This window comes from Cynocephalus volans, chromosome 5 (genome assembly GCF_027409185.1).
Source record: "Cynocephalus volans isolate mCynVol1 chromosome 5, mCynVol1.pri, whole genome shotgun sequence".
NCBI classification, from domain to species: Eukaryota; Metazoa; Chordata; class Mammalia; order Dermoptera; family Cynocephalidae; genus Cynocephalus; species Cynocephalus volans.
In genome coordinates, this window is record NC_084464.1 from 76190906 (window position 1) to 76335084 (window position 144179).

The window sequence follows — 144179 nt, forward strand, 5'->3', positions numbered from 1 at the left end:
AGGTTCTCAAACAACTACAGATAGATCTTCCATATGATCCAGCAATCCCTCTTCTGGGTATATATCCAGAGGAATGGAAATCATCATGTCAAAGAGATGCACTCCCATGTTTATTGCAGCTCTGTTTACAATAGCCAAGATATGGAAACAACCTAAATGTCCATCAATAGATGATTGGATATGGAAACTGGTATATATACACTATGGAATATTACTCTGCCATAAAAAAGAATGAAATACTCCCATTTGCAACAGTATGGATGAACCTAGAGAAACTTATGTTGAGTGAAACAAGCAAAGCACAGAGGGATAGATACCACATGTGCTCACTCATATGTGGGAGCTAAGAGAGAAAGGAAGGCAGAAAAGAAAGACCACAGTAGTGCTGTGATCCAACAGAGGGAGGGAACATTCCTAGGGCTACAAATTGGGGTGGAGGGGAGAGGGGAAGGGGGAGGGAGGCTGGGGGATAATTGGGAGGGGACAAAGGGTACAAAAGTAATTTCTGGTAATGGGTAAGCCCCCTCTATGAATCTGGCCCTCACATCATGGGCAGGAGGGGGGACAATCAACTTTGTATCTCATGAATATTCATAATAAATAAATAAACCCATAAAAGAAAAAATTGACAAAATAGACTCAGTCAAAACAAAGAACTTCTGCTCTTCAAAGGACACTACTGAGAATGACAAGCCACAAACTATGAGAAAATATTTACAAATCAAAAATCTGTTAAAGGATGTGAATTCAGAATGTATAAAGAACTCTCAAAATTCAATAATAAGAAAACAACCCAAGAGCAAAATGCAAAAGATTTAAGCAAACACCTCACCAAAGTTATGTGGACAGCAAATAAACTAAAAAAGAAAAAAAAAAGAAAAAAGAAAATGCTTCACATCATTAATCATTACAGAAATGCAAATTCAAATCACAAGATACCACTGTATACTTATAAGAATAGTGAACATTAAAAACATTGAGCATACCAAGTGTCGGCAAGGATGTAAAACAACTAAGACTCTCATACACTGCTTGTGGGAATGTAAACTATTACGATCACTGGGAAAACAGTATGACATAAATGCAATTTAAAGCAATCTGGGTAGTGAGCAAATTGTTAAATTACGGATGATTCTATTTGTAGAAACTCCTTAAAGAGAAAATATGCCTGTGTTACACCTTTTTATCAAAATAATCCTACATTTCAAAAAGTCAAGAACTCTGAATTTTGATATTCTATAATTTTAAGGAAATACATGAAAAGGAACATACATAAAAATGACAACAGTTTGATTTGTTGAGGGTAAAATTTTTTTATTCAGATTTCAATTCAGATTTAAACTTTAAATCACAAGTAATCATTTTTATAGTACTTGTTACATGACCGATTAGTCAGATAATGTAATCAAATGAGTCTACTAAGAGTCATCTATTTCAGAGGCAGTATGGTGGCACAGTTTCTGAATCAGAGAGACCTGGATTAGAACCCAGTCTACTACTTACTGGCTGTAGGAGCTTTCTCAGTTTCTTCATTTTACAGTGAGTTTAAAATGCCTATCTTATTGAAATTTTGTTGTGAGAAGCAGAGATAATATACATAAAGTATTAAGACTAGCACCTAACAGATGATGAGTTCAATAACAGCTATTATTACTATTACTAGGGTTTGAAAACTAGATCATATTATAGTAGCTTATGTAATGCTTAGAGTCTTACTCAATTCTATCTTTTTGTTTTGCTTTTGCTATATAGATTTAAAATGGACAGATTTCTTTTATTTCCATTCACACTGTGCCTTAAATCCTTTTTTCCAGTCTCACCAGAAATATTCCTCTTTTTGTCCAAGTATGACTTTTCCTTGGACTAGAAAAGCATTTTGGAAAAGAGAAATATTTTGAAAGCAAACTCAAACAGGACATGGAAATGGAATGGATAGAAGACAAAGGAAAAGGAAGCATAATATGGCTGTGAGGTTCTGGGTTTAGTCAATGAGATGGGGAGGGGCACTGACAGAAACTAGAAGGTTGGGAGAGAGATGGAATTGTGTATGAGGGGGAAAAGAGAGCAGATGAGTCCTATTTGGGGTAACTGAATAAGAAGCTTCAGCAGGATATCTAAGTGAAATGCTCTGATGTGAAGCAGAAGATATGTGCCTGAAGGTTGGCTTAAAAATCAGGACTCGAGGTAAAAATGTGTGTCATTAGAAGAGTGAAACAGTTGCCCTAATGTGTTTGCTATCACTAAATGATAATTAGTATAAATACCGCGTTTAAAAAAATTGTGGTAAGCTTCAGGCATATAAAGAAGTAAATAATTCAGAAATCATTTCATTGCTATCACTTGATACTAGATAATTATACTTCACAGGAATGATTCAGTGAGATTATGGTGGGAGGAATGTCTTCTGTCTGATAGATTCACTCTGAATGATCCAAGCAGACCTCTTGTCTTTGGGAACAAAGAAGTCACTGTTTGCCCCCTTTTTATACCATATAACAAAAACCACAGCTTAATTAATTAAGCAGTATCAGGGTTTTTTCTGTAATATTTTGTTAAAGACTATGGTATATGCATTATAAAAACTATTCATTTTACATAGATTCAACTTTTTTTCCCTGTAATTCGTTCATTAGGCTCAAACTCAAAATAGATAATAAAAAGTCTTCCTTCCCTCCCCTAACCAAGCACCACAGCCTCCAAGTTTCCCTGCCAGAAGCAACCAACATTATCAGTTTAAAAAAAAAAAAAGAAAACTTAAAAAAAAAAAATTAAAGGATTGCTATTACATTACAAGGAAGAAAAACTTGGTAATTGAGTTTTACATAATGGTTCTTCTAGAAGGGCATGGCTATTAAATCATAAAATAGTATTACAACATTAAGTTATGATGTAATATATTTGCCCTTCTGGTTTGTAGCTGTTACTAACCCATGAAGGAAGTCCTATAATGAAATTTTGTTGATAAAGTAATATATCCTAAAAAAACTTACCCTTAGGTACTGTTGGCATTCACCTAAGGATCTACAAAAGATTAAGTCCATACTTTACATGGAGACAAGAGTGACTGCTCCAGAGGAGAGCTAATACTTTATTAATATTTATAATTATTTATTAGAGAATACTCTAATTCTTACCAAAAGAGAATTCAGACTTCCCTGTCTAAAATGCCAAAAAGAATCACAATGTTGGAAAAAGTTGTGAAATGATTTTAACTATATCTTATTTTTTATTTAAAATTTCAAAGTTGATAGTGACCATACTGAAAGCAACAGGAATATTTTTTATTTTATTTCATTGTACATGTTTATGGGGTACGGTTTTTTTCAATACATACATATATTGTATAATAATCTAATCAGAATAGTTAGCATGTCTATCATCACCTAAATATTTATTATTTCTTTGTGGTTATAACATTCAAGATCCTCTTTTCTGGCTATCTTGAAATATACAATACAGTGATATTTTTAAAATTATAAAACCCAGGAAGGAAAAAGCAAGTTTATCTGCTTAATGAATTAATGTCTAGTTGATAAATATGAGACGTCTTTCCATGAAGCTATTTTCAAGTTTACAATATTCATTACTTCTACTGCCTCAATCTTTAGCTGAGTCAATATTGCGCAACTACGAAGGGGAGAGAGAACTTGATCTTCACCTTAAGAGAATACTCCAGTTAGAAGGGTTAGCAAAGATTCAACAACATTCTATGCCAAAGTCAAATTGTGTAAACCAACTACAGGATAGAAAGGACTAAACCTTGCATTCTTTGAACACTCACAGCTTGGATTGAAAATGGCACATATAACATAACACTTAGCTTAACATATGTTAAATATGACACAAAAATGTTTGTTAGCAGATAGTGATGCAAAACCTGGGGAAATAAATTTAGATTCATGACATTTCTAAAGGAATTTAAATTCTATATAATCTGATTCTCTTGTTACATGTGAGAGAAAACTAAGGCCTAGAGAAGTTGAGGTTCTCAAGACTACACACTGAAGAATCTAGAATGAGAACCCAAGTAATCTGACAATTAGATCAATGAGTGCTACACTCTAGTAGTCTGTACTTCAGGAGATATCATAATTTTTCTCATTTTCTTTAAGAGATTATTTTACATTCTTCTATTGATAATTTTCTAGGAAGCCTTGCCTAAATCTCTAGGTTATTTAAGCGTTTCTCTTCTTCCAGGTTCGGAAACAACATTGTGCCTACACCAATTGTAACTCTTCAGTGGAACTTATTGATATTTTACGTGCCTGTCTCTCCCTACTGGATTACAAACTCCGTGAAAGCTAAGACTGATTCTTAATCTTCATTGCACTCTCAGTAACTAGCACAGTGCCTTGCACACACTTAATATGTAATAATAATAATGATAAAAATACTACTTGAATTGATCTGACTTTCCTTCAAAGGCTCACCATGATCCTTGCCAACTTCTCTAGCTTTACATCCCCAAACAGTAACATCAAAGTGCTCTTAGCTATTTAGTTCAGGGAAAAGATCAGTCTCTCACTGCATACCCTTTGTTCAAGCAATTCTTTCCCCTTTTGCTCCTCCCCACCACCACAGCCACACATCTAACTTCATTAACTCTCTGTATTCATTTTCTCCTGGAAGTCCTTCCCAACTCATGACCTCTCCCCAACCTAAATTGGATTAATGCTTCTCCTCTGAGCTCCAATAGCTCCCTGTGCATATATTTCTGCACTGCACAGATATCATAAGGTAATTTGTAAACACTCCATCCAAGTTCTGTTATATTTATGTTGGTATTCTCCAAGATTAGTACATTGCCTGGCACATAGTAGTTGACTTAAAAATGTGATTTGAATAAAAAGAACACGGAACAGGGAAAGAATCTTGGCAAAGGGTGTATTTAAGGGATGCACGAATGTGGAAATACATACAGCTGGTGTTTAGTATTTTTCATAAGAGATTGTTGAACTAAAATAATAGAAAAAGCCTTTCAATTTGAGGCTACAGTTGAAGTCAGAAAACAAGCAATAAAAGCCCTGACAGAAAAGATAGTAAAATGATATAGGGTTATAAAAGAAAGATTAGGAATTAGTAAAGCAGGCCATTCATACGAATGCTGATAGACTGGTTATCATAGGATAAAGGGCACTTTCAATCATGCTAAAAACAGGTACAAAGATGAAGACAACCAGAGGTTAAGTTATATTTAACCCCCCCCCCCATGGCCTAGGCTACAAGCATCACCATCACTCCCATATGAGTGCACAAAGCTTCTTCCTCCTCATTTTTATTGTGGTAAAATATACATAAAATTTACCTTTTAACCATTTTTAATTGCACAATTCACATTGTTGTGCAACCATCGCCACTATCCATCCTAATTCATTTTTAACACACGAGCCGCAGTCACAATTTTATTGCTTTTATTAACTCTGCTTTAGTAACATACTGAGCTTTATGCTCCACAAAAAGATTCTGCTGGATTAGATTCAGAAACAGGGAAGAGTGAAACAAATCAATTGAGGACTGAAGGACTACCCTTCATGGTCCTCTGTTAATGGAACTGAAGAGCTTAAGGCTTCACTTCATGGACCCCTCCCGCCTTTTGGGCCTCTCAATGGAGAACCGGGCAGATCACACCTCGCCAAAAACGCAACTGAGTTCCGAATGGCAGCTGTCCCAGGCCAGCGCGGATGCTCCACAGCTTCCTTTCCTACCGCACAAAATGAGTAGCTCAGGGACCGGGCTCTCTAGCCTGGACTGCAGGGAGCAGGTGAAGAAAGTAAACGAGAAATAATAGTGAGAAAAGCAGCTTAAATCTTAATACTCCCTCTTTCTGCCTTCCTCTGGTCCATACTCCACACCAGCCCTCAAGCTTTTTCCCTAAACCTACAGACTTGCCCCGTTCCTTGGGCTCGCGCTTTTTATTGACGCAAACCTCCTGTTCTCGCGGGAACTTGGGAACGGGAGCTGGGTAAGGTGAACAAATCTCTCGAAATCTCAGTTGGCATTGAGCTGGAGAGGCCGCGGAGGCGCCCGAGGGGCGGGGCGCGGAGCTTGACTGGGGCGGGGCCTAGTCTCAGAGAGGGGAGGGAAGAGGCGGGAGGGGGAGGTGAGAGCAGCCGGGGGCGGGGCCGCGCGGCCGGGGACCTGTTGATCGCAGGTATAGCCGGCCGGCCCGAGCTCCCTCGGGACTGGGGCGATTGCGCATGCTCGCTGGCCGCGCTGGGCCGGTTGCCGAGCGGCGGTGACGAACCGGCTCCTCGGTTTTGCTGGTTGTGGTTGCTGCGATGGCGAAGTGAGGGGGCCCGGGACGGGATGGTGCTGACCTGGGTAGTGCCGTCTTCTTCCAGCTGGATAACGAGCTCCGTCCGACAGGCGGGGGAAGAGGCAGAGCCGGGCGAGAGGTAAACCCCTAACTGTCCTGTTCGTCTCCACCGGCTCCCGACACCCGCGACCCCTCCCTCCGTGCCTCTTTCCCAGGGTCCAGGCAGGAAGCGGCCTTCTCCTGGTCCCCCGCTCGTCCGCTCCGGCCCTTTACCCGGCTTCTCGCCGTCGGAGCCCGGCTCCGGGCCCGCTGAAGGTCGGCGGGGACGGCGGTGCAGAGCTCTCAGGGAGGCGAGGAGCCGCGGCGCGCCGTTTGCCCGACGCTCCCTGCCGCCCCTGCCCCTGCGGCGCGTCCTGAACCTCACTCCTCCTGTGCCCCAGCCTTCTCCTGCCCTTCGCCCCGGGCTCCATCTTCGCCGCTCTGTCCCTCCTTTACCTCTCTGTCGTGGTTCTGCTTTCTCATCCCGCACCTCCTACGTGCCTTTTCGCCTCGGAGGTCCCTACGTTGGAGGCAGTGTATCCTTTTGCTCCCCTCGATTTCTTTCCTCTCACTGTGCATCCCTAGTCTGGCTCTAACCTACCTTCTCTGACCAGGTTTCTCACAGTGTTATCTCCATAATTTCATCCTCGGCTTTCCTTTCCTCTCATTTTCCTCCTTTCAGTACTTCATCTTCATTCTCTTTTGTTAGTTGCCGATTGTGTGTTTTGCTTTAGCATCGCGTTGCACTAGAGTTCATTCTGTGCTCCCACTTTACCTTCGGAGGCCCTCAAACCCTTAGCTCCCTTTGGTACTCACTTCATCGCTTTCTGCCTAATGGCCCATGTTCTCCCGTCCTTTTCCATCCTACTACCATTTCTAGTCTCTAATCTGGACTTTTTCCCCTTATGAAACTCTTTTTTTCTGTTTGTATAAGTTGAGGTCTCTTCAGTCCGTTTGTTTCACCTTTTTATTAAATCCCTGAAGAGTTCTTTTTAACATGCCCTCTAGTCTCGCTTGCTTTCTACCTAAACTAGGTATCCTCTCAATATTTAGTTCAGCTTCCAATTTAATAAAATTTCTTCATCTTCTTCCCACTGGTTGGAAATACCAAAGAGTGACAATAGCAATAAACCTGCTACACTTATTGGTTGAAGCTTTAATTTTTAAGAATTATGTTTACCTGACAACTTGAGTACAGGCTTCATGAAACTATAAAGGGTTAAGATTTGTTAAAGGTTCACCTGCAAACATATGCTTAAAATTTGAAAATTTTATTGTTCTCCAGTAAATATAGTTGTCCAAGAACTAATCTTAAATGAAATTTAGCAAAATTTACTTTATAAAATTTATTATTAATCTTTATATGTTTGCTGTTGCAATTGATTGCATCATTTTTCTGAGTCTTGTTCTCTTTAATAAATGCAAACAATTTCTGCTAAATTAAGAATAGAATTATTATGCTTACTGAAGGAGAAATACATGAGAAGTATTAAGTTTTTGAATTGGGCAAAAGAACTTTCCAAACAGTTTTGGGAGGTTCTTCCCCACCTATTTTATTTTATATTATTTGGCTTAAATAAAACTTCCCTTTCTATAAATAAAAGTGTATAAATATTTTATTTTGAAGTATCTGCTTAGCAATTGCTTTTAGTGAAGTTTGCCTTTATTCTAGGGTTGAAGATCAACTGGATTATGTATTTCGTTCTGGAATTTCAAAGCAGTCCACAAACAGTAAATTCTTCCTTATGTTGTCTATGTCAGGTAGGAATTGAGTTTTTCTGTTTGTTTTAAGAAGGGAAATACCAAGGGTAAAAAGTGTAGTTCCTTATTCAAAGTGATTTATAAGTAAAAATAAGAGGATCTGGTGTCATTAAACCACACTTCTTTTAGAAGAACCAGCAGTTTATTGTGTATAGTAAGAGGTGATGAACTCCTCACCTTTTAAAATTTTTAAAAAATGATTTTTCAAATGCAAATAGAGATAACTGCTGCTTCTGGAGAAAGTTTGCTCTTCCTTCAAAGGCAGGTCTTTTTATTTTTAGGTAAATATTAAATGCCTACAAATTCTTGTTGGTATTTTTAGTGAGTTGATTCTGTGCTCTTAGAAATTAAAATAAGGTTTCATGATGGACAGCAGGCACAGGACTTCAAGTCAGAAGATCTGAACTCTTAATGACTCATCATAGTTTGTAGAAGCCACTTAATCTCTGTACCTCAGTGCCTCCACCTGTAAAATGTGGATAATGAAGGTGGCCAACCAGTAATCTCTCCGCAGCAAAGTAAGTCCTAATCATTTAAATATGCTTATGGCCAGCCGACAAAAATTGCGATATAAATACTTAAGTTTTATCTCTAATTTTAGACTGTGTGGTAAGAGTGTAATTGACTTCTTAAATCTCAGATTAAACTGGAATTTTGTTCCTTTTTTTAAAAAATTTCAGATCTCTGTGAAAAGTCTCGTAGAATGCTAGTGAATTAGTGAGCTTAGATTAACGTTCATATACATTGAAACAGACACTGCAGCATTCAGTATAACATATCTGCCCTTTGGCAGGAGTTGACACTGGAAGGAGATGTAAGAGTTATACATATATCTTTGGTTACCTCCTTAATTTTTTGTTGTCTTATATTTTTGCTTTGTTTACAGTAAATATAAACCCTTGAGAGTGGGGGGTTGTTTAAAAGAGCAAGGATTTTCTTTGCTTTGATTCTAGGTATTGAGGAAAAACTGCTTATGTACATGTGTGATAATGTACATGTGTGTATTTAAATAAGTGAATGAAGATAGGGGCATATAGATTTGAATTAAGTAGTGTTATTTGTTGAATTGTTTGTCAGGAAGAAGGTTTAGAAATAAATAGGAATAAGAAGCAGAATGGTAATATAGAAGAAAACATTCTTAATGTACCCAATGGTTTGTTTTTCAGAAAAGTTACAAAGGACAAGTTAGGCAAGTCTGGGTTTTTCAGAAGGAATAAAGTGAAGCAACTCCACGTGAGTTTCACCATTTTATTTTTAAAGATTGGCAGCTTTTAAACAGGTACATACTTGGTTGTCAATGATGTGCTGAATTTAAAGTAAAAATTATCCTTTTTTTTTTTTAGAAATATAATAGTGTCAGACATATTGTACCATTAAGATATGTTTCCTACTTGAATAACCCTTTAGGTAGTTCTTATTTTGATGAAACAAACTTTATGAACTTTCTCTCAACCAAGAAACCATTCTGAGAAAATTATAGCATATTTCCTTTTGTAGGATTAGGTCTCTATCAGACTGTCCAGAATACAGGAAGTATTTCTAAATTATGTTCTAATTGATATAGAAGTCTATTGATGGTAATCTGGAACATTTCTGTTAAGTTTTACGAAATGTCCATTTGCTATAGTTCTTAATTTAATCTGAATTAGAATAAGTATTCCTTTATTGAAATCCCCTTGAAGTTGCCGTATGCAATGTGCCTGCTTCATTTATGATTGTTTTTAGAGCACTGGTAACTGTGACACCTGCTCTTTGATGTCTTCAAATTGCCAGTAAGTCATGGGCTTACATTGGAAATACTGTTATCTGTAAATGTCTAAGCAGCAAGGTCAGGACTTACTGGCAATCACAATTTAAGACCTTAGATGGCCATGTAGCCTTTATTATGACTTTATCTTTTGGAATTGAGAACCCCAGACTTTTAGACCACCCTCATTCTTACTCAGGTTTATTTTAAGACTGAAAATTAGTTTTTTTCCTTGGGCAGAATAAGGTTAGAATGTAGGCTGTCTGCAGCCCCTTTATGTAAAATTAATAACCATTTTGTCAACATATGAAGTAAAATAAAATGAAAATGTTTGCAAAGTGCTCCATTTTGGTAGAAAAGTTCTGAAATAGTTCTCTAGGCAGGGGGAGCCAGGAAAATGTCAATAAGGGGTGAAATCAATAGAAAAATGCTTTGAACGGGTAGTTTTTTTTTTTTTGTTTTTCCCCAACACACCTGGGAAGATCTCAGTTGGAAACATAACTTTTCCCTTTAAAGTCCTATGGGCTGTAAATGAAAATATTTTCAAGCCATGCTATTGAAACTAATAATGATAGCCTATTTATTTGAGTTGCTTATTTTGGATAGACATTTCCTTGAATGAAATTATATTTAAAAATTGAAATAAATAAAATCACAATGTCAGGTGTTTATTGAGCACCATGCACCAACTGCCATACTTAATGCTTTGTATATGTTACTTTTTAAAGCCTTATCTTTTGAGCTAAGAATTAGATAAGTATTATTTCCATTTGAGAAAACTGAGGCTTAGAAAGGTTGAATTAGAGCCCAGGTCTGTTAAATATCAAAGTTACTGGTAGACTAACAAAAGCAAGAAAGCCTGGGATGTCAAGAAAATATTGTTTCTTTGAATGTTTTTCAGAAGATGATCGTAATTCTTTTTATTCTGATTCTGAGCTTTGTTTTCTGTTGAGATAACTGATAAGAAGAATTATTTTTTTGTTTGCTGGGCAGATCCCAGAACTAGGTAGTAAATGATGACTGTGGTTCTTCCTCAGTTTCTCTTTTTGTTAAGTGAAGTAACTAGCTTTTGGTAATTTTGGTTCTCTGAGATTGTTAAAGTATATAATAACATGACCTGTTCTAAGGTATTCTGCATTAGATTACTGGCAGGTTTGTAGCATAAATGTGTCCCTAAAATGTTTGAATTGCATTTAATAAATTAAATCCTATTTTCTCATTGTTCATGTAATGTCAGAGATGGCTTTCATTAAGTGTCACATAATTAGCAATAAAAGTTCTTTCTCTGTTCATTCTCATGAAATAAGTGAACTGTGGAAATACAAGGGTACTTCAGGCAGTTTGTGGAAAAGTAGAATTAAAAGGTAATACAAATCTTTTCATGAACTTTTTGAAGTGCCCTCGTACTCTCAGGGATTACTAAGGTTTCTTCTATATTATGTTTAAAAATTGTTGTTTGCTATAGATTTTCTATCATATTAATAAATTAACAATTAAAATTAATCTTTTTTTGAGAATACTTCTTAATGTAAATGTCAGTTCTAAGATTAGTAATAATGTAGGTATTTCCCTTTTATTAGATAACTGTCGAAAGACAAATCTTAAAGAAATTGGAAGAGAACAATGCCTTTAATACGTTACTTTTGTTTGTGGGTGTGTGTGGTGTGGAAATTTGAGAATTTCATGGTTAGGAAATGTTAATTACATGGGAAATTGAATATAGTTTATTAAGTGTAATTTTTTTCATTAATGTTGCATTCTGATTTCAGTTTTTCTTTTGCTAAGGGCACATTTATCATGACTTGATGATGATTGAATCTATTTCCTATAACAGTTCAGGCATAGACTTAAAAATTATACAGGTGCAAATATATGCCATGAAATTGAACACATTTGAGTTTTTTGTCCTTTTCCATTATTTTCTTGCTGTGTGACCTTGGATAAGTTCTGCAGACTTTCTGCTCCTTAGTTTCCTCACCTGTAATATGGTAATAATAGTTCTTTCAGATTTTTATAAGAATTAAATGAAACAACATAATTAAAGGTAGTGGTACAAAGTAGGTGGGCCAAAAAGTTTTGAGTGTCTATATTTGGGTTTTCTTTTATATAGCTATTTGGTCTGTATATGGTATCATCAACTGAGAAACATGTAGGTTTTTAAAATATAATTTGTCAGTAAAGCTATTCTCATCATCTTTCCTTTGGAAGATCTCCCTTCTCTCTCTGTCCCCAAAAGAGAAGAATTTAGTACTCTATTCTTTCCTTAAATATTTCTGTAATTCAGGCATTATGGCATATGGCTGGCCCTCAGGAACTCATTTTGGTGAATGCAGAGTGGCAGCAAAAGTTTCTAGACAAGTAATTTTTCTTACTTTACGTTCTTCTTTAATGATTCTGATAAACTCAGCTTATCACTTTTTAAAACGAGAGAGGTCACTGATGAAAGTATGTTGTGCATGTGAATGATTGTAAAGCAAAAAGAAGGTTAAAAGCCTCTGAGTGGTGGTGATCTTTAGAGCCAGGCAAATGACTGGTGGATTAGCCATTTTAGATCAGGATATAGTCTAGTGACTAAGCATGCTTAGCCCCTGCAAGAGGGAGCTTACAAAGGTGAGCAGGGTGTTGTCAGGGCCTCGAAGGGAACCAAATGTGAATCAAGAAATAAGATCGTAGCTCAGATATTCACACTGAAACAACTAGTGCAGATATAACCAAATCAGATGGCCAGAATTTACACCAGATAGCAGGCTTAGGGATTCAAGACTAATCCAGATGTACTTGGTGATTGTTTTCAGTTTATTGCAATTTTAGTCTGTTTTTGTGTTGTCATAATATAATACCTGAGACTCAGTAATTTATAAGGAAAAGAGGTTTATTTGGCCCATGATTCCGTAGGCTAGAAAGTCCATGATTGTGCAAATGTATTTGGTGAGGGCCTCAGGCTGATTCCACTCATGGCAGAATGTAGAAGGAGAGGTAGCATGTGTAAGAGATCGCATGGCAAGAGAGGGAAACTGAGGAAGCCAGACACTTTTTAACAGCCCAGTTTTGCAGGAACTAATCCGTTTCCTGAAGAACTCACTCACTCCCCAGGAAGGGCAGTAATCTATTCAGAGGGATTTGCCTCCAGGAGCCAAACATCCAAAATCCCACTAGGCTCTCTACCTCTTGACACTGCCACATTGGGATCAAATTTCAACATGAGTTTTGGTGGGGCAAGCATATCCAAACTCTAACAATTGTTGTATGGTCTAACTTGGTCAAGATTAGCTCAGAGACTGTAAGAGCCATATACTGCTGTGGCCTAGATAAGTGGCACCTAGGAAAGGTGGCAGCCAAGTATCCCATCTTCCTACTCCTCTCAGCCTGCTACAGAACATGACTCAGTATAAGAATCTTTTGTTATTCACAAGAGGAAAATATTCTGAAGTCTTTTAGGGGTACTCCTATTTTGGGCTTTCTGCTTATTTCTTGAGAGAAGTCCCAAGAAAATCAACATAAAACTAGACTAGCTAGTACTAAATGCATCGAGTTAACTGCCTTCTAGATCTAGAAAATTTCCCTGTTCCTATATTTCTGTTTAACATAATTGAATTTAACTATACATGTTAGATGATCTTCCCTCTGTTGGTCTCTGATCCCAAATGTCAGTCTCAGTTCCCACATATCTGTCATAGTGTGAGCCCCTCATATAGTTGAATGTGAATCTGGTGTTCCTTCATTTTGTATCAGTTCCCATATATCTATTATAATGTGAGCCTCTCAATGCAATGAGTGTGAATGTTTAGAGGAGTGTGTATTTTTTTGTACAATGTGGCCCCTAAATTCAAGTTTACTACGTTATCTAGTGTTCAGCTGAATAAACTGATTTTTTTTTTTCTTAAAGATGGAGGAAAAAGGGAATATGTTGTACTTAATGAGAAATGATATATCAAGTGCAAACATGGAGCCTTTCTATGGATTTTTAAGGGTCATTGCTCCATAGGCAATTTTTGCCTTATGTGGTGTCTTTTGGGCATCATTATTCAGACTATCCATATTACAGAATTTTACATTTGTCTGTGGTTGCTATCTTGGGAGCAGAATTCAGAAACTGGAGCTGTTGCTCCAAATGATCCCTTTATTCCTTAGGTTGACTGGGGAGTGTCCGTGAACTCCAGTTTGTTTAACTCCTTTACCCTCTACCTTAGGAGAAAGAATATTCTCAGGGTATCTGTGGGTTCATATTCAAGAGTCAAGACTGTTCCCTGATTTCTGTGAGAGGATCTTATCCCCTGCAGTCTCCGGTCCATCTTGAGGGACCTCTAAGCTGTGCCTATTAGTTTCAGGTGTTTCCACATTCTTTTTTAGGTTCTGAAGCACTCGTGAATTCAGACTGAGTTCAGGGTGGATCAGTGTGGATGGTGCAGGAACATTTCCCACATTTTTCAGATATCCATGCCTGGATTCTCCTTTGTGGATATTCATTGTCTCTCAGTTGATCTGATAGAAGCAAGCACCCCTCTAGTTTCACAAGCTATGCATGGTTTTATGTACCTAGTACTATTTCTGTGGCAGTTACTGTACACTCCAGCAGTTAAAGGGATCCCTTGGTATTCCTAGACTATGCTATCCAATAGAAATATGTGAGATGTATAACTTAAAATTTTCTAGTAGCCACATTAAAAAAGTAAAAATAAACAGGTAAAATTAATTTTAATAATTTAACACAATATATCCAGAATATTAAGATGTAATCAATATAAAAAACATATTAATGAGATATTTACATTCTTTTTTTGTACTAAGTCTTGGAAATCCATTGTCTATTTTACACTTACAGCATATCTGTTAGTACATTACTTTTTTTTTTTTAAGTATTCTTCATTGTTATTGATTAAAGTAAAATGTAGTCCTAGCAAAACAATAAAGCTATGTTTAATGGGAAAATATTTTTACACTGCTTCAGTCTTTGGACTTAAATTTAAATTAATTTAAAATAAAATAAAATAAAAATTCAGTCCCTCAGTCACACTAGTCACATTTCAGTTGTTCAGTAGCCACATGTTGCAGTTGGCCACCGTATTTGACAGAGAAGCTCTAGAGGAACAAGTATGTCTTTCAGATTAAACAGTGGCTTTGTTTCTTTGAGAATAAACTAACTTTTCCTGAGGTATTACAAGGTAGTTGTCAGATCATTCATTCTGTCAGGTTAAATTGGCAGAGGAATCTCTTCTTATCTCAGGGCTTTCAGCATAAGTTACTCATTTATTGTCAGAGTCCATTTTTATTTGGAGTTCCCCTCTGGCTTCTTTGTATTTACTCAACTGGATTCTCTCTTAATGACCTAGGAAATAGCCTAGGAAGAAGGCCCATTTGAATAGACCTCCTGATTATTCTGTTTTAGGCCACTTTACCAGGACCAGGAGAACATATTGAGTGATTCTGTGTCAGGTAAGTCAGTTGATTTGATAGTTTCAAAAGCTGAGGTTAAACTGACAGGTTCTGAGCCAGCCAGCAAACTGTGCAGGAGAGCCATGAAACTCATGACTTCTGGTGGGTGCAGAGTTGTTTTTTTTTTTTTACAGTGGGGAGTCTCCAATGCATCATCTGGGTAAAAGGGATGAAGCCCTTTCTATAACTTCTTTAGATCTACAGAGAGGACAGATCAGGGTTTTTCTGGTGCATGAGTGCCATAAGGATCTGTGTAAGTCAGTGATTTGAAATGATTATCCCACAGAATGAATTTGCTCTGTGGTTGAGTTTGGTTTGAAATACATAATTTGTTTTGTTTGTTTTGGTTTTGTTTTTTAACATGTTGTCAACATCTAAAATTAAGGAGATTTCACCTTTAGGTAAAAAGGAAAGACCTACAACTTCCTCTTGAAAGATTATAAGCCTGCGATAGTGTTGGGCCAGAGGAATTGGCTGGTGCTGAGTAGCAATTACTCCCTGTTGTCAGCATCTAAAATTAAGGAGATTTCACCTTTAGGAAAAAAGGAAAGATCTACAACTTCCTCTTGAAAAATTATAACCCTCTGATAGTGTTGGGCCAAAAGAATTGGCTGGAGCTGAGTAGCAATTGCTCCCTATAGATAGTAAAAGAGTAGTTTATGAGAAGAGGATCAGGCAGATCCTCTTGGACTCTGAAAGCCCTCTCAATTTTTTTTCTTTCTCCTTTTGCCTGCTCTTCTTTTCCGTTAGCCCCTTTCTGAATTTTTTCTTCTACCAATACATAGAGATAGAAATATTTCTTCTTTTCTTTTTTTTGGGGGGGGGGATAAAAACAGATTTATCAGCATCACTCTCTGTATATATTTGTACATGTATTGTATGTTTCTATTTAGGGATAATCAATAAAAACCAATGGATTTAAGGAATCTAGATAGCAGTGATAGAACAAAAACCACAGTAGGATACGAGAGTAAGGGTGGAAGAAAGTGCAAACAGGCCTTAAAAAAGGAATAAAAAGGAATTTTATCACCAAAGTTGATTCATGTATGTCTCTGTTTTCAGTGTATCACTGATAATTCCTTTCTCCAAGTTGATTGTGTTTAAATGGAGAAAAATTAGTTAATACTTATGGAATTTTTAATGTTAATTTATTAAATATTCCTTAATTATTAAATGAATATAGTTGGCCCTCTGTATCCATGGGTTCTGCATCCCTGGATTCAACCAACTGAGGATCAAAAATATTCGGGGATAAAAAAATTTCACAATGTTCCAAAAAGCAAAAGTTGAATTTACCATTTTCCGAGTACTGCATTGAATCCATGTGAATGAATGTATAAAGGCATTAGGTATTATATGTAATTTAGAGACAATTTAAAGTATACGGGAATATGTGCATAGATTATATACAAATACTGTGCCATTTTATATAAGGGACTTGAGCATCTGCAGATTTTTTTATCCAAGGGGGGGTGGTCCTAGAACCAATCCCCCACAGACACTGAGGGATGACTGTACCTGCTGTGTGCCAGGCAGTGGGATTACAGCAGTGAACAGAGTAGTCAGAATTTTCAGCCTTCATGGAGCTTACATTTTAGTTAGGGAAAAATAATAAAGACATAAATAAAATCTTTAGTATGTTAGATAGAGATAAGTACTGAGGGAAAAAACAAAGGAGGAAAGAGATCAGGTGTAACAGAAGTGGAGAGTTACTATTTTAGATAGTATGGCCAGGAAAAGTCTAATTGAGAAATTGGTATTTGAGTCAAGACCAGAGGAGGTGAAGGAGTGAGTCATATGGATATCTGGAGGGAAGAGTGTTCTAGGGAACAATGAGTGCAGAGGTCCTGAGGCAGGAATATATTTGGCATGTTTGAAGAATAAAACATTTTATTGCCCTGAATAAGCGGGGAAGCCACTGAAGGTTTGGAATGGAGGAGAGGCTGTTTTTTTGAAAATAGCCTGATTAGGTGTAGTTGTTGTAGCAAAGTTAGAAGACATAAAAGTCCGGGCAGTCTAGGCAGGTAAAACATTCAGGAATCCAGATCCTTCCATTTTTTGCTTTACTGTTCTTCAGGGCATTGTCCTAATCTATGTGATCAAAACTAGGTCACTGTCAAGAAGGTATGTCAGCCTGTGAAAAAGGGAGGCAGGTGAAGTCCAGGGCAAAGAATTTCCTTTTAAACAAACGAGACAAATATTACATGTGTCATTTCAGTTTACATTCCATGGGTAGGATCACTTAGCCACATTCCATGGGTGGGATCACTTGCATTATGGGAGGGTGGGAAGTGTAGTCTCAGGCTGAGTGACCATTTGGCTAGGAAGAGGAAGATGAAAATGACGAATAATTTACCACAATCTGCCACTCTGGCCACCTAAATATCTGTGTGCATCTTTCATCCTGCCTATTGAAAACACTCCTGTCTCCCTTACTGAAGGGAGACAACCCAAGCTGCCATCCATTTGTTGCATTAATCCAAGCTCATTGAGATGTACAGTACTTGCTGTCAGTTCCACAAGTCCAGTGACCTACAAAAGAATAACAGCTATCTGCTCCTCTGCCATCCGTCCCACACATACCCAACATATTGTGGTGGATCAGTAACGGGAAAACAGTAATAAATCTCCCATTTGGGAAAATGAACAATGACAAACACTCTCTGGTTGAAAACAGTACTGGGCAGGAATGATGAAGATCCATGCCAAAGCAGTGGAGTAATATCCTTAGTTCTGCTTTGTGGTAAGAATGTGCATGTATCATTGGTTTTGAATGAAAACAAATCTCTAAAATTTGTTTTAAGCCTTATGGGAGGATATAAATTGGGTATTTTAAGTAACTAATGAAGCTTAGGATGAACTTTTTTATGTCTCCTATTTTGTTTGAGATGTTATTGTATCTTTCTCATAGGGGGAACTATATTTTTAACAACAAAAATCAGTAACTGGAAGTACAAGATTTTTTTTTTAATAATGCTAAAGTGAAGTTTTGATCAGCAGAGGTAAGTATATGACATTTCTTTTATATGTACTTCATAATAGGTTAAAATATTTGCCAAATTTCTATAAAGAACTATTTTAAGAATTGTGAAGGATCTGAGATTTTATCCTACTTGCAAGCTAACAAGTTAGCTTGCCACAGTGCCATGAATGTTGGCAGAAGACATGAGACTTGTGGATCAAAGACAAGGATGGTTTATATTGAAAGCAATAGTAATAGCTAGAGTAACACCTGACACCTGTACAGGATAGGAACCCTGATCTAAGGGAACCTAACTCTTTTATAGTGGACAGTAAGCCTGCCTGACTTTTGCCTTGGAGGGAGACTTTATCTTTATTATACAGAACATAAAACAAATATGTCCTTTATTCTAGAATGGGATAGTGTATCTGACTTCTAAGACTGTTCACTATATATAACATTCTTGAAAAGATAGTCTGGAACAAAGGCTATGTCAGTATCTATACTTGCAAGACTTGCAGAAACATGAAAGATTTGTGGAGAATTGTCTTTTAATACTTTCTTACTCTAAATTGATTTTTAAAATATATACTATGGATAGGGATGATTGTTATAGTGTTTTTTTAAAATAGTGAAAAGATGAAAATCACCAAAATACCCAACAGTAGGTGATTGTTTAAATTATAACATGTTTACTGTATAATAGTTAACAATTAAAAATAATATTGTGAAACTATTTATTGACAGAGATATTCATCAAAAAATTAAGTGAAATAAGCAGGTTATAAAATGTACATGTGAGGGCCAGCCCGTGGCTCACTTGGGAGAGTGTGGTGCTGATAACACCAAGTCAAGGGTTAGGATCCCCTTACCGGTCATCTTTTTTTTAAAAAAAAAAAATATATGTGTGGTTTGATCCCACTTTTATAAAAATTGTATGAATGCACACACATATGAAGAATGTAAACCAAAGTATATGTATTTCAGTGGATAGAATTGTGAATGTTTTCTTTTTTGCTTGTCTGTTTTCTTTTTTTTTTTTAAATTAAAATCTCTGAAAATAAATAGGCTTTTGTAATGTAATGAAGGAAAAAAACTTTTTAAAAAAAATTTTAAAGTGAATAGTTTTAAGAACTCTTTCACAGAGAAAAACCTTTCAGGGATTTAAATGGGGATTAAAGAATGTTAATTCCCTTTGTCTCTGGAGTTACTTTTATGTGCAATGTAGAACCAGAAGAATTATTAGGTAACTTAATTTTTTTTTAAAAAGTTACTGTCTTACATTTAAGAGGTGAAGTCATGAGTTTTCACAATTCCTTGTACTATTTATTGTCACATAAATATCTTATCATCAAGGGAAACAAATCTTAGAAAAAAGCATTCTAACAAGACACATCTTCAGTTATAGAGAGTGGTACTATTTAGTAAGCCTGGATTCTGGTGCTGTTTAGTTGAGTTAGACTAAGTTAAGTACAATGAAGTAATTTGCTTCCTTTTTATTTTCTGCTTATGTATCATACTCTGAAATATGTTTAATTAATAGTATTTTTATAAGTTAGCATTTTTGTTGTGCTTCTCATCATATTTTTTCCCCTTCTTTAACCAAGGTGCTGTAACCAGATTTGCCTTCTGGGTGTAAATTGAAAATGACTGAAGTTCAAGCAATGGTAGAATTCTCCGTGGAGCTAAACAAGTTCTACAACGTGGATTTATTTCAGAGAGGGTGTGTATTTTAATTTGAAAATTTTATATTTTGCATAAGAGGAACAGTTTTAACTTAAATTTGATTATTTACTTTTATTCCAGCATATATAAGGAAAATGAGCTAAATACAAGTCATTAACAGAAATTTTGTTTGTTAAATAGATATTTGGGAATTCACAAAGCTTTAGTGGTAATGCTGGATATACCTAATATGTGTTTATGAATATGTACTGAGTATTGAGAAGACTTTAATGAAAATGTGTAAGATCTCATTTTGTTCTTTAAAAGCTTATAATGTACTGGGGAAAATAAGATGTATACACAAAGCAGCTAAGTAGAAATGCAAAGCATACATAATGAAGCTTCAATAAGTATATATAGGAAGTGCTCTACGAATCTGAGCGGAAGCACATCTTTCTAGGATTAGTATGTTTGGAAAGGCATTATGGAGGGATAGGATCAAAGTATGGATAAGACTTGGATGGGTAAAGGATAAAGCAGCATGAATCACGTCTTGGAAATAGGAATGAACATGTTATTTTTAAGAATATTCAGGAGATTGGCTATTTTCTAGAATTGCAGAAGAAGGGTAGTAAAGACAGGTGACGTTATGCTTGTGGAGGGCTTTTAAAGTCTGGAGAAGAGTTGACACTGGATTTGGGTAACCATTAGTAGTTTCTAAGTAAGGATAAAATTATCACTATTATTATAGTAAGCACTTATTAATACAATGAAGATTGTGATGTATTTGATCGGTTGTATAGAAGCATGGGGAACAGTTTGAGGCACTTGCAGTAACTCGATATAAATCTGAAGGTCTGTACTAAGAGTGATGGTAGTGGGGCTGTGACTAACAGAAGGAGTAGGATGAGAAAGATTTTCTGTTTTGTTGGCTTGGCTTTGCCATCTTGTCAGAAACATAGAAGCAGCTCTTCTCTGCTCTGCTCCACAAGGTCTCTCAACCTTCAGCAGGCCACCCTGGGTCTGCTCTCATGGAGGAGGCAGGAGTCCAAGAAGGAGAGCAGAAGATGCAAGCCCCCTTGAATTGGCACACTGTTACTTCACACTGCATTCTGTTGGCCAAGCAAGTCACAAGGCAAGGCCAGGAGTCCAGGCTCATGGCTTTTTGGCCAGTACAACTCATTTGTAAAACTTGATGGGCATTCTCTGTGACTGAAAAGTCCATTACGTGCTCTAGAACCCACACCCACAGTTGTTTTTTGAGACATACTTGCTCTTTAGATGCAATCAGTATTACTTGGGGATCAGAATTCTGTGGGATCATGCCTGTGAACTTCCTAAAAACCCTTTTGTCAAGCTAAGAATGTCTACTTAGACCCTGCCTTAATTCTTTTAGCAATCTTAAGAAAGGAACCTTATAGTTTATCTGTGATTTGACCTTTGTTCATGGACTTCATTTTATTTTAAAAATCTTTCAGGAGACTGGAGATGACAGCAGTTTTATTTTCCAACCCATCAAGTCTCTCTATATTCCCTTTAGGTTCTGCTTGTAAAACAACTAATTCTTTAGCTTATCTCTTTTTTTACAGAACTTTAGTATACTTAGCTAGCAGCAGCTGGTTAGCTTTTTCAGTATTCTGCCTGGAAATTAGCTTGCTCAAGTATAAAAGTTTCTTTGGTACATTGTCCTACTTATTCTGAATTACCATAGACATCATATTTCATCACTACATACCATGGGTTACCATTTTTCTAATATCCTATACTTTCCTCATCATTTTTCCACTTTCTGTAACTGTTAGTTTGACCCTGCTGTGGATTGATTGAATTGTGTCTCCGAAGTTCATCTATTAGGAGGTTAGTTCCCACTGTAAATGTTGAAGGTGGGAAATCCTATTATGGTAATTGAAAGGTGGGGCCTTGAAGAGGTGATTAGATTGCAGGACTATGCTGTAGTGAATGGATTAATAATGGTGGTTGTGGGCATAGTTCTGAGGGCTTTAAAAAGAGAGTGAATGAGAAGTTTGCTATCTCTGCTCTGCCATTTTCTGCCATGTGAGACCCCTGGGTCACTGATGCCATTACCAAGACCCTCACTGGATGTGTTCCCTGGACTTTGGACTTCCCAGCCCCTGAAACTGTAAGCAGTAAATTTCATTTTTTTTTATAAAGTACCCAGTTCCAGGTATTTTGTTATAAGCAACAGAAACAGACTAATACAGGCCCCAAAGTTATTTTAAGTTTTTGTTATAGTGCACACTACCAGGTATCAATTTCCTTATTAGTTATTTATTGCCACAATAATGCAGCTGAGAACAAACACAGAGCCTCAGTGGTATTACAACAATAAACATTTATTTTTGCTCATAAGTCTGGGTCAGCTGAATGATTTTGCTGATCTGGGCTGGCTTGGCTAATCTTTACTGGGTTCACTCAAAAATCTACAGTGAACTGGTAGGTTGGCTGGGTGCTGCTGGCTGAATCAGAATGGCCTCAGCTGGGCAAACTCAGCTCTGTTTTACAGTCTTTCATCCTGCAGCTTGTTCTTATGGAGGGGGCAGGGGTTCAAAGAGAGAGAAAGAAACTGTGCAAGGAAACTTCTTAACACCTAGACTTGAAACTAGCACATTGTCACCTCCTCACAATGTATTGGCCAAAACAAGTCATAAATAAGGCCAGCCCAGATTTAGGAAGGTGGGGAACTGCACTCCAGTTCTTAAAGGAAATCATATGGGGTATGAATACAAGGTGGGGTGAAAAAATTGAGGACATATTCGAAATCAGTCTACTTGTTACATTTTGTAGGTTTGTTTTTTGGAAACATGATATCCAAATGTTAAATGTTTAAAAAAAATTCAGTATTGGATTTGGGAGACTAGTTTAGCTAGAAAACAAATTGCTTTCTTAAGTTATATTAATGAAAAAATGATCATTTGAAAACTATTAACTGTCATTTACAAGTTACTTTTCATATATATGTAGCTTCCTCTGACCTATATATAAGTTGCAATATAAAATATTATAATGTATAGTATAAATATAATATAAAAATATAATAAAATTGCTCTTTCCAAGTAAAATAATGTTATTCTTTTAACTAAAAAAATCACATTTTAATTTATTATATGAAACCACTTTGCTTGATAAAAATTACGTTAATTTTTACCTCTTATAATTTTGTTTTGATGCAATGTTATAAATAATCGATATTATAAATAAATTAAGAGTTCTAAGAGATAGGGGACCAAAATGTAGTAACTTAATATTCACAAGCACATTCTTTTAGCCAGTAGCTTCAATTTTCTTATTCTTCCCTCCAATATATATATATATTTTAAATATATATATATTTTTTCAGCTTTTCTAACAATGGAAAAAATAAGTATACATTAAAATTTTTCTTCTTTCTCCATCTGCTGCACCTCTGTGAAGATGATAAAGAGGAGTAGTTTCTCATTTGAGTATTCCTAACAGATTTAGCAGTGTCATGGTCCATTTTAACCCATCGTTTAGGTAAAAAGCTAGATCTAAGCAGAAGAAGGACCTATATTCTACTCTGGAAAAATAACTCATAGAAGAGCAAATAAATTCTATACATCTTTGAGAATATGCTTTTGTGACCCTTTGCAACTTACTTTCTTGAATCCCATTCTTCATAATGGAGCTTAACAAAACATTATTCATAGTCATTCTCATTTCCTTATTTCCCCTGTTTAAGGTGATTTTTTAAAAATAGTGTTTAACTTCATAGTGAACATGCAGAAAAAGAAATTGAGAAAGCTAGCCCACTTACAGTAGCCACCAAAAAATAATATACTTAGAAATAAAGTTAATGAAGGATGTGAAAAATCTCTACGAAGAGAACTACAAACCACTGTTGAGAGAAATTAAAGAGGACATGAGAAGATGGAAAGATATCCCATACTCTTGAATTGGAAGAATTAACATTGTGAAAATGTCCATATTACCCAAAGCAATCTACAGATTTAATGCAATCCTGATCAAAATTCCAATGACATTTTTCTCAGAAATAGAAAAAACTATCCAGACATTTATATGGAATAACAAAAGACTATGCATAGCCAAAGCAATCCTGAGCAAAAAAAATAAAGCTGGAGTCATAACACTACCTGACTTAGTTGTACTACAAAGCTATAATAACCAAAACAGCATGGTACTGGCATAAAAACAGACATACAGATCAGTGGAATAGAATAGAGAACCCAGAAAACAACCCGTACACCTACAGCTATCTGATCTTTGACAAAGGCAGCAAGTCTACACACTAGGGAAGAGACTGTCTCTTCAGCAAATGGTACTGGGAAAACTGGATATTCGTATATAGGAGAATGAAAGTAGACCTGTACCTCTCACCATATACCTAAATCAACTCAAAATGGATTAAAGAGTTAAATATATACCCTGAAACAATAAAACTCCTTAAAGAAAACATAGGGGAAACACTCCAGGAACTAGAAGTGGGTACAGACTTCATGAATATGACCCCAAAAGCACAGTCAACCAAAGGAAAAATAAGCAAATGGGATTATATCAAACTAAAAAGCTTCTGCACAGCAAAAGAAATAATCAACAGAGTGGGAGAAAATATTTGCAAAATATAAATTAGACAAAGGATTAATATCCAGAATATACAAGGAACCCAAAAAACTTTACAGCAAAAAAACAAATAACCCAATTAAAACATGGGCAAAGAGCTGAATAGGCATTTGTCAAAGGAAGATATATGAATGGCCAACAGACACATGAAGAAATGCTCAACATCATTCAGCATTCAGGAAAAGCAAATCAAAACCACTTTGAGATACCACCTCACTCCAGTTAGGATGGCTAATATCCAAAAGACTGAGAATGATAAATGCTGGCAAGGTTGTGGAGAAAAAGAAACTCATACAGTGTTGGTGGGACTGCAAAATGGTACAGCCTTTATGGAAAATGGTATGGAGGTTCCTCAAACAATTATAGGTAGATCTACCATATGACCCAGCTATTCCATTGCTGGGAATATACCCAGAGGAAAGGAAATCATCATGCCAAAGGTATACCTGTACCCCCATGTTTATTGCAGCACTATTTACAATAGCCAAGAGTTGGAACCAGCCCAAATGTCCATCATCAGATGAGTGGATTAGGAAACTGTGGTATATCTACACAATGGAATTCTACTTTGCTGTAAAAAAGAATGAAATACTACCATTTGCAACAACATGGATGGGCTTAGAGAAAATTATATTAAGTGAAATAAGTCAGGCACAGAAAGAGGAATACCACATCTCGCTTATTTGTGGGAGCTAAAAATAAATAAATAAATAAATATACAAACAAATAAAGGGTGAGGGGAAAAGACACAACAATCACAACAATTCCTTGAACTTGTTAAGACAAGTGAACAGATGATGTAGTGGGGGGGGAGGGGAGAGAGGGATGGGGGCTAGAGAATCAGGTAAAGGGACATGAAAATCAACTACAATGTATATTGAGAAGATAAAATTAAAAATAAATAAAATAAAATAGTGTTTAACTTAACAGGTTGTGGAAAATAAACAAGGTACAGAACAGAAATAAGAACAGAAAAATAGGTTGCTTTACTTTTGTGAGTATCTCATTGTGTTGGATTCTTTACAGGTAAATTGATTAAACCTATACGTTTTTTCTAATTCAAATATTTTCTTCCATTATATTTTCTAGCAGGTTATTTTTTAGTATGAAGGAAGACATTGACTTTTATGTATTAATTTACATCTGGTTACCTTAATACCCTTATTAATTCATACAGCTTTTTTTCTCTTACAGTTTCCTTTAGGATCCTAAATATACCTAATAATGAGAAATAGTTATACTGCTATATTTAAGATTCTAACTTAATTAGCATAATAGTTAATCTTTCTTTTTAATTTGTCTGAATTTAGAGATTTGTTAGAGTTAAAAGGGCATTATAAGTCATCTGGCTTAAAAACTTATACAGTTTACGGGCTGGCCAGTTAGCTCAGTTGGTTAGCGTGCAGCCTGGTAACACCAAGGTCATGGGTTTGCATCCTCCTACTGGCCAGCTGCCACGGAAAAAAAAAATGTTAAAAACTTATGTAGCTTATAAACTATGTAAGTAGTTCAAGTTACAAGAAGAAAGTTTTTAAACGCAACTGTTATATTAGAGTGACCATATAATTTGTTGACCAAATCAGGATACTTTTTATAGTGAAAGGAGGCACTGTTAATAATATGCCCAGACAACAGAGGAAAACCAGTATTGTTGTAGGCAAACCAAGACATAGGGCATCTTTGTAATAACCAAATATCCTTAAACAAGTCTTAACTTTTTTTTTTTTTAAGTGAATTAAAGTAACAACCATTTGTTGTTTCTCATGAGTCACTAGGCTGTGCTGAAGGCAGCTAAGCTTACTCAAGCATCTGTGGTCAACTTATAGGTAAGACATAGGCTGGGACTCCATGGTTCTTCTCCCCATAATCTCATCCTCCAGCAGGCTTAACAAGTCTTAACTTAATTGAATTGCAAAATTATGTATTTGCTTAGACTTGTTGGGTGCAGTATATGAGTCAATGTTTAAAAAAAATTATTTAAATTTTTACTTGCCTTTGGAAAAGAATTAACAGATTATTAATTTTTTACATAATTTTTACTTATATTGTTTTTCCTTAATGGTAAAAATTTTGCTTAATATAGTAATCTTATAAACTCTGAAAACAATATTGAAATTCTAAAGCATTGATAATAAATATGATGTTACTAAATTGTGGATGTATGTCATATGGATGAGTAATATAAATTATTTTAAGATTTTTTTTTTTTTTCTACTGGAAGTATCTGATTCTCATTAGACTTCTCAAATGACTTTATTCAAAATACTTTTGTCAAGAGAGCTCCAAACGGGGAGAAAATATTTCCCTTTAAATACATAGGAAAAAATTACTATTTGAACGCCTGTTTTCATCCACTTAAAGGATAAGAGAATGGGATTAAATTGAAGCTGTAGCAATTTCAGTTAGGTATTAAACTGGGGGAAATTTTTCTTCTTTTTGGAGATCATTGCAAAATTATTAGAACATTCTTTTCTAGAATTCTTTAGGTCAGTGCTGTTCAGAGAAGTTCATCTTCATATGTTTTGTTACTGGTTCAAGAAGAGATGAGGCACTTTTGTCAGAGTATAAACTAATGCTTTCTTCATGAAGAAAGTCTTCTTATGAAATAATGTCAGCTGATATAAATAGTGTACTTTTTGATATTACCACAGTTTAGTAACATACATTTCACAGAGATGCACCAGTCTGTGTACCACATTTTAAGCAGTACAGCTTTAGAATATTAGTAAATAGCTGCTAGAATGAAGTAGAGTTTAATTCATTTTGGAAGGAAGCAAATGGACTAAGTAATGTGTTTGAAATATTAGGAAGATATGGGAACTTTGACAGTGTTATAATATTCTTTAGTAAAGCAAGTAAAATATTACCACAGTTTGATTTGTTTCCAGGTAATGTTTGGGGCAGTCAATAATACAGCATACTGCTAATAATAAAATAGGTAGTGAGGGAAGTGCTGGGGACAGAAGTTGAAAGTAATACTTTGTTCTTTTTTATTTTATTTCATACCTGGATTACCATAAAACAGTTTAATTACATACCTGTAGCTACTACTGCTTTTCTTAGTCTTGTACTGGCACCATTTCCTTGCTAAAAAATGTACTACTACAAAGCGAAGAACATATTATGATTTGGACATGGAGAACAAGGATATGGATTTAGAAATTGTACTCTTAAACTTTAGTAACATCACAAAACCATGGAGCTTAAATCCTTTTAGAAAAACCCTAGAAACCAGATTCTGTACAATAGAGCTTTTAACAAAATTATCTTAAATCCCTTCTATTTATGGTTCTGAGGATAAACTCATGGAAGATTTCTAGTTTGATTAAAAAGGACTGTCAGCTAAAAGACTCAGAAGATTTCAGCTGAGTTTTTATACTGTTGGCATTGATTACAACCTTGGGAAAAATGATCCCTTGTCTGTAATGTCATGTATATGTCATATTCTTAAAGTTCATGAATTGAAGACTTCTGATTAAGTAGTGGTCATTGGAGCTCACAAGAAACTGCCTCAAGGTTTCTTTAAGGCCTTGAAAACTATGTAAAATTGTCTAAGTGTCTTCAGTAAAATATAAGAACTGAAACTTCTGTGTAAGACATTAATGTTTCTAAACTATAGGAATCAGCCAGTCTGTATACAGAGCAATTCATTTTCTCACAATTTACATCAATTGTTAGAACATAAATATTTCTCTCATTGTGTGCTAACCCTAGCTAGCCCTTACCTCATTTTTTAATTTGTTCCTCGGTACAGGTCTACATTTAGCCTGAATCAGCGTTTTACAGATGGAGTTCAAGGGTATTAGATTCAAGGGGCTAGTGAGTTGTACTTCCCTAGAAGCTTTTACAAGTTAGTATTTGCAGGTATGGAAAAAACAGTTGTGATGATCATAATTGCCAATGTGTGTTCTTACCCTTTTTGTTCTCAAAACTGGAAACTCATTTTATCTTTATTTGTGCCATTCTCTGACCTTGGTGAGAAAGGGTGTTTGCATCCTTTCAGGGATTATAATAATGGATCATAACAGTCAGTGATGGAGCCATTAAGTAATTAGGTAATCCAACAATCTGGCCTTGAACACATCTGTTTTCAAAGTATGAATAAGTAGAGGAGATCAAATTAAGAGCTGTGGGAAGAAAAATCTACAGAATAAAATTTAGTATTACTTAATGTTATCAGTTAACTAGAAGGAAACCTTTCCATTAAAGGACAGTGTGTTAGGAGAAATGTCTACATGAAAACCAAAACATAAATGACATGACTTAAATGCAAGGCAAACCCCAATGGGAAGAGAAAGATGAGACTTAGGAATTTGTATATTCATTAACAACCTATACAATACTTTGTTTCCATATTAATACAGAATTTTCTGCATCTCTGTAATTTAAGCATGTAATTTATGAAACAACTTGTGTAAGGATAATTTACTTATGAATCAAATATTACTGAACCCAGGGACTATCTGTATGAATCTTAGAGTTCCACCTTAAATAAACAAGAGGTGCTCAAAGAGATAACTAATACATTTGGCTAGATAATAATCAAACAATAACATTATACCTTATCTTAATAAAGACCTTTTTTTTGTTCGAAACAGTAATTGGGCTTGTCGTTTTCTTGGCAAAATTAGGAATGGATTTTAAAAGTTAACATTTTGAGGTAAAAAGTTTATATATCAAAAATTAAAGAATTCTGTAATTATCCAGTTTTTAAAAATTTTTCCTACCAAGAAATAGTCTGCTCTCAAACTTTTTCTTAACATTACTAAAGATCCTGCAATAATGAAACAGCATCTTCAGAACTTTGCAGGAAAGATGTAGTGACCAAAGTATTCTGTCTTTTTGTCAACAGTAGGAAGATATTCTGAGAAAATGCAGTCTCAGAAAACATGCTTTCTATTTACTGTTTCTGAATAAAATTACTTGTGATATGTTCCAGAACAGTAAGAGGGAGTAAAAGGTTGGAACTCAAAATTAGGGAAGTTATAGTAGAAAATTTGCTTTAAAATATGTTAAAATTATAGAAATAAGTCAAAATAGTAAATATATTTACAAAACTAAACATTAGGCTTTTTGAAAAACAATTTTTATTTTGAAAAGATTAGCGAGTTGGTTTATTTCTCCAGATTTATTAATAAAACATGGAATAGGAGAATGATGGAGGGGGAATTGTTATATTCCTTATCTTTCATAAAAGGCAAACAAAAAGATTTTAATTTTTTCTGTAAATATTTATAACTATATGCTAATGTTTTTGAAAAAATTTTATTTATCCTCTAGGAAAATAAGAGATTATATATGGTTATTGCAAAAACAGCAACAACAAAAACCTGTAGAAAGAAGACAGCCAGTCAACATAGCAAAGGGAGGAATGGGAAAAGCAAGCTGTATCAGAAACAGAAAATATAGAATAAGGTGACAGATATAAACATTCAGAACTATTGTGACCATAAAACTAAATTAGTTTTCATTTTTTCTGTTGAGTGGCAGACTTTCAGACTCTAAGTCCAATAATTTTCTGTTTATAACAAACATATCCTATATTTTAAGAACAGATGTCCACAAATTTAATATACTTTGTTAGTGATTTGAACTTTTATCGTTATGAAAAGACCTTGCTTATACTCTAGTAATGCTTTTTGCTTTAAACTCTATTTTGTCTAATATTGTGACCTCAGCTTTGTTTTGGTTAATATTTGCAAAATATACCTTATCGAATTCTTTTACTTTCAGGCTTTCTCTTTCCTTGTATTTTAGATTTGTGTGTTGTAAACAACATGTAATAGGATTTATCTTTTTCATTTTCTAGAGCACTCTTTGTCTTTTAACTGGAGCATTTGGTCCATTTATAGTTGATGTATTTATTGATATATTTGTGTCTACATTCATTATTTTATATTTTGTACTGTGTATGTCGTCCCCCCCCCCCCCCCCCACTGTACCTCTTCATTTCACTCTCTGATCTCTACCAATATTTTTTACCTTATTCTTCAAGATGGTATTTGCTTTTGCTTCTGCCAGGTCCATAGTGCAGTATCAATCTGGGTCCACTTTTTGTTTCTTTAATGAAAAGTTTCAAATATACAAAAGTATAGTAAACATACATAACACCTATCACCTAGCCTCAACAATTATCAAGGTTTTTTTCTTCCAAATTTTACCTATTACCATTCCCCGAACTGTTTTTCAGTATGTATCTCTAACAGATAAGGACTTTTGTTTTTGTAATATCAGCAAAATCATTATTGCACTTAAGGAAATTTAAAAAATAATTTCTTGATATCATATAATCCAGTGTTCACATTCCCTTGGTCATCTAATAAATTTGTTTGAGTCAATCAATATACAACAAAAATTTACAGTTGTATTTGGTTAATGTCTTTTAGATGTTTTGAACTTTATAATTGTTGTTTTTAATCTACGTGTTTAATCAAATTTTAGTGCTGTGTACTACTTCTCATTACAGCAGCTGGCTGACATATAATGTCTGGCTGTCTCTTTTTTTGTGGTAAGATGGATTCAGGTGTTATCAACCCAATGGACCCATTATAAAATCCCCCATCACTTAATTGACGGTACCCATTGACAGTCTTCCCAGAGTCATTATTTTACTAGGGGTTACAAAATGGTGATATTCTAATTCTGTCATTTTTTAGCTGGAATTCTTTGAAGAAGAATTTTGCCTCATTTACCATTTGGTTACTGTGAAATACAGTTTTATAGAAAGGGCATAATAAATATTTTTTCTCCTTATTGTTTTCAGAATATTGCATTGTTGCCCTACCATTTTTCAAGTATAGTCAGTTTTTATTTAATATCAATATGAACTCAAATTTCAACATATTTGATGATAATATTACATCATTATTCTTTCTGATATTTAGAGGCAACCCTTCACATTGGTTTTTGTGAACTTTCCATGGAAAAATCCAAGTAGTGTTTGATAGCTTCCTTGTTTTCTACTCTGACTAGCTGTTCCAGACTCTTGTACATTCCTGGCTCCAGACCTGGAATAAGCCAAGGAGCCCTGGTTTCTTTTATTGGGAAATAGAATTTAGAAATTACAATATATGTGCTAAAGCTACACATTTTTATTGGGTCAGTGCTTCTAGGTCGTCTTAGGTGACAGAGCTAGCAAATACATTTTTATGAGAAAAATACATCATGAATTTATACTGAAATTTCGAATTCTAATGTAAGGTTACAAGGATTTTATTTATTTGGTTTTATATCTTTTTTCAATTACACTGAAAATCTTAGTTCCTAGCAACATAGATCATTATTTGTTTTATTTATATGTATATGCAGATATATCTGTGTAAGAGTTTCAAAATAGTAGTAACAACATTACCTCCAACAAGACCATAAACGTTGTTTAAAATTTCTTTGCGGTTCTTTTATTGCTAAGATATATCCCCATTCAGAACAGGCATTCAAAATCCTGGGTTCTAAAAATCACTTGAAATAATTCTCTGTGGAATTGCAATCAAGTAATGTTCGTTAAGTCCATTTGTTTTAGTGTTGTTTAGGGATTGCTTTTTCCAATGTATTAATTTATTTATTTATTGCGAATGAGTTTTGAGCTTGATTTCAATCTCTCAACAAAGTCTGTCAAAGAAAATGAATGAAAGTTACATATTTAACAAGTTACACAATATGTATAAAGACTACTATACCCTAAAAGAATTATGTAAAGTTAATGTTTGATTAAAATATTTACATCAATAGTGCTTTGTAGACTGCTTAATAGTCCTTTTTTTTTTTTTTTTTTTGATTCTTTGAATTGTCCACAAAATTTGCAGACCTTTATCTAGACTGACCAAGAAAAAAGAGAGAAGACAGAATTTACTAAAATCAGAAATAAAGCAAGGGCATGGTAGAGCAATTCCTTTTTCTATTATGCTGGAGTGGGCTTTGAAGAAAGAGACATCCTTTTTTTTTTCTGGTCTCTGCTTGGTGACTCTCCTTGTGTCACTGCAGTCATGTGTCTGGCAGGCTGCCTGCACAGTAGCTGTGGCTACTGCTGTGTTTTCAAGCCCCTTTTGCAGCAGCCATGTCTGTGACGGTGGCTGAGATGGGCCACCCATAAGGAAGTGGTGTTTTCAGCGTGGCTCAAGCTTCTTGCCTGTCTCTGAGCAGGGGATGCTGCCCTGGACTCCTGCCTAGGACCCTGGGTAGGATCCTGGGTAGGACCTTCTTGCCTGCATCTGGGCAGAGGGGGCTGGCCCTCAGCATAGGACCCCAGGTGTGCTCTCGTTTTTTCCTTTTTTAAATTAGTTTGATTTTGTAATAGAAAACCAATAGAATAATGAAAAAAACATATTACCTAGAATCATTATTTTTTATGTAAAAATTATATGGTTTCAAAATCAAAACTCTAAAATACAGTATATTTAGGGCCGACCCTGTGGCTCACTCCGGAGAGTGCGGCGCTGGGAGCGCAGCGGCAATTGCGCCACGGGTTCGGATCCTATATAGGGATGGCCAGTGCGCTCACTGGCTGAGTGCGGTGCGGGCGACACCAAGCCTAGGGTTGTGATCCCCTTACCGGTCACAAAAAAGACAAAATAATAATAATAATAAAATAAAATACAGTATATTTAGATCTTATTTTTTCCCTATTCCTTCTTTCACATTTCATTGTATTTTAACCATTTTATTTTTATCAGTTTTTAGTATATCCTTCCACTTTTTCTTTTGAAAATATAGGCAAATAAATACATAGTCATACCCTTCCTTCTTACACAAAAGTACCATAGTGCACATACTCTCTGTACCTTGCTTTTGTTGGTTAGAAATATATCTTAGAGGTCACTCCTTTACAGTATGTAGAGATATTTCACATTCCTTTTTACAACTGCATGGTATACCATTATATGGTTGTGCTGAAGTTTATTCGACCAGTCCCCTATTGATGGACATTTTTTTTCTTGCATTTTGCTATTGCAGTTAATGCTGCAAAGAATAGGCATACCTCATTTAATAGTTTTACCAGAGTATCTTTGGGATAGTCTTAAAAATGGAATTCTGAGTCAAATGGTAAATATGTGTTCTTGCTGTTTATTACTCTTCACATGAGGTTGCACCATTTTTCATTCTTATCAGAAAAGTTGGAGAATTCCAGTTTGCCCACAGCCTTGCCAGCATAGTATTTTGTCAGACTTGGATTTCTTTCTATCAGTCAGATAAAGGATATCTTCTTATAGTTGTAATTCATAGTTTTTAAAATTGGAAGTGAAGTTGAACATTTTTCCTTATATTTAAAAGCTATTTGCATTTCTTTTTCTAACTATTTATACACACCTCTTTTTTTCTTTTTCCTCTATTGATTAATTGGTCTATATCTCTCGATTTTTAGATTCCCTCTGTATACAAGAATATTAGCCAGGTTTTAAAAACCAAAATTAAGGTTTGCCAGAATAGATCAGCAAATGCTCTCAAGACAAAAGCAGCTTCATTGCTTTACCTGCCTCACTGTATTTTGCTTTCTCTTAAATTTGGGTGAATAATTCTATCTTGTTAGTTCTTCAGTAATTGAGATATATTTTTATACTTTATCTGACAGTTTTAGTTGTTTTTAGCAAGAGGTTGTTCTGAATAAATTAGCCTTCAGTGGTCCTTAAAATGGTGAAATGTTTTATCCTCTAATTTTTAAATTATATCATCTCTTGATATTTTCTTTTAAAAAATAATTAACATGCACATTTTAAAGTTTTCTTACTAAAAAAATTTTATCTTTAAAATACCACTAATTTTAATTAAAATGTATTTATAGTAATAGATTGCTTTAAGAAATATTAAATGAAAAATGAGCTTTATTTCAAATAATGTGTGCATTTGCTTTTAGTGTTTTTGTCTTTTTTGTTTTTTGTATCTCTAGTGACTAATCCAGTGGCTCTCACCTAGGCAGGTTTCCAATAAGTGATGAATAAATGGTCTTCAGGGAGTTTTAAGTTACTGTGTGACATTCTAGTAGTATACAATGAATGTATAACTTTTTAAAAATTTTAACATGGAACACTTTATTAACATATAATCTCTAATAACATTCTGTAGAAAGAGTGATCATGGGACACACTTTGAGATAGGCTGTTCTAAAAGCATTTTACTTTCTTTACTATTTTTTATCCTGCTACTAATTTCTATTTGAAAATCATAATTATTACCAGGAAAAGTAAGTGAGAAGCAAATCTAGTGATCCATAGTGTCCATATTCTTTAACTAAAGACATGTTTTTCATATAATATCAGGTGAGATGCTACTATAGTGCATCATGATGCTAATTGTGGGAATACATAAACAGAGGTCAGAAAACTACAACCCTTGAATGAAATCTGGCCTGCCACTAGGCCACATCCAGCCATTTATTTACTTTGTCTTTGGCTGCTTTTGCTTAGCAGTAAGATTGAGTAGTCACGATAGAGACTGGACGGCCCAGAAAATTTTTTTAAAAAGTATTCATTATCAAGCCCTTTAAGAAAGTTTGTTGATCCTTGATATGGTGTATTTAGGTATGGTTTCTTCCCTCAAAGTGGTTACTATCTAATGGGTTTACCCTAATACATTTTAACACAGAAGTGGCTGTCTTTTCATATTTTAAAAAAATTTTGATAAAAAATAATTGTATATATTTATAGTGTACAATGTGATGTTTTGATATATGTATGTATTGTAGAATAATTAAATCAAGCTAATTAACATCACCTCACCTACTTATTTTTTTGTGTGGTAAGAACATTTAAAATCCTTTTAGCAATTTTGAGATATACATTATTATTAACTGTGGTCACCATGCTGTGCAATAGGTCACTAAAACTTATTCTTTCTGTCTTTAAACTTTGTACCCTCTAACCAATATTTCTCCTATCCTCCCCCACTCCCTGTACGCCTCAGCCTCTGGTAGCCACCATTCTACTATTTACTTCTATGAGTTCAACATTTTTAGATTCCACATATGAGATCATGCAGTATTTGTCCTTCTGTGCTTTGCTTATTTCACTTAACATAATGTCCTCCAGGTTCATCTATGTTGTTGCAAAAGATAGAATTTTCTTCTTTTTTAATGCTGCAGAGTATTCCATTGTGAATATATACCACATATTTTTTTATCCATTCATCCGTTGATGGACACTTAGATTGCTTCTGTGTCTTAGCTGTTGTGAATAATGCTGCAGTTGTACGTGGAAGTGCAGATACCTCTTCAACATACTGCTTTCACTTCCTTTGGATATATACCCAATAGTGGGATTGCTAGATCATATGGTAACTTTATTTTTAGTTTTTTGAGAATCTCTGTTTTCTTTCTCATAATGGCTGTATTAATTTACATTCCCACCAATAGTGTACAGTTGTTCCCTTTTCTCTACATTCTTACCAACACTTATCTTTTTTGTTGATGTCTTTTTGGTAGTGGCCATTCTAACGATGTGAGGTGATTCTCCATGTGATTTTAATTTGTATTTCTCTGATAAATAGAGATGTTGAGCATATTTTCATGTATCTGTTAGCTATTCATATGCCTTGTTTTGAAAAATGTCTGTTCAGGTCCTTTGCCCATTTTTTAATTGGGTTATTTGTTTTCTTGCTGTTGAGTTGTTTGAGATCCTTATATATTTTGGATACTAGCCCTTTGTCAGATGTCTAGCTTACAAATATTTTTCTTCTAGTCTCTGGTTTATTTCTTCACTCTGTTAATTGTTTCCTCTGCAGTGCAGAAGCTTTTTAGTTTGATATAATCCCATTTGTCTGTATATGTTTTTGTTCCCTGTGCTTTTGGGGTCATATCAAGAAATCATTACCCTGACTGGTGTTATGAAGCTTTTCTCCTATGTTTTCTTCCAGTAGTTTTACAGTTTCAGGTCTTACATTTAAGTCTTTAATCCATTTGAGTCGGGGTCCCGTTTCATTCTTCTGCATGTAGATATCCAATTTTGTCATCACCATTTATTGAAGAAACTGTCCTTTTCCCATGTGTTTCTGGCACTTTTGTCAAAAATCAACTGACCATAAATGCATGGGTTTGTTTCTGGGCTTTGTATCCTGTTCTGTTGGTTGATGTATCTGTTTTTATGCCATTACCATGCTGCATCGATTACAATAGCTTTGTGATATATTTTGAAATTAGGAAATATGATGCCTCCAGCTTTGTCCTTTTTGCTCAAGATAGCTTTGGCCGTGTGGGGTCTTTTGTGATTCCATATGAATTTTAGGATTGTATTTTCTATTTCTATGGAAAACGACGTTAGATAAATCTAGAGTTTTGTTTAAATGTCTCTGAATTCAGCACATATAGAGCACTTAACTGTCGGGTCCTCCGCTGGCAGACCCGAACAGCCCCTGGCCTCGTTCTTTGGTGGGCGAGCAAATGGCCCGGATTCCTCTTTCCCTCCTGTCCTCTTTGGAAGGAGACAGAGGAAGAGAGCTGTGAAGAGAGGTGAGCACACCGCCGGCCCCAACCAGCCCAGTTTTAAAGGACACTCAGACGCGGTGGGGAGCAGTTCCGTTTATTACCACACAAGCACTTGCTTTTAAAGACAAATGGGGAAGGAAGGTTTTTTACATAATCTTATCAGCTTAAAGGTCAAGAGAGCATGCATCCTGTCTCAATGCCTAGCTATTGCAACCTTGAGCACAGAAGCGCGTATTTGGCCAATAAGGGCTAAGGCAAGGTTCCCGCAGACACCCCCACCCTACTTCCTCCTGGCGCTGTCTTAGGCTGCCACATTAATACGCCCTTGTGGGCCCATAATGGCGCCGCTTAAGATGGCGTTAGTTTTTAAAGCCCGACACTTAACTGTGTGTAAATTGTTACATTAGGATGAATACACTTATGAATAAGACATGGTCCCTATAAGTTGGTCTAATTATAAAAGTCTTAAACTTTGAAAGAAGTTTAAAATGAAACATCTGTCACTTTATTCTTAATAAGCTTTTATGTTGTATTCCAATATATTTAAAAATAGCAATATTTCACTTAATTTTTAGTGAAAATTCTCAACATGGAAGTTGGAGACATCCGAGAAAACTTTGCTGTCCTTTGGTTCCAAGGTTCCAGCTGATTCTACTTTGATTTTTGTTCTCAGTTATCTCACGTTTTCAAGCAGACCTCATCTTAATCTCAACAAACCCCATCTATCTCTATGGAGTTTTGCCGTGCCCTTTAAGGTCCCATTGTGACTTTAACTGTTCTAAATTTAATCAACTACCCTTTCATTCACTCTTCATTAATTCTGCCTTTGTGATCTGACCATATATCCTCTCCAGGATGATACCTTCCTAGAAATAATAATAAATATATATATGTGTGTATGTATGTATTTTTATACATATAGATATATATAAAATCTTTGTATTATTTTCAAATTTAATAATATAATCTAGGCTACTCTTTAGGAGATTATTAAAGAAAAATAAACATTAAATATCCAGCTCCCCAGTATTCATCTAAACTTATCCCTGATTTATAATGTTGTTTTAGGTTTTGACAGTAGTGTATGTGTGTGTATAGATGTGTGTATCCTCCATTATATACACAAATTTAGCGTAAAATAATGTTAAAACACAGCCATATTATATTTTTACCTTGTAATTTTTAAAATTTAAAGTTATTACTAGTGACTAGTAGATTTTTTAAAATATATATTAAAAAATTTTTAAGAAAAAATAAGCAAGTAAAAGCATATAAACATATAGATCTTAACTTGAACAAAATTGAATTCTTTAAACCAAATATATGTCTACTTTTTCATAGTATGAAGCCAATTTTAAAACCATTTATATTTAATTCTGTTTTCTCAAAATTGTGTGTAATTTGCTTTTCATTCTTTTTTAAAAGAAAAAAATGAATAAACCAAATTAAACAATGAAACCCTTAGATACCTGTCTAGTTCCACAGATTGCTATCATGTTCTCTCATGTAAAGTAAAAAATACTGCATATATTGCGTCTGTTTCTTTCATTCATTTTTATACATGCTGGGTTTCCCTTTGGATCTTGTGCCATGTTAATATTTGGTATGTGGGACTGGAAATAATTAGACCTACTATATTATTTTAAAACATACACAAAAGTAGAAGTTGGGGCATTGCATATTTTTAAATGTTTTGAAATGACTTCTTTGTCTATTTTGCTTTAGTTTTTACCAGATTCGGGCATCTATGAAAATTCCACCAAGAATTCCCCACAGAGTAGAAGCTAGTTTGTTACATGCAACAGGTAAGCCAAGGAATATTTTCAAGTTAAAAAAAAAAAAAAATATGAAGCAGCGTTATAATGGTCAATAATAACTTTTCATTAATATTTTTTTCATTACAAATATAAGATACCAAAGAACTTTATTATGATACCCTTATAAGAAATATATTTGTGGTCTCAGTGAAACAAGCTTGATGAAAGATACCCTGTCTCTTAGATTTCTTATGATGAGAATGAGCACATGAAAGAATCAGTTTCTTCTTTGTTACCATGAAATTTGGAGGGAAATAAAGTCAATCCTATGAACATTAACTCTTGGCAGCTGAAGTTTTCCTCATATGAGGAACTGAGAGTTATCTTTTGAGATTGAATTAATAATCTGCACTCAGGTTCACTTTTAAAACATATTTTGGTTCATTTTAATGTGGAATTAATGAAATAACGTTGCTTTTTAAATGTTTGGACGTGAGACTGTTTTGTGAACTTAACCCAGAAAAATTCTATCAAATGGGCAAAGAGAGATAAGAATTCTAGAAAGAAAAATGGGGAAATGGTACAAAATAGAAAAAAAACAGATCAGTTTTAAATTCTTGGCAGATAATTGATTTAAACACTAAAAGGAAGTGTGACAGAAGCAAAAATTTACTTACTTTCTCATTTCTCATTTCAGTTACTATGTAGTCTTACTTGTATCAAACTGAAATGGCTTCTTGTTAGTTATGATTTCTTCATCCTTTCATTACTACTTTTCTGGACAAATAGATTTTATATTTAAGAGATTAAAAAATTCTTTATTAAAAATGAAACACTTCTGATCATTAATTTTATTATTTAGCATCTTTCTGTATCATCCAGAGAATTGTTTCTACCTTGTTTTTCTCATATTCTAAATAACTACTTCAGAGAACTGGAAATTTTAGCCATGCTTGGTGTTAGAAAGAAATTCCAAGAAAGATTATGGATGTCAGATTCAGTAGCCAACAGAAGTAATGATTGGTGGACAGATCTATCATTTGAAAGCAAAATTTTGTCAGTTAAATACTTAGGTTGCTGTAGAGGATAGAATTAAATGTCACAGTATTTAATTTGGTTGGTATGTATGTTTCATTGAAAATTATTTGCTTTATACTAATGTCTTTATACTTCTTTTTTTGTGTTTATGTATTTTTATAGCATTATACCAGAAAATTTTTAAGAGATTGCATACTTTTTAGTTAAATTACAACTGCTAAAATAGCAAACACAAGAACTGGGTTTTGAACAGAAGAAAAATCTCTCACACTTTTTTCTCACTCATTTTCAAAGTAGCAAACTTTTATCTGTCATGTTGGAAATAAGTTACCAAATATGGCTTCTCAAGATCTTTTTTATTCCAAATGTTGTATGGATGTGTTTTATTTTTAATTCTCTAAATTAGGATATCTTGTTTTTCTTATTTGTGGTATGCAAAGATATCTGCAGACCTTTACAAATAAAGGGACCCTGAACAAATTGAGATGTGCTGTTTTTCCCCTGCCCAACACCATTCCCAACATAATTGCCTTTTGTGTATGTGTGTAGTGTCCCACAGCTTTTGAATCTTGTTTCATCCTCTGGATACCTCTATGATAAGGTAAATCTGATAAGGTATTGGTTATTTGCTGCCAGTGTACTCAGAATAGCCTCTATCATGTTAAATGTTAAATTAATATGAAAAGTATAGAGGATAGTAGTTGATGGGAGTATGGTTACTTAATAGAGGCTCACAGGTGTTGCTTACATCCAAAATAATGTTCTTATGTCTAAATGAGTTTCCTTACCAGCAATTTCAATAAAAAGAGCACAAAAGGTAGCCTATTTACTATTTATAAAGGCTATTATTATTGCAGTCTTTGAGATATTGTTTCTGTCCTCTATATCCTTCCCTCAAGGTTTGTGTCATTTTTAAATAGTATTAAGGAGTTCCTGGAGTATGTATCTTTTTAATATTAGTAAATTTTTTAGGAAAAGGTACCCTTCCAGAAATTTTCTGCCTCCAGAAATTGCTCCTGTGTATTTAGCTCTTTTTTGATAAGTACGTATCATTGATTTCTAGTCTCATCCTTGATACCATAAATATCTTTATATAGGATTGTTTTCCTTTATCCTTTGTGTTAATTCTCTTTTACTTCTGTTCTTTAAAAATTCCTTTTTTCCTCTAAAGGCTTAGATTTTCTTTATGCTTTTTATTAAATACCCTATCTTTCTTTTAACTTTGATTTGTACTTCAACTCAATACCTTTTCCTTCCAGCACTTGTATTTTACCATAATTTCTCTACCTTTTGTATACTTGTATTTCTGGAAAGCTTGTAGGGAAAGAAGCAAAAGTAATTATTTTGTCTATGAGTTACAATAGGGCAGATTCTGTGGCATTGGAATTAGATGAAATTATTTCCAGCACAAGATTATGCTGACAGTATGAGGTTTGGGTCAGGAAATAGCTGTCATCTGGAATAACATCAGTCATGAAAGACAATGTGTATTTACAGAGCTGTTGAAAATTAGTAAGAAAGCATTCATAGACTTTTACAACAGAAAATTCATTTGCTGGTTCTAGGAAGCTGGTCCTAATTTGAAATGTTATGTACAATTTCCGTGAAAAGTTTAAATAACAGCTTTCCATATCTAGTTATGATGGTATTAGTGAAACTTTTTAAATATCCAACTGTCCTTTCTTTCTGGAAAAAATTTGATCCATGTAATATAGGCAAATGGTTAAAAGATCAGTTAGTCCAGAAAGACTTGTAATGAAAACCATAGCTCATCCTCTAGGTGCAACCACTTTTAACTATTTCTCTAGTCCTTATTGTGACCTCTATATAGACATTGTCAATGGACTTCTGTTATGATAAAACACAATTTATCTTATTTACACAACTTTCTCTCTTCGTCTACTTTTTAAAAAGACAGTTATTATCACATCTTTCTGGATCTCTGTAGCTTCAAATAATATACATATTTAAAGCTTCATTTTCTATTTCAGTGGTTTTGAAAGACCCCTCATTTTGTAATAAGGATATAAGCATTCTTACCTCTTTCTTCAAATTTTCTCTCCCTCTGCCTTCCAACCTCTGTTAGATGATATGTCCTTTCTTTTACATTATCAAGATTGTTAACATTCATGTTTCGTTTTGTATCTGTAGTTAAATCTTCCGTGCTTTCTGTACAACAGCATCTACATTTTTATGGTGACAGAAGAGGGAAAGGTTTATGGAATTGAAATGGCTATTCAACATAAAGAAAGAGGATCTTAACTTTCTAGGAAGATAGTTAAGGCAGATCTAGTTATTTTGATATTGATCTGGGTCACTTATATATATATATATATAGAGAGAGAGAGAGAGAGAGAGAGAGAGATGTATTTTAGAGACTTAATTTGAGATGTGGCTCTGATATAGTTAACAAAGTAGTGAGTTGGAATCAGGACCCTTTTTATGCTACTTGGGATAATTCACTTATCCTTTCTGAGCTTCATTTTCTCATCTATGAAATGTACTGCCTGCTTCACAATGTTGTTGTGCATTAAATAAATGAAAGTACTTAGTAAACTTTAAATGGCTATAATGTAAAGTATTATTGGGCTTCTAGAGATATTAGAAAGAATGGGAAGCAGTCAGGTTTTGACACATTTGTCATGCTGCTTTAGTGTTGTAAATAACTGAAACTTTTAACAAAGTTAATTTGACATTTTTTCCTATGATTTATATAATTTCTGTTATGCAGCATAGTAATTCAGTACATAAGATAACATCTTATGTTAATGAGTAAATTTAATATTTTTTTAAAAACCAATAAAATAATTTCTGAGATGGGATGACCAAGTGCAAGAAGGGAGAACTGAAGAAATGAAGAGACCTCACAAAACACCCCTGAATTTATAAACATAACAAGGAAATCTACATTCCTGGGCTTGCATTTCTGTGCTTATAAAACTGGCTTAATTTGTAGAAAATGTTAGAATTTGGTTGTGATTAGTTTCAAGTTTTGTTCTGCCACTCACTAGTTATATGGTCTTAAGCAAATTATTGTTTCTCTGAGCTTTTCCTTCCTAATCAGCGAAATGGGAATAATCCCTGTCTCAAAGTGTGTTTGTAAAAATTAAATTAGAAAAATTATATGAAGAGGCCTAGTACAGTGCTCAATAAATAATGGTTCCCCTCTTTGTCTTGCCCTCCCTTTCTGTCCTAAATTGTGTTAAAAAGCTGAAATGAGATAGACTCTAGAATCTCAGAACCAGCTTGATTTAAGGAAATCAGTCTGTGAAGAAGGAGCCATCTATATGGCTTTCCGTTCTTAGTTTTTAAGTATTAGCCTTACTTGAGAGCAGGATAGCTGATTGATATGGTTGGGGAAGATCTTACTACTAAAAAGTATATTTTCTATTTTGATAAAAGCTTTACAACTAGATAAGCATTTGGACTAACAAGAAATCAACCCAGGTTGATCAAGGATAGAGAAATGGCCTTAGGAAAAACCCTGCTCAAATACAGATAACTGGAAATTTCTTTTTTGATCAATCTGGGTTGCTTTGTCTTGGCAGTAGTAAATTGGCTACTTGTAATAAAGCTTCAAATATTTTGAAGTGCTGCTAGCACTTTCTGCCCTATTAGTTGTCTCTTAAGCCTTGCCCAGCCACCAGCTTTTCCGGATCTTCCTTTGAGAGCCACTGAAATGTTGGGATAGTTCTGCTGAATTGTTAATGTTTTTCATGATTTGACCCTAAGCTACATGTCTAATTTTATTTCCCATCATTCTCCCTGTGGATTCTGTGGAACTACTTGCGGTTTCTCAATTTGATGGGTTCTGATTTACCTCGTACTTTGTGTATGCTCTCCCCTCTTTATTACCTCCTTTTTAAAGCTGTAGATAACTCCCCTTGGCATTTAGAGGTTTCCTCTGCCATGCTGTCATAGCACTTTCCATATATATTTTTTAGCTCTTACCATCTATCTTAAAAGTTTTTCTCAGAAATGGAATTCTGCTAAAGCAGTCAAGCATCAAGATCCTTAAGGTGCTTTTAAAAAATGAGGAAAGCTTAAGGAAATAGCTAGAAACAACTCATATTATGTCACTAATCCATTACTGTTACCAGTATCTGAATAATCTCAACAGCCATGAATGGAAAACTCACCATAAAATTAGAGATTTCAATAAACTACATAGATTATGAAAGTTAAGTGCACTTGGTAATATAAGCCTCCATTTTGCTTTCCCCAGGTTTGACAGCTTCCTTCTGTCATTGCCAATGTCTTTTTACCTGACTTAAGAGTAGTGATAATTACATTGTCATTTGCTTTAGCCTGCTGAAATAGGGAGTTAAAAGATTATCACGTTGTACTGCTTGAATGTTTCTATCTAAAGTAGACTGGGAACTCGGAAAAACAAGCAGAGTTCTTATTTATGTTATCTCTTAGTTTTCAATACTTTAGAGACTTAATAAATTGTTGTTGAGTGAATGCTCACTTGTTCACAAAATAAATGAGATACCAGTGCTAGCAGTTTAACAGAAGGAAATGGAAATACAGAAAGACCATGATAAGAATAAAATATACATTATCTTCACTTAATATAAGTGTTTGTAGGCCTCTATCACAAGTCTCTAAAAGTGTAGATTTGAATGTTTGTGTTAGGAGATAACTGATAGGCAAATTGAAAAGAGTCCTCTGAACAAGGAAATAGGGCATAAATAAGTAGTTATATGAAAGTTTATTCAAAAAATACTTTTTGAGTGCCTATTATGTGTAAGACATAATGCTCAGTTCTAAATTAAAGCCATTAAAAAGATAAATGTGGTTCCTAACCTTATGGAGGTGTTATCATCTAGCAAATATTAAAAAACAAGGAGAGTTTCAGATTTAAGACAATAAACTTGAATATATACATATTTGGGTCTTCTTGTTTTCAAGACCCTTTGGCAATAGCAATATAGAAGTACAAAAAAGGAAAAAAAAAATATTTTAATAAGTTTTTGAAGATCAGAAAACAGAAGTGGAAGTGGGAGCTGAACTACCTTCTGGGACATCTCTCCTTCTCCTTCCCCCCAACTCTGAGGGATTTCAAGCTTGAAGTCAGGCAGGTACAGCAGATGATGGGAAGTGAGAGATGGGCCTGAGAACAGGGATAAATTAAAGGCCTGTAGTCGGGTCAGCTGTGATCCTTAGGCACCCTAGCCTGAAGTGCAGAATATCTGGAAGATTACTATTTACCTTAGGCCAAAAACCTTAGGGCTTTTCTCTAAATAGATTGTCCTAGGGTATTAACACGCCAGAGTAAAGCACTCTTTTTTTTTTATTTTTATTTTTTTGTGGTAAAAACCACAATATAAAATCTACACTCTTAACAAAGTTTTAAGTGTACAGTACAATATTGTTAACTATATGCACATCATTGTACAGCAGATTTCTAGAACTTTCTCATCTTATGTAACTGAAACTCTATACCATGGAACAGTAGCTCCTCATTTCCCCCTCCCTCTCCAGCCCCTAGTAACCACCATCCAACTTTCTGCTTCTATGAGTTTGACTACTTTAGAGACCTCATTTAAGTGGAATAATGCAGTATTTGCCCTTCCGTGATTTGCTTATTCCGTTTAACATAATGTCCTTCAGTTTCATCCATATTATAGTATATGACAGGATTTCCTTTTTTACAGCTGAATAATATTTCATTGTATGTACCACACATTGTCTTTATTCATTCATGCATAGACAGACATTTAGGTTGTATCCACCTCTTGGCTATTGTGAATAATGCTTCAATGAACATAGAAGTGTTTTTTTTTTTAAGATCCTGCTTTTGATTCTCTTGGATAAATACCCAGAAGTGGGATTGCTGGATCATATGGTAATTCTAAATTTAATTTTTTGAGGAATCTCCATACTGTTTTCCGTAGTGGCTACACTATTTTACATCTTCACCAACAGTACACAAGGGTTCCAGTTTCTCCACATCCATTAGTGCTGACCATGTTCATAATACTGTATATTTCCCCACTCATAAGTGGGGTTTTTAAAATAAACAAACAACGAATAGAATAATACGTTGAACCTTCAGAAGGAGAGAACAGAACTATGGTTATTAGGTGGGAGAAAGAGGGAGAGGAAAGGAGGAGTCATGGAGAAATTGGTTAATAGACATAAGAATGAGTACATTTTATAATAACAGATATGCCAGCTATCCTGATTTGATCATCATATATTGTACGCAAATACTGTTGGTCAACTCTGTACCCTACAAGTATGTATAATCAATTATTTTTCAGTAAAAAAATACTATATAAAGTAAGAAATATATGAGACATGGACGTTGTCTTCAAGAAATTTTTATTCCTTTCTCCTGAAATGCTTTTCTTTTTTTTAATCTTCATTTGACACTCTTGTCAACAAAGCCTGTGGAGCCTGGCTCCACAGGCTAGGTTCACCCCATATTATGAGATGCCATAACGTTGTATCCTCTAACACTTCGCACAGGTGTAATTTACCGAATTAAATGAGGTCAGAAAGTGGTTTGTTTGGTTTGGTTTGTTTCACTTTCCTTAGAATAATGCATGGCACAGAGTAACTGTACAATAAATATATAACTTTTATTGTGAAATGTATCACATTTTTTGAAGATTGTATAGCACATTATTTTATTAAATAATAAAATGAACACCCAGGTACTCAATTCGTCATTTAAGAAATAAAACATTATTAGTACCTTTAAATCCTACGGTGTGCCTCTGTTGACTTTTGTGTTAATCATTCTTTTGCTTTCTTTAAAGTTTTGTCACCTATGATTGTATCCCAAGGAAATGTCTGGTTTAGTTTGGAAAAACAGCAGCAAGCACAAACCCAGTTGTGTAAGAAAGCTGCGATATCACTACTATTAAAAGAAGACTCCCAGATGAAAAGCTGAACAGATTCTCTGGGTTATAATATGCCTCTGTATACCTGAAAAGTTTTAAGATCCCCTTTGAGGAAGTTAGTAGGCAGAATCAAGAGTGGATTGTGTAAAAGTTAAAAGCACACCACCTTTGGGCCTTCCGGCAATGTTGTTATTTGATAAAGTATTAGATGTTTATCATGGAGTATGCTGATTTGCATCTAAACTTACCATGGCCTTCCTCAAACTCTCAGGAGCAGGTCAAAGCAGAAAACTTCTGTGAGATGAAAAGTCCTCAGATGATCTTAATGATAGGGTAGAAACTTCATTTCTACACCCTCAAACAAGCCAAGTACTGAAAAGGATCTGGCCAAACTTTTGATCTCTCCTTGGGTTAAAAGGTTATACTATGGCAGCAGGGATCTTTCAGAAGTCAGACCTCAATATATCTTTTTTTAGGCATACTAAACCAATCTATGTTGGTCACCCTTTATATCTAAGGAAGAAGATCTATTTGGGATCTTTCTTCACTGTCTTCCTATAGATTCCCTTTGTCTCTCTTCAGTGCTGAATCTCTTGTTTTGTAACATTTATTTTTCTTCTCTCTTGGTTTACTCTCTCAATTTAGTGGAGCCTGTTCTCCAGATAACTTGTTGAGAAAAGTGGCACGGAAATACATATTTTGAAACCTTCAATGTCTAAATAAAAATATCTTTATTCTACCCTTCACACTTATTTGAAAGTACAGATGCTTCTCGACTTACGATGGGGTTACGTTGTGATAAACCCCTCATAAATTGAAAATGTAAGTTGAAAATAGATTTAATACACGTTAACCTACTGGACATCATGGCTTAGCCTAGCCTACCTTAAATGTTCTCAGAACACTTAACATTAGCCTATAGTTGGGCAAAATAATCTAACACAAAGCCTATTTTATAATAAAGTGTTAAGTATGTTATGTAACTTATTGAATACAGTTCATTGTAGAGTATAGTATCACTTGTGATCGTGTGGCAGACTGGGAGCTGGAGCTCACTACCACTGCCCAGAGTCAAAAAAGAGTATTGTAATACATACTGCTGGCCCAGGAAAAGATCAAAATTCAAGGTACAGTTTCTAACAAATGTGTATCACTTTTGCACTGTTGTAAAGTTGAAAAAACATTAAGTCACACCATTGTAAGTCGGGGACCATCTATATAGAATTCAAGGTTAGAAATCTTTTTCCTTCAGGATTTTTAAAATAGTGCTTCTTTGTTTTTTGGTTTGCAGCATTGCTGTTGAGAGTTCCAAAACCATTCTGATTCCTAATCCTTTATATGTGACCTTTTCCCCCTTTTCATGAATCTTGTAGAATATCCTCTTTGTCTCTAGTGTTCTGATGGCACATAATGATGTGTCTTGGGTCTTTAAGTACCTACAGGACCCGTTTAGTCTGGATACATATATCTTTCAGTTCCGGGACATTTCTTATTTTGTTCATGATTATCTTCAATCTGTTTTTGTTTTTTTTTTTTTCTTTTTGGAACTTCTGTCATTTGGATGATGGATTGTCTTTACTGCTTCTCTTAATTTACAGTTTTTTTCTCATTATTCTTTTTGTTCTACTTAATGCGATATCTCCTCAACTCTATTTTTAACCCCTTTTTTGAGCTTTTTGCTTTTGTGCTTTTCTCTTTTTTTCTTCTTCCTCTTTCTCTTTCTCTTTTCTTCTACTATATCTCCCTCTGTACCTCTCATCCCTTCTCTTTCTTTTAAAATCCAAGTAAGTGCTCTTTTGTTCTCTGAGTGTCCCATTGTTACAGCAACATTTTCTTATTTTGTGAATGCAATATCTTCTCTAAGAAAAATACCAATAGAGTGTTGTTCTTTTATTTAAATTTTATTTTTCTATGCAAGTTGCTTTTTTCCCTCCTTGTTTTAGCCTCTGACAAATTAAAAGCTTTCTTTATATGTCAGATATTCCTCAGTTGTCTAAACCTGATTGAAAGGAGGCTGATTGGAAGTTCTCCATACATGGGACTTGTCTCTTTGAGCTTCACTTTAGGGTGATGGTGAGCCATTTGCTAGGGAAGCTTTGGAGTCAGCATCTATAGATATTTTTCATTGAGTTGGTCAGATTTCCCATGTCAAGAACTGTGGAGAATCTAAGATTTTACTGTATGTATTGTTGAAAATTCTCCTCCGTGGTTTCTCATGTTTCTTACATCTTGTGAGCACAGACACTGAAAGCCTGTTTAGTATTCAATATGCTTAGGAGCTCACGTACTCATGGTCTCAGTTTTGCCAGGTGACTTTCAGTTCAGAGGGTTGTGATTTTATCCTCTCCAGGAAATAAACCTCCAGACTTCTGCTAGGGTGAAGGCGGGCAGCAACCTAGTGATACGTAATAGGGAAAAGAACAGGAATCTATTCTGTTCTTTGCCGATAGGTCACCTTCTCAAGAAAGAATTGCCTGACTTTTCTGTTTAAAATTGCTGTCTTTCTCATCCCTCTCTCCTTTATTTTTCTCCATAGCACTTATTACTTTTAAACACACTGTATGATTTACTTTATTATTTTTATTCTCTATTACCACTCCCATTTGAATGTAAGCTCTATGAGGTCATAAATTTTTATTCCTTTCATTTTACTGTGTATCACCAACACCTAGAAAGTACCTGCCACATAATAGGAATTCAGTAAATATTTGTTGATTGGATGAGTGAGTGAATGACTGGGAAGGAAGTTGCACATCTGGTTTGCCCCTTGCTCCTGTTTTGAGATTAAAATTAAGGAGAAGATTATTATTTGTAAGTCATTGGTATGTCTTTTTTAAATGCTTTAAAGATTGATGTATATTGAGGATATGGGCAACTTTCACTGACTAGGTTATTGCTAGTCATTCCAAAGCAACTTAGAATCATTTATTTTGTATACAATTCCTTACCTGATGTTAGAATCCCTTTTAGGGTTTTCCTAAGGACAGTCTTTTATTCTGTTAGAGCATTTCTAGCACTCAATAAATATTGGTTATGTTTTGTTGGTAGAGTCAATAAAAATGGGGTTGCTGAAGAATTGGATGTGAGGCTTGGAAGAAAGAAGAATTAATAAAGATCACAGATCTAGTAAGTGGCAGAGCCAGGATTTAGACCCAGTCAGTCTGGTTCCAAAGTCTTTGTTCCTAACCACTGCACTATGCTGCTTCTTGATAGGGAAAAAAAAAACAGCCAAAAAAGTCTAGAAAGGGGTGGCCTATGAAGTAGGAATAAAACCAGAAGAGTGTGATGTCCAGAAAGTCAAATTGAAGAAGTATTTCAAGAATGAGGGAATGTGTAACTATGTGAGATGCTGATTATAAGTTAAGTAAGATGAGGTCTGGGAATTGACCATTGGATTTAGCAAAGCAGAAGTCATTAGTGGTCTTGATCGAAGAGCAGTTACATGGGTCAAAGTCTAGTTGGAGAGTGAATTAATTATTGCTCTGTAAAAATTTACTCCACAACTTAGTTTAAAACAACAAACATTATCTGACAGTTTCTATGTGTCAGGAATTTAGCTGCATGCCTCTGGCTCAGGGTCTCTTGTGAGGTTGCAGTCAATTACTTCCGCTGTATTGACACAAATCATGACATTACTTCTGCTGTATTCACACAGATTATTTCTGCCATATTCACACAGATCAACCCTGGTACTTTGTAGAAGGAGATTATGCAAGGGTATGAATAGCAGGAAGTGAGAATCATTGGCGGCCATGTTGGAAGCTGGCTATCACAAAATGGGCTGAAGAAAGAGTAGGAGATGAATTAGAGACACCAAATACGAAAAACTTGAGGAATTTTGCCAAAAAGGGCAGCAGAGGAATAGGGAGTTTGTCCAGCTGCATCTACAGGTAAAAGCAGTAGTGGAGTTTATAGAAATTCTCTGATTATTTTTACTTTCTCATGAAATAAGAACCAAAGTTATCAGTGAGACTGAAGACTAGGTTTAAGACAAGAAAATAGTTTATGAAATAGTCATCTAGGAATGTGGGGAGAAAATGGATTCAGGAAATATAGTATGATTGCTAGACGGCACTAAGTGTCCATTGAGGTTAGTGTTCATGAATTTAAAGTATAACCAGTCAGAATAGTTGTATATTCTTACCCAGGCACTTTGAGCTTGTGGGCACACATATGAATTAGCAAAAAGCTGGATTTATCAAGGTTGGGATTTATTTAAGTCAATATGACAAAGCAAGAGTAGTATGTATCCTTAACAGGATGTAAGCAAGAGTGTGATAATGATAGATCATAGAATTTAAGTAGGGTAGGAAGGAAAGTGAGGACTTGAGAGAAAGTAGAGGGATAATGAAAAGGAGTACGATTTGTGGAATCAACTCCTAAGTGGAGTCAAAGGATTGTCGAGCTTGTGGTATTAGAGGGAATGAGTGAGCTGAAAAGAGAGATGGAGGTATGAGAGAAGTGGATTGAAATTGAAATTACAGAAGGATTGCAGTCATTGGTAATGCCTAAGTCTAGGGAATGACAGTAGGACTGAGGAGGGCTAGAGGGCAAGAACACTTGAAAGGAGGAAAAGAACCTAACCTAGGAGGTCAAGGATTGGAAGATTTACCTACATAGCTATGGAATCCACCAAAAGTGATGGCTAAAGTAGTTTTGGAGAAAGTGACCTCGAATTAGGAAAAAAAGCCTTCAAGAATGAGTTTCCAGCGGTTTGTAGAGACTGCAAAAATGAGCGAGGTGGTGAGTGTCGCTGTACTATCTGATCACATGAGATTCAAAGTTGGTGTCAGAGGTGGTTTTACAGAAGAGGCAGAGAATATCTGAAAGCATCAGTGAGGAACAAAGATCTCCTGATCTGGTAGTGGAAGGAGTATAAGAGAGGAGGAAACAGCTCCCACTTGAGAAAGAAGCAGCATTGTCAGGAAAGAGCAGTAGGGAAACCTTTGCTTCTTGAGGCAGTGGATTCTCATTTCACATTATCTGGGTGCTTTAAACAAAATGTACTTTCTATTGAAGAAAATCACTTGTTCTCATCTCTTCTCTGAAATAATCAGAAGTTGAGTTTCTGATCTACTTGGTTTCCCTTAAAATGTGTATTTTGAAACATCTCAAACTTACAGGAGTAAACAACCTTTTTCTTGAATTATCTAATAGTAATTTGCCAACCTGATGCTCCATCTTCTCAAATACTTAGGGGTGTATTTCTTCCAAAGAAGAATATTCTCCAACATAACCCCAATATGATCATTAAAATCAAGAAATTAGTATTGATACGTTATTACCAGGTTATCCTCAGACACACTCAAGTTTTGCTGGTTATCCCAGTAAAGAGGCCTTTATAGTGAAATGATCCAGTTCAGAATCATGCATTGTAATTAGTCATTATATTTCTTTAGTCTTCATTCTGCATCAGTTCCTTAGTCTTTAATTGACTTTAATGACCCTGACACTTCTAAAGACTGCAAGCCTGTTATTATATAGAAGGTCCTCCAGTTTGCCTTGGTCTATGATTTCCTCATGGTTAGATTGAGGTTATGCGTCTAACAGTTATATCCCAGAAGTGATGCTGTGTTCTTCTCTGTACATCCTTCTCTTTACATTCTAGATGACGCATGATTTCTATTTGTCCCATTCTTGATTATCTTAACTCAGATCATTTGATTAAGGTACTCTTTTGTCAGGCTTTTTCACTGCAAAGTTATTCTTTTTACCTTTGCAGTCAATAAATATATTGTTCTTTATCAAACTTCTGATTTTCTCATTCATATTTTTTTATATCGGTATGGACATATGAATTTTGGTGTATTCAATAAGTGTTAATCCATCACTGTCATAATTTATTTTGATGTTCAGCTCATTCCAGATATATCCTGGGGTAGCCTCTTCAAGCTAGCTTCTGTGTCCTTTTGTTGTGTCCCCACATTATCTCAGCACTTCCTTACTTTCTGGTATGAAAAGATGGTACAGTCTTGTCTCTGTCCCAGCCCTGGAATCAGCCATTTCTGCAAAGCCCTGGTTCTTTTTAGTGGAGGATAGTACTAGAAAACAAAGTTGTGGGGTTGCACTGCTCCTAGGCCCTTTGAGTGGACAGTGCTAATGAGTACATACACGTATACACATATGCATTTACACATACATATACAAATGTACGTGTCTTTAAATATATAGTGAAAACCATAAGTTCATACCAGTACTTCTAATTTCAGTCCATTACCACAGTATTCATTCTGTACTTGTATCTCCTTTCCACATGACAGAATGAAAACTAGGTCCCATTATCTGCTATTTGATCATTCCCTTATATGTGCCAATCTCTTGTCACTGCTCCTTTTCCCTAACCAGTGCTCTCTTGTACTACTTGGGCTTCACCTCATGCCATGTTACTCCCCTGTGTGGACACCCTCCTTACCCCACTTGGACTCGCTACCACCTTGTGCCAGGAGGCTCTTCTGCAGGGATGTTCTCACCTCACTTGGAACCTAAGAGAGTGTGTCAGGCTGCTGTTGCCTAACACCCCTCTATCCCTAGATGGAAGGCTTTTGCATCCCTTTTGGACTCCTGACACCCTGCACCAGACTGCCCTTCTGCAAGAAAACCCTCTTCACCTAACTTGGGTTTCAACCCCCCAACCTTAGGTGCCCTCTCATACAGTTGCCCTCCTCATCTTGTTTGGGCTCCTAATACCTCACTCTGAGTCACCCTTCCACTTAGATTCCCCTCCTCATCCTCACCCTACGCAGGTTCTGACACTTCACTCCAGGCTGCCATCCTCACTGCACGCAGGCTCTGTTGTCAGGCTACCACCTCATGTAGATACCCTCCTTACTCCAATTGGACTCTGATTTCCCACTCTGGTTTCCTGTTGCATAGACTTCCTGTCTCTTTCTTCAAGCCACCACCCCACGTGGACACCCTCATTACTCCAGTTCAACTCTGATATCCCACTTCGGGCTGCACACCCACCTTGTTTGGTCTCTAGCTTAAATACCTCTAGTTTGTTCAACTGTTTCTCATATCATATTATTTCTGGTGGATAGGGTAATAAGACTATGACAGCAGGTGGGCTGTTGCAATGGCCTGACATCAACGACCTGGAGGTAAAACAAGTTTCACAGGTTAGGGACACAGCCCTCCACAAGACTGCCCTCACTTTAGATATCAGCCACAAGTTCAGTGATCTGCAGGCTACACTCACTTCTGACCAGCTGGCTACAAATTTTGGGGTTCCCATTTTCCCCTCATGTTTGATACTTCACTAAAACAACTCACCCAACTCAGGAAAGTGCTATACTTATTATTGCAGTTTTATTGCAGCAAAAGGATACAAATCAGAATGAGCCAAAAGAAGTGATGCATAGGGCTGGTTTGGGAGGGTCCCAGATGTGATGCTTTCATTATTTTCTTCATGGAGTCAGGATATGTTGCACCTCCTCCCTTCCCCCGCCCCCATTGATATGTGACAATGTGCACAATATTGCCAACCAGACTCAGTGTCCAAAGTTTTTATTAATGCTTCAATATGTTGTAGGCATGATTGATCGTCACCTGTGGCTCAGTCTCTAGTCCTTCTCCCCCCACCCCTGGATACTGGGCTTATATAACGTGGCTCAAAGTCCAACTCTCTAATTACATAATTGGTCTTCGTGGTGGGTCTTGCCCCCATCCTGAGTCATCTCCTTAGCATAATGTATCAAGGCCCACCAAAGATTTAGAGGCTACTTGCCAGAAACTGGAGACAAAGGCTAGCCAGTTCTTTATTCCAAGGGTTTAGAGCTTACCTCCCAACAACAAGGACAAAGGCCAACCAAATTCTTTACTATTCAGCTATGGAAAACTAAATTGCTTTCCTCTATGGTATACAGATTAATTGTTTGCTCTAAAATATATACTTTGAGATTTCCTAACAATTTTATAATGGTTATAATGTACTTATTTGTTTTTGTATCATAGAAATTAGTACATTTTCAAAAATGTTCTAATATTGCTACATAAAATGGTAATAACACTGGAGTAATAAATCAAACATTATATTTTAAAGTAAAAATATTACTTTACTTGTATTGTATTTTGCCTTTTACCTGTTAATTACATATCTTATCTATTTTTAGGTATGACTTTAGCCTTTCCAGCTTCAGTTCATGATTCTCTGATTTGCAGTAAAACATTTCAAATTCTGTACAAAAATGAAGAGGTTGTTTTAAATGATGTTATGATCTTCAAAGTTAAAATGTTGTTGGATGAAAAAAAGGTGAACATCTCTTCATATATATTTAGATAAGTATTTTTTGTAAAACCTTAAGGCATATTTCTAACTTTCTATAAATATTCAAAAAATATCTCATTGTAATTTCTCTTCAGATTGAAGAAACACTTGAGGAATTGAATTTTCTCTTATCCTTGGATCTACACTTCACAGATGGAGATTATTCGTAAGTAGGCTAATCAAACAATTAAAAAATATTTAGGTACTCTTGGCTGTTGTTAGTATTAGATTCCTCATTTTCATCTTAGAATCCAGCCTATACCCTTCTTGTTTATTTTGAACTACTTCTGTTTTCAGGGGAAGTCTCATGAGAGTAGTTAGGCCTTCCTTTTCTGTGCCCATGCTGATTCCATGAGCTCCAGGTAGCAAAATCAGACAAGTTGAAAAAATATGAAACAATTTCCTAGACTCCAGAAATTGCACTGTTGATATAATACCATTGCCATGAGGCATTTAAATGTAACTGAGCTCTCTTCCACTGTATCACCAGCTAATCTTTCTTGGTGGCATGAGTTGTGCCTTCTTTAGGTGGGACTTTGTTGGTGTTCCGAGAGTTATCAAGACTGATGACTCTTATGCTTGGCAGTTATTTCTAGTTCATTAATTTCTAGAGTCCCTGAAGAAGTTTTAGGACTGGCAACCCTGAACGTGCTCACATACCTGAACATGCAGCCATATATTTTAGGGACAAATTGTGCTTGTATTCATTTAAAACAAGAATCAGAGATCCATTTAACAATTTTATTTTTGGAGAGTTTTTTTGCTTGTTTGTTTGTTTTCTCATTTCAAATGTAGTTTTAGAGGTACTTCTTGAAAATTGTATATAAATTCAGACTGCATGTCGGATAGATGACTAAGTAGTCCCATTACTAAAAGGCCTACTTTAGGTGTTCTCTTCTATCATGGAGGAATAAGAATTTTTTTATATGGGAGCTACTGCTTTTCAGTAATGCTTATGCATTACAAAGAATTCTGTAAAGGCTTTTTTTGTTTGTTTATTTTTTCTAACAGTCAGAATTCTTTAAGTGGAGTAAGCTGAAATGAGTAGGTAGTTCATTAGCTGTACATAATTACAATGTATGTGTCTATTATTTTAATGGTATATTTGGATACAATTTTCATGGCATTGTTTCAAATTTTTATATGTGTTATATAACACATATATATTTATATATGTGTAATGACAGACTAAATATCTATAATAAAATATCTTATTTTACTAAATAAGCAATGGCTTGTTTATTTTTGAGCAGTATTTAATAAAATTTTGTACAGTAAAAATAATTTGAAATATCTTTTGGGATTTATTATAATAGGATTTGACCTATGTTATACTACGTCCTTATAATAATAATAAACAGTATTGCCTGTGGAGTAAAATTTACTTTAAGATGAGATTAATCCCCGAATTATCACAAAGGACTAATTTTTAGGCATATTTGTGAGAAAATAGTCCATGTCATAGACCAGTAGCAAACTATACATAGGATCTGATTCTTTTCTCAATTGTTATGTTTCATATTGTCTAATACAAATTTGATGCTTTTAAAATATTCTCATTCTAAATTTTAAAAAAGTAATTAATTAAATGTTTCTGGTAGTTTAAACTACTCTACAAAATATTGGCCTTTGTTAAATATTCTATTCTTATATGCAAATGTATTGCTTTTTTGTAGGACAGATGATCTGAATGCCTTGCAGTTAATAAGTAGCCGAACATTGAAGCTGCACTTTAGCCTCCATAGAGGCCTTCATCATCATGTTAATGTTATGTTTGATTATTTCCACCTTTCTGTTGTATCTGTTACAGTCCATGCATCATTGGTTGCACTACACCAGCCACTGATAAGGTAAATTTAACCAATACCCTGGTCTTCATTAATGTAACATCTTTTATTTTTATAGTGAAAACATGCCACTCTGATAAAGATATGAAATAGTAAGAATTCCTTAAATTCTTAATTATTTAATAAATACTTTCATTTTATAATAAAGTAATAAACTTCAAGAGCATGGGAATAATAGATTGATAACTTTCTTAAGTTTTGTTATTTAAAACTTACCAAGACTGTCTTTATAAAACTAGCTTAGTTTCTCTCCTGAGAAATGTGCAAACAACTCATAGAGGTTAGGTCAGTTTATTAATGTTACTTTTTAAGGCCCTAATTAAATAGAGTAGTGATATTCACATCACTAATCCTAGTGAGTTAAATGTGTGCTTCCTCTTACAATGCAGCAGTTTTTGCCACAGACTAGTAGGAAAAAGGGGCTGCTCATCTCCTAGAGACCGTTTACTGGAAGGAGGAGAAATTTTTGGCTCAGAATCAGAAGCCAAGAGGACTAACTGTTGGCTCTGGTTAGTGACTGGAAAAGAAAACAAGGTGCCTGCAACAGCTGAGGCTGCTGTTCTTTATCTAGCTGCTGTGGGCCCTTATATCCCTTCTCTTGCCGCTAGAACTTTGCCCTGAAAGAAGCAGCATCTTTCCCTGCCTTTCTTTGCCTGTAATTAAGAGGTTGGAAAAGGGAAACAAGGAAAGGGTAAGGGAATGCTTTTTGCTGGTGGTGTGCTGGTAAAGGGGTCATGTCTAAGGGTAACATTCCTCGTTATTTATGCTTACACAAGTTTTTCCTGAAAGTTTTTCCTTTATTATAGGTGGATTTTTTAATCCTCTAAACACCTTGAAAAAATTTTAATTCATAACATTATCTTTTTAAATGTCTTTTTTATTTAAAACAATTTCTATGGTCAACCCAACTATGGATTATTTAAAGTAAATGGGTTTAGTATTTTTTTCTTTGCTTGTTTTTTACATGACATATTTTTTATAGTTGGATTTTTTTTAAGTAGAACTTTCATGAGTCAGTTCTGAAAAACAAGTGGAATTTACCAATGACTTGTGACTCCCTTCTTTGCTGGGATGTAGATATTTCATTTTTGCAAAGCAAATTAATTTTATAAATGAAGGCTGCTTTCTGCTTATGGCAAAATTGATTTACTTTCCTATCTTTTCCCTTTTGCCAAACTACCAAATAGTCCAAATGCTTTGGCCTACTTTATCTCAAATATAATTGTGTGTGATTTTTAAACATTCAAACAAAAACATGCTTTTTATTCTATAGAATTTATGGAATACTAAATGTCATTTAACAGAAGTTCATATAATATGTGATTGAAATGGTGTCTTGAAGCACATAAAAATTATCTTAATTTTAGTGAGGAGAATTAAGGGGAAGAAATGTCTTATTTTTGAGAAAAAGAGGCATCAGATTGAGTAAGTTTGTTTTTCGTACATTTAAGTGGAAGTGCTTTATATCTGTATATAGCATTCATATTTAAGTATTGAGATTTTTAAACTTGGTAACCAGTTCTGACAGATCAGTATTTCCAAATTAAAACTTGACTCTCATTTGTCATCTGGATCCCACCCTGTATCTTTAGTGTCCTCTGAGACTTCCTGAAACCCAATCACAGAGAAGCAATCACAAGTATCTAGCCTTAGTTTTTTAATATTCATTAGTTATACATTATTATTAATTATTCAAATTATTAAAGGAAAAATTACTTTAAGAATACTCTAGAACTCATAACCTTGCAAAACCCTTGCTGTTCTATTTCTGTAAGGTTTCTTTTGTAAATATTTAACTTACATTCAAATAGACTTTTATGACAGTAATAATTTAATACTTATTCTTCCAGCTTTCCTCGCCCTGTGAAGACTACTTGGTTAAATAGAAATGCACCAGCACAAAACAAAGATTCTGTGATTCCTACTCTTGAAAGTGTGGTCTTTGGTATTAACTACACAAAACAGTTATCACCAGATGTAAGAACTGAATATGTTTATAAATCTTTTTCCTTCTTATTTTAAAAGAATTGTATTTAACTGTTTTATCTGTCTATGTCGATATTTCTTTTATTAATTGAGCTCAGCAACTTATAGATCTAATTAAATATGATCTTAACAAATTGGTTTGTTCCAATTGTTTATTATGAAAAATAACCTGATACTTTAAAATCGTACCAGATTGAGTGGATAGAGATCTTTGATAGACAGTGCTTTTTTTTTAACTTGTTACCATCACCCCTTGCTCTCTTAACAGGACAGGTCGAATCATTCCAAAGGAGCCTTTAAAAAACAATTGCCAGAGTTGAGACCTAACTTAGAGTAGTACAAGAACAGCCATTACTATAAAAGGAAAGGGGGCTTATACTATAAAAGCAGATAGAGTGTCTGTCCCTCAGTCCAAGTGTGATATGAATCTCAGGTTTTCCAAAATTATGATTTAATATGCTTGTTATAAAAATCCACTGTAACTGAAATTACTAGGGTCGTATTTCTTGTGTTTAAATTTGCTTGTGTGAACAACCCTCTAAAATATTCCTGAATTTCTTATATGTTTTAGAATAACTTTAATTGGCAGGTGCTTAGGTATTTTTTCTTTATTTTTCCAAGTTTCAAGCATAATATTTTTAGATTTTGGCTACTAATACTCTGTATCCCAAATCTGTTCTTTGTTTAGGGTTGCAGCTTCATCATTGCAGACTCCTTCCTACATCATGCCTATCATTTTCATTATACTCTTTGTGCCACTTTGCTGCTAGCCTTCAAGGGATTGCACAACTACTTCATTACGGTAACAGAAGAGATTCCCTCTTGTCAGAAACTAGAACTGGGTATGTCAAAAGTAGCCAGCCCTATTCTACAGTTCGAGTCATTCTCATCATTCTTATATTGCTAGTTATCAGCTTCACCATAGTTTTTCTATACTAAAGCTAATGTTTATGTGCCTCACTTCTACTTTTTTCTCAATTCCATCTTTTTCAACCCTTGAAATTACTTTCTGCAATTTAAAAATGTTTTTTATAATATCGAGAAATAAATTCTTGGTGGTAAGTTTGAAATGAGTATTTTGATAGATTTTTTTTTAAATGTCAATATATTCTGTATATAATCATAGGAAGGTAAATTAAATGTGTATTTCCAAATTTTTAACAGTCTAAGCAGAGTGGGACATTTTTATATATATTTGATTTTAACTTATCTCAGATCTCTTCCTTTTATATCACTTCAGGAAACAATAACATTATTCAGTGTTTTATTGTTTTGAAAATTATTTAAATCATTAAAAATCAAACTTCAGTTTTAATCCCAGAGTAAGTCTGTGTATATGTTATAGTACATAATAAAAATTATGCTCCCTTGATTTTTTTATACTATTTGTAGTTTGCAAAGTGCTTCTACATATATTATTTTGCAGAAGATAAATTATTGGGATTGGCAAAATAAGTTTTTATTAACACTTTTTGTGTCAGTTTTTTTAAGCTTTTATTTTAAAATATAAGCTAGTAGCTCATCATAAAAAAGCACATATTAATTATGCCTTCAGAATAAATCATTTTTATCATTACATATTTGAATAAACAGGAATTGCTTTTTAAATTTTACTTAATCAGTATCCTTTGTTTATTCCATTAGTCCACAAGGATCTCAGTCTTAATATTGATGCACTTTCTAAAATAGTCACTGTTATTGAAAATAGTTCTTGCATTTGAGACTAATTCAGCTATTTTTATAATTGTCTGTTTGGGGTTACAAAAGAATAGAAAAAAAATTTAAGGATTTGTACCCTACTTACATTCAGCTGTAGGAAAATGCTGGATATTGAGACACTGCATATCAGCAACTACTGTAGTCTCTAGTGGATTTGATTAATTCCATTATTGTCAGTTCAGTTCATACTTTCTTGACTAGACACAGATATCACTAAATTGACTGTTTAACATGTAATATTTTCAAATGAAAAAACACACAAACCACACTTTAACCAGAAAAAATATTTCTAAAAGAAAGTGTATTTATTGGTAAAATTTATAATTAGTAATCAAACAAACCTTTCTGTTTTCAAAGACAGAGTTTACAAAAAAAAAGTTTTATTTCAAATAGCTTAGACAGGGTTAGCACTTTATTACTAATCTTTTGATCTAACTTCAGCATTATAATTGATTTATTTATAAGATTTTTAGTTTTCTCTCAGGGAAGAGAGGCCTTTATGTCTTATATATGCAACTGTGGGGCTTAGACGTGTAATATAGGAAATATAGTAAAAGAGCCCTTATATTTAATTTCAGTAGTTAGTTACTTTATATCAACTTTATTCCAAATTACTTGCTTAAAATACTTTATCAAAAAATATAATTCTAAAGCAAACCCAGACTTTAGTTTTAAACAACAAAATAACAGAAATAGAATAAAATTATTAGTACCTTACATATATATTTACTCAAAATATATTTGTTGAATGAGTGAGTGAATGAATGAATGAATAGCACAATACAGTTTTTGTTGAAGAAGCACAGGTATCAAAACATAGCTATAACAGTTTCCTAGGGATTTTTAAAATCAAGATTCAGCTTCAATAAATATTTATTGGTAATACTTTATGTAATACTTTATGTCGTTCTTAAACTTTCCTTTACTATTTATATTTTCTTTTCTCTTTATTATGAATTTTAGTTTATTCTTGAATGCATGTTCTAGGTAAACATCTAAAAAATGCCATTAACTATCCAAAATAAAAGTATTTGTTGCATATTCTGACATTGTGTATTTTTATCCTAACAAAATAATTATTGTCGGCACTAATATATTTACATAACATACTGTTGACTAGACATCACTGTATTTACCAATTTAAATAGTGGATATAAAGTAGTTCTTGATTAGAGAATATTATATTTCCTTCTATTATTTAGTACTTTTCTTGAGTTTTCAAATAAGCATATGTTTAAAATTCTTAAGCTCCACCATGCTTTGAAAAATGTATCTAAACTCTGTTCCTTCCCTTAAAATAATGCCTTGAATTCCTTTCTGCTTTTTTGCCTTTTTCTTTTCTCCTAGAAGAATGATGTACATTTTTTGATGTCATATGGTTAAGTATTTTTTGTGCAAGGAGGTCACTAAAAATGAGAGTCAGGATTTCTGGAATCTAGGTTTTGACAAGTCACTAACCTTTGTGAGCCCTAGTATCTATACTTGTAAAAGCAGAGATTTGAACTAGTTGATTTCTGAGATCCCTGACAGTACTAAAATTCTGAGTCTAAGTAATTAAAACATAAAAATAATATTACGAAATGTTCAGTGACACATACATTTAAATAGAAAAAAACCCAAAGTAATATAAACTTGAATGTACATCATTTGTAATTCTGATAAGCTCATTAACTAACTAACTGCACTATCAGATCGATACTAAGTCTGTTATTAACAAGTTGGAAAATTCTAGTAAATTTTGTTGTAAAAGGAGTGTAGTAACTAGTGCTGTGTGCAATCCTTACAACTAGCCAAGGCCAACATGCAGGTCCTATATGAGCGCCTTCTCAGAAGACAACAGCCACGAACCCAGAAAGACACCTGTCTAGGTATGTTTACAAAGAAGCTAAGTAAATAATCCCTTTTAATTAGTATAAAATTTTGCCTTAAACTTGTGTCAAATTTCATAAGTATATATTTATTAACATAGTATGTTCCCACCACTCTTATTTAAAGAACTTAACTTTAGCATCGGTTTGGTTTGTAGATAAGTTTTGGTTAATTTATTAATTAATTTGTAATATTGAAGTTTTTATTTAAAACTGGAAATGGTGAAATCATTTTCTAGACTTTTTCAAAAAGTTTCTACAAAGAGCACTTTTTCGAAACCATATTTATTGCCAAAATTTGTTGGTTTAATGATATTGCCTTAAATTTGTTCAAAGTAATTTTAACTTTGGATAGGCCTAATGTTAATGAAATGTTATTTAAAAACTAAAGCTAGTTTCTTGCATTGCAGAAATAAGGAAACATTCTCGGTATCTGGTTTTGTTTTTTTAGTCAATTTGTATTTATTTTTATTGTTCCAAATAAAAAAAACAAAATAACGTCAAAACACCACTATTCAGATCTGTTATATATGTTAAGGAAAATATTCTGAGTTTATTATTTAATTTATATATTTCCATATATATAGATTTTTGTTCTTAAATAGCAATAGTATTTAATTTATTACTGTATTTCTGTTAGTATGTTAAAAGTTTTTACTTTGTGTTGAGTAGACCATCACAATCACATTTTTAAAAAATTATAAGAAACTGTAGAAATAAATAAATAAGTAAACAATATTTATATCTCAGTTTTCAGAAGCATGGACAAAAGGAAGTTAAGCCAAAATTTTTCTCAATATTTCTCAGATGAAAACTAGCTCAGAAATATTTAAGTTGTGATTTTACTAAAACTGTTAAGAGAAACTTATTTTCTGGTCAGGAAGGAAAAAAGAAAGATTAAAAAATTATGTTATAGTCATTCTTTTTGTAATATGGTTTTATGTTCTCATATGAAATTACTATAAAATTACAGAATTCATAGTATGAAATTGTGGCCATTATGACATTTTAGCGTTCTTTTTAGCGATTAAAGTGTACTTCTAATTTAACCTAGCACTGTGTTGACATTTTCTGAGCTGTGTCATAAATATCTATTGAATGAATGGATAGATGAATGGATGGATAGATTTAGAAAATAAATGTAAGATACATGTACGCTTTGACGTAGCAACCCTATTTCTGTTAACCTGTGTCATAGAAATAGTACTTTTATGTAAAGGTATATGTACAAGCATGTTTACTGCAGTATTGTTCTTAGTCACAAAACTCTAAGCAAAGACAAATGCCCCTCATTTGGGCAAAAAGTGGAATATGGAAATCGTGATGCACCCACATCAAGGAATATTATGTAGCCATTTAAAAACATGCTGTATAACTAGATACCAGACTTTCGTGGAGTACTGCTGAGAGAAAAAAGCAAGTTGCAGAAAACTGTGTAAAATACAGTCTCATTTTTGTAGAACAGTGACTCCAAAACGCATTTATTTGAGAAATATGGAAGGATATGTTCTAGATTATAAACTTGGACTAGCGAGAGGAGCCAGGCCCCCAAAGTGAATTTATATGAGATAATCATCATATTTATGTATTTCTATAAAATTGTGTACATGGATTGTATATCATTATTTTTTAAATAATTAAAATAGAATTTTAAACTCAGTTAAAAATCCTAAGTGATTTTGAAATCATTTTAATTCTCAGATTTTGAAGTTAAGTTTTGCTTTTAAATATTCCTTAAGATGTTTGCATTGAAGTAGCTCACATTAGCCATAATGCAAATGCACCAGTTTATTCATTTAGGTTCTTCTATGCAAACATTAGAGAAATGTATCAAAACTTAAAAAGTTCATCCAAACCCATGACCTTCGTGTTATAAGGCTGTGCTCTTACCAAATGAGCTAACCGGCCAGCCTATTTTCATATTTTTAAAATTCAGAGGTAGCCTAATAAGGTTCATATGTAACCTAATAAGACTTATTTTACTGATTTTCTTCTATCATAGAAAAAATGATGAGTAATGTGAACATCTAGGTGGCATATGGAAGTTGTGATTTTAATGTAGGGTCTGCCGCTGATTTTTTTAGTTTTGGAAAACCTAATATTAGAATTTACTGATCTATCTGATCTTGAAATGATTTATGAAATCTTAGCAAATTTCTGTAGGAATCAACAAGTTGACCAAATTAGTGATCTGTTTTGTGGTATATCTTAATATCTAAATAAGAGTTTTACTTGTATATTTTGTAAATTACAGAATATGTGTTCTACTGGTTTCACTTACCAACAGAGTATTTGTTGTTCACATTCTAGCTTGGTTGGGTTTACCACATAATCATGACTGCTTATTTTATCAGATTTAAATGTTTCTTGTACTTTTTATCAAGTAGTAAACGTTTAGTTCTATAGTGAACTGATTTGTGAATACAGGGATAGCATAGAATGTATTCTTGCCTTTGTGTGAGAATGATCAGTTAAACTTTCTTTTACAATAAGAAAACAAATATATCTAAAGATGATTCTTCAGGCCTTAGATTTCCCTGCAAAAAATAACTAATTAATAAATCTTGATATTCTGTTAGTTTCTGTATTCCTTTGTGTAAATATTACCATTTTAATTGTAAATCTACATATCCACTTTATAGATGAGTATAGTGTACATTAAATAAATCAGAATAGGGTGACAAAAATTTGCCTCAATATAAGAATATCTTATAGAAAACTAAATTTATTAAACTAAATTAGGGGGCCGGCCCGAGGCTCACTTGGGAGAGCGTGGTGCTGACAACACCAAATCAAGGGAAAAGATCCCCTTACCGGTCATCTTTAAAAAAAAAAAAAAAAAAAAAACTAAATTAGAAACTAACTTTTTATTGAAAAAGATTTTGTCATTTATTTTCATTAAATAGCCTACACTCCAGGTATGTTTTAAATATGTTTCAGTTATAAAAATTAATTTCACTTAAACTTTTTAGGAAGAACTTGTGTTTAAAAAGCAAGGTATGTACACATACAACACAAAATGCTAAACTTTACTGGAAATTATAAAATACTAAATGCAGCAAAACATCATTATATGTTTTGTTTTTAGTGTTCAAGTTACTTTACAGATGTAGTTAATATATCTTTGATAGTGTTAGTCTCTTGTGATACCTAAAAGATACTAGCTAATAATCTTAACATAGAATTTAATAATCACATTACCTATGTAATTAATGTATTATTTATGAAAATATACTACATTAAAATTCAATTCATTGAATATAGTTTAGATATTTGTCAATCCTCTGGTTTGTTAAAGGGAATTTAATTTATTTCTGTAATTTCAGAGTTAGTTTTCATATCTAACATTGAAATATTTCCTCTAATTACTCTTTACTCCTTTCAGAGGAAATGGATGTAGAAGCTCGACTTACTGAACTATGTGAAGAAGTTAAGGTACTTGAATTTTTAAAATTCACATCATCAAGTTATTTGAGTGCTTTCTGTTTCTTATTCTGAATATTTTGTCTATTAAAATTTTAATTCATTAATTGTCTTTCCTAAAATGCAAAGATAAAATGATTGGTCATGGTAGAACCACAACTTTGTTAATCAAAATATACATTTGACTTCAGCATAAAGTCAACTTATTTTTTAAAAAGTATTTTATTCTACGTATAAATGAAATGGCAAAGACTAATCAGAAGTGTACATTTTCTTTTTTTAGCTCACTCAAGGGATTTCTGGACAAATTTTTAAATCATCACTTAAAGTTGCATAGATTTGTAAAATGATTTGTATAAAAATGAATATTTATTTTGTCTCAACCAATTAATATGTGTCTCAGACCATTTTCCCAATTCATTCTCACAATTACATTGAATAGATTTTTATTTTCTTTGTTTTCTTTTGTTTGCCAAGAAACGAAATGTTTGGACTATTTTCAGTTAACTATGTGTTCACTCTCGGTCAGCTAAATTAATTGAAGAAATCAAAGGCATGATTCAAATGAAAACGTGTTTGGTTTGAAATGTATTTCTGTATATAAATTTGAATGAGGACTAGACTCTTTTGAAAAAGGTATTTGTCGTCTCCTTAGAAAATTGTACATATGCAGAATATACAAGTAATTTTGTATAGTGTACTAGAGGCCTTCCGCACAGTTCAAATAAGATAAGTATTTTCTTTAAAAAATCACTAATGTTCTTGTAATAGTTGCCCAAGAGAACATTAAACACTTAAAAGTAATCTTAAGATGTGTACAATTAATATGAAAAAATCTACAGTGTTTCACTGAGAGATTAAGGAAATTTGATTAAACATATGATACTCCTATATGGAAAAATAATCACTGAAAGATATGTTTTTCTCACGTTACTTATTTTAATGAGTCCAAATCAAAATCCCATTGGGAATTTTTGACTTTTTAAAAAAAATCATTTGAAGAAATATAAGGATAGCTCAGAAAAGTTTAAAAATAATATAAATGTAGAAGGACTTGCCTAACTGGATACTAAAAAAATATAATAATGGAAATAAGGTAGGAATTCTCTAAAAGAATAGAAAGACAAGTCAGAGGAACTAAACAGCACTAAAATAGTCACTAATATGTTTAACAACTACGCATACGATAAAATATCAAGAACATTGGGGTTTATAAGCAGTGTGGTAAACTTAGCTCTTCATACCATGCCACAGAAGAGATTTTAAATGGACGAAAGAGTTAAATGCTGAAAAAAATGACATATACAGGTAAATATAAGTAATCTGATCTTGAGATATGAAATGACTCCTTCAGACTTAACAGTAAAGGACAAAATAAAATAAAGTATTGATGATTTGAAACTTCTTTATAACAAAATACACTATAAATAAAGTTGAAAGAAAGCAAAAGACTGGAAGAGAATGTTTGCAATATTGAAAAGAGGAGAATGATTAATGCTCATAGTATACAAGGAGCTCCCGTGTATCAATTTCAAAACAACATTCTTATGAAAAGGGGGTACACAGAGGCAATGTACAAAAAAGGCAATTCTTAGCAGAACAAGTTAGCTACTGAAATATACTCGTTCTTACTGAAAACAAGGAAAATGCAGATTTAAACAGGGTGTTTTTTGTTTCTTTTCTTTTGTTCATGAAATTTGCAAAAATGAAAGGGACTGCTAATCTCCATTGTTGTTCATAAGGGTGTAGGGAAACTAGTATCTTCATATGCCATTGGTGATGATATAAATTGGTAGAATACTTTTTGAGATCAATTCAGTAATCTACTTCAAAAACATTTATTAAATGCACATTACCTCGACACAACACTTTTTATTGAATAATCTATTCTACAAAAGTACACGTGTGCACAAAGATGAATATAAAGAATTGCAGCATTAATTATTATTAACTCCCATGTGGCCATTTAAAAGAATTAGGTGGATTTCTATTCATTCACATGGATTATTTAATCCAGGAAATATTTATTGTCAATCTGCCAGTTACTGTTTTCATGCCGAAAAGCCCTTCAGCATATATTAATTGAAAAAAACTATGAATAATATGATTTCATACATATATAAAACTCTTAATAGCTAGGGCTGTATTTAATTGTGTTTATGTGATAACATATAAAATACTTGAAAGGATGTTCCAAGTGTTAACAGTAATACAGAAAAGAGTAGTATTTTTAGGATGAGGATTGTAAAGGGGAGTTTTTATTCTTTACTCTATATGCATCTATATCAAATTTTTAAAAATAATACATATGTATTCATATATTACTAATAAATTTTTTTTATATACGCATATGTCGGGTCTGCCACCGGCTGACCCGAACAGCCCTTGCCTTGCTATCAGTCCCTCCCTTGGTGTCCCATCTGGTGGGCGGGCGGGTTGCCCAGATTCCTCTATCCCAGTCCCCGTTGAGAGGAAACGGAGGAAGAGAGCCGTGAAGAGAGGTGAGCACAGCCGCCGGCCCAAACCAGCCCGTTAAAGAACACTCAGACGTGGCGGGGGTTCTGTCAAGCAGTTCCGTTTAATACCACACAAGCACTTGTTTTTATAAGCATATGGCAAAGGGGGAGGGTGAAGGGGATTTCCTATCTGTAGCCTATCATTTTAAAGGTTAAGCAATCATGCGCCTGGATCCAATGCTTTGCTGTAGCGATCACGCAGTAAGCACGAGCTCGGAAGTGCATCTGGGCCAATAAGGGCTATGGCAAAGTTCTCACGGACACTCCCACCTCACTTCCTCCGGACACCATCTTAGGCTGCCACGTTAATACACCCTTGTGGGCCCATAATGGCGCCACTTGTAATGTCACTTAAGGTGGCGTTAGTTTTTAAGGCCCGGCATCTCCCCCTTTTTGTTTTAATAAGGCAGCTGGAGGTGGCTAACCTTCCCAGCCTCGCCTCCATTTGCTCTGGTGGCTGTGCCTGTCTTAGGTTGTTTCCCTCTGGAAATCTTACCCGTCATTGACTATCCAGCCAAGCAGGGGTGGGGTGGAGCCTTACAGATTGGCGTTGATTTTTTGAAGGGCCATATTGACCCAAGGGCTGTCAGGGCTTTCATTATGGGCCACCTCCTCTACCACCTGGGTGAGCATTACGAGAGAAGTGGTGTTGCGCCTTATAAGGGACACAACCTGGCGAATGGCATGAGGCCCCAAGATGATTAAGACAAGGAAAATGGCTAGGGGGCCCACCAGGGAGGACAGCAAGGTGGTGAGCCACGGGGAACTTGAAAACCGGCTTTGGAACCAGTTACTGTTGGCTTCTCGCTCTTTTTTGCACTTTTCTAGCCCTTCTCTAAGCTTAGCTAGGGAATCTTTTACCACTCCAGAGTGGTCGGCGTAGAAGCAACACTCTTCTTTGAGGGTGGCACATAGCTCTCCTTGTTGTAGAAATAGCAGATCCAATCCACATCTGTTCTGTAGCGGTTTATATGACCTCCCAGGTTTGGTTGGCTGGCTCATGGGGACCTCCCCTGGTGGCAGAGACCCTAGTCCTTGTTGACCTGAGGAGGGCGGCCACTTGGAGCATCCACAAAGGGTTCATAATGCAGTCTGAAACATACAAACAATAAACTCCTCAAGGTCCTCAGTACCCTGGGTGTCTGGCAAGAACTTAAGATTTTTGGCTGGGACCCATATAGGGGTTGACTCACTGAGGGAGAAGACACAACCAAACCCTCGACCTATAGTTAGCAACGGGTCAGGGCCCCTCCACTGGCCTTTTAAGGGGTCTTTCCACCACACTTGGATTTCCGGGTGCGGTGGTTGAGCTGACCAGTGTTTCTGGAAGGCAGACGAGTTCATTTTTGGAAAAATTTAAGATGTTTAAAGTTAGGAGTGCCTGTCCCAACTGCTTATGAGGGCTGGTGACTCCCCCTTTTTGTTTTAATAATTGATATTTTAGGCATTGGTGATGCCATCCAACAATGGCTTGTCCTTGGGGGTTATAGGGAATTCCTGTAGTATGTTTAATGTTCCATTGTATTAAGAATTCTTGTAAGGCTTTGCTAGAAAAACAAGGCCCATTATCTGTTTTAATTTGTGCTGGCAGCCCTAAGGTGGCAAAACACTGCAGTAGGTGATTTTTTGCATGCTTGGAAACTTCACCTGCGTGTGCTGTGGCCTAACACACGTGTGAATAGGTGTCAACGGACACAAAAACGTATTTGAGTTTCCCAAAAGGCGGGAAGTGAGTTACATCAGTTTGCCACAGCACATTAGGCTTGAGTCCCCTAGGATTGACCCCTGGCGGTTGTAAGGGGGGTACTTGCAGATAAGGAAGGCATGACTTGCATGTGTGTACAATACTTTTTAGCTGTGAAATAGGTATATTTAGAAACCTGGTATGTAGACCTCACCAGTTTACATGAGTTAAAGTGTGTAGTTGGCTGGCACTATCTATTGTATATATTTTAGAGCCCTGAGAGGCAAGAGTGTCTGCCTTGGCATTTCCAGTGGCTAGAAATCCTGGCATCCCTTGATGACCCCGAAGGTGCTGAACAAAAATAGAGTTATTGCGGCCTTGTAAGGTACTCCTTACTTGTATCATAAGGGAGGAAATGGGATTACAATCTAAGCAAATGTGGGCTCCCGGAAGCCCAGAGAGAAGATTGGCTGCATATAAGCTGTCTGTAAAAAGGTTAATGGGGTCTGGCACCTTTTGCAGGGCTAGGAGTATAGCGAGCAGCTCTTTGTATTGTGCCGACCCGTCACGGGTGAAAATGAGTAGCGGGGGCCGCCTGTGATGTGGTGCGTGGGGGGTTGTAAATAATTACAGCAGCCCGTGATTTGCCACGGTCCGTGAAGACATTGTAGGCGTCTACCAGGGGTTTGGCGACAAAAAGCTGTGGGTTAGTCCATGACAGCTCTTTGAAGGCAGAGACCCATTTATTGTTGCCATAGTGGCAGTCAACAACCCCGAGATACCCTTCCAGAGCCAGTGCCAGCCGGTTTTGATATTGAGCTAACCATGTAAAATCTGCCAAGCGGAAGGGGACGACGATTTTCTATGGTTCCTTTGCGAAACATCTTAGTGAGCATTCCCTTCCTTTCATTATTAGGTCAGCGGCTTGGTTCAGAGTGGTGTACACCTGGGGGGCCCCTCCTAGGGATAAGTGTACCCATTGGAGTGGCTCCCCCCTTTGGATTAGGGCAGCCATGTATGTGGTGTTAGTGGCTATGAACCATAACTATAGGGGACTCAGGGTCATAGCGTTTCAACTGGGCGCTGTTTAGGAGATCTTGGACTGACTTTAAAAGCTGACGGCACTCAGGCGGGAGCATGAAGCGGGTGCTGGGGTCAGAGGCGTGCAACAGGGCAAACAGGAACGAGCTGGCCAGTGGAAAAGAGGATCCACGAGCGTAGCCAATTTATTTCGCCTAGAAGCTTTTGTAATTGAGGGAGAGTATACGAGTTTGAGATGGTTAGCTGAGGCTTTAATGGGCAGCCTTTTCTAAAGTTAAAAGTGTGCCCAGAATGGGGGTATGGTCTGGACCTTATCGGCTGACACCTGTAACCCCCGTTTAGTCAAGCAGGAGAGAGTTAGGCTGAGCGCCTGAGATAAGTCCGTGGGTGTTGGTGCCCCAAGAATTATGTCATCCATGTAAAGATAAAGAACTACATGTGGCAGCTGTCTTACAGGATTAAGCAACTGAGAGACAAACATTTGGCAAAATGAGGGACTATTAGCCATGTCTTGGGGAAGCACCACCCACTCAAACCACTGATCAAGACACTGAAAGTTTACGGAGGGGATAGAAAAGGCAAACTTTTCACAATCATTCGGATGCAGTGGAATGGAGAAAAAGTAGTCCTTGATATCTATAGTTACTAGGTATAAGTTGCTTGGTATAGCGGGGGTCCATGGCAGTCCTCTCTGGCGTGCCCTGAAGGATCATTCTTTTATTGACCTCTCTCTCTAAGGTCTTGTAGCATTCTCCACTTTCCAGAGGCCTTTTTGATTACAAATACTGGAGTATTCCAGGGGCTAGTGTATGGGCGAATATGCCCTGCTTGGAGCTGCTCATCGACAATTTGTTGTAGGGCCTGTAATTTATTATGAGGAAATGGTCACTCCTCTACCCAAACTGGGGTCCCATTTACCCAACAGGTGGCGGGCACCAGGGGAGCAGTGGCCTCTAGGATTGGGGGTGACCGGCCATCTGTTTATGAGGGGTTTCTGGGAACTTGACCCTGGGGAGAGGCAGATGGTTTCTTAGGTCCCAAAAAATGGGGTCCCTCCTATAGTTTGGGAAACAGGGGAGATTAAACTGTTGCTGATACTCCTCCTCATCTAGGATATCTTCATAAAGGGCCTTATGGTCAGTGGTAATGAAAGCGTCTGCTTGGCCTAGAACATCTTGGCCTAACAGGTTGGCTGCCAATCTGGCAGCAATGAGAGGTTTTACTTCCACTTTTGTGCCATCAGCATCTTCCCAGTGAAGGATTTTATGGGTTTCCCACGTTGTGGTTTTTCCCCTACCCCTAAAATTCGGGGGCCTGGAACTAACTTCCAGCTTGAAGGGACTTCTTCCCGTGTAAGGACTGTTCGATCCGCCCCCGTGTCAACAAGGCATCCAAACTCTGCCTTGAATTTTAAGATTCATTTTTGGTCTTAAACCAGGGACTATAGGTATAGTCCAATAAGCCTGGGGTGCTGGCCGCCTGGTAGGGTCTGGAGGCGCTGGCTTTGTATCCCCTTGGGGTGATGGGGCTGGGGATTGCCCCTCCTCTAGTTTAAAGCCTTTCCGTCCTTGTCAAACTTAGACTGGCACTCAAGCTTCCAATGAAGCCCCTTACCGCACCTAGGGCACGGCGTAGAGGGAAGGTTTTTATTTTTCCAGTTGGGACAGTCCCTTTTGAAATGACCTTGTTCCCCACAGCCATAACATTGACCCCTATGGGAGAGTTGGCTGGGGCTCTCCTTAGGGATCCTGACACTAAGAGCCTGGGTCATAGCACCTGCAAGGGTTTCCGCTTGAGCTTGTAGAGCGGAAGTTAAGGCCCTGGTTTGTTGTTGGTAGCTTCCAACGTCTCTACTGGCAATGACCCACTTTTCCATAGAACGATCTTTGAGCCCAGCACAGGCAAGCTTGTGGTCCGCAGTCATGCCGTCCCACACTAGCATTTTTACAAACTGGTCCCAGAGAGGACCTGGGGGAAACTTTCTCTGTATGCTCAGTTCCACCCGAACTATGAAAGAGGGCAGGTCCTCGGAGGGTCGCTGGGTGACCCCGGCCATTGCGGGCTCACTGAGCCCTTCAGCCAACTTTTTTCCATGCGGCTAACGCTGTTGCCCTAACCTGGTCCTGGTAGGGGGCTGGGATAGCAGCCTGTTGGATTCCAGTACCAAATTGATCTGCTGTTCCAGACAGCATGCCGAAGCTGATAGGAATGGGTGGGTTGGCAGCTTGATTTATCTCTGCCTGCACACGGCATTCTTCTTTAAAGAAGGCGCAGAATTTGATAAACAAATTTGGAGGGAGGACAACCTTACAGAGCATTTTCCAATCTTGGGTCGTGCAGGGTTGGTGCGCTAAGCCCTGGAGGATGGTTTCTGCCCATGGGGAATTGGGCCCATCCTCTACGACAGCCTTTTTCAGCTCTTTAAGGTCATGAGCTTCCCAAGGGTACCAAGCGGCTGGCCTATTTCCACCGAGGGCAACGTTGACTGGAAAGGCCTGAGGGTCTGCTTGCCCGCACGGGCTGCCGACAGCTGGGGGTTCCCAGCGACCCGTGACAGGAAAAGCCTGCGGCTCTGCCGGGGTGTTTTTAAAGGGGGGCTAGCCTCCTCCACTTCTTCAGGTGCCTCCTTCTCTCCTTCAGCTAGGCTCTGGCAGGATGAGTATGCCGGGAGAGGAGGGTACAGGGTAGGGGCATAGGTATCACTCAATGGCTCAGGGCCTTGCATCGGCAGCTTTGTTTCCTTTTTTCTCTCCTTATCGAACTGCGCCCAATCCCTTTCTGCCCCTTCCTGATGCTGGGGATGGAAGCAAAGCTTTAGGGCAGAGATGGTTGGGTAGAACCCTAAGGGGGGGTCTAGCCCATGACTAATCTCGTTCTTTCTGGCCAGGGTCTGAACCCGGTCCCAAGTCTCATACGAGAACAAGTTGGACGAAGGTGCCCAAGGGGCCACCTGCACCACATGACGCCAGGCATTGGTGGCCGTGGAGTCAGATATTTCTAGGCCTCTGCTTTTTAACATGTACTTTAGAGCTTTGCAGGCTGTCTCGTCACTCTTTCCACACAAGTCTCTCATGTTGCCCCGCGAGGAAGGGACAAAGGGAAGCAACAGGGCAGAGAGGTGCAGGGACTTCCCCCTGTTATGGTACTCACCCTGACCTGCAGGCGGATTGCTTCACGGCGACTACCGCGGTTGCAGGGGACACTTGGTTGGTTGGTCACCCTTCGTCAACCTTCTTTCAGGACCGAGCAGCCGGGGGCCTCACTCGCTCGTCTTTTACCCACGAGTTTTAAAAACGCCTCACACAGGGCACCACTCTGTTGGGTCTGCCACCGGCTGACTCGAATAGCCCTTGCCTTGCTATCAGTCCCTCCCTTGGTGTCCCTTCTGGTGGGCAGGTGTATTGCCCAGATTCCTCTTTCCCCGGTTCCCGTTGAGAGAAGACGGAGGAAGAGAGCCGTGAAAAGAGGTGAGCACAGCCGCCGGCCCAAACCAGCCCGTTAAAGAACACTCAGACGCAGCAGGAGTTCTGTCAAGCAGTTCCGTTTAATACCACACAAGCACTTGTTTTTATAAGCATATGGCAAAGGGGGGGGTGAAGGGGATTTCCTATCTGTAGCCTATCATTTTAAAGGCTAAACGATCATGCGCCTGAATCCAGTGCTTTGCTGTAGCGATCATGCTGTGAGCACGAGCGCGGAAGTGCATCCGGGCCAATAAGGGCTATGGCAAAGTTCCCACGGACTCTCCCACCTTAATTCCTCCGGACACCATCTTAGGCTGCCACGTTAATACACCCTTGTGGGCCCATAATGGCGCCGCTTGTAATGTCACTTAAGGTGGCGTTAGTTTTTAAGGCCTGACATGCATATTTAAATTTTAGTATGTAAATGGACATAATAAAATATAAACTCAACAACCTAGGATAAATTTTGATAAAAGAGTGACAGTATTTGAAATCCTCTCACAAATCAATAAGAACACATGTAATTACCATATTAGGATGGGATAGACACCCAATTACAAAAAAGAGTAATAAATACATGAAAAAATTCAGTCTCATTAATTATCAAGAAAACCAAAATTTAAATACTCTGATACCATTTTTAAACCTATTACATTTTGGCTGTGATTTTTTTTTCCCCTGCCGCCCCCCCAGCTGTGATTTTTAAAATAATATTATGATGATTTTTTGTGATGTGATGAGGTACAGATTCTCAAACCCTGTAGATCTTTTTCAGAAATTAGTTTGGCAATATGTATCCAAAGCCAAAAGCAGTACTCTCAGTCTATACCAAAGAAGTAATCAGAGGTTCATATAAAGATGTACAATATTGTAAAAAGTTAACCTAAATAAATACCTGATGGTAAAATAGTCATACAAATTATGGGACATGCTTAATCTAAGTAAGTTACACAACCTTAAAAATGGTGCTTTCAATGAATGTTTGATGTAGGAAAATGTTTGTATTGTGTTACTAATATGGTCAGTGAAAATGACATAAAACTACATATGATTTTAGCTTTTGCTCTTTGTATATAACTGAAAGAAATTTGAAGCCTGTTGGCTTTCCCTTATTTTCCAAGTCTATAAAAGTAAGCAGTATTTGGTAATCAAATGAGAGTAGTGAATATTATGAAAAAATGTGTATTTATTTAAGACAAGATAATGAATGTTATTTGAAAAATATGCAAATGTAAAGTCGTCTTCTTCGGACATTAATGCATGTAAAAGATCTCATCAAACTTAATTCTGATATCCTTTTTTAACAGAAAAAAGAATTTTATTATTATTTATTTTGAGATTTATTGTAAGAGATTTATGTAAATCAGAAGAGTAAACAGAACCTTGATGCCAGATCCCTAGGATATGAAATTAATAATTTTAAGGTATCAAGATAGCTTTGCTCTCAAGAAAAATAAATTGTGTACTATATTCAGCTTTTGTTAAGATCAAGAGAATTATTTCTACTTGTGTATAGACTAGACTAGGTATAGAGTTGCTTGCCTTACACATTGTTTTATTGATTCAAATGCTTATTCAACTCTTCTTTCTCTACACTCCATTAAAACTATCCTTGGAACAGTAATACTACAGATTTTAGCTTACTTTAGCATACACTTTAATCTCTGTGTTCTTAAGAGAGACATGAAAAATTTGTTAGCTTCATTTTTAATACATTTTTATAAAACCATTTCCTGGGGCAAAACACATCTGTAGATTCGTCATGTGTTGAGTACCTATTCATAATATGCTGCCTCTATCAGCTTCCATTCCAGAATTCTGGAATTTGTAAAAGTTTCCTGAATTTGTTCATAAATTCTAGGAGCTATTTTCTTATCTGAAGCCTGTAATTCCTTATTCTTTCATTTATTTACCCAGTAAATATTTATTGAGTTTCTACTGTATACCAGTAACTAGAGTCAGAAAAGTAAATAAAATATAATCCTACCCTTCCCTTCTTACTAATTTTGCTGAATTTTATTTTTGTGTCTTCTCTGAGTTAGGACAGATAAATAGAAGCTTGATTTGGGTGGGGGAGGAAAAGCCTCCTGAATTTCAGACTTCAGAAAGAAGTAAAAATAAGCTGAGACTATCAGTATGATATGTGATAAGCAGTGTTTGGGGACATATACATTTTAAAAATATTTAACATTATTAATTATTTTAATATATAAATATAAAATATATAAATGTATATTAAAATATTTAATATATATGTTTAAATTTTTTAAGAAAGAGAAGATGGAGATATAACTATTACAATTGTAGGTAATGGATCAGGAGAGAGATGTGATCCTTAGATATAGGTTTGGAAGTTGTTGGTTGGTGTATAGATGGTAATTGAAACTGTGGGAGCGTTTCAATGTCATCCTGTATGATTCCTCCTACCTTCTTTAGGATAGGGAAATGATGTCAGCATCCATCTCTATATTTAAGGTAGATTTGCTAGTGTTACTAGTAGTTGAAAGACAAATTTTTGCAACAAGATATTACCTGTCTGAAAACATTCTGCAACCTCGATGAATTAAAGAAAATCCTGTCTTTGTAATAAAAATGCTTCTAAAGATAAGCAATCATTCTGATTTATAGTCTTTTTTTTATTCTTTGTTTAAAAATTCTTATTTTTCTCAATTTAAGAAAACCAATTGCATTTTAGAAGATTCTGCATATAAAAGTACAATTTAATACTCTTAACTTTTATGATCAGTTTAGATGAAAGTTTAAGTAAATGGGATAATTTAATACTGTTAGAACACTCATAGTAATATTTTATATGGCTTGCTTACCTACTTTTCTCTCCTCGCTAGACTGTGAGCTTCTCATATTAATCTTTGTATCTAGAATGTAGGCCGTAGTATTTAAAATGTGCTCAATAAATAGTGGATGAATGAATTGTTAGAACTAAGAAAAAGAAAGGTTTGACAACTCTGTAAAAGGATTACCCACAAGCAAAGTAGAATCTAAGAACATAGGAGTGAGGGAAAAGCAGTACTTCAGAAATTTTCTCAGTCCTTTCTAAGTAGTTACAGATATTTTAATTATTTCACATATCCGATTGGGGGAAAAATCTTATTTTAAGATTTTATTATCTTTCAAAAAAATATAGCTTTCATCATGATTAGTATACTCTGTTTAAAATTCGCAGTATTTTGGTGTTAGAAGTTGATCATCCTCTATAGAATCCTAATTTGTAATTTTAGATTATAGTTGACATTATCTCCATAATAAGATACCTCAGATATTGAAATGTCAGTTGTTAAAAATTGCTTCAGTAACTATCAGTTAAGGAGAAACCATTTGTCAGTTGGTCTCTCTCTCTCTCTACATACATGTACATGCATACACATGCACATTTCTTTTTTAAACTACAAATTTGCCTTTGTATTAATAGTCTCAATAACATACAGCATATTATATTTAGACGTGTTACAGTAAGTCTTGGGAAGAAGTGAAGTTTTTTTTCTTGTCATTTCAGAAAATAGAAAATCCTGATGAACTGGCAGAAATGATAAATATGAATCTGGCACAACTTTGCTCACTTCTGATGGCTTTATGGGGACAGTTTCTGGAAGTTATAACACTACATGAAGAACTAAGAATATTATTAGCACAAGAGCATCATACTTTGAGGGTAAGTTAAAGAAAAGTGATGTTAGAGCACTTTAGTGAGTTAATCTTTAGAAGTTGAGTGAGTTTAGTGAGTTGAGAAGTTTAGTGAGTTGTTAATCTTTAGAAATTTCTTACCAATAAAAAGCCTTATTTTTACCTGATATGTGGATAAATCGAAAGAGACATTTGTTGCTTTGCCTCTCACAGGTTCGTCACCCCTTTTCCCCTGGGTGACTGAGCCACCAAAGATTACTCAAAGCCCATCTCTTCTGAGCAGTGAGAAGCCCCAAAAAGGGGTTAATCTCCCGGATCCCTCAAGATAGAGGCATTCCTTCCATTTGGGAAATTAACCCCAAATTGGGGTTCTCTTCCTGCATTTATTCTCCACACCAGGAAGTTACAGGAAAAGAACATAGGTGGGGTTTTTTGCTAAGTATAGTTTAACAAATTTAACAGTAGAAGCTGGTAACATTCAGTAAGACAAGCAAGGTGACCTTCCATAATACAATTTTCAAGGAGTTAAGTTGATCTACGAACAAAAGCTTGATCTTAGCAAGCATTCTCTTCTTACAGCAATTTCTCAGTATCTTTACATATCAATCAGTAAACTGTCTGTCCTTTGAGCCAGCAACCTTGCTGTGCTACAATTATTTATCTTACACCAGAGACTAGCCTGGGGAAAGTTTCCTGTCCCCTGCAAGGTCAACATTTTATATGTACTTGTAAGAAGCTAGGCCAAACCGGAAACTGCAAGGCTTTGGAAAACCAGGCCCTGTGAAATACATTTGCTTTATGTATACTCTGCAGACATTAATCATTGCATATTGCTTGATTTCTAAAGTTAGTGATAGAACAATACAATTAAGCACATGACCTATCAGTCACACCCCTGCTAGTAAAAAAAAAAACCACCTAAAAGTAAATAAAATAGGAAAATATATGATACAGGCTATTCCCTGGAACTCAAGAATAGGAATTATAGCCAGGTTTCATTAGGGATGGGAATCAGGAACCACAGAGCCATCTTAAACTAATACAGTCTCTCTCCTTTTTTTCTCTCTTCCCCTCCCCTTTTGTCTTCTTCCCTCACCTCATATAGGAGTGTATATTACAAACTTGGCAGGGTTGAGGGAGTAGTGTAGACATATAAGTTTGCAATAGGTACCTAGTATGGGCATTATGTAGAAATTGTTATACAGTTTTATTGTATAGCACCTCAAGAGACTTTGAAATGTTAAATATCTATCTTGCCAGTCTCATTTCCCTATATACTTTGGACATACCTGATTTTCCTTGACCTAATTTTCCTCCAAACGTGTTTCTTTTTTTTTTCTTTCCGTAATTATAAAACATGATCCAAATCAAAGTGCATAAAACATGCACATTTTATCAAATATTTAAAAGCAAACAGACTTTCAGTTTTCACTCAGATCAAGAAATAGAACACTAAAATAGGACACTGTCAGCACCACCTTTGTGTGTCTTTTCCAGTTACTGTCCCTTTCCTAACACTTAGAAGTAATCACTATCCTGTCTTTTGTGATGATGAGTTCCTTATTTTCCTTTTAGTTTTACCACCTATGTATCCACACTAAATAATAGAGATTGTTTCTACCTGTTGCTGAATTCCATATAAATAAAATCGTACAGTGTATTTTTTTTGTATCTTGCTTTTTTCACTCAAGACTTTGTGAAATTAATATTTTTGTCAATAGCTGTAGATTCATTTTTGTTGCTGTGATGTACTGCAGTAGAACATATCCACAATTTGTTTATCCATTCTACTGTTGATGGACATATGGATTAATTCTAACTTACAGCTATTGGAAACCAAGCTGCTATGAACATTCTTGTGTATATTTCCTGGCATACCAGTTTCTCTGAATTAACTCCCTGTGAGGGAAATAGCTGGGCCATAGGGTATGCATACTTCAATTTTACTAGTTAATGCCACACTATCTCCAAAGTGGTACCAATTTTCACTCCCACCAGCACTATATGAGGGTTGTTGTTATTATACATACTCTCCAGCTCTTGATATTGACAAACTTTTTAAACTTTGCCAATATGATGGATGTGAGAGGGTATATTTATTGTGGTTTTAGCTTACATTTCTCTTATGACCCATGCAGTTGGGCACCATTTTGTAGATTTCTACTTTGTGGAAGATTTGCCTGTTCAAATCTTTTGCCCATTTTTCTATAGGATTATCTTTTTCTTCATGATTTGTAATAACTTTTTATGTTTTCTAAATTCTGTTCCTTTGCTGTAGGTTCTTTATAAATAGATTTTCTCTCATTTCATGGTTTGTTTTTTTCATTGTCTTTATGCTGTCTTTTAATGAACTGGAGGTCTAATTTTAGTGTAGAAGGAACAGAAGAGAAAAGCTAGATAGGCATATCCATTTTGGGGCATAATACATGCAGCTCAGCATGGAAAAGGTGAGATTTTCAACAAATGATGTTGGGACAATTTGGTATCCATGTGGAAAAAGTATTATATAAAACTCAACTCATAGCAGATTGAAGACTTAAATGTGAAAGACAAAATTGTAAAGCTTCTAAAATATTGTAGAAAACATACAGACTAGTTACAAAAATGGTATATAGTACCCCCATGTACTCTTCATCAGAATCACAAATTACCATTTTGGCACAATTGCTTTATCATTCCTTTTTTGTAGATAGATAAACACATAAATAAATGCATACTTTTTTCCACTGAACCATTTGATAATTATAGACATAATGTTCTTTTATCCCTAAATACTTGAGCATATATTTCCTAGAACAAGGACATTCTCTTATTTAACCACAGTACAATGATCAACTTTAGAAAATTTTATATTGATCCAATACTAGGATATCAATATAATTTTATACTGATACAATTCTGAATTCCATTGTATGGATATATCACTTTCTTCTGTCTGTTCATCTATTGATAGACATTTGAGTTGTTTCTTACTTTTGTCTACTATGAATAGTGCTGCTATGAAAATTTGTGTACAAATATTTGTTTGAATACCTGTTTTCAGTTCCTTTGGATGTATACCTAGAAGTGGAATTGCTAGGTCCATATTTAAATTTTACCACTTGTCACTTTTTCCCCTTTTCCAGGGTCATATTCAGTACCACACATTGAATTCCATTTTCATGTCACTTTATACTCATTTAATCTGGACTAGTTTCTTACTTTTCCTTTGTCTTTGATGACTTTGACTTTTTTGGAGAGTATTGGCCAGTAGTTTTGTAGGGCCATCCTTCAGTTTGGGCTTGTATTATATTTCCTGGTGATTAGATTAATATGATACAGTAATCCACTTTACATTCCCACGAGCAGTGTTCCCACAAGGGTTCTCATTTCCTCACATCGTCAGAAACACTTGTTATTTTCTGCTGCCCTTTTTTTTTTTTTTTATGGCCAACCTAGTGGGCAGGAGATGGTACTTCATTGTGGTTTTAATTTGCATTTCTCTAATGACTAATGACCTTGAATGTCTTTTCATGTGCTTTTTGGCCATTTGTATGTCGTCTTTGGAGAAATACACATCCAAGTCTTTTGCCTGTATTTTAATTGGGTTGTCTTTTTACTGTTGAGTTTCAAGAGTTTTAAAATTCACATAAGTAGAATTTGTTTCATTCAACATCTTTTTATATATATATATATATATATATATATATATATATTAGTCTATGTTTTGTCTATCAGTAATTCATTTTTTTAAATTGCTGAGTAGTATTCCATTCTGTGGTATACCAGAGTTTGTTCATCTGTTCTGTTGATGTGTTTTCATTTTTCAGTTGTTCTGAATAAAGATGCTATAAATGCTCTTCTAAAAATCTTTTTGTAAACTTAGGTTTTTATTTCTATTGCATAAATACATAGGAATAGAATTGCTTGGCTATCAGGTAGATTTATATTTACTTGATAAAAAAAACTCTAATCATTTTTTTCAAAATGGGCATATCGTTTTAATCTCCTACCGTCAGTGTATGAGAGAGTTCCAGTGGCTCCACATGCTTGCATTATTTGGTGTTGTCAGTTTTTAATTTTAACCACCATGGAGGCTATAAAGCAGAATTTCATTATGATTTTATTTTACATTTCTCTGGTTTTTGGTTATGAATTCAGTTTTGCCAAGTGTTAAATTAGGTTGTCTTTTTATTACTGACTTACAGGAATATTTATATATTATAGTTACAGATTCATTGTCAAATATATTTATTTTTAAAATTCTCCTAGCCTTTGGCTTGTATTTTCATTTTCACAATGGTATATTTTGATAAGAATATTTGTTTAAGTGTAATTTATCTTTTTCTTTTGTGCCCTTTCTAAGAAATCTTTGCCTATCCCAAGGTCATGAAAATATCCTCCTGTGTTTCCTTCTGGGAACATTAGAATTACAGCTCTTACATTTAGGTCCACAGTTTATCTTGAATTAATTTTTGAATGTGGTGTAAGATGTAGAATTCAAGATTGTTTTTTTTTCCCCATTCAGTTGTTCCAGCATCATTAATTGAAAAGACTTTTCTTTGTTTATGAATTGCCTTAGCATCTTTGTTGAAAAGGAGTTGACTACTTAAGTGTGGGTCTATTTCTTGGCTTTCTTTCCTGTTCCATTGACCTGTTATATATGTTAACACTGCACTAACTTGATTATTGTGATATTATAAGTAAGTCTTGTGGTGAGGTAGTTGTAAATCCTTTTTAGAGATTGTTTTGGCTATTCCAGATCCTTGTATTTCTGTATAAATTTTAAATCAGGTTGTCAATTTTTATTTTAAAATAAATACTTTTGGGATTTTGGTTTACATTGAGCAGAATCTATAGGGAGAATTGCCTCTTTAACCATACTGAGTCAAACATTCTGTGGAAAGATGTAGCTCCTCATTTAGTTGTCTCCCAATTTATTTAGATCTTTAATTTCTCTCAGAAGTATTAAGGTTTTCAGTGTCTTAAATTTATTCATAAGCAGTTTATATTATCTGATGCTATTGTAAATGGTCTTTTAATTTCATTTTCCAAATAGTTGCTGCTAGGTTATAGAAATACAACTAAGTTTTGCATACTGACCTTATATTTTATGGCCTTGCTGAATTTATTAGGTAGAGTATTATATAAATCTAAACTAAGCCAAATAGGTCAATAGGGTCATTCAGCCTTTATTCTGGATTGAGATTTTTTTTTCCTCTGTGTTTCAATACTTTAAAAATATCATATCATTATCTTCTTGCCTGCATAGTCTCTGAGGAAAAGTCAGTTATTTATATTGTTGTTCCCTTCTGGCTGCTTGTAGGATTTTTCTGTTTATTTTTGGTTTCCAGCAGTTTGACTATGATGTGCCTTATTGTAGTTTTATTTGTATCTATCCTGCTTGGGATGTGCTGAGATTCTTGGGTCTGTAAGCTGATAATTACCAATTTGGGAATTTTCAGCCATTACATCTTCAGATATATTTTCTGCCCCATTTCTTTTCCTATCCTCTCCCTCTGGTACTCTAATTTTATTTATGCTACACCAGTTGATAGTCTTCTCTTTTAGCAGTTTTTCTCTATGCTTTTCAGATTTAATAATTTCTTTTACTCTGTCTTCAAATTCATTAATTCTTTTCTGTAGTGTCTAATCTGCAATCTCATCTAGTGAAATATCTTTTCAGATATTACACTTTTTACTATTAAAATGTCCATTTGGGGGCCGGTCCGTGGCTCACTCTGGAGAGTGTGGTGCTAATAACACCAAGGCCATGGGTTCGGATCCTATACGTGGATGATGGCCAGTTTGCTCACTGGCTGAGCATGGTGCTGACAACATCAATCCACGGGTTAAGATCCCCTTACTGGTCATCTTAAAAAAAAAAAAAAAAATTCCATTTGGTTCTCTCTTTTTTAAAATAATAGGTCCAATTTTTGGCTGAGATTTCCTATCTTTTACTCATTATGACCAGTTTTTTTTTCAGACATTACTCAGTTTAGAATCAGTGCTTGAAAGTACTTGCCAGAACTTCTAGGGTTCAATACAACATGTAAGAGGCTTAGAAGTCATCACTTCCATCCTAACAGCAAGAAAACAGCTTAAGAAACTGAAAATCAACAAATCTTCTTAGATCCATTAGAGAATTAAGGTCACAAGCAAACTGCTGTCCCCAAAATTGGAGAGTCATATAGCAAGTTACAAAGGATCCCATTTTAATGGAACAGAAACCCATGAGCAGAAATCACCACTGGAGCCAATACTGTGATAGGAAAATTTAAACTGTATGTGATGAATTTCTGGAGGCTTAGTGTGAACAAACTCAATTTAAAAACTCCAGAGCAGTTGGGGCAATCTTAGGGGATCCCCACCCTTTCATGAGTTTTACCTCAAAGAGCCCTACCAGGTTCTTCAGTGAAAATCATGGAAAATCCCCTCATGCTTCTGGCTGGGGAGGGGGGATGTAGCCATTTTGAAATACATCCAGAGCTGTATGTTCTTAACAAGACATGTCTCAATGGAAACTATGTTACTAGAGCCTAACCAGCTGGAGTTTTACCAGAGCCTAACTGACCTGGGGGAAGAGAAATATCCTATTCCAGCCCCTCTGTAGCCCTCCACATGGGAGAAGGAAAACACCCAACTTACCACACATTATTACAGAATTGCAAATTAAAGCAGCAAAATACCACTGTACCCCTATAAGAATGGGTAAAATCCTAAACATTGCCAATGCCAAACTACAAAATGTGGAGCAACTGGAACTCTCATTCATTGCTGGTAGGAATGCAAAATGGAATGGCCACTTTGGAAGACAGGCAGTTTCTTACAAAATTAAACATACTCATACTAGACAATCCAGCTATCCTGCTCCTTAGTATTTACCCAAATGAGTTGTAAATTTACATCCACACAAAAACTTGTTCCTTAATGTTTTTAGCAGCTTTATTCATAATTGCCAAAACTTGGAAGCTACCAAGATGTTCTTCAGTAAGTGATTGGATAAACAAACTGATCTACATTCATATAACGCAGTGTTACTCAGTAATAAAAAGAAATGATCAATCAAGCCATGAAAAGACATGGAGGAACCTTGAAAGCATATTGCTAAGTAAAAGAAGCTAATTTGAAAAGGTTACATATATTGTATGATTCCAATTATATGACATTCTGGAAAAGTAAAAACTATGGAGCCACTAAAAAGATTAGTGGTTGCCAGGTAGGTGCTCAGGGAGTTGGAGGGAAGGACAAATAAGTGTAGCACAGGGGATTTTTAGGGCAGTAAAGGCATTCTGTACGATATTGTAATGGTGGATACATGTCATTATACATTTGTCAAAGCCCATAGAACGTACAATACCAAGAGTGAACCTTAATGTAAACCTTGGTCTTTACTTAATAATAATATTTCAGTATTGGTTCATCAGTTGTAACAGATATACCACAGTGATACCAAATAAAACACGGGTGGGGAGGAGGGACGATGCAGGAACTCTCCATACTTTCTGATTAGTTTTTCTGTAAACCTAAAACTGCTCTAAAATTATAAAGTCTTTTATTTAAAAAATAAGAATTGCCTGTTAATTCTGATATCTGGATTATCTTGTCTATTTCTATTGACTGCTTTTATGTCTTGACTGTATGTTACATTTACCTAATTCTTTGCATGTCTAGTGCATGTGCATCAATGCTTGAAACAGTTGCTTCATGTATTTTTCTAGTTTTATAGTTGTTTTCAACTAAGGAGGTAAGAGTATATACCATTTTCTCTATTATGATCTAAGTAGAAGTTAAAATACAAGTTTTTAACCCTGGCTGTACATTAGAATCACCTGGGGAGCTTTTAAAAAATGCCCAGTGCTGAATGAGATCCAGGCCTAGGTAGTTTTTTAAAGTTCTCCAAGTGATTAACAGGGTTAGGCTCCTCGCTGAATAATACATTCTGCTAGGAAGAGTAGGAACTTGAATTTGGCCTGCCCTCCCTGGAATCCATTTGCATCTGCCTGTAGAAGGATCACCTGTTTGAAATTTGCATTTTAAAGCTGCTGTATGGATTAGTAGGACCCTAGATTCTGATGTATAGCCATTACCTTCCAGTAAGGGGACCACTGAGTTAGTGAATTCTTATTAGCTTTTACTTTGATTTTAAGATCATAAAATGGTATTTTCAACAGTATTGGTGCAATTTATGTTCTAGAAGAGGGAAAAAGTTAGAAATAGCTTGTACAAAAGTCCTTCATAAAGTTCATGGAAAAATAGAATTAAAGAATAATACAAATCTTTCCATGAACTTTTTGAAGTGCCCTCATATAGCCATCCTTTCCTACATAAAGAAACTTTTTACAATGAGGTGTTATCTATTCAAAACATTATGAAGTTTGCATTTTTTAAAAAGATATTCATCTCTAAAACCACATGATCTTTTTTCAGTACAACTATATATATGAATCTTAATATATTAAGATATATTGTCTGAATAAAGTAGAAATACTTTCTGAGAACATATTACTTATTCATAGTGTTTAATTTGATGCTTTTTGTTATATATTTTGCAAGGTTTGGGCAGACTTACAATTTTACTGAAATTAAAACATAAAATATGTTATAGCTTTTATGTGTGTGTATACAAAACATATCTAGCATCTTTAATAAGACTGTCCATAGGTAAATTTTGTTAAGTTGTGATAGTGTGCTTTTTAAGGGGTTAATTCTCAAGTTATTTTAAAAACTTTAAGTGGAAACTTTCTAGTGTGATTCGTGGTTCCTACCTTCTCAAGTAGTGTATACCGAACATAATTTAGCCTTTTCATAATGATTTACTTATCATTATAAATTTCATTTAATGTGCTCAACTTTAATACACCGATTTTCCATGCTATTAAAAACATCAGGATATTGGCTTTTCCATTGAAAGGTCCCAAGTTACACTAATTTTTAATTTCTTTTGTATGCTTTTAAAGGTATGTTCTAGGGGGTTTTTTAAGGATTTTTTTTTTCAGCATCAAGTTCATGTCATTTCTCGTAACTGCCTATTATCTTTACCTCTATAATTCTTCATTTTCCTTTGTCTAATTTGCTCTTTTAATATGCTGTGGAAACCAATTAACTTAAGCCAGTTAGAATGGTATGTAAGTGTAAGCATAAATCAGCATGTAATAAAAGGACTTTCTGGTATTCTGATATGAGTAAAATGCAAGGACTTAAAGAACATTTGTTCAATAAACATTTGTAAAGTGCCTCCTTTTTTCAAAGCAACATAAATATTGTAATCTGTAAGATATAGACCCTGCACTCAAGATTAGAATAATCTTATCTGGATGGACACGTATAAAATTGTATCATAATAAATGCTATACAGACAGTCCCCACCTTATGATGGAAAGCATATACATTTAGTAGAAACCGTACTTGGAATTTTGAATTTTGATCTTTTCCTGGGCTAGTGATATGTGATATGATACTCTCTTGCTCTGCTGGTCAGCGACAGTGAGCCCTTCTGTTTTTCACTTTCATTGGAGTATTCAACAAGTTACATGAGATATTCAACACTTTATTGTAAGATAGATTTTGCGTTAGATGATTTTGCCCAACTCTTGGCTATTGTAAGTGTTCTGAGCACATTTAAGGTAGGCTAGGCTAAGCTATGATGTTCAGTGGGTTAGGTGTGTTAAATGCATTTTTGACTTAAGATATTTTCAGCCTACTATGGGTTTATGGGGATGTGACCCCATCATAAGTCAAGGAGCATCTGTATTAGCAATTTGAACAATGTATTAGAGTGAACACAGATAAAGGAGCATTTAACTCTGTAAAGCATTAATAAATACCCATTTTGAATGTGGGGGGAGAGGTTTCTCCTAGGTCTTTGCTAAATTTTGAAATAGTTAATGTTCCCAAATGAGTGAATTTTTTTTTTTTTAATTAAGGTACATACACAAAACTTTTAATAAACATATAAACCAAAGCAGTAATATATATTTCTCATATCCTAAGTTTAAGTTTGTAACGTTAACATTTTTTTCTGTGTCTTTTGCCTAAAATTAAGCTATATTGCCATCAGGTGGCAGTCTTACTTTAGTTATGGCCACTCAATACAGTTAATAGATATATTCACTACACATTGCCACAGAATGATAATTATGGTGATAGAAAATTTAGGAAGAGAACTTCGTATGGGTGCATAAAGGAAAAGAAAGATTTCTGGTAACTGGGAGCCTTAATGAAGAAGGGAAAAGATAAGTGGTTTGGAGCACAAGATTTGGAGTTTCTCAAAATTTTTATTAGAATCTCAGGTTTATCACTAGCTATTAAACAAGCTTGGTTAACCAAGTTATTACCCTCATTGTGCCTCAGTTTTCTCACTTATTAAATGAAAATGATATCTACCTCATAGGGTTTTTATATGCTTTAAATCAAAGAATGAAAGTAAAGCTCTTAGTATAGAGCCTAGTAGGTAGGGTACTGTCAGGAAATGATATTTATTTTAGGAATTAGGGAAGGTAGAGAAAGAAAACCCAGTTTTGCAGGCCCAGCTGCAACAGAGAAATCCAGATAACTTGAACATACTTTTCTTCACACTTTATAGTCCCCAGGGTATAGCCTCCATCTCTAATAGGCAGACAGACAGGCAGACATTGTTCCTCCTCTTTCTCACAGTGTTGGAGACGAAGAAGAGGCGATTGGACAGCATTTGAAAGTGAAGACACAACTTACACCTTTTTCATCAATGCTTCGCACCTTCTTCCTCTCCCAACTCCCTTGTTGACTTGTTCCTCCGAAGACCCAGGCTCATCTGCTTAGGGAAACAAGTTTAGTACGTTGGAAATTGGTCTGGCCAGATCTTGATGACCAGTAGAATAGATCTCTAATTCATTGTACATTTAAAACCAAAGAACCCTGTGTCATGAATGTTAGATGTGGTATAATTTCAAAATGTAATGTAGTTTCTCCTTACTCCCCGTACCTTCCAAACAAGACATCTTTTCCCCCTCCTAACTGTTGCTTAACATTGCTCCAATAGCTGACAAAAATAAATAATAAAAAATGAAAGGGTCAAAATGCAAATACAGTGGAAGAAATATTCAGCTAGCTTCAACCAGTATTTACCAAGTATTTGCTTCTGTAACATGCCAAGATACATGTTTTGAGGGATACAAAGGTCATCAAAACATAGTTCCTACTCTAACGAACATTACACTTTAGGAGGGGAGACAGTTCCCGTATACAATTATTTTAAGGCAAAATGTAGTGAATGCTATAATGGCAATTATAATAGCTCATATATTCCAGATTACAAACTACTGTCACATACATTTTCTTTTTGTTCTTCACAGTAACTCCATGTGTAGGACAAGTATTAGGTGTAATTTGAAAATGAGTCATCTGAAGTTCAAAGGTTAAATGGCCAAAGTCACAGTGCTAGTCAGTCAATTCAGCCAGCATGTTTGGAAGCCTAGCACATAGCATGGTGGAGGCACTAGCAGATTTTGATTTTTCCCATGTGCTGGGCACTGTTGTAGGTACTGGGAATGTAGTGGTAACTAAGACAAACAGAATCCCGGCTTTAAGGAGGATAAATAGGACCTAGAATCTAAACCTAAATTTCTCACTCCAGAATCTCTTTTCTTTCAGGTAGTACAAAAATACCATGTTTTGGCAACCGAAGAGAGAGAAAGGAAGTTTAATTATCACAGGGGTGGTTATGAAAGGCCTATTAGAGGCAATTTCTCTCCCTACCATTCTATGCCAGACTGACTTTTTAAATACGTTCTGTTATTCATACTCCCTTTTGGAATTTTGTAGGTACGCAGATTTTCTGAGGCATTCTTTTGTTTTGAACATCCAAGAGAAGCTGCTATTGCATACCAGGAACTTCAGTGAGTAGCATATGTCCAAAACTGAAAGGTTTTTGTTTCCTTTTACATAAGATATCTATCTCAGAATTTATCAGTGACAGAATATACAGTATTTACAATACAAGAAATTAGAAGAATTTGAAGTTCAGAAACCCCCTTTTTAATTAAATTGGGTTTAATCTTACAAATTACTTAATGAAAGCTCCATACTTTACATAAGGAAGCAGAATACACTTTACCCCTTCCTTCCCGTATATCAGATCTGCTGTAACCTTAGTAGTCCCATCCAGCTCTAGCTCCAGGCTTCAATTTCGCTATCTTGTTCTGTCTTTATTTTCATAGGTCAGACTCTTGTGTATTATTTTTTTATTACAGATTTTCACAGGTGGTCTGACTGGCACTGCCTCATATGTTAATATGAATTATATACAGTTAAAATATCCAGAATAAATGCCTTCCATCTTTCCTACTGAGTATGTTTAGTTCTGGTTTTCTTTGGTTTTAAAGAATATTTGAGGATATTATGCTGAGTAAAGAAGCCAGACACAAAAGAGTGAATATGATTCTATTAGTATGAAGTTCTGGAACAGGAAAAACTAAAATGCAGAAAAGTCAGAATAGTGGTTGTTGTGGCATTTACTTGGGCTGGGGGATTAGGAAGACATGAGAGAACTCTGACTAGATGGAAATGTTCTGCATCATGTATCCATTTGTTAAAATCATACTATTAAGATTTATATATTTCAATGCATATATATTATAACTCAAAAAAAATCTGTAAATAGAGTACTGGGGTGGGTGGTGAGTGTTGAGGTATAGATAAAACAAGAAGGGCAAATATTAATTGTTGAAGCTGGGGGATGGGTACGTGGGTTTTTTAATACTGTTCTGTTTACTTTGCTATGTCTGAAATTATCCATAAGAAAAGTTTTTTTGTTTGGTTGGGTTTTTTTAGCTATTTTTTATTAGAAAGTTATGTACCTCATTTTAAATAGCTGTTAATTTTATTTGACATTGTATGTTAAGTAGATCAGTAGCCAAGTAGCCATGGAACACATTTTGTTTCTAGCACTATCATCAAATAATTAGTAGGCATTTGGGCTTTTGGTATTCTCTTATATGCTATTTGCAGCAAATTAGGAAGTTCAGACATTAAGCATTGATAATTCACTTTGTAATAACACAAGAAAGTGTAGGAGAATATAAATTAAATGATTTATCAACAGACTGTAATTTTATAAATCAGTTTATTCTCAACAAACCATAATTTTCATTTTACCAGTTTTTATCTTTGACTAAGCACCTCTTTCACAAGGAGGTTGTTCCTTAAGGAAGGGAGTCAGGAATTGGGGGGGGGGAAGAGAAAAGGATAGGGTCTGTAAAGTAGAGTTGGGTATAATGGGTGTAATTTTTCTAAAATTACAGTCTGACTTAAGAAATATTTTTCAGTGCTCAGAGTCATCTACAGATGTGCACCGCTATCAAAAATACTTCCTTCTGCAGTTCTCTTCCACCCCTACCTATTGAATGTAGTGAATTAGATGGAGATCTCAATTCATTACCTATAATCTTTGAAGATAGGTATTTAGATTCAGTTATGGAAGGTAAGTATAATCTAACTAAAATATATAAGCTATGTGTTTTATTTTCATTATATTCTTCCTAATAAAACCATTCCCTAATGTGGAACAGTTTTTCCCTCTCTAGTTTCATTTATTTTTGACAATGTTAGAAAGTTATAGTTAGAAAAAGTAGTCTTAATCATATGAGTTCTCACACTTTGTTTTAAACCTGAATCTTTTTTTCTTTGGATAAAAGACTTAGATGCACCCTGGATGGGAATTCAGAATCTTCAGAGATCAGAGTCCAGTAGAATGGATAAATATGAAACTGAAGAAAGCTCTGTAGCAGGACTTTCTAGCCCAGAGTTGAAAGTCAGACCTGCTGGTGCCTCCAATATTTGGTATACAGAAGGTGAAAAGCAGCTAACAAAATCTCTAAAAGCAAAGAGTGAAGAATCAAATAAATCGAAGGTTAAGGTTACTAAGCTCATGAAAACAATGAAATCTGAGAACACAAAAAAATTAATAAAACAGAACTCTAAGGATTCTGTGATTTTGGTAGGCTACAAATGTTTGAAAAGTACACCATCAAATGATCTCACTAAATGCTTTGAAGGCAATCCTTCACATAGTCAGAAAGAAGGTCTGGATCCCACAATATGTGGATATAATTTTGACCCAAAGACCTACGTCAGACAGACAAGTCAAAAGGAAGCTAGCTATTTACCAACTAATACAGAGAGAACTGATCAGAAGTCTCCAGATATTGAAAATATGCAGCCAGACCAATTTGATACTTTGAACTCTGGCAGCCTAAATCTTTGTGCAAATTTGTCCATTTCAGGTAAACTTGATATCTCCCAGGACGATAGTGAAATTACGCAAATGGAGCACAATCTGGCATCCAGAAGTTCATCAGATGATTGCCGTGATCATCAAACAACCCCATCTTCAGGAGTTAGAAGAATTGAAGTAAAGCCCAGTAATAAAGATCTGTTCAGTGGAGAGAAAATAACTGTTAAAATAGGACCTTGGACAGAGCTTCAACAAGATGAAATATTTGTGGATAATTCATTACCTAATTTTGATTCCTTAGAATCTAATGGTAAATCTAAATCTGTAGAAATAACACTTGAAAAGGAAGCTTTGCAAGAAGCTAAGTGTCGTTCTATTGGAGAATCATTAGCTAAATTAAGAAGTAATCTACCTGCTGCTTCTACAAAAGAATACCATGTTGTAGTAAGTGGAGATACAATTAAGTTACCAGACGTTAATGCCACATATGCCTCATCTAGATTTTCAGATTCTGGTGTTGAAAGTGAACCAAGTTCTTTTGCAACACATCCAAACCCCGATACAGTCTTTGAAACTGTGCAAGGGCAAGGTCCTTACAGTAATGAAAGATTATTTCCTCAGCTTTTGATGAAAACTGATTGTAATGTAAAATTTTCACTAGGCAGTCATTGCACTGAGAGTACAAGTGCTTTAAGTGAAATACAGTCGTCTTTGACGTCCATAAACTCTCTCCCTTCTGATGACGAACTGTCACCTGATGAAATTTCTAAGAAATCTCTTATACCTGAATGCCATCTTAGCGATAACAAAACTGTATTAAATCTAGGAACAATTGATTTGCCAAAATGTGACAACATTAAAAAGTCAAGTGTTATTTTGCAACAGCAGAGTGTTGTATTTTCAGGGCATTTGGACAATGAATCTTTAGCAATACATTCCTTAAATTCAAGCATTAAAGACTCTTTACAATTTGCTTTTTCAGATGAAGATACTTCCAGTGATGTGAAAAGTAGTTGCAGCCCCAAACCTAACTTGGACACTATGTGTAAAGCCTCACAGAGTGCTGATAAATCTAGTAACTCTGCAGCGACGGCAGTTACATTAAATTCAAAACTGATTTGTTTAGGCACTCCTTGTGTCATTCCAGGTTCCATTTCTACTAATACAGAAGTCAGTGAAGATAGAACTGTGAAAAGAAAGAATAGTGATGCGTTAAATCCCAAACAAATATATTCAGAAGTCCCCACAGTTGAAAGTGAAACTTACCTGGGTACAAGTGACCCTTTTTCAGCCAGTGCTGACATGGTAAAGCAAGGGCTTGTGGAAAATTATTTTGGTTCTCAAAGCAGTACGGATGTTTCTGATACATGTGCTGTTAGCTGCAGCAATTCAGTCAGCCCTCAGAAGGAAACTTCTGAAAAAGAAATTAGTAATCTTAAGCGGGAACAGGGTAAAGAGGAGGAAGAAGAAGAGCAGGATCAACAAATGGTTCAAAATGGGTATTATGAAGAAACAGATTATTCAACTTTGGATGGAACAGTAAATGCTCACTATACAAGCAGAGATGCACTAGCAGAAGAAAGACTTACAAAATCTGAAAAAATAAGCAATGAATATCTGAGGGATGGTATAAATATGCCTACTGTTTGTGCTTCTGGTTGTTTATCCTTCCCATCTGCACCACGAGAGTCTCCTTGTAGTGTTAAATATTCTTCTAAAAGTAAATTTGATGCCATTACAAAGCAGCCAAGCAGCACTTCTTACAACTTGACATCTTCAGTTGCCTGGTATGAAAATTCACCAAAACCTCAAATACAAGCGTAAGTAATGGAGCAGCACAATAGTATGTGCCACTAAATATATATAATATGAGAACATCATGAATAGAGCTGAAGGGTTGAATGTCTGTTTTGTTCTCCAATTTCTCTAACACAAAAAGTGCTTCTTTGATTAGCTATTTAAAATGGAAAAATGAACACTGTATACCCTTTGACAGATATACCTGCAGTTCCCGAATGATTGTCTTGTTCTATAGGCTAGATGTTCCTCATATAAATTTACTATTGGTAGTTTTGTGTTAGTGGTATGGAATAACTAAGGTTAAAACCCTTTTTTCTTCAGTACCTCTTTTCTCTCCCATTAACCCCCAGACAAAAGCCGAGTTTTATGAGAACATCTAAGAAAGAAGGATAATATTAGATAATGAATAACAGGTTAGCAGAAACTTCTTAAACCTACCAGACCCTTATTGCCTCAGCTTAGTCAGTGGTTTCTAAAATGAATATTTCATGGACCAGTATAACAGCCAGAAAAACTTGGGGACATGACATGGGTTAACTAGCATGCACTGGTTCTCAAAGTATTCTACAGCCTCACCCCAGACTAAATCATAATCTCTGGGATGAGAGGTCTGGACATGTGTACAGTAGATTTTTAAAGTTCCCAGATTATTTTGATTTATGCATAAAATTAAGATCCATAGTGAAAAGAAAAGCTAAAGCTAGTGAAATTGCTGAGGTGACAATGACTGATTAAAAAAATGTAATATGCTGGGAACTTGAGGGTTAGACCACCTTCTGGGTACTTTGTACTGCCTCTGAGTCATCAGAAAGGAATGGTCGATGTGTCTCCACCCAGTGTATCCTACTCAATTTAGTGTTCATCAGCTTTTTGAATTTCACTTTTTTCAGTCCAAATGATACAATGTTAGTTAATAATTTTTGATGTTTGCAATCCCCAAATTGGTTAGATTTGTCATCAGTCATTCTAAATAAATACATGCTACCAATTATATTTAGTCATATCCCCCTCTTGGTTCTGTTCCTTCTTATTATTATTTTTAGAGAAAAATACAAATAACCTAATCTACTAAATGCTACAACTACCATTCTCACTGCTTTGTAGAATAGCAAAGAGGATAAGATTTAATTACAGGATAAACATCAGATCATCATCTTTCCAGTACCTCTCCCAACTTTCTTTACATACAGCCTTAAACTTTGCAAAAAGTGAAACTCCACTCCTAATATTTTATTGATTTCAAGTTTTTAAAAGAATACTTTTTAAGTGATTTAAGCTTAAAGTGTTCATTGTATTTGATCAGAACATATACTAAAAATAGTAAAGAGAATTACCCTATGACTTCTAATTCATTTAGGTGATCCCACATATTTTCATGATCTTAAAACCAGATATTGCTGGGTTTTCACCTCTGAAACTCTAAATTGAGGAGATTGTCTTTCTGGTTCTAAAACCTTAATATGATCCTTAGTAAAGAGTATATCTTGTAAAATTTTACTTCAGCTTCCTTCAGGCAAAAGAAGAATTGAGGCAACTGAAACTCCCTGGGTTCATGTACAGTGATGTTCCTCTGCTGGCATCCTCAGTACCTTATTTTAGTGTGGAAGAAGAGGATGGTTCTGAAGATGGAGTACATCTCATTGTCTGTGTGCATGGTTTAGATGGTATGTGACATGTATTGATGTAACCCACAGCAACTCAATATATTTTCTTTTCCTGGTAGATCTCATTTAGTTATTTAATCTTTGAATTGGAAAAAGATTTTTAAATGTAAGATTCAATTAATTGAATCTTAAATACATTCTAAAGTAGAAATATGCTTAATTTTTCTTAGTGTAATATTAGATTTCTAAGTAAATTTTCCATGGAACTGACACTCATGTATCAACATTTTTTTTACTTTAATTTTGGATTTTTCTGTCTTTTATTGTCCGTTTTGTCAGCTGTCATCTCATGGCAATAATTTTGTCTTCATTTGATAGTCTTCGTAGTTATCTTTTAGCTTGCTGCTTTAAACCTTATCACCTAGAAAAATCAATGTTCCTAAGAATTAAAGGTTCACTAGTTAATTAGGTATGAATTAAATTCTAAATACCTGGCTTCAGAGATATGATTTTATATTTTGGTTACCTAACAGTTTTCTCCTAGATGTGAGAACTGCTAGAAAATGCCAAATATCTTTAGACAAACAGGATATTACTGTGTTATAATGTGATTCTGTAACAACAAACTAGACTTCATGGATTATAAAAATACTAAAAGGTCCGTGCTACTAAAATCTAATGAAATTGGAGATTTTAATACTAACCTTTCCTCCCCCTCCCCAAATAATAAAATTTTCAAAGAATTATTCACCAAGAATGACTTCTTGGCCCAGTAGAATCTCTGTCAGATTCTTCTTTGAAATTTTCAAGAAACAGATTATTCCAGAACAATATTTAAAAAGATGGAACACAGACCATTTTATTCCTTAAAGTTAGCCTAAGCTTTTTGCCAATTCTGGTAGATATCACACCAACACCTCCCCAAAAAACAGACCAATCTGACATAAATATACTTAATAAAACTCTAGCAGATAGCATCATTATATTAAGTTACTAAAACTAAGTTTAGTTCCTAGAATGCAAAGATAAATATAAAGAAATTTACTAATAAAATATACATCAGCAAATCAATAAACTATTGATAAAATTCTCAATATTCATTCCCAATTATGACAACTAAGCACAAAACTTTAAACCTTAAGGGGGCTGGCCAGTTAGCTCAGTTGGTTGGAGCGCAGTATTGTACCATAAAGGTCACAGGTTCAGATCCCCATACTGGCCAGCCACCAAAAAAAAGAAAAAAAAAGAAAACACTATAAACTTTAAATAGGACTAGTCTAATACATTAATGTGATTAATCATATATATTTCCAGCCCATGGAAAACTTAATAGTGAAACACTAGAGGTGCTACTTGTAAAATCAGGAACTAAACAATTATCTCTGTTAATGCATTAAATATTGAAATATCTAAAAGGTAAATATTAAAATAAAAATTCAACAATCAATGTGACATATTATTTTGCTGGTAAACCAAAGGAATCCACTAAAAGTCCACTAAAATTTTTAAGATAAAATTATTTTCTTATTTATGTATTTACATCTATTAAAAATTTATAGACATCTTTTGAGGTAATAATTATTAAAATAAACCACCTTAGATATTTAAATGGATTTTTAATTCTCTCAGTCCATACCAGTACAACCAAAAGAAAGTCAACAGGTTAAACATAAATCTAAAATGCATTCAAGATTTGTTAAATGATCAACTAGAGTGGTGATGGTAGCCAACAGTCACTGAAGTGACGTGCTATCAGTTTGGTAAACAAATATCTATAGATGGAAAAGTGAAAGCATCAATGTGACCAAACTTCCTAAGAAACAAACTGTTGAAAAACATTGCCTGGCTAATGGATGTCAACTTTGACATAAAAATTGAGAACTCTTATTGCAGAGCACATTGTCTACTCATGAATGGCATAAACTTACCTTCAAAAACTATAAAATATTTAATGGTGTACTTCATACCTTTTACTTTTATCTCATTCTTTAAACATCATTTTTCATTTTCTAGGTAACAGTGCAGATCTTCGATTAGTAAAAACTTATATTGAACTTGGACTGCCTGGGGGAAGAATTGATTTTCTTATGTCTGAGAGAAATCAGGTACAATATGATAGTGTTTTCAGTAGAAATAAACATTTTTATACTAGCTTTGACCCAAATATTTGCTTACTACAAAATACCTACCTATACTAGTAGAAATGATTTTTCTGATTTCTATTTAACATAAATGCATATCCAAAGGGAATATATATGATTTACATTTTGACTTAACAAGCTCTTTTCACATATGAAACACTTTGAGAATTCTATATTTCTTTTTTTTTTCTTTTTTCGTGACCGGCACTCAGCCAGTGAGTGCACCAGCCATTCCCATATAGGATCCGAACCTGTGGCGGGAGCTTCGCCACGCTCCCGAGTGCGCCACGGGCTCGGCCCAAGAATTCTATATTTCTATACAAATATTTCATTTACTAAACCATTTTAAATGGACTTATGTTTAATACCAGTAGTGGACTAAACAAATAACTAAATGAAGCAAATGTTATTAAGAACACTAAACTTTTTTCCTCCCTAAAAACTCACTTTTTGCCCATTTCAATACAATGAATATTACATTCACTAACTTCTCTAGAAAACAGTGAATTTCACCATATTTTCAGTACCTAAATTAAAAATAATGTTTATGATTCAGTTAGTTTTTCATGTGATTATACATATTTCAGTATATAATGTGTCTGTTTTGCTTTTGTTTAGAATGACACTTTTGCTGATTTTGATAGCATGACTGATCGCCTTTTGGATGAGATAATACAATATATTCAGATATATAGTCTAACTGTCTCAAAAATAAGGTAATTTCTGTAATATACAACTTATTTTCATATTTCTATGAATTATAGAAAAGCTAAACAGAATTTGCGGTATTCTTGTCCTATTCTGAAATATAGGAAGCTACAAATCAAATTAATTAAAGATAAAAGAAAAAATTAAAGGATTTTAAGGAAAGACCACATTATGTGATTCTATTTGTATGAAATGTCAAGAATAAGCAAATCTGTAGAGACACAGAGTAGATTAGTGGTTGCTTAGGGCTGGGGAAGATGAAAGATGGGGGATGATAGCTAAAGGATATAGGATTTCTTTTTGAGAAAAAAAATTTTGGTAAAAATGTTCTGAAATAGATTGTAGTGATGGTTACAACTCTGTGAATGTATTAAAAACCGTTGAATTGTACACTTTAAATGGATGAATTATATGATATGTGAATTATGCCTCATTGAAGCTATTACCAACAAAAAAGGGTTATAGGGAAATGGTTATTTTTATATATATATTCAAGAAACAACAAAAATACTTTCAAAATTTCATGACTGCTTTTTGATTCAGTTTTCCACAAGCAAGAGATGATTAAACCAATGTAAGTCACATTATTTAATTAGATGTTGTGAATAGACATGGGAAAGAGGAGAGTCTTTGTTCTTGCTAGTCCTGTAGGAATTCAAGAAAAAGGCAAAACTAATCTTCCTGCTTCAGAAAGAGTAGGATAAACTGATTACTTTCATATTGCAACTAGATTAGAGGAAGAAGCTGACTCCTACATACTATAAGCTTTTGTAAAATTTGTTTCCAGTTTGAAGTGTAGGGACTAAGAAGAGAGCTAAGCAGTTTTTAGTTGAAATCATTTTTTAAAAACAGAATTTTTTTAAAATATGGGAGGAGTACAGGTATGTTGCAGGGAGGAGAAGTTATTTTCTGTTTCTAATTATTTTCATTTATAGATAATTTTTGATTACTAAATTTTCTTCAGCGATCCTGTATTCCTTTCATTCATTTATTTATGATGAGAAAAATAACAATTCATTTTTTTTCATTTATTCATAAAAGTATTCCTCTTTTGGATTAGATTGTCAGAAAATGGTTATATGTTTTCTAAAAACCTGACCCTGGTTGATTGTAGACTATTAGCTACCATCATAATTCCCACCCACAGCTTTCGGGACTTCAATTTGGCAGGGAAATTTGTCTTGAGCTTCTCACTAGATATATCTGTTAAGGCAGTGTTTAGACAGCTATCAAGCTGTTTTCTTTCACTGTTAATTGTGCCCAGAGAGTCTTACACCATCTATTGTAAAATAATGGTAAGTAAAAGGGCTCTTTGATTTAAAGTATTTCTTAATAAAAATGATGAGCTCTATAAATATTAGTTACTCTTTTTGTGTAATCATAGAGTTATAGTAGGAAAACGTACATATTTTACTGTGCCTTGAAAATGCTGTTAGTCAAAAACTGTCCAACTTTGAAGTGTAGACTAGAGGATAAGAGAAATAGGTATATAATTTCTCCTGATTTGTCCTTGATAAGTAGAATTACCTCAGTTTGAAATCATGACTTGACTTAAGTCAATAATCTGTGTGCCTAAGGAGGCAAATACATAATTGTCATTATATTATTATTTTCAAAACATATTTATTTATAGCCAGTGCCAACTATGAGTAAAAATTTTCTGATGTTTTGTTTCTATAGAGTAAACATTTATATGGTAATGGGAATTTCTACTGCATTTTTACATTTTTTTTCCTTCACAGTGTAAGTTATATCATTTCAAAATATCAAACCATAATTTTAAAATGTCAAAAAATTTCAAATTCTTAGTGTTTCATATCCATGTAGAGTGTATCCACTTTGATTTTTGTTTTAAAAACTAATACTATGAAAGAAATATCTTTTTTTCATCCTCTTAAAGCTTTATTGGACATTCGTTGGGCAATTTAATAATCCGTTCAGTGCTTACAAGGCCAAGGTTTAAATATTACCTCGACAAACTTCATACCTTTCTGTCTCTTTCTGGACCTCACCTTGGTACGCTCTACAATAGCAGTGCTCTTGTTAATACAGGTAAAACATTTTATTGTTCTGTATAAAAAAATATAGCATATAGAGAAAATTTAAATACAACTTTAGTGTTTATTTTAGAGCCAACTTGTTATAGACATGGAATTTCATGAAACAAAAGATATAGCTAATTTTGTTTTGTTAGGTACATGAAATAAGCTGATTAAATTCATTTCAGAAAATAAGTAATCTTATATGAGATGGTATTGGTCAAAAGTCACAAGGGCATTTTATCTTTTTTTTCATTAAAATTTCTAAATAATTTTAACTTGTTGATTTTAGGTTTTGTAATAATAAAAGGATATTATGAGAAAATAATCTCTAAGAAATTAATCTAAAATTTCTAAAGAACTTAAAGTGAAAATTAATATCCTAATTTCAATCAGTACAGATATTCTCATTAAGAAATATTTGGTATTTGATTTGCCTTTTATTTGTCTTGGTTTTTCTCTTAGATTGTCAGAAATCGTTCAGTTTAGTCAGTTGCTTCCCATTATGAAAATAAATTTCATTGTCTTTCTTGATTGATCCCTGAAATTCTTATTTCCATTTTCTTTTCCACTTCTTTTCATTAGCAAACAAACCATACCGTTTTCCTTCATATCCCATTTTGAATTGGTGATTTCAAAAGCCAGTTCTATATTTTTACAGTTTCAAAAACCAGACATGAAAAAAATGAAATCCTTAGTTAATATAAAATAGAACCCAATGTAAATAGGATGTGGTACTTTGAATTTCTTTCTTCACAGAACTTTTTCTCAGATATGTTTACAACTATCAGATTTAATCAATTAAAGGGTTTTTCCCTCTTCCTCTGTTTCCCTGTGTAATATTAGAAACAATGAAAGTGGAAATTAATATTCCACAGTCTCAAAAACCAGTTTCAGAGTGACTGAGATTTTACTTAATTTCCTTAAGGGTAAGATGTAAACATGGGCTACTGAAAATATAAAAAAAATACAATTATCTATGAAACAAATTATATTCAACTGTTATTAGAAAACATTAACCAATTGTTCACTCTAAGGGTTGGTTCTTTAACAATTAGTCTGCCATAATTTAGCTGTAATTATCTATAGACTGAAAACTCACTGCTTAGGCATTTGGATCTACTATTTAGTGGTTGAAGTTTTTCTCCGTCTGCTTCTTTTTAATTTGAACAAATATATCTAAAGGTACAATATTTTAAAATTTGTTCTTCATATGCTTATATATTTCATTACTGAATGAGGTAGAAATACTAAGTCCTCCATCAACCACTATTAACCCATGTAACCTATGTGTGCATGTTTATATTTATTAAAAATTTATTATATTTATCCCCAACAAAATGCAAATTTGGGGATGTTATTTTTTGAAGTGAGATATATATTAAAATTAATAACCTTGGTGTATGTTACTGTAGATTTCCATTTATACTCACATATCATGTGTAACTTTCTAGGTCTGTGGTTTATGCAGAAATGGAAAAAATCAGGTTCTCTTTTGCAACTGACATGTCGAGATCACTCAGACCCTCGCCAGACTTTCTTATATAAGCTTAGTAATAAAGCAGGTAAGTATATAGTGACAATTTAGAAAACATGCACATGAAAACCTTTTTTTAAATAAACCTTTAGCAAATAAATTAACATATCTTTCTGCTAATTAAAAAGTATCATTCTACTATAACTACTTAATAATGGAATAGCAGACTTACAGTTAAGACTAAGCAGTTGATAGAGTAGTTCTGTAATTTTTTCACATGACTGTATTTGTCTTTTATAAGGAGCTGCAGGACTAGTTTGAAATTATCCTAAAAATTTTATCATTTGTAGTTCAGTGCCGGTTGTGTTCGTCTCATTTTAACTAGGCCTCTGCCTGTTCTAACCCTCCTGTCCTTCTAGCTGTCCCCCAGCCCAATCCTCAACCCTTTTTATAAATTGCCACATATTTTTCTACCTTCTCATTTGAGTGCTATCAGACATTTCTGAAAAATACAGAAATTAAATTATTAATGGTTATTCTTTAATGATTCTCACTACTGGATGGCTCTTGTTACTCATTTCTTATTATTAAACTTGTTCCCCAGCATGCATATATATTCCAGGCTTTGACAGTCTGAAGTCCCCAACTGTTTATTTGCCATTCTTAGTCTCTAGATGACCTTGCCATCTCCCACTGACTCATTATCACATCTTCCCAGTGTATTTTTTCCATTGTGTCCTTTGAAATCTCCATTTGCAGTAAACAGACTGCCTTCATATTTATCTTCTTCAAAGAATTCTATTTCCATAGAGACATAACTGAAACAGAATTTTTCCTTGCCCCACTTCTCTATCTCTTCATTCCTCTTGGTTATAGAGCAGGAATTGGCAAATTTTTTCTTTAAGGGCCAGATAGTAAATATTTTGGCTTTGCAGGCTGTACAATCTCTTTGCAACTACTCAACAATACCGTTACAGTCTAAAAACAGCCACAGACAATACAGCAGGACTGTGTTCCAAACAAACTTTATTTACACAAAAAGGCCGCAAGCCAGATCCCCCTGGCTATATCTTGCTCATCTCTGCTGTAGGAGGTTGGTTTTTCACTAAGTACGACCTACAGTAAGGAAACTGATCCTCTTGATTTCCACTCCCAATCAAAATCATTACTCCTCCTATGTCATATAAAACTTCTTCTTTTGAGGTTTGTACCATCCAAGCTATGTTACCTTCTAGTCTTTGTTAATATAATAACAGTCTGGTTACTCCTCACTTATTCAGTGAGAATTAAAGACATTGACAAATACTACATGATTATGTTTGAGAAGAGATGCTGTTCTTGGGTCTTAATGTACTTAATCCAGACATTATTCCTGATAATTTAATGACTCAACCCTTTAGATGTTTCATTAAACATTACGGTGCATTTCTCAACTACAGTGGCCCTCATTCCACTCCATACCCATACCCATGGTCACACTTCATCCCTGAAATTTCAATTAACATTTCATTCTGTGACTGTAATATCTTACCCTTTTTTCTCTCACTCCCTTATTTTCATCTTCTTTTTAGACTCATTGAAGATCCCTGCTACATTTTCTTAAGTCTACCCTGTCCTTCATGGCTTTACTCTCTTCCTAACCCATCTCAGGCTCCATGAATTATCACTTTTGTCATTCATCCATTATTTCTCCTTGTTTTTCCATCATAGCTAACTAGAAAATTCATATTACTGGTTCTATATCTGGCTGATGAGCTATACTAAAATGGTTCGCACAGACACGTAGATTGGTAGCACAATACATTCACTGGGTCCCTATGTAGTAATCTCTAATTAACTTCCTATCTGTTCCCTTAGAAGCTTTTCCAATTTTCACCTCTTTTTCTCAAACTCCAAACTACCACTGCTACCATCACTTCCCACAAATGACTTTGCTTCCTACTTTCTCTTTGAAACCTAAGATCATCAAGTAAGAACTTTTCTATTTTCTTTCTTTCTGCATATAAACATTAGCATATCTATGCTTTCCTTCTAGTTCAGTGAAGGATATATCTTTTGTTCAAGAATAATACCCCTCTCTCTGTTTTGGAAAACATTCCTTCTCATCTGTATCTTTAAACTCTCTCCCTTTTCATTAACTAATCCTTTAAGATATAATGTTATTCCTGTTTCCCCCATCTTAAGTAATAATTTAAAAAAATAGTAATAATAATAAATACCTCTCTTGATCACTTTTCCATACTTGTTCTCCTATTTCTCGTTTTTTTTCAGTAGAGTCAAAACTCCTGAAAGAGAAAATAATTGCTTTTACAATTTCTTTACCTCTTTTTCACTCTTTAGTCCATTGTAATCTGATTTCTGTACTCACCACTCCACTGAAGCTTGCCAAGTCCAGTGATATCTTTCTTTCTTTTATTTGAACATTAAGACAGTTTAGACTATTGAAAATGCCTTCTGTATTAAAGTACTTTCCTCCCTCCATTTCTGTAGCATCAGTCTCTCCTAGTTTTCTTATATTTTGGCACTTCTCTGCTTTCTACCTACGTGAGCTCCTTTTCTTGCCTTGCCCCTTACATGCAGTTGTTCTCTTTGGGTTTTAGCTTGTTTCTTCTGCTCTTCTCACTTTGTACATTCCTCTTTGACAGCATCATTCCATATTCATTTTTATCATTGGTAACTATCAAATATATATTTCTGTGTTGATTTCTGTGCTTTGCGCTAGACATATGCCCAGCTGCCTTACTGAGCATCTTCACTTAAATGTCTCGTGGGAGCCTCACATGCAGTGTTTCTAGATATACCTCATCTTGCCCCTCAGATTTATTTCTCTGGATTCCACACCTACAGGAATGGCATCACCATCTACCCAGAAACTTAGAAGTTGTTCTAGACTCCTCTTTCTCATTCATCTCCCCATATCTACTTAGTTACCAAGTCCTGAAACATTCAGCCTTCTTAGTATCTAATGGATGTTTCTCTTCTCTTCCTTGCCACTGCCTTAGTTCAATCTTTGTATTAGTCTGTTCTCTAATACAGTGCCTCATATATACCTTTGTATCCCAAATCTTATGTCTCAGGACTGACCTTATTCATGAATTCCAGTCCTCACTTGCCTACTAGACATTTCTACTTACATATTCATATCAAACTAAATATGTCTAAAACCTACTAGACATTTCTACTTACATATTCATATCAAACTAAATATTGTCTTCTTTGGCTGCCTCTTGTTTTATCCTTTTTAAATGATACTCTAGCTTCTAAATTACTCGTTTGAAGCACCTCAGGGTCATCTTTGCTTGACCCCACTTCTTTACCTCCCATGTCTCAAGATTGTTAATATTATCTCTGAACTCACATAGCTTTATATATGTATGAACCTCAAGTAGGATCTGTCATGACAACTCTTCTATTTCCCACACACACACTCAGTATTTACTATAGTTCTTCCTAGTAGGTGTTTAATATATACCCATTAAATCAGCAAATGAATCAATGAATGATCTTTTCATTATTATTTTCAGTATCCAAAAGTAGTTCAAATATTGCAGAGGAAGATATATATCTAACCCACATATTCAGTGACTAATAGTACCAAGAATGAAGTTACTTGAGCTTGTAAACTTCAGTCCTAGCCTTTAAAATCTGTTTTTATCTTCATTCCTATCTCATATGTCCTCTGTCCTGCTCTTGAAATATTTGTTTTTGAACACTAGATAGAGTTAATTATGGAAAGTAGCACTTTTTTTTTAGTCCTATTTTAGCTTTTTCAGGATTCTGCCTTAAATGTTGTTTTTAATGTGAGAAGGAGGTTTAGGAATGGTTATTACATGTATTGTCTATTACTAGAATCAGTGAGAGAAAAGTTTCTTTTTAGATCAGGTTTTATGATTTTGTTTGTAAGGATACAGAGCAATAATGGTAAGTTGCTTATACTGCACAGAAATATAGATTTGATTGATAAATTACAAGATATTTCTCCAAAATCAAATATGGCATGTAGTTCTTATGTGAGGAAAACTTACTGACATTAGCTAGAACCATTGTGTGTAGCAATGGAGTTTGTACCATAGCTGCTGACAGGTTAGGAAATGTGTGAAAGGCAAAACTTAACATAAATGTTCTCTGAGGTCTGTGTATTTATACTGCATTATACAAATTGAAATTGAATTAGCAATAGTAATAATAGCAACATAAGAATTTCAAAACACTAAAGAAACTATAACAAAAATTTTACTTTACAAATTCTGCAATTCATGGCCTTCCCCATCTGAACAAATATTTGTACTACTAAGATTATAATTATCAATAGGAGTGAGTTGATCTTTTTCTTTTGAGTTATTTCTTAAGGATTAGTTAAAACTTTTATTGTTTGCCTTATAATGCATGATAAGACTTGCTTACCCTCGGATTATACTGGCCTAAAACTGGTTAAGAGCCAAACTCTGATGTCATAAGTTTTAGTTATAGCTCAAACACTGAGTAGGTCACTTAATTTAAATAAGCTTTAGTTTCCTTATTGGTAAAGTGGAAATAGTAGTATCTACCTTGTAAGATTATTAAAGGATTAAATGAGATAATGCACATGAAGTGATTAGCATTCTGTAGAGTGTGAGACTTGATAAATGTTAGATGGTAAAAATAGCTGTAAATGAAGAAGTGCCCAAATTAAAATAATACTAGTGTTATAGATTATAGAATTGGCTTTCACATTAACAATATATATTTTAGGAAATTTTTTCAATAGAACTCTTAAGGAGTCATCTCATCTAAATAGTAAATATTACTATTACTAGTGATAAAAATTATTTGGATGACTTATTAAAATTGTTTTTGTTTTATTTGTTTTTTAAGGTTTCTACCTGTACTCAGATGAGTTTATTAGTATACACCTGAATTGAGTTAATATCTATATTGAAAAATAACTTTAAAGAGTATTATTTCCTAATAATCATGACTAGTTAATTTTCGTTAATACTAAAATATAGGAAAAATAATCATAGCCAGTACACATGTAGCACTTAACATTTTCTAGGCACCATTTAAGCACAGTTCACATACTAGCTTATTTAACCCTGGGGTAGGAGGGTCCTCATTTGGCCCCATTTTGCTCATGAGGACACTGAAGCACAGAGAGGTTGAGTGACTTGCCTGAGGTCATAATGGCCATGGTCATTCATGTTTTAAACCGTGTCATGTTAAGCTAATGATATGTATTTTCAAGAACTTTAGAAGCTACTTCTAATTGCAGTTTTAAATAGCAACAAATGTTCATCAGTTGATACTAAAATTATAATATTGTTATATGGGGTTGCAGCAAGTCTCTCTTGAACCGTATTTTCCTCTCCTTTTTTTTTGACATCTCGTAAATTGTGAGATATGAGTATTCACTTCCTAAGAAGTTCCTATACCTGTATATGTACATAAAATTACTCACAAAACAGAAATATATAGGTTCACATGAAAAACATAAGGAAACATAGAACAAAGGAAAAGAACACTTAGCCAATTTACTTAATCAATATTCTATTCTCAACTGTTTTAAAACAATCAAAAGTGATCATTTCTCTATTATGTTCTACTAAAGCTGCAAAGTCTTAGTTGCCCTGGTCTGATTATTGTTTCAGTTTCTTCTGAACAGCCTTTTTTTTTTTTTTTTTTCCCCCAAAAGCCTAAGATTACCTATCTAAATCAAAATACAGCCTTTTACTCTTTTCCCTTTTTTATTTTAGCAAAGCCTTCCCCTATGGGTCCTCCTTTTGAAACAGTCTTTTTTTCCCTGCAACTTATGGTTATTTGAAAGCTATTCTTTATATTAAAATGAAGAAAGCATTTTAAAAGCCTAAAATAATTTGTGTAATTTTTAAGACAATTGAGGAATTCTATATTTTTTTGTAGAAATTATATATTTATTAGGTGTGAATTACCTTTTTTGTTTTCTGAACATGATTACTCTGGTCAAGGGTTACAGAAATGTTACTTTTAAAAGGAAATTATCTTTTTTGATTAAGGCGTTACAATTGTAAATATTCATTGAATTTTTATAGCAACTTTTGACCCCCAAAAATCTATGGCATTCTAAGAATTGCTGATAGGATATATAAATAATTTGTACAATATGATTATGGGATACTAGCATCTCAGAACTGAATATCAAGGGAAAGAAAAAGATGAAGTAATTTGAGTAATGTGGAAGGAAAATGTATAATATATATAGATTAGGTGACACCAGTGTGGAAGCAGGCAAGATTACATTACTAGAGCAGAGAGAGAAATCACAGGACTCTTGCAGTTCATAATGAAGGCTCAAAAATAGCCAAATAATCTATTAGTTTTTGGAATTTCAAAAACAAAACATCCTTATTTTATTTTTGAAATTCCAGCAATGAATAGATTTTGTTAAATAAACAATAAATCATCTTCTAAAAACATCTTCCTAAAAACGTCTGTTTAGAATCTCTTTACCAGTTGTTGAATTCTGACAAATAAAGTATAACAATTAAAGATGTCTCCTGCTGTGCTACTATGGCACAAGATGCTCTTTTTTCCAGAAGATTACAGAGATGTTTAATAATAGGTATCACTTTTGATTTGTAAATAACATTTGTATTGAAGATTTACTTTCATCTTTTTCTTAGTAATACTGAGAAGTAACTAAAATACTTAGAAATTTTTCTGGTTAAATTATCTCATTCTGTAGATGGGGAAATCTTGTCACTTTCCCAAATTAAATGTAATTTTTCAACGAAGAATTAGCCACTTCAGAGGCCGAATGAAGTACTAACCCACAGGCCAGTTAACTCAGTGTTTTTGAGCAGGTGGAATCAAGATAGGTACAGAGAAGATGAATCTAGAATATCAGGTTCCCAAAATAAAAGCTTCAGACATTTTTACTAGCTGAACTTCAACTAAGATGGAATATTTCCATAATTTCTACTATCATTACAACACTGGGGCTTGCCATGCTTTGAGTTTCTGGCCTATCTAGCCAACGCTGCTAGATAAGGAATAGAAACCAAAAGATTCAAAAAAGCCCATAGTCTATTTAATTTGTTTCTTGGCTAATATAAAAAGCAAGCCTTCTATGCAAAAGCACAATATTAGTATTAATACATTTCTGTTGAAAAACTATTTTAAAAGGCTGATTTTGGGCCGGCCCCATGGCACACTCGGGAGAGTGCAGCACTTGGGAGCGCAGCGGCGCTCCCGCCACGGGTTCGGATCCTATATAGGAATGGCCGGTGCGCTCACTGGCTGAGCGCGGTTTGGGCGACACCAAGCCAAGGGTTGCGATCCCCTTACCGGTCACAAAAAGACAAAAAAATAAAAAAATAAAAGGCTGATTTTTAAGTTCAAAATGTGTCTTTAAAGTACTGTACTGTCTTAAAAATCACATTGAGAAATATGACAACATAGTGTATTTATATCAGTATAGAATTTTTTATTTTATTTACTTTGTCATCACAGAATCTTAGAGTGAAAGGATATCCTAGAAATCCTCTGATCTAATCTTTATTGATTTTGCATACTTCCACTGAGCTGTCTGAATCTGAGGAGACATAGACACTTCCCACAAGGATCTCAGTCTAAAGCAGTAATTCTTAACCTGGATGTCATTTCTCTGGAAAAGCACATCAGAATCACTGAAAAGAGCTATGTTTAATTCAATTTTTTTGAAAAAATGTAATGCCTGTTATTCTTATGAACGATAGAAATAAAGCTTTTTAAAATCTTGAAGAGGTTACAATGATCAAGTAATCTGGCAAATACATAATTTTTAGAGCACATATTTGGAGGTGACATGTAATCTTGTTTATGCCCGGGCGATGTAATGTGTACTGCTGTTCCTACTACATACTATAACAACCCAATAGAAAAAAATGGCAAAAGATAAAAGAGGCTGTTACCAGAAAAAATACAGAAGGCCAATAAACAGAATTTTTTTCAACTTTATTTGTGATCACGGAAATGCATTTGAACAATAATCATTTTTGCCTGTTAGGTTGGTAAAAAATTTTTAAATGATATCCAGTATTGATGAATGTGTGGGGAAGCAGTCACCTTCAATATGGTAATTGGGGGGGGCCAAGCCCGTGGCGCACTCAGGAGAGTGCAGCGCTGGGAGCGCAGTGACGCTCCTGCCGCGGGTTCGGATCCTATATAGGAATGGCCGGTGCACTCACTGGCTGAGTGCCGGTCACGAAAAAAGACAAAAAAAAAAAAAAAACATTTGGGCCGAGCCCGTGGCGCACTTAGGAGAGTGCCACGCTGGGAGCGCAGCGATGCTCCCGCCACGATTTCGGATCCTATATAAGAATGGCCGGTGCACTCACTGGCTGAGTGCCCCTATATAGGAATGGCCGGTGCACTCACTGGCTGAGTGCCGGTCACAAAAAAAAAAAAAAAAAAGGGCAAAAAAATATATATATATATGGTAATTGGGGAAGGGGTAATTATACGACCATTTTGGAGAGTATATTTATAAGAATTTTAAGGATGAACTCAGTGATTCCACATTAGGAATTTTTCCTACAAAAATCTCACAACTAGGTAAAGGCTGTTCATTGCAGTGTTGTGTTTTGTTTTGTTTTTAGGTCCCTCCCCTCTGAAATGGAAAGGACTTAAATGTCCATCAATCAGTAGGGAAATAGGAGATATACTAAAATTTAGTCATGGAAATACCATGCAGTAGTTAAAAGAATGAGGTACTTATATTTGTACAAACGTGAAAAGCTGTCTCCAAAATATTGAGTGAAAAAAGCAAGACACAAAGTAGTATATATACAAAGACTATAATCCTATTTATATCTTAAAAATTTAAAAATCTTGTGTGTATCTAGAAAGGAGTTTGGAACACTATGCACAACTGTTATCTGTGTCCTTGGTGAATGAGGAGGACAGGCAAGAGGAGATCGTTAAAGGGAGAATACTTAAAGATTATTTTTTAAAGTAGGGAAAACCAACCAATAAAACTGCTTGAATTCTAAAAATAAAAAAGGGTGGGGTGAGGGGGAGCACAGTTGCATGTCACCTATCCAGAACCTTTGAGAAACAGGCATTTCATGAGCCACTTACAGAATTATTGAAAGTCTAACCTATTGAGTGGTTAGTCAGTTGGCATATATTTGAGAGCCTACTATGTGTCAGACACTAAGCACCAATATATTTTTATTTTTAATTATTTGGAGACAAATTAGTAAAGTATTTTACACACTTTTCACCTTATGTACAGAGCACTAAGTAAATATAGTTTAACCCAATCTTTCCCAACCCTTTTCATATCAGAGAATTCAGGGCAAATGATTATATTTTTAAAGCACAGTGGGGTAAGCCATTGTGAGGTAAACCAATGAGCCAACTAAGGTTGCTTTGTAGCTGAGGGGACTAACCTGGGGACTTCAGCCCTGCCCAGTCATCTGTAAATGCTGAAGGGATCAATTTCTGGAACCATCCATAATTCTGCATGGCATAGGAAGTTCTCCTTTAACCTATTGATTTGTTTATATTCGTTAACATTAGTTTTCATACTATGCTGAAATATAATGGTATTCTCAGGGATAGAATGTTTTCCAGTGTGTCCTTTCCTATCAACTAATCTGTTTCTTACTTGGGTTAAGCTTCTAGTTACCACCAAAGGATAGGACCAGATTTTGAAGTTATAGACTGCTTAGTTAAATTGAGTAGACCTTATCCTATAAATGTTTAGTAGCCCACACTGATCATTTTTGAGGAAAAGCACATATTTGAAATTTAAAATCTTAATCTGATGTTTCTAACTGGGACATATCAAAGATGTTGTCACTGTTTTTATCCCTTCCAGAAATATTGCATAATTTAAATTTTATAATGGATGTGAAATTTTCTAAAAGGTTATAATGAAATCTTTTTTTTAAAAAGGAAGTAGTTATAATAAATAAATAATCCTTCCAGAAAATTAAAAATAAAATTTAATCTGAGAGCAACATATAAAATAAAATTTTCAGGAGAGAAATTAGAAGTAGTGAGACCAGTTAAGTGGAGAACTGCAGTGATGACTGGTAGGAGGAGAAAATGATCTGATAGTGGGAATGGAAAGGATATACAGATGGAACAAGCAAAACTTGATATGGGGGAATTAGGGAGAAATTAAGGATGACCAATATTTCATATTTTAATAGAATGATGATAGGCTTGTAAAAATAAAGACATCAAGATAGCAAGCAAAATTTTAGAAATAGGGTTTGGTGTTAGGAATGGTGAATGTTAAAGTGACACAAAGTTTCATGTCAAGTTATTTGGGAAGAGAGGCAGAATAGAAATTCATATTTGGAAATCAGATATAAAAATGATAATTGGAAGCAGAGAGATAGATGAGTTATCTAAAGAAGACTGTCATTTGTGCCTGGAAATAGGTAATTTTTTTTTTCTCTCCAAAAATTGTCCCTCAGAAAAGAGGAAGCTGCCTTATGTTCAAGTTACTTACAAAATCAGTAATACAGGGTGATCTCTTAGTTACTTTATTTTGACTTGTTTGGAGAAGACACACTGACCTGAAATCACCATTGTTTTTTGGACGCCTGACAACTAAAATTTGGTCAAGTAAGAGGAGGCTGGAGAATTGAACGTTTGATTTTTAGCAATGTCTTGGTCATTGGTGAGCTTGAAAGAGCGATCTCTGTGGAGTAATGAGAAAGACTTCTTGGAGTAGGTTCAATAGAGAATAGGAAAGGAAGAGAAGGCAGACACAAAGGGAACTCTTGGAGAGTTTGGCTATAAAGTAGTTCCAAGGAATGGGTTAATATTATAGAGAAGCGTAAGGTCCAGGGACAGGTTCACTGACTGATTGATTTTTTTAAAGATGGGAGATATTACAGTGTTTTGTATACTAATAAGAATGATCCATACCAAATAGAAGATTGATGATGCAAGGGGTTGGGGGAGACAACTTTAGCTCATTTAATTTATGGAAATGTGTGCCATAAAATCCAATTGGCAAAGCCATTTCTTATCATCAAACAATCAAGTCAAACTTACTTTTTGTCAGAAAAGGTTTGTCTTCATATTTTGCTAGGTTCCCTGGGAACTTTTATACCCTAGGGCCATATACTTTAATAAGATCTGAAATAAATTGGAGAAATATCTTTCTCCTGTAAAGTGAAAGAAAGGGCAAGTCATTTTTAGAAAAGAGTTCATATGGAGATTGGAATCTGGAAATCAACTTTCTTAAAGCTATGCATGCACCATGGAGAGTCTTAGATTATCCCAGGGGTAAATGTACACCAGCTTAAAGACGTGTTCTAGGATATGTAGGTGATTCCCAAACTAGTGCTAATGACAATGAAAACATTGGTGTCAAATAATGTCAAAAGTGGGATGAATTTGTTTCATGAATGTGAGAATGAAAGGGAGAAAATCAATTTTCTTAATATTTATATAAAATATTGTTTTAAATATGTATATGCAATTGATTAATTCCTATTATAGACATTTGATTATTTCACTTATGTCCCTAGAATTGTATATATTCAAATTGTGACCAAAAAGGAAAAAAGTGGTATCGTCTCATTACAAAAAAGAAAGGATGGCCTTATTTTTGGCATAGATGGTGTCGTAAAATCTTACCTGACTGTGGGTGGGTACACAGTCTTCTCGAGATTAGGATCCTTGAGTTCCATGGGAGAAAGGGAGCATCTGCAGAGATCTCCTACATTGAGGATCCACAGTAGTTCCCACAATTGGCCTGTCTCTAAGAATTCAAATTTGGCATGAAGTATCAAAATTTTACTCTGGGACATTCCAGAACAAAATTACATGCACATTGCTTCTCAGTCTTTTGGCTGAGATCAAGTGTACAAAATTACATGCACCCCAATTCTGATATATTACCATTACTGATTTGTATCTCATTTAATAAAACGTAAATTTTTTATTAGTCTGAGTGAAATACTAAAAGTAAAACATTACCGTACCACAGAGGTCAAGAACATGGTTTAAGCACTTAAATGAGTTAATTAATAAAGTATCCCAAGGCTCTTAGCCCGAAACTTACCTAGTTTACTAAAAAATTAAAATAGAGGGACCTAACAAAAGTCTGTGGATGGATTGTGAAATCCATTATTATTATCATCACTGAAAAGTCAAAGCATGTGTCTTCCTGACATACTCAAATAAGGAGAAAATATGGTTAATGTTAGACAGGTGTCATAAATGAAAACTTAAAGTAAAAAGTCAGCTTTTAAATGATTTCATGTATGATGTTTTATTTATTTTTATGAAAGAATATAATTTTGTTTCCTTGGAAGTATTCCCAAATATTAAAGAATACCCTTTGGAGCTAAGAATGTCATGAAATACTTCCTGAAGAACCTTAGTCCACCATTTAATTTCTCCATTACCTCCACACTACCAGGCCACAGTTCTTTTTCTCACTCTGTGCAAACATGCGTTTCTTATATCAGCACAAAGACTACAAACAATTCAGTTGGTTTTTTGTAGAGAGGATAGAGAAATTTGGAGAAAGGCTTCGTCGGGTATTTAAAAAATCATAAACTTACTACTTCAGAGGAGATAAATTTCTTTTTTGGTCACAATGTGATACTAATTAGTTGTTTTAAATCTGGCTAATTATTGCATTGTAATTCATTATTTTTTATTCACAGGGCTTCATTATTTCAAAAATGTTGTGCTGGTGGGCTCTCTACAGGATCGCTATGTTCCTTATCACTCTGCCCGCATTGAAATGTGCAAAACAGCCTTAAAGGACAAACAGTCAGGTAAATTAAAAGTATTTCAAAGAGTTATATCTATGAATTAGCTTTTCCCAAATTTTTTTGTAGTCACTTTCTTTTTTCTCTCACCCTTCTCTTTCCTTTTACTTCCTTTCCACCAACTGATTTTAATAGCTATTCTTCCTCCGTTTTTCCTCCCTCCTTCGTCTCCTGCCACGTCAGCTGTCTATATCAGTGAAATTGTTCTTTCATCTTATTACAAGTGCTCCTTCATTTTGCTGCGTCAAAAGTAATCCATACTTTGATTCCCTCCAGATTATTGGGATTGGTGATTTTGGTAATGGTCCATGCTGCATATTCTGCTCTTCCTCACTTATAGGCAAAGAAGGCAGAATACCCGTTTTTACTGATAGTGAGTGATGAAGATTTTATTTAGTTTATTCTTTTGCTGTTTGTGAATAACAAAAGAAATTTAAATCATAGCCATTTGGAGCCTCAAGGATACTTAGGTCCTGTTGCTTATTTTATGTAACTGAGATTCAGATGCTAAGTGGCTTCTCCAAAGTCACTGTTAATTACAGGCTTAAGGCAAGAACATGGATCTTCTACCTCCCAATCTTGCCTCAGTTTCTTTTTTGGAATGAGGCTGATTTCAAACTCTTGATCTTTTGCTTTTTTCACACTGTCAAGGTAAAAGAGGCCCTTTAGAGCAAGGCCTCTCTTATGCATATTTGTATTGACTATGCCTGGCACATAGTACTCCATTTATTTAACAAATATTTCTTGTGCGTTGGTGACATCAGAATAACCTTTTTGGCAATAATCAGCCACAAAGTATATCGACAAAATAAAATTTAAAAAAAAAAAAAAAAGAATAACCTTTTTGTAACTTCTAGTCCACTTAAGGGGAAAGTTCAGAAGATATTTAACGTTCAGATGGATAGATAAATGTCCTTTGTTTTAACAGTGATATTTTGTGCCTCTAGGGATGGGGGGATCTAATGAAGACGTGTTTGGAACTCTTCCTATGTAAACATGTTTTAAAAGTAGCATGGAACCAGAAATTCAACTTGACTAACAATGAAAACTAAAGAGGAATAGTGGAAGTAAAAAGTTTTTCTATGAATTTATATGATTTCTTCTTAAACACCTCTCCCCTCTTTCTCTGGTTGTACTTCTATATACTCTTCTCTTCTTGTCATTCCTCAGGGCTACATCCTACCTCTCCTCTGAAATTTAATATCCACTTTCCTAAAATTCTAAAATTCACAGGTTCCGTGGATATGTTAGTACTCATCTATTAGTGATATAGTAGTGCATAAGCATTATAAACAATGTTTTGTCCCTTAAAAGGCAGTTTGTACATTTATGTGTACATACATCTAATCTTTACCTTTTATGCTTAGTATTACCTCAATAAATCCATTGTAAGAATTAACCAAAAAGAGGGAGAGAGTAATACAACTTTGAATTAAAAGCAGAACCAAGTATTAAATAAACCTTCAGACTAAAAAAGTAACCTGTTCTTTGAGCCCAGCTCACATTGTTCTTTTGACTATAGGAAGTTGCTATTCTTTCTCAAAATAACTTGGAAGTGCTGATTGCCACAGAACCATTTTTAATGTACTTGCTGTAGACTAAAGTTTTTAATTTTGCTGTTCACCTGTTTCACCGTGGCTAGCTTATTTCTGTAATGGTTTAATAAGTTATAAGTGACTTAATGTTGAAGAAAACTATTTGCTTTGTTATATGCATTGCTTTGAGTTAAAAATACCAAATTGACAAGAATAATGTATAATATTTATTTTTACTTGGCTGGATAAATAATGTGATTATATTTTCTATGAGTCTCAAAAATGATAACTGTGAAAAAAACCTTTTGAAAGACATTTTTCTGCTTCAAATGGAAATAATCTGACTAAATTTTATAAATTATGTAAAATTTTGCATAGAATATTTTTCAATTATTCATGTGAACTAATTTTTTTTTTATCCATTTGTTCCACAGGACAGATCTATTCAGAAATGATCCACAACTTGCTTCGCCCAGTTCTGCAAAGCAAGGACTGTAATTTGGTTCGATATAATGTCATCAACGCATTGCCCAATACAGCTGATTCACTCATTGGGAGAGCTGCACATATAGCTGTTCTTGATTCAGAAATATTTTTAGAGAAATTCTTTCTGGTTGCTGCCCTCAAATATTTCCAGTAGGGTAAAAGCATTGTTAGAGACTTGACAATTACCTCATTCAACAATGATTCAAATAATGTATTATATTAAAATGTAAATGCTAATAAGTTCTAAGAAATATTTATACCTTTTTATATGGAAGATAATTTATATCATCCATGTTTAGAGCTTTTTAAAACATCAACTTTACTTTCTAGGTAATGTGGCTGTGCAATATTTTTTTAATTTTATCTTTTTACTTTTCTATTACTTTTTCATATATTTTGCTACCTAAGTATTTCAGTGAAACTTTAAGCCCATATGTGTGTGTCTGATTGTTTATTATTGCCTTTCCACAATCCTTACATCAGACTACATCATATTAGAGGCCATTATTGCTGGAATAGCATGGGATTTTAAATTTTCTAGTATTGGGGTATTATTTAGTTAATTATAAATCTTACTTTTAACATTTTACTGTGTTTTAACTGGAAATAAAGTTATGGCTGCTAAAATATATTTTTTGAAATCAATTTCTTTTAGTCCTAAAATATACCTTTATCGTATGATCAAACCAGGCAGTTCATATGTGATAATGTTATAGAAGTTTTCTATTAAGTCATTACTGTTGCTGTTAAACATGTCATACCTATTACAATATATTTTCTACTGGTGATTTCAACATTATTTCTCATATTGACTTTTATTACTGGAACTTTACATGTTCATGTTAGCAGCATATAAAGATTTTTGAATATTTGTCCTCTGCCTTGATTTGGTTGGCATTTTGCTAAATTTGGTAATGTTGCTTAAACTTTCTGACTATATTTCTTTAACTTTTTTCATGGACTTTCTTGTATGTACATAGTAATTAAATGTTGGAATTCATGAAGTACTTTTATGAATTTAGATAATTTTTAAATATTGTTAAAATTTACTGAACTAAAGGATAGTGTAAATAAAATTATTTGTGTTAAAAGTGGAACAAAATAATTAACTTTACATGTTTGGTGATGTAGATGCAAATATTTTGATATATGGAGATGTTGAGACTTGACTTTACTAAAGGTGCTGAGTAGCATTAAATTCACTATTTTTCTTTCCTGTTTTACTTGTGAAAATAATAATGCACTAAGGGTAACTAGAAGGTCTATTTGCCTTCACCAATTGTGATGACGGAAGATTTTTGTAAGTATGTATTGTACAATTGATGCATGCTTATTTTTAGCATCGTGTTATTGCCTCTGATGTTAATAAATGAACAAATGACTATCTAGAGGAGCAGCTAAAATGCTTATAATCGTTCGCTTATTCTCAAAATACTAGAGTATATATTTTTATTTATAATTAGATATACTATATTAACTAGCTCTATAGACTGACATAATTGTGTAACTTATAGCCTTTGTAAAGTATTTTTATAATTTATATCTTTTGTATATATTAGGTATTTAAAAGAATTTCATTGATTGCTCTTGATAATTCTTTGCTTCTTAAAAAATACTGGAGGGGCTGGCCGGTCACCTCAGTTGGTTAGAGCGTGGCCTTGTAACACCAAGGTCAAGGGTTCAGTTTTCTGTACCAGCCAGCTACCAAAAATAAATAAATAAATAAAATAAAATAAAAAATACTGGAAAATTCCATAAATTGACTAAGCAATAATATACCAGGTACATTATAACTGGAAGATGTAAATATTTGCATTATTCACCACGCATTTTTGCTACACATTTTTAATCTTCATCTTATATGCCAAGTTTGAAATGTCATGCATATTCTAAGTTTGGATCTCTTCCAGTTTTATCAAGACTTATTCTTGCTTATAATCATATAAGTAGTACTTAAGGGTAAAGTGTTCTTATAATCATGATTGATTGGTGTTTGGTTATTTTAATACAGTTTTAAAAACATTAGTGATCGTGGTTTAAAATCTAACAAATTTAACTTCAAATTTATTAGGGAAGCCATTATATATCATTCACCTTCAAATTCAGATAGTGGGAGGGTATGGTACGGTTCTGACGGAGAGGGGAAAAGATTATTTGAAATGGCATAATTAACTCTTAGATAATGAACTTTATTGAAGCATAATACCAACAAGGGTCCATGGTCGCAAACAACAAAAAAGAATTATGATTAACTTAAGCAGAAAAATAATTCATTGGAAGAATATCAGTTAGCTCACAGAATTGACTGTAAGGCTAAAGAACCAGGTTTGGAAAACAGAAACCAAAGGAAGCTAGAGGACCAAAACCATAGCCAATTTCTGACCTTAAGAAGAGCTGGAAGATTGTGTTAGTGATACTACTGAAAACTGAATTTCAAATACTTATTTGCATCACTCACTCCATTTTCAAAGTCTGGTGGGAATGTCTACCTGACCAAGTTTAAGTTGTGTACCAGGGAGCCTCTCAGCTTTCTTCCACAGTAGAAAATGGGACCATTTCTTCTACAAAGATTCATCAAACATCTGAAATGGGTTTGATGACAGCACCAAATATAAAAACATATCCGAGATCTACTATAGCACATCTGTTTGTCTTTCCAATATCTATATAAACCATTCTCCCATATGTACACATCTAAAATGCTTTCTTCTGAAAATACTTCTATTCCTCATCTACCTTCAAGTCCAAGATCTCAGTGTGATGTTCTCTAATTCTGTAATGATCTTGTCTCAGTGGTTTGCAACCTGTAGACAAAATTGTGTGACCTAACCACCACCCCTAAAAATAAAGCTAAGAGCAGTGCTTTGCAAGTTTCTTTGGTGAGAATTACCTGGGCTGCTTGCTAAAAATACAAATTCCAAGGCCCCATTACAGACCAACTGAGACAGAATTTCTAGGATAGTTCGTAGTTAGCTGCATGTTTCATATCCCAAACTTCTCTGATTGAAAACCACCTATGGTATATACAGTTAATTCTGCTACTGGTCATGAGTCTAAATGGTTATGAGCTCTCACCACTGTCACTTATTCCCTGTTTCCTTTGTGTTCAACCAGCATCTCGGCTCATCAGAGGTGTGGGTGATCTTGCCTATATATGGTTGCAATAGTCTTTGCAGAATGTTTATATTAACATGGTATAGTGAAGAGGTATTCCAGGAGACTTCCTGAGTTCTAATCATACTCCTCTCTCTACTCCCTTTTCCAAAAAACCCCATGGTCGTCAGGACCTATCATCATAACCACTTTTTCTAACCTCCTTATATAATACAGAAATGAGCTAAAGATGGCCAGGTAGCAATCCTAACTTCCAATTTAGAGAAAACGTTGTATCCCTTTGTGGAAGTACTCCTCCTCTGGGTACAAAAATTGCTGCACCGACAGGACCTGGAATCATGGAGATAGATGGCCAGAGCAGTGAAGTGTCTGAGATTTTATCCTGCTTGCAAGCTAACAGGTTGGCCTCCCACAGTTTACACTCCCAGTCCCTGAGCACTTGACTAAACCAGTCACAATGCCCATGAAATGATGTCTAGATCTTTATCTCAAGCCATATCTCCTTTAGGAAAAGTGTACAAGACAAACTAAGTTCTGCCCTTTGGGAAGATTTTTCCCCCCCTCTGCTTTTCCTTGAGGAAATGGGGTTCCAAATGCCAAAAGTAGTCCAATGCCAGCTGAGTCAGTGTACTGAGCAAAGCCATCCATAGTCCATCTGAATTTTTTCCTCAATCAGTTGTCATTAAGTTGCAAATATAAGCCTGACCTTAGGAGTGTGAGCTACCTGCTAATGAAAATTTCTTGGGTTTGGTGCTGGTCTTATTCTGTACATAACCTCTTCCTCTTAGTGACTCTTTCCTTATCTAGAAGGACTTGATAACTCTCAGTTCATAAGAATCTTTTCTTAAAAAAAAAAGACAAAAGACAAAATTCTATGGATTCATTGTGATTCAGTAGAAACTTCCACAGGTTGCATAAAGCACCCTGATCTGCCACATATGCTCCAAACATCTTTGGAGCTGTTGGAATTTAAGAGTTAATTGGCAGAGCTCCTTGCACTGCAGCCTGGACCAGATGGACAGTATTCTCTTGCTCTGCACCTCACACAAAAATGTTACTTTTCAGGTCATCTTGAGATAGGAGGTGCTCAGTTTTCATGGGCTAAGGTCACAAGACACTCCTCTGAGTCTCGAGCCACTCCCCGAAAGTCTCAAGCCCCTTCTCTTGGCCCTCCCCTAGAGGGAAGTTACTGTTGCTTATTATGCTTATTTTCTGCACCAACACGGGAAATTGAGACCTCAGGGGTCAGACTTATGCAAATCCAGTGGCTGGGTATGCTCAGTAGAAAGAGGTTGTATAACCCTACCTAGTAGCTGAGCATGTTCAGTAAAGTGGAACTTATCCTTTGAATGACCTTTCCAATAGAGGTACTAAAGAGCATAGAATATTCTTGAATACTGTCTGGTGCATGTGATAGAATTTGACCAATAACCATGCCCTAAAAGGATACCAACTGAGCATGTGCAAGACTATGTTACATAACTGGGAACCACCCCCTTAGTTGAATAGTCATTAGATTTCATGAATATGCGTTAGATAGCAAAACTATAAAAGTGTAATCCCGGGAGAAGGCGAGGTTGCTGTTGCTTACTTTCCTGGGGCCAACCCCTAGTACTCGATGGCTGAGTTGTGTATGTTTCCTTTTTGTATCAAACTTATCTTCAGCAAGCAGCTGCTCACTCCCTAGAGCCAGCCTCCACTTTGTGAATGTGCATTTTTTACTTTTGTATTAAACCAGGTGTGGGCCCTGGAACTAGGCCACACTCTCTCTGTGAAATCTATACCTCCTATCTGTTACATTAAACCTGTTTTTGCTTTCCAATGCGACTCTACTCTTGAATTCTTTCCTGTGGCAGTCAAGAACCTGGTAAGAGGTCAGGGTGGATTGAGGCTGGCCATCAGGCCTCCCCAGACTGACAAATTAGGAGCTTATTGAACAGGGAGAAAAAAAATTTTATTTTCTTTTTTTTATTGAAACAATTGATAATACATAACTGTTGGGAACAGAGTTGAATATCAATACCTCTGTGCAAAATGTGATGCTCATATCGGGATAATTAGTATACGAAACAATCATTATGTCCATTAACCAATTTCTTGCTAACCCCCCACCACCTCCTCCTTTCCCACTCCTTGTAACCGCAGTTCTGTTCTCTCCTTTTGAAAGTTCAATGTATTATTGGGATTGTTGTATCTACCTTTCTTTCTTTTTTATTTGTTTATTTTTTAGCTTCCACTTAGGAATAAGGACATGCAGTATTTCGCCTTCTATGCCTGGCTTATTTCACTTATAATTTTCTCCAAGTTCATCCATGGTGTTGCAAATGGCAGAATTTCATTCTTTTTTACAGCAGAGTAGTATTCCACTGTGTTTATATACCACATTTTCCTTACTTAGTTGTCATTTGATGGACATTTAGGTCGGTTCTAACTCTTGGCTATTGTAAACATGGGACTGCAGGTGTCTCTTCAATATAATGACTTCCATTCCTTTGGGTAAATACCCAGCAGTGGGATTGCTGGATCATATGGCAGTTCTATCTGCAGTTATTTAAGAAACCTCCACACTATTTTCTCCATACTATTTTCTGTAGTGGCTGTACAATTTACATTCCCACCACATCCTCACCAGCATTTGTTAGTTTGTCTTTTTATATAGCCAGTCTAACTTGGGTGAAATGTTATCTCACTGTGGTTTTGATTTGTATTTCCCCGATGCTTAGTGATGTTGGGCATTTTTTCATGTGTCTGTTGGCCATTAGTCTATCTTCCTTCGAGAAATGCCTCTTCAGCTGCTTCGCCCATTTTTTAATCAGGTTTTTTCACTGTTGTTTGAGTTCCTTGTGTATCCTGGATATCAATCCCTGAACAAGTAGAAATTTAAAACATAAAAAAGAGGGAGAATGAGATTAATAAAAAGAGCCTATTTGCACGAGAGTAAAGGGTGTACATTTTTATACTATAAAAGGGACCTTCTAAGAGACCTTTTGCCTCATACTGAAGGAGTAAACAGAATTATTCCCTCATCTAACTTTAGCCATGATTTGGCGCTTTAATAAACACAGACTTCAGAGTAGTTTAAGTAGTCTTAGTGACACAGCTGAGCCACTCCAGATTCATTGTCTGCTGGAGTCGGGGCCAGGAGGGTGGATTCCAGGTGCGGCCTACGGAGGCCCCGCCCCGCCTCACGGAGGCCCCGCCCCTCCTGCAGGGCCGGCCAGGACGCCCACGCTTGTACCCTGGCCCACTCGGCTGCGCCTGCGCACTGTGCGGTAGTCGACGCCATTGACAGCATGAACGTATCACGGCTTGCCGGCTTGTTCGGCCTCCTCCCGGCCACGGCGTGGAGATCAGCAAGTAAGGCGCCTGGCCCCGGGGCCAGTATAGCGGGCTGGGTCGCAAAGGCGCGGGCGCCGAGAGCAGCGTTTCTCACGGTGTAAGCCGAGGTGTGTCCCTGACTTTAGAAGGCTCTGGGGGGCCGAGCCCGTGGCGCACTCGGTAGAGTGCTGCGCTGGGAGCGCGGCAACGCTCCCGCCGCGGGTTCGGATCCTATATAAGAACGACCAGTGCACTCACTGGCTGAGTGCCGGTCACGGAAAAACTACAAAAAAAAAAAAAAAAAAAAAAAAAAAAGAAGGCTCTGGGGCTGCCGAGCTTCTCTTCCGCTCGACCACTCGCGCCGTGGCCCTGGGCAGGCCCCTGCACCGCCCCGGATCTCAGGGGTGGGATTAGAGCAGAAGGTCGCCAAGACCCTTTCAGCCCAGATGTCCGCCAAGTAGGGCCGCAAACGTTCCGGGATGTTTAAGGGGTGCTCGCTGGGCGCCCTGCACTTTGATGTCCCTGAAAAAAATGGAAAAGAAAGCGCTTTGGGAATAAGGGTCACTCATTTACTTATCTGTTTGCATCAAAAAAGATTGTGGCAGTTTAATTATTTATCAAAAAATATTGGAAATGTGCAGAAGTGGGGCGAAAGCAAATGGGGGTATAATAAAAATTAGACTAAGCCAGGAATTTGTTAGTACAGAAAAAGCATACATGCTTTTCATAAAAACCAAAAAAAATTTAACCATTTTTGTTGGAAATCTTTCTCACTATATTAGAGTATCAACCCACAGAGTATGCTAAACACAAAATTTGTCAATTAAAAAAATACATTGTAAAAATTTTTTTGAAGTGCTATATCTTTTAGTAATGTTATCTAATTCTCTTATTATTTTATTTTTCAATTTTCTGTGGGTTTTTCTTTTTTTAAACATGGAAATGGTGCATCTCACATAATTTTAATTTATGACATCCTGGAGAAGTTACATGTGTAAGTTGAGAACAGAATTATTGTCCTCATAGTAAATGGCCTTAGATTTCTATGCAGTTTGTTTTGCTTTCTATAATCATTTTCCCCAAACACAAACATGTTACTTGTTAATTGTAAAAAATTTTAATGGCCCAGAAATGAATGATGCAGGAAAGTGAAAGTCCCACATTATCTAAACCCCAAAGTAATAACTTTAAAATTTTGTGTTCATTCAACATCACTTTTTCTCTAGTTTTAAACAATTATGAAGTATTTGATACCAAAATATATATATAGCCTACGTGTGAATTATGAAGCAAAAGCCAAAGCCTATGAACCCATTCTCCAATTGAATAAATAGACTATTTCCATTGCCAAGGAACTCCCTGTGTACTGCTTTTTTGATACAATTGTGTAACTTCGTATGTTTTTGATCTTTATAGAACTGGTTTCATACAGTTTGCGTTTATTTTATCTGCTTTTTTTCAACTAACACTATGTTTTGAGATTGATCCATACTGATGTGTGAAGGTGTAGTTACGCAGTTGTGTGATAAACGATACATTTTTCATTTTCCTTCTAAATGGACATTTGGATAATTCTGGAAACACAAGGATTGGCTGCTATACATTCTGTGTAAATTACCGCTACTCTTGTGCAAGGAGGGGAATTCCTGAAATGTGCTATAGGCCTGTACAATTTTACAATATGATGCCAAGTTGTAAAGGCATTTCCATTCCTACTGGCAATTTACACTTCTTCCAGCAATATGTTAGCATTCCCGGTGCTCCATATACTTGCCAACATTTGATTTTGTCTGAAATTTTAATTTTTGGCTGCCACCAGGGTGTTGAAATGATATCTCACTGTGATTTTGCTTTTCTCTGAGTAGAGAAGTTAAACATCTTTGCAATATTAGCTTTTTTGGTGAAATATCTCATTTTCTTAATGAACTATTTGTCTTGTTTATATTCTTTACATATGTCTGGACACTAAACATTTTTTTAGCAATGTGTCAAATATCTGTGGCCTGTTTTTATCACTTTTATGGTGTCTTTTTTAAAAAAAGTTATACAACAGGAGCAGAACAGCATAATGGGCCTGCATATACAATCAATATGAAAGATATCTTTTAATGAACAGCTATTTATCATTTTATTGTATTTTCATCTTGATCCTTTTGTTTATTGCTAGTGCCGTGTGGTCTTGTCTAAGAAAGCCTCTCCTACCATAAAGTCATATAGTCTCCTATATTTTCTTCTCAAAGATTTATAGTTTTGCTCTTCACATTTAAACCTTTATTCTACCAGGCATTGATTTTCATGTATGGTGTGAGGTGGGAAACCCATTTCATTTTTTTCCATGTTAATCATCAGTTGTCCTACGTACATGTATTTATAGGCACTTTGCCCCACTTACGTAATGCCGGTTGCCATAAATCAAGTTTACATATCCATATGTGCTTGGGCTTATTTGTCGGCTCTCTTTTCAGTTCCATTGATCTATTTGTCTATTCCTGTGCTGATACCACCTGTCTTAGTAAACATACCTTTGTAATAAATCTTGATATCTGGTAGGATAAGCCCCTTCCCTCTTGTTTTTCAGAAATGCGTTGGCTGTTCTTGGCTATCTGTTTCCATAAAAGTTTAGCATTAAAATCTTAAAAAAATAAAAAGTCCTGTTAGGATTTCATTAATACTGCTTGATGTCGTTTTAAGTTACCATTTTCTGATTGATGCTTATGTATAGAAATACAGTTAACTTATTTATTGATACGGTATACAGTAACATAGCTAAATTACTTTATTAATTTAAATAATTTATTTGCAGATTTGGGGGGCAGTTGCTAGATAGACACTTATGTTATCTGCAAATAGAGACAATCTAGTTTCTCCCTTTCCAATCCTTGTATCTTTTTCTTTTCTCTTGTTTTTCTGTACGTGCTTGGATTTTCAGTACCATGTTGACTAAAAGTGGTGATAGCAGGCATACTAAGTATGCACCCATTTGTATTTCCTCATTAAGATGTGATATTAGCTGTAGATATGCCCTTTTCAGGTTAAGGAAGTCCCCTTCTATCCCTCTAAGGGTTTGGGGGGTTTCTGTTTATGTTATTGTTTTTTTAAGACAACAAATCTTGAAACTTACTGAATTCATTTTTCTTCATCTTTTTGGGATGACTATATTATTTTTCTTTTTAAAAAATTTTATTTATTAATATGGAAATGTATTATGAACTCTTGAAAACAAAAATCTGATTTTTTTAGGTTTTTTAGATAGATAACTATCATTTAGAAAATTCAAAACTGTCAGAAGAGATGCAGAAAAGAAAGTAAGGAAAAAAACTTAGATCATAGTGAGAAAATAGTTTTCAGCTTGAGTTCAAACTCCCGTAACAAAATTTGTCAAAGAAAGTGAATGATACTTTTTTAACAAGTTAAACAATATGTATAAAGATTATTTTACCCTAAAAGAGCTATGTAAAGTTAGCGTTCAATTAAAATATTTACATCAATGATGCTTTGTAGACTACTTAATAGTTTGGGGTTTTTTTGTTTTGTTTTTTGATTCTTTAAAAAGATCAACAAAATTTGCAAACCTTTATCTAGACTAACCAAGAGAAAAAGAGAGAAGACAGAAATTACTAAAATCAGAAATACAGCAGGGGCATGGTAGAGCAGTTGCTTCTGTTACGTTGGAGTGGGCTTTGAGGAGGGAGAGAGATGTCCTTTTCTTTTTCTGGTCTCCACTGGTGACCTTTCTTGTGTCACTACAGTCAGGTGTCTGGCAGGTCACCTGCATGGTAGCTGTGGTTACTGCTGTCGTGTCAAGCTGCCATGGCTGTAGTGGGCCACCTGCAAGGAGGTGATGTTTCCGTGTGCTCCTTGCCAGTTTCCCAGAGGGGGATGCTGCCCTTGGCTCCTGCCTAGGACCCAGGCGTGCTGTTTCTTACCTGCATCCGGGCAGAGGGGACTGCCCTCGGCTCCTGCCTAAACCCCAGGCAGTTTCTAGTGGTGAATTACTCTTGCATTTCTAGAAAATATTCAAACTGATCGTGGTGATTATATTTTTTAAATATAATATTAGATTTGGTATGCTAAATTTTGTTTAGAAATTAGCCTGTAATTTTCCTCTCTTACACTTTTCCTCTTCTGGTTTTAAAAGTAAGGTTATTCTAGGCTCATACATTCAATTCCATAGTTTACTCACCCTTTTCCTTTCTTAGGTTTTGTTAAGACTGGAATTATCCCTCCCTTGCATGTTTTTTGCAACTTGCCTGCAAAACTATCTACACCTGCCCCTTTCTTTGAAGGAAGATTTTAAATTACTGGTTTAATTTCTGTAATGATTGTCATAGAATTTATCAGGTTTTCTTTTTCTTAAGTCAGTTTTAGTAACTTAACTTTTTCTAGGAAAGTGTTCATTTTGTATAGTTTCAATATATGGGCGTAACGGTCCTGGGTGTTTTTAAATCTCTGCCTTGAGTTTCTGCCCTCCATATAATTATATACTCTCTTTTTCTCGTGTTATTTGTCTTGCTTTTTCTTGTTTTTTTTCATATTAGCTTTACCAAAGGCTTCCCAGTTGTTTTTGTCTTTTTAGAGAACCAACTTTTGGTTTTGTTGATCCTCTTTGCTAATTGTAAATTATGCAGAGGATACAAAATTTGTTAGACATGAGAAATAAGTTCAAGAGATCCGTTAGTTGTAGGACATACTGACTATAGTTGGTAACAATGTATTGTATACTTGAAAATTGCTGAGAGTAGATTTTAAGTGTTCTCACCACAAATAAATGGTAAGTATGTGAGGTAATGCATATGTTAATGAGATTGATTTAGCTGTTCTACATTGTAGACATTTCAAAACACCATGTTGTAAACGATAAGTATATACAATATTTATTTCTCAATTTGACAAAAACAAGAATATATTGTAAAAGGTTTTTAAATTATAAATTGTTGTATCTTTTAGTTATGTTATTTAATTCTCTTATTATTTTATTTTTCAGTCTTCTGTGGGTTCTTTTTCTGTGGAAATGGCGCATCTCACAAACAGCATATGGCTGGATTTGGGGTTGGTTTTTTTGTTTTGTTTTGTTTTTGCAGTCTGACAGTCTATACCTTTTAGCTGGAGAGTTCTGTCTGTTTACCCTTATTAAAATTACTGATATAAGTGGTTTTATTTCTATCATCTTATTTTTTGCACCTTCTAACTGTCCTGCTTTGTTTCAACTAAATGTTTTCTTCTTCCAGTTTTTTCCCTCTGCTGGTTTGTTAGATAGTTTTTCTTTTCTTTTATTCGTTACCATTGAAATTCAAATGAGTACTTAAGCAGTCTAAAGTTAGTTCATATCTTTAACCCCCCTCTGGAACAGTACCAAGCTTAAGAATGCTTTGAGTTCACTCACCTCCACCTCCATTGTCCAATCTCTTGGGGTGAGAGAGAGAGAGTGTGTGTGTTGGAGTGGGATTGTGGTTTTGATAAACCTACAAACCAAATGTTATTATTACTGTTTTGTACAGTCAATGTATAAAAGCATTTTATTTTCTCTCTATTTCTTCTTATCTCACTTTTCTTTTGGGATCGCTTTCTTGAAGTACATTGTCTAGAAGTTCCTTTGGTGAGAATCTTGATTGGTAAAGTTATCTGTGTCATCTTAAATCTGAAAATGTCTTCATTTCTCTCTTGTTCTCGGAAGGTGGTTTCAATGAGTTTATCTTTTTCTCATTTCTTCCATTATAGCTATGTGAAAGCCAGCTGTCAGTCTGAATTTTGTTCTTTTATACGTTATCTTTTATCTGGCTGTTTCCTTTAATGTTGGGGTTCTCATTTTACTTTGCGTCTAGGTATGATTTTTTTTTTTTTTTTTTTTTAGTTCTGTTTGCCGTTCTTTCTGCTTCCTAAATCAGAAGATACCTGTCTTTTGTGCTTCTCTTGGTCTTTCCATTCTCTCTCTTTGGAACTGTGATTAAACAAACATTTGTTAGACTATCTCATTTTACCGTCTATTTGTTTTAACGTCTCTTTCGTTATTTTCCTCTGTCCCTATGCATTGTTTTATATAACTTCTTCGAACTTTATGCCAGATCACAAATTGTCTTTTCAGTTGTATTTATTCTGCTATTTAACCTTTTCATTGAGCTTCAAATTTAAGTCATTATATTTCTAAATGTCTTTTTTTTTAACTTGGTGTAGTCATTTTTCATACTGTCTTATCACTTATTTTTGGCCTTTTTATTTCTTTAATTTTATTGGTTATTTTATATTCTGAGTTGAATATATGAAATCTTCATGGTTTGGTCACTGCTCTCTTTGTTGATTCTGCTGGCTCTTGTTTTGTTGGCTTGTTTTCTGGAATGTTTTACTGAGATTCTCTCTGTGGGACTTCGTGAGATATGGGTTGAGAGAGTATCTCTTCTCAGAGGATTTGCTTCTGCTTCTGCTGTGCATCGGGGAGCACTTTAGACTTGGGTGCACTTTATAGTAAGATGCTCCCCTTGGAGGTTTTTGAGCCATACAGATAATGTGTAATCAGACCCAAGCACAGGTGTGGTCAGCCAATGGCTTCAGAAATCTCAGAAGGGCTTCTTTTTTTTCACATCTTCACTCTGAACTCAACCACCATTGAGATGGACAGCATTCCTTCCTTAACTGGAGGTTTCCTTCTTCTTCCTTGCTCTTTGGACCAGTAGCATGTGCATCAACCTGGAGCTTATTAAAAATGCAGAATCTCAAGTCCTACCCAGAACTACTCAGAATCTGCAGTTTTCAAAAATTCCACAGGTGATTTGTGTGCACATTTTAAATCTTCCAGTTCACTTTCTTTTCTCTGTGTGTGAGCTTCCCTAAGTCCTGGCCTCTAATAGGCTTTCTGTTTTGCTCAGGCTTAAGAAAACTGCTGTCCTAAAAGCTCCATACCCCCAGCTGTAGGCAAGAAAGACACAGGATATGTAGCAGTTTCAGTTTGTTTGTTTACCTCATCGGACTTTTTTAGCCTATCATTATTTACTTTCTTAAAGGTTCTTTCTGTGGTTTAGAAGGTTATTTTAAAATAATTTTTGGCCTTTTTAAACGTTTTATAGCTGTAGGGTTTGGGCATCTTTAACTTATCAAATTGACGAAACAGAAGTTCTGAATTGCTTGTTGTTGTGTGTGTGTATATATTTTAATGGTGATTTACTATTTTTCCTTTGCTTTTAAAATTATTTCTTTTTTTAGAAGGTCATCTTCTTGCCTGTAATGTATGTGTAAACAATTCTAAGTAGGCTTCAGATAGGGCCAGACCACCACTTGAAGTAGAAGACATGGACTTTATGGTGGTTCCTTATATTCTTGAAAGATGGTTTTGGCTTTAAGTTTGTCAGTTATTTCCCATATAGTTGAGGTGGTCAGAAGTCTGCTGATAGCCCAAATTTAATACGAACATTAATATGGTTACTACTGCTCAGCCCCTACTATTCAATGGGCAGGATCAATGAGAGTGGCTCTTGGGCTCACCTTCACTTGTCCGCTAATCCTCATCTCCTAGACCCTTCTTACTTGTTGTCTGCCCTTGAAGCTCCTTGTACGTGCCTCACTGCCATCTCCCCTTCAGGCCGATCTGCATGGACTTGTTTCCAAAGCTGTAAAGCTTCTGGGTGCCAGGGAGCACAGTGTCCCTAATCTTATCTTGCATTGCGCAGAAACAAGGGGCATTCTCTTCCCCCATATTCTGTCATACTGTTATCTGACTACAAAAATAGTTCTGCTTATGGTTCTAATTGTCTCAGGGTCCCTTGAGAAAACTGGTCTTTCAGCTCTTCCTTGTAAACCCTCTTTCTACAGATAGGGTTCTTTTAGAAGTACACAAGCCCAGACTGAGGAACCAGTTTCTTACACTTTTCTGTTCTCTCTTTCCTCAAGGTACACTCACTTTCTTGTTCTTCATCAAAAATCATTATGCAGATGGACTTCTGCACCCTGCACTTAGTCTCAGGTTATTGAGGCACCCACTCAGTGTGTGACATATACAGATATGCACATTACTTCATTTCTTTTAAGTATTTGAATACATATATATGTTTATATTATGTGTGTATATATATTTTTAAAGCATGGGGTAGGGTTATGTATTGGTGGCTAGAATATGAATAAAATGTATTTAATGAAACAACATTCTAGTTATATGTAATTCTTTCAAGAACTTCCAGATAATTCTACAAAAAAAAAATAGATACTATTTGTCACTATACTAAACATGAATTGCCTTGTTTAAATCTATTCAGTAACCTTGTGAGATAGGTACTATTAGTTTCAGTTTAGAGGGCAAGTAACAGAAAGGGTAGCTTGACTGAGGTCAAACAACTAGTGAGTAGTCATACTAGTTTTCTAGTGCTACTGTAACAAACTACTAACGTTAGTATAGTTACAAACTTAGTGGCTTAAAACATTTTACAGTTCTGGAGGTCAGAAGTCTGAAATGAGTCTCCCTGAGCTGAAATCACAGTGTTAGCAGTGCTGTGTTCCTTCTGGAGCCTGTAGGGAAAATTCATTTTCTTCCATTTTCCAGCTTCTAGAGGCTGCCTCCATTCCTTGACTCATCGCCTGCTTCCTTCATCCTCAAAGCCTGCAAAATCGGATGAAGTCTGTCTCACACTGCCGTCTCCCTGGCTCTCTCTTCCCTTCGTAAGGACCCTTATGATGATCACATTGACCCACTCAGATAATCCAGAATAATCTCTCTAGTTTAAGGTCATCTGATTAGGAAACTGAATTCCATCCGCTACCAAAATTCTCCTTCACCATGTAACCTAACCTATTCACAGCTTCTGGATATTGGTTTCTGATCATCTTGGGGGCCGTTATTCTGCCTGCCACAGTGGTGTAGCTGGAACGGGGACTCAAATCTATCTTCCTTTAGGAAGGTGAAAACCCCCAATGCTATGGTCATTTTTTTAGAGTGGTTTTGCCCTTATTGAACATTATCTCAACAAGGGGTTGGATCATTTTCGTAGTACTGAAAGTTTAACTTTCTCTTTACAGCCTAGAGAGAAAGTGATCTCACACATCGCAGATGCCCAATATATTTTTAAATTTTTAGTTGACAGGAGAAGAGCACCGTGATTAGGATTTAAATATAAGAATATAGTTCCTTGTGACTTCTAGAGATTTAAATGTTAAATATTATCATTGAAAAGTTCATACTACTTGGTTACTCTTAATGCCTCAACTCCTGGTATTTCGTCATTGCTTCAGATAAGAATCAATGTTGTATATAAGTTTCTACAATTTTGGTAATGGTTAACTAACTTATTTCATAGCTTTTCTTTTTAAACTGGTAACATTGGTTGTCTTTAAGGAAGGGGAATGGCTGTCTAGAAGATAGGGGCAGAGGGAAGAGTTTTTACTATATGTCCTTTTTTACCTTTTGAACTGTGGTAAATATGAATGTATAAGGTAAAAACAAATATGTAAAATTATTAAATTTTTAAAGTAGAATAAATGTACAACTCTTATTTTTCTGCTATCTCCACTCTGCTAGGATCACCCCTTCTGTGTCATTCTTTGAAGAAAACAAGTTATTCTCAAGAAGGAAAGTCTGAACCTGTCAAACAATCCCTTAAGAAGCCAAAGTTTCCAGAAGGTCGTTTTGATGCACCAGAGGATTCCCATTTAGAGAAAGAACCACTGAAAAGTGAGTATAATAAAGCTCTGCTCTTAATTTTTGAAGCATCAAAGAAGGAATTTTAATTATTGAGAAAATAAATGAAAGAAAAGAAATGTTATTACTTATAATTCTTTATTAACAATATTAAAACATATTTCAACAGTGAGTAAAATTACTATATTGACTATCAACATATATGGGGTTTTAAAAAAAAAGGTTTTCAAGCCCCTGACAGTTATATGATTGTTTGATTGTTTTATTTGTTATACCTCATTATTCACATGAAAAAATATGTAAGTTGAAACCTTCTTTGATACAAATAACAGAAACCTACTTGAGCAAACTTAAGCAGAAGTTACGGTAGATTGTTATTAGGGTACAGGGTAAAGGCAACGCATCCAACAGCACTGATGCTATTGGGTCTCAGAAAAAGAAAACCCTGGGTGGGACTAAACACGGTGTGGAAGAAAGGATAGTCTCTCTTCTCTTGTCTCTGGTCACTTCTCTTCATTGTTTTCCTTCTCCAGACTAGCTTCTTAGTCACTGGGAAGAAAGTAGCTGCTCCTGGCAGCTCTTCGGTTCACAAGACTAGCCAGTCTGAGACTAGAATTTCTTCTTACTTCTAATTCTGAATTCCCTAAGAAGAAAGCTCTTTGGTGAAGCTTGGATCAGGTATTCACAGCTGAATTAATCAGAGTGGCCTGTGGGATGGGTCACACATGAAGGCAGTGTTTCTCACTGTAACCACATGGTTAGAGAGAGAGAGAAGGGGACGTTTTGAGAATAAAGAGATTTGGTAACAGACTAACGTTATTTTATATTCAGCATATACAAAATTTGGCTCATGCCTTGAAGATCTGTTTTTAAAGTACTACTTTATTTTCATTCTGTACCCTTTTATATCTTTTAATTGTGGAACATGGGCAAGTATTAGCTATTCAAAAAATAAAAAATCAAACAGCATAAATATAAGCATACACTCCGAGTCTTTGGCAAGAAGCTGTATTGAAATGAGTGTTAACCCATCTATGCAGTGAAGCATTCTAGGCAAGAAGATATTAGTAGAGGGTCTGGAACTTTTTCTATAATATAAAAGACGTTATTGTTTGCTCATTCAGTTAGATATTTCAATTTATAGCACTTTACCAAGCTCAATCTAATAATCAGATGAATCAGCCATGGTGATGGAGACTGTTAAAAAGTTGTCATAATATAAAGGCAAAATTTTTTTCAACGGTTTTAGCTAAACAGAAAAATCTGAGGGGAAGTATGTTCTTAAAATATTACACAGATGAAATTAAGAATCTTGAGGAAGGGAGTGTATCCTGTAGTACCCAGGTAGGCCCAGTGTAATTAGAGAGAAGCAAGAGAGTCAGAGACAGACTGGAAGATGCTACACTGCTGCCTTTGAAGATGGAGGAAGGAGCCACAAGCCAAGGGATGTGGGCAGCCTCTAGAAGGTGGGAAAGGCAAGGAAACAGATTTTCCCCTAGAGCCTCCATAAGGAGCACAGCTCTGCTGACACCTTGATTTTATCCCAGTGAGACCCATGTCAGGTTTCTGACCTTCAGAACTGTAAGATAATTAATTTGTGTCATTTTAACCAAAAATGAAAAAAAAAAAAACAATCCCACAAGAAGTGTGATGAAAAACACATACTGTTTTTCCCCTACTCTCAAGCCACAGCCAACACAGATCAGCACAGAAGACTTCTGCGACCAAATGTGTGGGCTTTTTCCCCCACACACCAAGCTGTTCTCCAGCAGACACCAGCTGGGTGCCTTCCAACTCAACTCTGACACCATCTACCTGTAGATAGCATTAGATCCCACAGGTTGAGGACTCAGTCCCCAAGACCGCCCCCCCAGCCCACCCCACCTCTTTTATGTGCTAATCACAAGCCCCAGGCTGTTTTACCTGTGCTTCTGACTAATTGGCTATAAATCAGGGGTCCCACGACCTTCACCTTTGCTTCAATTATTTTGCTAGAGTGGCTCACAAAACTCAGGGAAACACTTATTTACATTTACCAGTTTATTATAAAAGATATTACAAAAGATACAGATGAGGAGATGCACAGGGTGAGGTATGAGGAGAGGGGCGCAGAGCTCCCATGGCCTCCCCAGGAATCTTCACGTGTTCAGCTCTTTGAAAGCTCCCTGAATACTGTCCTTTTAGATTTTTATTGAAGCTTCATTACATAGGCATGATTGAAACACTGACAACCTTGTAGAAATATGATTGGACAAAAAGGGTATGATCTGATAATACTAATAAACTGAGTGGAGAAACCTAGCAAGGCCTTTTTGTTCAAATTCTTCTTGGCCTCTGTGCAACATTCCTTGCTCCTGGGTATGGTGCAGGACCCTTCTGAAACTCTTTATGGCTAGCTCCAAGACAGAAAGGCAGGGGAAAACTAGAGTTCTGCCTTGGAGTATCAAGACCCATAGACAAAAACATGCACACACACACACACACACACACACACACACACACACACACACGTACTTCACAAAGTTTGTGGAAAGATTTGTATTATCTTTTAATTACATTTTTCCATGAACTTTTTGAAGTACCTTCATATATGTATCATAATATCACAAGAATAAAGCAGTAAGTCCAGAAATAAACTCTCATATATGTGGCCGATTGATTTTCAACAAGGGTGCCAAAACCATTCAATGGGAAAAGAACAGTCTTTTCAATAAATGGTTCTGGGAAAACTGGATATACACATGCTAAAGATTGAAGTTGGACCGTGCTGTAGTTTGGATATGATTCACCCCTACCAAAATGCTTTTTGAAATTTGATCCCCAATGTGGCAGTGTTGGGAAGTGGGGCCTAGTGGGAGGTGTTGGGTCACAGGGGTGTATCCGTCATGAAAAGATTAATGCCCTTGCTCAGTGGTGAGTGACTCTCATTTTATTAGTTCCCTTGAGAGCTGGTTGTCAGAGCCTGGCACCTCCCCCTCTCCACCTTGCTTCCTCTCTTGCCATGTGATCTCCTTGCACACACCAGCTCCCCCTTCGGCTTTCTGCCAAGAGTGGAAGCAGCCTGAGGCCTTCATCAGAGGCAGCTGCCCCAGAACTGTGAGCCAAGTAAACCTCTTTTCTTTATAAGTTACCCAGTCTCAGGTATTCTATTATACCAACACTAAATGGACTAATACAGACTTTTTACCTTACCATATACAAAAATTAACTCAAAATATATCAAAGAACTAAACTTAAGAACTAAAGCTATAAAACTCTTAGAAGAAAACATTGGGGGAAATCTTCATGACGTTGGGTTTGGTAATGATTTTATGGCTATCACACCAAAAGCACAGTCAACAAAAAAAAGATAAATTGGACTTCATCAAAATTAAGAACTTTTTATTTTGTGTCAAAGGACAATAGCAAGAAAGTGAAAAGACAATCTACAGAATGGAAGAAAATATTTGCAAATCATGTATCTGATGGGGAATTAATATCCAGAATATACAGAGAACTTCTGTAACTCAACAACAGCAACAAAAAAACAATTCAAAAGTGGTCAAAGGACTTGAGTAGACATTTCTCCAAAAAAGATATACAAATGACAAACAAGCACATGAAAACATGCTTACCATCATTAATCATTAGGGAAATGGAAGTCAAAACTGAATAGAGACAGAAAGTAGAGTAGAGGTTATCAGGGGCTGGAGAGAGGGAAAAGGGGGAAGTTCTTCTTTAATGGGTACAGAGTTCGTATTGGGTAGATGAAAAATTTGGGGTATAGATAGTGGGGATGGTTACACAAAATTGTGAATGTATTTAATACCACCAAATTATACACTTACAAATGGTTAAAATTATTGATAATATGAGATATATATATATATATATATATATATATATTACACACAATAAAAAAAAGGAAATCAGCACATTGCAAAAGCTAATCATCTATTTGACATGATAGTTGGCATTCATCTTAATTTCTGAATTACTTAAATTCTTTATGTTGAACTTACCATTTCTTAGAAACTGTTTTTTTGTTTGTTTGTTTGTTTGTTTTGTTTTGGCAGACATCACCAAATCCAGCAGATGCTTTTAAATCCTCATTTTATTTGAACAATCCACAACCTTTGGCAGTGTTAACTGCTGCTTCTGGACATCTCCTGTCTTGGTTTCTGTTATGCTTTCTCCAGTTTCTCATCCTATTTCTTCAGCCATTTCTTTCTGCGCCCCTTTATAAGTTCTTCTGCCTCTGCCCCATACCTAAATGTGGGTATTTGCCAGGCCTCTGTCCTTAGCCCTCTAAGCCTTCCTAGGGAGATCACATGTCTTCCTAAGATGATTTTAAATATCCCATATGTGTTGGTGATTCACACATTTTCACCTCTAGTCACATTTCTCTCCTGAGCTTCACTCTCCTAACACGTCACTTCCTGAACATGTTTCTTTGCATACTCCAAACATCTCAAAATTAATATTTCTAAAACTAAACTTATCCTGTACCCATTCTTTCCACTTATGTTCACTACTTCCACTAGCCTGATCACATATCCTCCTTTTCCTTCTGGATTCCTGGTCTACCACATCTGCCAAGTTACCCAGGCCTAAAATCTCAGGATAATTCTTCACTCCTGCCTCTCCCTGTGTCTCCTGTATCCAATCACTAACCAAGTCCTGTTGAGACTACCTTCTTAACATCTCTTAAATCCATCCCTTCTTAATCATTCTACCAGTAAAGCCCAAATTCAAGCTATCTGTAGCCCTGTTGGTCTCACAAGTCTCTCTGCTTCCTTGTTTTCTTCCTTCTAGTCTTGTCTCCCTGCTTCTAGTACATACTTCATTCTAAGAAAAATGTATAAGTTGTTCCCTTGCAGAAGCAGGTTTCATTATTAAGATGATAAAGATGTTTGTAGCTAGGCATCCTGTTTTATATAAAGATGAATAAGAAAGGAAGATGAGATACATAAATAACTATGAGAAGAAAATCATGGGGTAACTAGTATGAGAGATACACAAAAAATATCAGAGAAACGTGGACAAAAGAGTTAATATTTGAGCTGGGCTTTAAATGAAAATCTTGTTAAGTAGATAAGGTGTGGTGGGGAAATGTTTCAAAAAAAGAAAGGTAAGGTCAAAGAGAAAGAAGCTGCAGAACATGACACATGTAAGACACAGCTAATGGTAGAGGAGAGGCTTTTGAATGTTCTCGCCACAAAGAAATGATAAATGCATGAGGTGATGGATACACCATCTACCCTGACCAGATCATTATACAATATATGTAATGTATCAAAACTTCAGATTGTGCCCCATAAATATGTACAATTAAAATGTGTCAAATTGTTAAAGAAATTAAAAACACAGTTAATGGGCCTCTGGCATCAGCATAAAGTATATATAGTAGATTAATAGAATATAAGGCTAGAAAGATAGTCCAGCTGAAATCTGGGAGTGCCTGAACTGCCAGGTTACAGCATAAAGGCTTTATGCAGGGGCAGTGAGGAAAGCACTAAACGTATTTTGGACCAAGATTGTTTTAAATCGGCTTTACTAAAGTATAATCTATATATAATAAAATTACCTATTTTGAGTATATAGTTCAGAGAGTTTTAACAAATGTTTACAGTTATGTAAGCAACACTGAGTATAAAACAGTTCCATCCCCTGAAGAGTTATCTGTGCCTCTTGGCAGTCAATCCCATTCCCACTTCCTCCTGGCAGCCATCGATTTGTCCTCTATCACTATAATTTTGCTTTTTTTAGAAATTTATATAAATGAAATCATACAGTATGTAGTATTTTATGTCTGACTTCTTCTACTTATCATGATGTGGAGAAGGAGTTCTGTTTTAGAAAGATTGATTCAGCCTTCTGAGGAGGGTGGGCTGGAGCTACGAGAGTCAGAGAACAGAGAGATGAGTTAGAAAACTATTGCGTCAGTCTAGAATGGGGCATTGAGAGCACAAACCAGGCTGGTGGTGGTGAGAATAAAAAGTTCCAGAAAACTGTACGCTATAGTAAGGGCAAAAATTAAGTTAAACAAACATGTAGAAGAAGAGAGATGGAAGAATAGGAGGTTGTGGTCAGAAAGAAGAGAGCTCAAATGTGTAGGATTTGGAGAAGGAACATATTCAAGAGATAATAAAGGCCAAGTGAATGGCAGAAGTGGAGACGTAGATCACTAGGAAAGAGGACTGGGGACCTCTGTGGCCTCAATGTGTGATGATTCATTAATGTGCATGTTGATATTATTAAGTATGATGGGGAGAGAAAAATGAAAATATGAACCAGATATTGGTCCCATCCAAGAAGATAGAAGAGTCTTTGAATTTATCACAAGACTGGAGGGAAGCATTGGACAAGTGAACTGTGTGGAATTCAAAAAAGGAAAGGCCATAGAGGTTAAGGACACAGCAAAAAGGGGCCATCTGCAAGCCAGAAGAAGAGCCCTCACCAGAACCTGACCATGCTGGCATCCTAATTTCAGACTTCTAGCCCCCAGAACTGTGAGAAATAAATTGTCGTTGTTTAAGCCACCCAGCCCTGGGTATTTTGCTATGGCGGCCCTAGCTCACTAAGACCCCTGATAAGCCCCAGAGATATGGGAGAAAGAAGAACTTCCATTAGAGAGGCTTTCAGAGGGAGTCAGAGAGAGGGAAGAGCCAGCTTGCAGTTAAAGCATGGAATTCTGTAGAAAACAGAACAATGATGAGCGAGGGGGAGAGGTTATTCACAATGAAGCAAGAAAAAAGAATGAATAAATATTTTAAAATTTTCAAGGTAAATTATGTATCCTCTTTCTTTTGCCTGGGAAGAGACTACGTGATTTTGGCAATGATCTTTCAGTTTTCTAAAGAGACACAGTTTAAGAATTAAGGTTCTTTTTTCTTTCTTTCTTTCTTTCTTTCCTTCCTTCCTTCTTTCTTTCTTTCTTTCTTTATTCTTTTTTTTTTTTTTTTACATTCTAAGATATTGTGGAGCAGTTGGGGGGAAGGAGAGGGGAAAGGGAAGGGGATAGGGTGGGAGGAGGAAGAAAGGGGGGCATGGCCAAGGCCCGTGGCACCCCCCTCATTCCGGCAGGGGAGCCCAGGGGGCTTCCGGTGACAGCTTGGTCTTGGGTGGGTTGGACATGGACTTCAGAGGGACATGGCTGAGGCTCTCGGCTGCTCCCCCGCCCCTGACCCTGGTTCATTAACCTGAAGGTTCTTTCTAATAGTTGGTTCCTCTCCTGTTCTTTCCATATACAGAGCAGTCCCGTGTGTGGGCTGACAGCAAGACGGCAGCCAGAATGTCTGAATGCAAACTCAGTTTCACCACTGAGTAGCCGTGTGGCATCGAGCAACTTTCTTTACTCTTTATGTCTCATTTTCCCCATCCATAAAATGGGGACAATGATTGTTCTTGCCGCATAGGATTATTATGAAGACTAAACGAGTTAATATATATAAAGTGCTCAGGATTCAGCCTGAATCATGATGGGGATTCCTATTATGAACACATTATATTAAGAACAATAATTGCTTTATGTCCATAAATGGCAATACTAACTAACCAGTTGCTGAAGCCAAAACCCTATGATGAGGGGTAATAATACCCATAGCTGAAGTTAATCAGCATTCTTATGTACCTGGTACTATACTAGACCTTTATATGCATTACTCTGTGTAATTCTCAACACAGTAAGGCAGGTATGATTGTTTCCCCATTTTACTGGTAAGAAAACTGAGGCATTGAGTCGCAGTGACTGCTTCAAAGTAATCTTGTTTCAAAGCCTTTCAAGTTTTGTGCATTTGCACTTCGTGTTTTCTGCACCCCTTTCCTTCTGTTTGGATCCAGCAGCTCATACAAAGCTGCTTCCCAGATTGGGGGCTGAAAGCACTCCCAGAATTCTATTACTAATGTTGGTAGGAAAGTTGATTGAATATGAAATTGTATCCTAAAGTAATTTCTCAAACTCACGAAGAAGAACCACATTTACTGTTCACTTAAGGATCACATAGTTACCTGGTCAGTAATTTCTGGCTGATTATGCAACCCTGTGTTCAAAATTGATCATAATGCTTTTCTTGTCTCTATTCACTTCTTTGTTTATATCTTCTGTCTTTCCTTAGAATTTCCAGATGATGTTAATCCAGTTACCAAAGAAAAAGGTGGACCCAGGGGCCCAGAACCTACCCGATATGGAGACTGGGAACGAAAAGGACGCTGTATTGATTTTTAAGTCACATCTTCTTTAATTTCAGTATTGTTTTCTGAGTATTTATATCTGAATTAACTTAGTTTTGATTATTTTCTTTCTTTGTATCCTTTAAGTCATCTAATTTCTATAACATGTTTAAAAATATGTATGATGGCTTTGGAAGAAAATATGCTGCTATAAATTAGGAAAGGAAAAATAGATTAGCACATATTAACTTTAACTCAAATGTATTGAGGTATGTAAATGGTGATTAGAGCTGCAAACCTTTACTTCATCATTTTTCAGCTTAAATTAATCAGCTGCTTGTAAAATGCACATGTAAATAAAATTATTTTTTTTAAAATGATCGTGTTAACATGTTCTAGGTAATAGTGGCTTTTTAAATGTGAGTTAAATAATGCATTACAGTTTGAGGCCTCAGTAATGACAGAAAATCTTTAACTTGGAGTCAGAATACTTGGGTTCACTACTTAATTACCTATGTGACCTTGGGTAAGTTATTTTAAGGTCTCTGTGCTTCAGTGGTTCTACCTCCAGGGAAGTTGAGAAGATTAAATGAATAAATACATGTGTGTTACTCAGGTTTCTTCAGGGAAACAGAACCAATAGGAGAGAGAGAGAGAGATTGATTTATTATGAGGAATTGGTTCACACAATTCTGGAGGCTAAGAAGTCTGCAAGCTGGAGACCCAGGGAAGCTGATAATTTAGCTGAGTCTAGGCCTGAGAACCAGGGGAGCCAATGATGTAAATCCAATTCGAGGGCAAGAGAAGATAAGATATGTCCCAGCTCAAGCTACTGCAGGAAAAAAAAGGTGAATCCCTCCTTCCTCCACCTTTTGTCCTGTTCAGGCCCTCAATGGATTGAATGATACCCAACCACATTGGGGCAATCCACTGAGTCCATCAATTCAAATCTTAATCTCATCCAGAAACACCCTCCTTGGCACATCCAGAAACAATCTTTAGTCTGGGTACCCCAAGGCTTACTCAAACTGACACATAAAATTAAACATCATAACATGTAAGCCACTTACTTGTAGCAGTTCATAGCACATACCTCTTGGTTAGCTGTCCTTAAGTCATGAATATATTTTTCCAGATCTCTAGGCTTCCTGGGGGAAAGATGAAATAAACTAAAATCTGAAATACTTGAGTTGAAATTAAAAATATGAAAACATGAAAAATAGTGATTATTTGCATGAATGAACTGAACTGAAATACATATTAGTTTGTGAAACATAAAATTCAAGTATAGATGGCAGATATGAGAGAAGCAGGTAATGGAATGGGACAGCTTAGTCAGTTTTGATGACTAAAGCTCCTGCCCTGTGGTCTTTTCATAACTGGGTCAGGAAAAGTCAAGTTCAGTTTACAGATCTAGAATGAAGGAAGGACAGGAACTGTTGGGCTCCCCTAAGACATCCTTTGCTGGATGTCCTCTGGCCTTACTCAGTTGCAGAGGCTGGGCCTTCAGCCCCCAGGCTACACTTGAATTACTTAGAAAGAAAAGGTTTGCAGAGCCTGTAGAAGACAATGCAGTGGGCTGATAATTGTGTGATATGCATTATAAGTGCAATATTATTTGAGAAGATTGTAGGACTTAAGAGAGTAAACTTTTATAAAGTATTTAGTGTATAATTAGGGCTAGTCATTCAGTCTTTATATCATTGTTTCTCTTAGTCAATATCTGTTCTAGTTGCAGTTACTGTGTATGCTGCTAAGTAGTAACCACACTTTAAAAAAATTATAATTTAGTCAACCTCCAATTAGCCCAAATTAATGAAGGCTATTACTAAGTTAACATTCCAAAAACATTATGTTAAATTATTTTTACTGTATAGTTTTGCTTGTGTTCTATGCTAATTATCATGATATATGATAGTGTATATCTTTCAAAAGCTAATATAAAATACATAACAACCAAAGTATTGTATTAAGAAAATAAAATCCTTAATCTCTGTTAATAGTAATATGTTTTATGACACTTTTCAAAAATATAGGTAAAATTTGGTGGCATGAAAATATGTAAGGTCTTTATATCCATCAAACATTAACAAAAAAACTTGAAGACTATCAGTTTGGTACTTACATAAGATGGTGTGGTGAGTATGCATATGCATCACTGAGATCTCCTGGGGAAAGCAGAATTGATTGGGAACCCCAGCTGCCACCCCATGGGATCCACCGTGTCTCTGCTGTTCCCAGCCAATGAATCAGTATGGCCGGGCTACTAATGCTGGCTCAAGGACCTACCATTAGCCTGCCCAGAATTTTCTTAGGATTATGCTGCTGTCTAAGATTCTTCTTACCCAATCCTTTCCTTCGTTCTCACTTCACAGGTATCACACGGTGCCTCCTCCTCCCCTTTCTAATTTGTCGACATCCCCAATCAGTCTCTTTCAGACTTAATTTGTCTTACCATTTGTTTCTTAGAGAGCCCAATTAACATGGATAATTTAAAAAGAACAACTTATAGACAGGTTTTCAGAAATTGTCACACAAAGCTTGCAACTTTTTTTAGTATAATCATAGTTTAAAGAATTTAATTTTACATTGTTTGGGTTATTTCTGGGAAATTATGGGTTGTCTTCTACATATTAGGTGTTTTGGTTGAATTGAATTATGCCCATTACTTTAATGTCAGTTGCTGGGGTCTACCATGAGTCAAAATATATTACCTATATTAAACTTGTAAGAGCAAGTCTAAAGTCTTATTCTGCTAGTAAATAACAAATGTTCATTGGATAAATAGAATAGTTGGTGCATGCAATATAAATGTGTAAAATACATAAAATGTAATATAGCAGTATAAAAAGATTTAAATAATCTTCAAAACATATTAAATATCTGTTTATTCCTGTTCATTTGAAGAGCACTTCCATGGAGATTAGGCATTTGAGCCTGTAATTTACTTTTTTGCCTTTTACATAGTCTTGGTTGATGAATATGAAGATTATGTAATAATTAATTACTTATGAAAGTTAACTAAAATTCTGTAACATCCTATATTCTTTTAAAACAAAGTTTAGATATATTTAGGCCCTGTATTTCTAACTTAATTTTAGCAAGTGGAATCTCGTCTGAAGCCTTGAAATCACAATTACTCCTAATTAGCTGTTGCTAGTAAAAAAGGAATCATGGACAGATTGAGAAGGGAGTTTGTTGTTGATGCAGGTGTGAGAAGGAGATAAAAATCAAACAAAAGAACTTTTATAAGCAACTT

At 35.2% G+C, this 144179-nt stretch overlaps 2 protein-coding genes across 4 annotated transcripts; both read left to right on the forward strand.

Annotated features, from left to right (window-relative positions):
* Positions 1-6203: 6203 nt before the first annotated feature.
* FAM135A (family with sequence similarity 135 member A) lies at positions 6204-116949 on the forward strand. Of its 3 annotated transcripts, none has more exons than XM_063096358.1 (24): positions 6204-6395; positions 7968-8056; positions 9223-9335; positions 18148-18238; positions 19806-19921; positions 38615-38694; positions 54650-54789; positions 54900-54970; positions 56481-56654; positions 58502-58628; positions 59326-59479; positions 62147-62224; positions 65610-65659; positions 77867-78022; positions 89776-89849; positions 91278-91432; positions 91647-94005; positions 95489-95649; positions 97603-97694; positions 98349-98446; positions 100339-100490; positions 101932-102042; positions 114593-114706; positions 116670-116949. In XM_063096358.1, the coding sequence occupies exons 5-24, from the start codon at positions 19845-19847 to the stop codon at positions 116873-116875; spliced, it is 4629 nt and encodes a 1542-aa protein (XP_062952428.1). In that variant the 5' UTR covers positions 6204-6395; positions 7968-8056; positions 9223-9335; positions 18148-18238; positions 19806-19844; the 3' UTR covers positions 116876-116949. The 3 variants fall into 3 exon arrangements, with proteins under 3 accessions (XP_062952428.1, XP_062952427.1, XP_062952429.1); XM_063096357.1 differs by having other exon boundaries at positions 9223-9289; XM_063096359.1 differs by having other exon boundaries at positions 9223-9289; positions 92235-94005.
* Positions 116950-123112: 6163 nt separating this feature from the next.
* On the forward strand, positions 123113-141297 carry SDHAF4 (succinate dehydrogenase complex assembly factor 4). The gene is made up of 3 exons (XM_063098421.1): positions 123113-123192; positions 132650-132802; positions 140866-141297. The coding sequence occupies exons 1-3, from the start codon at positions 123129-123131 to the stop codon at positions 140973-140975; spliced, it is 327 nt and encodes a 108-aa protein (XP_062954491.1). The 5' UTR covers positions 123113-123128; the 3' UTR covers positions 140976-141297.
* The last annotated feature ends 2882 nt before the right edge of the window (positions 141298-144179 follow it).

What these genes read in the sequence shown, in the direction of transcription:
- SDHAF4 (XM_063098421.1), top strand. Translation starts at nt 123,129, where the DNA reads ATGAACGTATCACGGCTTGCCGGCTTGTTCGGCCTCCTCCCGGCCACG. An exon ending in CACGGCGTGGAGATCAGCAA is followed by an intron (nt 123,193 to 132,649) that starts GTAAGGCGCCTG and finishes CCACTCTGCTAG; the next exon opens with GATCACCCCTTCTGTGTCAT. An exon ending in AGAGAAAGAACCACTGAAAA is followed by an intron (nt 132,803 to 140,865) that starts GTGAGTATAATA and finishes GTCTTTCCTTAG; the next exon opens with AATTTCCAGATGATGTTAAT.
- FAM135A (XM_063096358.1), top strand. Translation starts at nt 19,845, where the DNA reads ATGACTGAAGTTCAAGCAATGGTAGAATTCTCCGTGGAGCTAAACAAG. An exon ending in CTACACCAGCCACTGATAAG is followed by an intron (nt 56,655 to 58,501) that starts GTAAATTTAACC and finishes TTATTCTTCCAG; the next exon opens with CTTTCCTCGCCCTGTGAAGA. An exon ending in CTGTGTGCATGGTTTAGATG is followed by an intron (nt 95,650 to 97,602) that starts GTATGTGACATG and finishes TTCATTTTCTAG; the next exon opens with GTAACAGTGCAGATCTTCGA.